We start from the raw sequence: 137,969 nt of genomic DNA, 5'->3' as shown, positions 1-137,969 counted from the left end.
AGGAGATAGATTTAGTGCAGGGAGGCTGAATTTGTGGTTCCAAATATAGACGATGAGTTGAAACACAAATTGAATATGAAGTTTGATTCGTTGGATTAATTGTACATTTTTTACAATAATTATGCACTAGCATCTGGTTTTCGGGTTCATGAACATAATAATAAAAATGACAGTGATGGTGATTATTTGGTAATGAAGGATTTTGTTTGTTGCAAACAAGGCAAAAACAAGGTGGATGCTAATCCCAAACCAAATCGTAAAGGTAAGCGGGGAGATAGTAGAAGTGACTGCAAGCCAAAAGTTGCGCTGTTGAAGCCAATTGGTCGTGATAAGTTTGTCGCATCAGTTTTCAGTGACGAACACAACCACCTTATGGCAAATGCCGTGCAGATCTTATCGTCAGGTTAAACAAGGTAAAGAAGGCGATGATTGAACAATGTATGCATGCAAATATTTCCATAAGTAAACAAGTGAGTTTATTGGAGGTGAAAAGTGGAGGAATAAAAAATATTGGATGCACCCCTAAGGATATGTATAATTCCGAACAACAATTGTGAGCTCATCTAAGCAGTCATGATGCAAAAATGCTCTTTAAGCATTTTGAGGATGAGAAAGAGAAAAGCAAGTTGGGATTGACGGAGCCGGAATAATTGGCAATTTCTTTTGGGTGATGCTAAGTACGTGGTTATGGCTATTTTTGGTGATATGATTGTGTTTGATACTACGTTCAAACTCAATGTGTACGGGATAATGTTTTCTCCTACATTAAGAGTGAATAACCATGGCCGAACCACGGTATTGGGTTCCTAAAAAATGAAAAGACCAAGAGCTTTGAATGGTTTAGTTTGAAGAATTCCTTAGAGCTATGTTGGTGAGCTGCTGAAAGTGATAGCTATGGAACAAGATGGTGCTACAGAAAAGGTGATTAGCAGTAAACCTTTCATCGGTGCTGCATATGGTATATTATTAATGAATTCAAGGAAAAAGGTTGGGTTGAGCGCATTTTCAAGAATTTGCATGATATCGAAACAAGAAAGATTTCGAGGTGAGGTGGAAGACGTTGGTATAAGAACATAAACTTAGGCTTGAAGACATTTATGGATTGCATGCAAATTGGGTTCCCACATTTTGTAAGCACGCTTTTTCTGCCAGAATGTCCAGCAGTCAAGGTACGGAGAGTGCTCATTCCTTTTTCAAGCGGTATGTGCATGTAATACCCCATATTTAAAAAAAAAATGGTTATATATATATATATATTTATATATATATGGGTGTATGTTGGGTAATTATTTTTACGTAATGATTTTATTAGATTTATTTTATGCAAGAACCTACTTTCGATATGTAAAATAGTTTCAATGTAAAATCATTTTTGCTATAAATTATTTCAAAAACTAGATAGTAGTATTTCATGTTCATATGTAATTAGAGATATTTTTAGTTTGAGTTGGAGAAGGGGATTATGATGAGTTTGGCTTTACTTTTCTCACAAAGGCCAAGTGGTGTTTGGCAACCATTAGAGAATAAAGAGGAGGAGTTAGTCACTACTCTAGATAGGTTGAGGTGGAAGTTGGAAATTAATAGAAGTTAATGATTAGGGTGAAGAGGTGGAAGTCTACTTAAGGGTGAGTTGGCAATATTTTGTGGTTTTAGAGGATGTTTCACAAGGTTAAGAGGAATCTTAATCATTTGGCTACAATATTCTCTATTCAATTTTGTTCCAAATCTTCCAATGAGGTGAGAACGGGTGGGATTCATATTTCTTAGAGTTTGGACATGGCCTTTGATGCAAGGAACATCTTGAATGATATTCATTTGTTCATAATTAGCTAGACACTTGTTGCTTTACCACTTGAACACTTATCATTCTTAATCATTAGGACAACACTTGTTGCCTTGGTATTGGAACACATTTTATGTCTAATGATTGGCAGCACACTTGGTTTCTTTCTATTGACACACTTGGGAGATAATTTGGAGATGAAGATGTCATGCAATCTTTATAAAGGAAGGAACAAAGAACCAACGGAGGACATGGAGAAAAAGAGAGAGGAAGAAGAAAAAAAAAAAAAAGGAAGAAAGAACCACTCCAAAAAGAAAGTCATTCTCCCTTTCATATTACCTCCTTATTTTTCTTTTACATGTTCTTAGGGCTTTAAGCCATCTTTCATTGTATTTGTAAGTCCCTCATATATATAGTGAAATACAATGAAAGAAAACCCCAGTGGATGTAGTCGATTTGGCGAACCACTTAAATCTTGTGTTGTTTATGCATTTACATTTGGAGATCGTTGCCATAAGAAGCACTTCCACCAAACTATCAAAAATCTCTATTTATTTCCCTTGAGAATGATGTACAAAAAGTGTGAGATAAATCCCAAAAAAATACATGAGACCTTACCCAACAAATCTCCACCAAACTCACTGTCATTTTCATCTATCAAAAGAAAGATATCCAAAAAAACTAGAAATTCATCCAGCCTATTTAACAGACCAGAACACCATCATCCATAGATTATATCATAGTACTTTCTTCATGAGAGTTGTTTATCTATCTCTCTACCATGATATATCCAAATTTCAGGAAAATCCAACCATGCGATCGTCCAATATGTTTAAAATACCAACTTAGTCTCTAATCCCGTAGAAAACTGGACAGCCATGTTATGAGCACCAAAACCCCATTTTTTAGAGCTCCGATCAAAACACTTCCTCACGAAAGTTGTTCCTTATCACTCATATATAACATATCCAAAAACCATAATATTCCAATCTATGTGATGACTTGTACCCCAGTTCGAATAGCTGATGTTCGGTTGAGCTAGCCTTCTCTGCCAACCTCTTTGCATGGTCAACATCTCCAGTTTCTTTCGTTCCCTTTCATGAAAGTTTTTCAACAATCCAACTCTTATTACATATGTAGAATTTCAGCTATATTAAAGAAGATGAAGGGGAAGTGGTGAAGGAAGAAAGAGAACAAGAGGGAGGAAATGAAATTGAAACAATAATAAAAAAAAAAACGAGGAAATGGTAACATATTGCTTATCATTTACATTAAAGAGTATTATTTTGTTAATATTATGATTATATTACTCTTGTTACTAATCAATATTGAAGCTTGCATGCTTGTTAGATAAAATGTGAGTATTGATATCTATGTGCACATGGCATATACATATGCATTGCAAAGCAAGAAAAAAAGTTGTGTTGTGTCTAGTACTCACTTGTGTAAAGTGTTTGAGTTGTGAGAATATTTAAGGGCTGAAGTTTGCCTTGAATATAAAAATAATGAACCTTGTATATGTCAGGCATAGGGTGCAGGGCTTGAGTATACAAACTGGTTGATTATAAAAATAATGAATCTTGTATATGTCAAGCATCTGGGGAAGGGCTTGAATATACAATTGGACGTGGGGGGAAGTGCCTATATGACAAAGTGGAAACTGATAGTTTAATTACAAAAATTGGGGTTAAGGGATGAACGTTAACTCATATTCTAAGATATTCGGAGCCAAGTGGTATAAGCATGGTATGGGATGTGCAGGCTTGGGTGCCTTAGGTGTGTGTTGACGGGATTAGAAGGGAGTGAGTACGTTCATGCATCTCATTGCATACATTTGCAAGAGCTACTCATTTCAATTTAGTTGGTACTTTTGTTATGAATTAATTTTGTATACTAATATTTTATTTCCGCTACGTACTCAATAAATTATATGTAGTAACCTCAAGCTTTTATTCTGAAAAATTTGTTATACAATGTAATCGTTGTAATTTAATTTTATTTTCCACCATATCTTGGTTATAGAATTTATTTCTATAGTTAAGATATGGCTCACACCCTAGCTCGTGAATAATCTTTATTCGCGGGTTGGGGCGTAACAGTGCATCCGAAGCACTCTTTGAATTTTTCATTCGTTTTAATCTAGCACTTGGATGACACCATCAGAAAGAGGTGGTCGGTTGCCATAATGACGAAAACTTAACCCTTCGTATTTAGCTTCGCACCCCACTGGGAGCTCAAATGACCATATTTTACACTCGGTTTATGTTTGAAAGTTTCAAATGGAGAAATTGGAGAGTGTTACATGTTTCTTAAGGGATAAGTTAACGGATGGCAATGAAGAAGTGTATGAAGTACTTGACAGGGCTGCAGGGGTGACAAGATGAAGAGGTTGGTGATCGATACAATCTCGGATTATGCTAAATGCAGTTATAGAGTGCTGGATTTTAGGGGAGTTCTTTGTCGGAACATATTGGTTTATTTGAGATTGAAACAAATAGCGTTTCTACCTTAACAGTACATACTAAAAGGGTGACTTCAAACTGCCAAGTCCGATATTGTTTTGGCCAATGAATGCAAAGAAATCCCTAAAGAAGCCAACAATTCTACTGTGTAAAAAAAAGCTATGTTTTCAAGAAAAACTTTAGGTCTGATTGACAAAGTGTGATGTCAGAGGATGTGATAGGAGCATATTTATGCGACTTAGTTGGCTTGTTTTCTTGCATTTACATAGTTAGTTTCCATTTATTATAGTGTTTTAAGCTATTTTCGTGTGTTTGTAGGTTTAAATGGCAAAGTTGGCAAGAAAGTGCAATTTGGAGCTATTTAGAGCAGTTTTGGGCTTGGAATGGATAACATATGCATGGAGCAAGGTGGATGGACAAATTTGAAGTTCAAGAAGGGCTAGGAATGTGCTTAACATCTGGAAGAATTAAATCAAAGACTTGGAAGATAAGGAATCAGCCATGAAGAAGGAAACATTATGCAAATAGCCTTATCTTATCCAAACCTTATCCAACCTTATCTTATCTTATCCTATCCTAATCTTTTGCTACCTTAATTCCTGCTGCAAGGAGGACATCCAAATGACATTAGGACACCTAAATATCAGGTTTCTAGAAGCCAAAGCCTTATCCTTAAGTTTATGCTGCAACAACCCTTCTAGAAGCTCTAGAATCTGCCACAGGTTGCATCCTTGTTGGAGTGGGTTGTGTAATCCTTTTTCTACATGAATTTGTATCATATTAATCCCTCTCCAATCATGACAATTTTGTGCCTTCCCTTCACCCTATAAATACTTGATGCCGCAACACTTATAAACACCACCCTTTACCACAATTTCACACCACACCATCCACAACATCTCAAGAGCCTAAATTTAGAAAATCCCCATTGTGCCGCAGCAAGGAAGGAAGGAGGAGCCACTTGGAGTGTTTCTAGGTGTATTCTATCTTTGTTTTCGATGTTTAAGTTTAATTATCTTTGTTTTGCGAACATGAGGAGCTAAACTTGTTTTAGGTAGAGGAGGCTTTGAAACCATGATTATATTTGCAATATGAATTGATTACTTTCAGTTGTGGTTTCATAAATCGTGAATACAATTTACTTAGCTGCTTTATTAAGAACTTATTCTTGTGTGTTGATTAAGAGGGCCTGGTTAGTTTGCATGCATGAATTTGATGCTAGAATACAAGGGAGTTTCACCTAATCGTTACGAACTTATATTCATAAGTAGTGGAGGTTACTAGTCACAATCGTGTTAAGTAAATTCTTAGCAGGAGTATCATGCTGTTCATAGTTACGAATGCCTTATCAATGCTTATGATTTTCACAAAGCTTAATGATCTTTGATTGTATCTCTATTATGTTGTTCATGTAGGGAACTATTGAAGAATAATTTGGTTGCCGATGCGTATTCCATCCAATTCAATGACTTAAGGAAAATCTGAGGGTTAATTAGTGCTGTTCATGGTTCATTTGGGGTGTTGAGGTTCATGGTTTATTGGAAAAGCAACTGGAAATCAATTTGTATGCAAGTGTGTCATGTGTGGAGAAGGACCCTCTAGCTAGCCATTCACCCATATTTCACCCAATTTCGTCCAAATTGTTTAGAGTCTTTAATTTACATGTCTTTACCTTAATTTCGTCCAAAATCCAATCCCCCTTTATTTTGTTGTGTCAAATTAGTTAGAATCTGTTTTAATTTGTTTCTTTTAGTGTTTTGAGTCTTACTAGTCTAAAATTTGTCCAAATAACTTCTTAGAGTCTGTTTCGAGTCAATTTAACTTAGTTTGTGTGTTTTGAGTCTATTTAGCTTGTTATGAGTTGTTAGAGTCTAGTTTTCAGTTTTTAAGTCTAGTTTAGTGTTTTAGAGTTTAATTTGAGTAGATTAGCATCCCTTCTAATCTCCGGCCTAGAATGATCCCTACTTACATATACTACAATCATAGGGTTTTAATTTGAGTGTTAGAATATTTCACATCAGGATGGTAGCCAACTTTTGTCCTGCACTTTGAAATCCTTGGATACGAAGCTGAATTCATTGGTTGTTGGTAACAGTGTGCGAAAAAGAAAACAAAGTGAAAAAGGGTGGTGGTGAAAGATATATTGCAAGTTAAAAGAAAAAGGGCGTAAAAAACAAGTTGAAAGAGAAGTGAAGCCAAAATTAGAAACACACCGGTGTCAAATAGAATTGTCCGTTACCAAACACAACGTAAGCTATGAAAGTTATTTTCACTTATGCTTTCCCTCAAAATAATATAGTGTTACTAATATTTAAAACAAGTTTGGATTGTTTTTAATTGTCCAGGTTGTGCCTTACTGATGGCGAAGAACCAACAGAGGTCACCCCAAGTGCCACTGCAAGTGTTGTTACCAAGACAACTGACAATGCTCAGCTTTTGCCAAATTCATAGCTAGCACAAAATAGTAACAGTGATGTGGCAGCTGGGAGTTTGGTTGTGTTGGACGCTTTTTACAAATATATGCTCGATGAACCATTAAGCACGGTTTACAAAATCATTTCTAGTTGATCATATTTTTGGCAAGCAGTGTAATATGTCCTAGGGGATGAACTATTGTTTTGTAGTGGCCAAACTTATGTGTTTTAGAATGTATATTTTTGTTACAACATTGATGGATTTTATGATAAACTAAATATGACCTATGATGAATGTATATGACTTCTTGTGACAAGTTATAAAATTTATGAAAATAAACAGAATCACTAAATGAAAGTGTAAATTAGATATTGACTTTATAGACAAACCTACCTAAATACATTTGGATTTGAAAATGAGTCAGGAGAGATACTATTTGGACTCAAAATTACACAATCGGCCCGAGTGATTGAGGCCGTTGAATAAGCGAATTCTAAACTGTTGGATTTACTAAGATAATTTTTAAATATTATTTAAAGGATAACATTATGATTTTTTTAATCATATATTTATCTGTTAAATGATATATTAAACTTATCTATACAATTATCTAGAGCACATCAGGTAGGCATGCAAAATAGGATACTGGATAATATGTTTTTCTTTTGTGCTATTGCTTTGGCCACGTGCGTCATGCATCATTAGGACTCTTGATACAAAGTGGTATTTGGTGGAAGATGGTATCTCAAGTGATTAGCTGATATTGCAATTAAATTGTAATTTCCTTTGCATGTATGGCTGCACTTGGACAGACGTCATGGAAAAAGAAGGCTTTATAGTCGCATTGGGAGTCTTAATGGGATAAAGCAAGGTTATTGATGGAGTTCTGATGATGATGTGATAAGCCTTGATAAGATTTTGTTTTGTTTGAGAAGGCACGGATAACAGTCTGAAGGATAGCCCTCTGATACGGATCACTTTTCTATCCACGAGTTTGAGTTGCAGTTGGACTTTACAAAATTATCAGGATGTGCCAATCAAAAAATATGAATGCTATAAATACAAGTGCTCTGCAACAGAGGATGCCCCTTCTAATTCAACACACAAACTGCCCTGCACAAACTCTCGCTCTATGCGAAACCTCTCAACAACCTTGAGATTTTTATTTTCTTTTTCCCTCCGACACATCTTCAATTTGGATAAAGAGCACTATGAAGGCAACCAGCGACATCTTTAGTTTGGATAAACAACATTGGAGCCGTAGAATCAGCTGATCAAGGAGCACCCTTAGTTTGGATAAACAACACTGCTTCTCAGCAGATTGATCACCTATCCAAGTCTCGGTCGACAAGGATTTCCGAATCCTTGTTGGTAGAGGTCATTTCATCAGCCTTCTCGGTGAAGTGAAGTGTTACCAGGTTACTACATTCGGCACATTGAAAGCCGAATTTGATATTGAACTTCGCAAAACTAGCAGCCCTGTCTTCAAGCTCTAGAACTCGAAGGCCTAGTCGCAAGATTAAGAAGTTAGCAGTGCGCTTAATGCAACATCAACACATTTTACTCCCCGGCTGAGCTTGGTCGACGAGTTGGCACGCCTCGCACACAATCGAAGGATGTAGTTAGCTTATTAATTACTCGGCCTACGTGCCACATAGACTTGGTAGTTTTTAGGGTCAATATTTTGGCACGCCCAGTGGGACCCAGTGCTAAAACCACGAAGTTCACATGATATATCAAGATCACAATCATGATAAGATTTGGCACCTATACAAGGAAAATGTAGAGAGGCATGAAAAACTCCTTGACCAGATTATTTAAGCATATGAAGAAAGGCAAAAATCTTTCTCTCAAACGATAAAGGTCAAGGTTCATCACAGTTTACAAGATCAATGGTTTGATGAAGATAAAGCTCGATTTTATGAGTGGCTTGATAAGAAAACGCCTTTTTGTCATAGGTTCAAATCAATTCCATTTAAAGAATGGTTGGATCATAAGACCGGGGGACAATTTTTCGCTCTAGCAATAATCAAAATTCAGCCTCAAGAAATTGCCAAGACAATTAAAGAAATACTTAGGCCACCTGTTGTCTCGGACGAGACTGAAAGTGTGGTAGGCCTAGAAGAAAGAATTCAAGTTTCTGAGCCAAAAATCGACTCATTAAATGATTCGTCAAAGGAGTGCTCCAATGACAAACAGGGCCAAGACATGGTCTTAGATGCCGAAATCATGACAGTAGATATGGTTATTGGCAATAAAGCCAGTATGGAGCAATCCCGTTCAGCTCAGTTATTTGAGTTAAAAGTCGAAATTAACCAAGTAATTATGTTTGGGGGGCATAATAATTGCCCGACACATTCGGCGGCCGATGGTAAAAAATCTTTTGTCAAGCCAAACATATTTGGAGATGAACTTTTATTCAGCTTTAGAAAAACTCAAAGTGAAAACTTTGATGTTAAAAGATCTTGGCTTGGAATAAAGCATCGTTGGCCTCCTCCTCTTTATAGTTTGGTCACTTTCGTTTTCTTTTGTTAAAAAAAATTTAAATAAGAACACTTATTTTCTTAACCATTCGGCTGCTCAGGTCGATACTTAAGAAAATAGGGGGTAGACAAGTAGAGATTTGATGGCGATTGACGAGTTACAAGACAACTAAAAACATTTTGGCAGTGCATTCGGTGAAAAAGCAGTGCATGTGAAGTGGATGTCCCAAGCTCAGTGGAGGCATACTTGTTTTTTCCAATCGTTTTCTGGTCAAAAGTAAATGACTAGGATGGGCCATTTTTTGCGGGCCATTCAATGCATGCATGCAGCGTTTTTGGGGTACTTCCTATTCAATAGTCTTGGCCGAGAGAAATTGCAGTGGTGTGTTCGTCGAGCTCAACAATGTTTTCGGTATGTACATCTTGATCGAGAAAGTTAGGAAAGCTAACCAACGACCACCATGTTTATTCGACAAATAATAAGTGGTATGCTAGGCAAATGTCCTCGGTTTTAAAAATATATTTTTGCAGAAGGCCACCCGTGCTAGGTGGTAGGCCGTCTCGTGGCTAGATATTTCCATGAGGTAATCAATCGGCGGTTAAAGTTATTTTTAATCTTGCCGAGAATGATCGAGCCATAAAAGAGCTGCTTGGTGAAATTTGATAATTGGTACAGAAGAGAAAGAAAAAAGATGGAACCATGATTTGCCTCTCAGTGATCATCATTTTTGATGCACCGTCTGAGGAAAGAAAAGGTAATGAAACATAGGCCAATATGTAGAAAGGACAGGTTCGGTTTTCAACTGCCGTAGCAAATCCGAGAGCTCTGTTGCTTGATCGAGCCATCTTTGTTGCCATTTGAAATTTTTTTGATTGTAGCTCAAGTGAGTAACTTGAATTCAGCAGCTATAAGGAGTGGCTTCCATGTGATTAAATATCAATGCTGAAAGACGGCGTCAAGAGAATAACAAACAACATGTTTACTAACATAGTGAAGGATTCATTTGACGAGTTGTTTTTGCCGAGTTACGTATGTACTCGGTGAGCAAATAGTCGGTGGGCGTCAAATTTTAGTAAAAAGGGCTTTAAAACCATTACCCCATTTTTGGTGGCTTAGTTAGTTACACCTGGTAGAATGCATATTGGGTATACATGGCTTTAGTCAATAAAAGAGTCGATATGGGTGGTCTATATTGGTGGCCAATAATAGCAGTGATTTCTCGGTTTGATTGTCCTCAGCCGTATAGCTCGATTGAATCTCACTTCCGACCTAATCTTGGTGGTTACTCGGTCCTCGATTATTGGTGGTCTGATCATTCAGAATTTTAGATAGACTGCATTCGGCCGAATCCCACAACTGCCGACACCTTGCCATTTCGACGAACTCCGGCCCTCGACTTAAATCTTATACTCGGCCGTCATAAGATGAGTGGACTTGGTTGGAGGCGTTAATTCGTTACCGGGTTTAACCACATAGTAAGCCGAGCTCGGCAATGAAGAAGGTCTCATCGCGACAGTTAGCAGTTCAAAGAGAGAATACACAGCACTGCACCGAGAGGACAACCAAATCCCCTAGTCTCCGCGAATTCAATTGGTTCGTCGAAAATCTCCTTAAGACACCCAGTCAGTTGTTTGGTGCATTAGTCTGTTTCTGAACTTGGTCGCACTATGAGACAAGTTGAGCGGTACTAACCTATTCGACATATTTTTCTAGTTTTACAAAATTGTGGCATGGCAGGCGTGCCAATTTCCAGTTAGAAGTAGCCCAGATGGTTTGGAGAGGATGTCAAATGTCCTTAATGGTGGCACACCTCGGCCTACAACTCGAGCTCGGTGGTATCGATTCTTTTCTGGGTTTGCTGGGCTATGTTGCAAGTTCGGCGGTATCATCAACCCATTTGGCGGCATCGGTGCCAATCTTAACGTTCACCATGGATGGTGGTGTTCCCATTATATCCCCTGAGTGCCATGAGAAGTGGGCTAAAGACCTCTAATCGCTGTCTGGCCGAGGGAAAAAGTGATTACAACATTTATGATTGATGGCAGGCCAAGCTACGGATTCTTAGTTTTTGCCGAGCCTTGTATAAGAGAACGGTGGTAGACGAGAAAGACCACAATGGCAGAACAGGGGTATTAATATTATTGTTGAACAAGGGTATCATTGCTGAGGAAACAAAATTTCTTTTTCGGCAATACAACGAGGTTTACTAGCTACCAAACAATTAATTTCCTTAACCATTCGGCTTGCGAGCCAAAGTTCAAGGAAACTGGGGGGCAATGTTTGGACTCAAAATTACACAATCGGCCCGAGTGATCGAGGCCGTTGAATAAGCGAATTCTAAACTGTTTGGATTTACTAAGATAATTTTTTAATTATTATTTAAAGGATAACATTATGATTTTTTTTAAACATATATTTATCTCTTAAATGATATATTAAAATTATCTATATAGTTATCTAGAGCACATCAGGTAGGCATGCAAAATAGGATACTGGAGAATATGTTTTTCTTTTGTGGTGTTGCTTTGGCCACGTGAATCATGCATCATTAGGACTCTTGATACAAAGTGGTATTTGGTGGAAGATGGTATCTCAAGTGATAAGCTGATATTGCAATCAAATTGTAATTTCCTTTGCATGTATGGCTACACCTGGACATATGTCATGGAAAAAGAAGGCTTTATAGTCGCATTGGGAGTCTTAATGGGATAAAGCAAGGTTACTGATGGAGTTCTGATGATGATGTGATAAGCCTTGATAGGCTTTTGTTTTGTTTGAGAAGGCATGGATAACAATCTGAAGCATAGCCTTCTGATAGAGATAAATTTTCTTTCCGCGAGTTTGAGTTGCAGTTGGACTTTACAAAATTATCAGGCTGTGCCAAGTAGAAAATATGATGCTATAAATACAAGTGCTCTGCAACAGAAAAGGCCCCTTCTAATTCAACACACAAACTTCCCTGCGCAAACTCTCGCTTTACGCGAAACCTCCCAGCAACCTTTAAATTTTTATTTTCTTTTTCTCGCCGACCTATCTTCAGTTTGGATAAATAGCACTGGAGCCGTAGAATCAGCCGATCAAGGAGCACCTTTAGTTTGGATAAACAGCACTACTTCTCGACCGATTGATTACCTATCTAAGTCTCGGTCGACAATGATTTTTGAGTCCTTGTTGGTAGATGTCATCTCATCAGTCTTCTCGGCGAAGTGAGGTGTTACCAAGTTACTACATTTGGCACATTGAAAGCCGAATCTAATATTGAACTTCGCAAAACTAGCAGCCTTGTCTTCAGGCTTTAGCACCTGAAGGCCGAGACATGTTCCTTCCTCGGCCGCAGTAGCAAGATTAAGAAGTTAGCAGTGCATTTTACTCCCCGACCGAGCTCAAACGACGAGTTGGCATGCCCTGCACACAACCCAAGGACGTAGTTAGGTTATTAATTACTCGGCCTGCGCGCCACGTAGGCTTGGTAGTTTTTAGAGTTAACAAATAAATTACAATATACTTAGACGGATTATAAAATGTACAAATTAAATAGACAACTTCGACCACTATAATTAGAAGGCAGGTTCTATCCTAAGGATCTTGGGGGGCCTTGTGAACAACCTTTAGGTGCTCGTTCTCATCATACTTACTACCATTTATGATGATGTCATCCACTTATGAGGGAAAAATGTTGTTCCAATCACAGCCCTTGTTGTTACCATGGAGAAACGAACGAAATTTCTCAAACCCATAATGGAAAGCCTAATCATAGTCTTCTTGGAGCTTCTTTGTCACCTATAACTTGATTAAGCTAACACGTAGAACTTCCTCTTCTTTTTAGAACCAATTGGCTGATTTGTACAATGCTTTTATCAACTTTTGGTTTAACGCAACCAATGTGGACTATTCTTCTACGCACTTTTGTTGCCAAACAGTTACGGTACTTGAGTTAGCCCAAATTTTGTTCTTTGCTTCGGCAATTTTATCGACGGATCATCAAAATCACAATCACGTTCGGAATCACATGACATTTGAGCTTGCCATGGTGGTAAGGGCATGCTGGATGATTTTTTATTTTTTTTGAACAATTGACTTTTTGGTGGGATTCGGAACAAGTTTCTTCCAATGTATCTGTCTCAGTTGCCCCAGCTTATTCTTATAGGCAATCATGTAAAGTGATTAAATGCTACACCAAAAAAAACTGGATGGAATTGACTGACAAATAACATTCTAGCGTAGGTTTATGAGTGTTTGTGAAAAGTTGTGTAAAGAAGTCATTCAGTCAGTTTACAACTAGTTGGTTCTCATTTTGCCTTCCAATTTAGTCACAATTTTCTTTAACAACATAAGAATGTGTTTGGGTCCAAAATAATATTATTGGGCCGAACGTAGGTTTGTGTTTGGCCCAAAGCTTTTTCAAATGTACTATGGGCTGTTTGGTGGTCCTAAGCCGCTCAGTTAAGGCGGTCGAGTCCTATTGCAAGAAGGAGTGATTTGGATAACAGTGGAAGGGTCGACGTCCTAGTACGATAAGTGGTCCTAATACAATGAGGATTCTTGGCCAGAAATGAATACGGCCTGAAAAGGGGGGTGGGAGGGGGGGTGAGTTCAAAGTCCTAATAGGAGTAGGATTGGTCGAGATAAGGTTGGATCAGAATAAGAAGTCCTAGTCCGAAAATGGTTTCAACTCGATCTTAAGGAGGATTTGTTGCTATAAATAGAGAGCAAAGTGCATCATTCAAACCCCCTCCAATTCAACACACAATTGCCTAAACTCTAAACCCTAAACCCTAAATCTCAAACATCTTGAGATTTTTTATTTTCTTTTTCTGCCGACACATCTTCAGTTTAGATAAACAGCAATGTGAAGGCAACCGGCGAACATCTTCAGTTTGGATAAACAACACTGTTGTTGTAGAATCAGCCGACCGAGGAGCACCTTCAGTTTGGATAAACAGCACTGCGTTGAGGCTGACTGATTACCTATCCAAGTCTCGGCCGAGAAGGGTTTTTGAATCCTTATTGGCAGAGGTCATCTTATTAGCCTTCTCGATGAGGTAAGGTGTTACAAGTTACAACATTTGGCACATTGAACGCCGAGTGATTTTATGATTGGATACTCATAAGTGAGTTTCAGAGTTTGGCATTCTGACGGCCGAACCACATTTACCATCAAGACATACATCTCCTTTGAGTACTTGTGTCCATATAGTCTGGTGTCGATTCAACATGCTTATACTCTTACAAATATAATCATTGTGACCGAATTTGGCGTCGACGATTCGTGAACTTCGTAGAACTAGCAACCTTGTCGTCAGGCTCGAGAACCCGAAGGCTGAGACTTGTTCCTTCCTTGGCCACAATCACAAGATCAAGAAGTCAGCAACGCGCTCAGTGCAACATCAACAAATTGTACTCCTCGGCCAAGCTCGGCCAACGAGTTGGCACGCCCCGCATCAACCGAAGGACATAGTTAGCTCATTAGTTACTCGGCCTGAGCGCCACGTAGGCTTAGTAGTTTTTAGGGTCAACACGTACATTTGGACTTCTTTTAACAAACCATTGACAAAAAAAAAAAAAAAAAAAAAAAAAAAAAAAAAAAAAGACTATCTCCTCCATCCAATATACTAAAAAATACAAGCAATAAATCAAACAACTTGGAATTGTATCTAAAGAGAAGGTTCATATTTTGAAATAAATTCCTATTTAATTGTATTTGTATCTCCGGCTAGATATACATGCACAAAATAAGTACAATTGCTATTCTTGTTGCTCTGTTCAGTTATGAGAAGAGGGAGAGGAAGGAGATACACCAGGATCCCAAACACCTTTTTAATGAGAAAACATGAAAACACCGAGTGGAGTTTAGCCACTGTCACTGAACCAATTTTCTCATATCAAATGGACCACAGAATTTAGAACTTGAAGCCGAAATATTGGATACTTGGATATAGATAAATCTTGTGGATACGATCTCGTTCTTGTATTGTTGGAGAAAAAATTTAACTTAACATGAACCCTAAATCACATGTTAATCTATATGAGTAGAAGACTTACCTGTTGAAGACATGGTGGTTGTAAAAGAACTCTTCTACTCATTTAGAGACCTTTATATTCTAATGGTGATAGACCCCGAACGTAGAACACTTTTTCTATGAGCAGGGAATTCATTTATACGATGCAATGATAGCCAACTTCCATCTATCGTGGGGGGTTGGTTGTTCACCCGTTGCACCAAATCCCAATCGTGTATGGAGTGTCTTTAGATGCATGTTGGATGTATTTCCTCAATTATAGGATGTTGGTTTTACACGTATTCAAACTCTAATGATTTGCATTACCAACATATTACTTCTACTTTATCACAACTAGTTGAGTCCACATAGGATTCTTACATGTATATCTATACTACTATTGATTTATATGCTTGCAAGTTTAATTCGTGATTTCTGAATTCTCTTTTTCAGGTTTTTAGAATTCCACAACGACGCCCTTGGATTATATTTTGTGCTTCAATCCGACAGAAGACGAAATGCAGAGAATGCAAATTGTTAACGATTGACGAACAAATTAAGAATTGTGCAGCTTTCTTAATGAACAAAAGAATTGTATTAAGACAGCCTTCATATTCACTTCGTCAATCTAATCGATCGCCTTATGTCAGGTAATAATTCTTGTTTCTACCCTAATTCACAGAAGAAATTTCCCAAGAAGTCTACCCTCCTCTTCCCTAGTGTACCAGTAGTGTACATGCATGCAGGTGAATCATATCGTCATATCCTTACAAAGAAAATACTGAGCTCAGGCCCATTATTCCCTTCAGGACTCAACATGTACAAAGTTTCCGAGTCTTTTGAGCCAACAACACGCTCAAAGAGGGCCCGCATATACGCCATTTCGCCATCCGGACCCTCTACCTCGGACTTCCCGGGCAACACACCTGCGCCCATAGTCACTGCCTTGAGAAGTTCCATGACGTTCAAGTCCTCCTCTGTGGCTTCCCTCTTCACTCCATACCCTGTCTTCTTCCCATTGCAGTATATGGTCCACACCGGCTCGTCAATAAGCCTCGTCTTCTCCTTGTCCGCTCTCTTCTCGCATTCCAACGCAATTCTGACCATCCCTGACCCCATCTCCTTCTGTAGCACATTTGTCTGCATGGCCAGCTCCACCACAAGGCTCGGAAGACACCTAGGGGTTTCTTGTACCGAAAGAGACACGCGTCCCTTTCGGTACCCAAACAGCGTGCCGCTGACCCGAGTGCCGGAGGAGATGGCCCGGCTAGAGTCGAGCCTGCCCATCGGGAGTGATGGCATCTTGCAGGTTGGGGTGATGATGGGGAAGGATCGGAATACAGAGCGAAAGACGCGGAAGACTTTGGTTTTGCTTTTCTTTTTATGACATGGTTCGAGAAGGGAGGATTGCTGGCGAGGAAGTGGCGGTGGTGGCGGGACTGTAGATGACGAGGATATTGTTGTGGCTGCTGCCGTCGTCTGATCGTCTTGTGATATTGGAGATTTCGGCTCCCCCATTAATGGCTTTGCTGACGAACCAGGAATGGGAGAATGCCATGAGAGAGAGACACAGGAGAGAGAGAGAAACAAAGCGTACTAGCTAGATTAGACGGGGAGGAGAGAGAGAGAGGGCGGGGGTGAGGAGAGCAGAGAGAGAGAGAGGCTGAGTCTAGTCGTTATGGTTGTTATGGGATTTGCGGTTTTGGTTGTGTTTGCTAAGCCTAAATTCCGGCCGTTGACCACATCTCTATTTAGCCTTTACTATTTGGTATTTTACCTTGTAATACTCTCGAGGAGGACCTTATAAACGTGTATATCAAGTTTCATTTAATCTATGAGTAACGCTACTTTTATTTTACTTCCTTCGATTAATTCTTATCACTTCTCCTTTTATATAATTCTGTTGTAAGTTTATTCGATTGAACTGTATAAAGGACAAAGAGGGAGAGGGGCAGGCGGCAACAGAGAGAAAAGAGAGATGTGTAATTCCGAAGTGTGTGTTGTATCACTTCCTTATCCCTTTATTTATAGTAGTAGGATAGGTAGAATCCTTACCCTAATAGGATTACATCTCTAATAGGAATTAAACTACTAAAGGGAATATACAAGAAACTCCTAGATACACTAGGATATACATAATCACATTCTTAATCCAATAGGACTGCAACACTCCCCATTGAGTGTGTAAATACTCAAACAAATCCAATAGGACTGCAACACTCCCCCTTTAGTGTGTAAATACTCAAACAAAACGTCGCATCAGATCTTCAGCAGATGAGGTAGAATAGTTGATAAAGTCGTCGGCACAACAGATGAATGTGAGTCTCAAATATAAGAAGGTAAGTATGCATGGGTAGTAAAACTCACAAAACCTTGCTATGGTAAAACCCAAGGCATAGGGAAAACCCATAGACTAAGGAGGAAAGTGAGAAGTATGCATAAAGTCTAAAACAAACGTTAAACAGGACGAAAGTAGTGAACTCAACGGAGTATGATCATCCCAGGATGGGTGCCTCATCAAAACCTCGTTAGGTAGCAAAAACCCAGTAGGAAAAATACTCCTAATCGTAGTGAGTATGCTTTAGGATACTCCCCCTGAGTTAGACATAACTTCCAAATACGAGAACTACAAGCAATTCAACTCAGATAATTTATGCATACCGATTCCTTAGACGAGCTTCTGAAAAGTAGACTTAGGCAATGACTTGGTGAAGATATTGGCCAGGTTGTCATGGGAACGGATTTGCTTGACTTCAATGTTCTGATGTTGTTGTTGCTGGTGAGAATAAAAGAACTTCGGTGCTATGTGCTTGGTGTTGTCTCTCTTGATGTATCCCTTCTTTAATTGCTCGATACATGCTGCATTGTCTTCAAAGATCGTCGTAAGAAGGTTAACGATGGAAGTAAGACCATTAGTGCTTCGAATATGTTCCATAATTGCTTTCAACCAAAGACACTATCACGAAGCTTCATGCAAGGCGAGAATCTCAGCATGGTTCGAAGAAGTCGCAATTAGCGTTTGCTTGGTAGACCTCCAAGATATAGTGGTGTCTCCAACGGTAAAGACATAGCTCGTTTGAGAACGTGCCCTATGTGGGTTAGACAGATAACCAGCATCTGCGTAACCAACAAGATGTGAATCAACCCGAGGACCGAGATGGGCAGTGGCTCCTTTTGAGGATTCATGGGTGTAGAACAAGCCCAAATCCGTCGTACCCTTGAGGTAGCGAAAAATGTCTTTAACACCATTCCAGTGTTTGTGTAAGTACGTTGTTGTATCTAGCTAAAAGATTAACAGCGAAGGAGATGTTGGGTCTAGTGCATTGAGCCAAGTACAATAAAGCACCAATTGCACTTAGGTATGGAACTTCAGGCTCCAAAATCTCTTCCTCATCCTCATTTGGACAGAAGGGATCTTATTTAGCATCTAGAGTCCGAACGACAATAAGAATACTCGAAGGCTTCACTTTATCCTCATTAAAACCTTGCAATACCTTTTGGGTGTAGTTTGATTGATGTACTAGGATTCCATCCAAACAATGCTTGATCTCAGGCTGAGACAAAATCAAGTTTTCCCAAGATCTTTCATCTCAAATTCTGATTTCAAGTGAACAACAATTTCCTCAAGCTCTGCGGGAGTTCCGATGAGGTTCATGTCGTCAACATAAACTTCACCAATCACAAATCCGGAATGTGACTTCTTAATGAACACGCATGGGCATAGTTCGTTGTTCACATAACCCTGACTTGTCAAATATTCACTCAGATGGTTCTACCACATATGTCTGGATTGCTTCAATCCGTAGAGTAATCACCTCAATCTAATTAAGAGAGTGTTCCGTGGTCTAGAACTATTTGAACTAATCAATGGAAGTCTTTTTGGAACTTTCATGTAAATTTCCATATCTAGATCCCCATAGAGATATGCGGTTACCACATCCATAAGCTGCATATTCAGTTTTTGGGAAACTACCAAACTGATAAGGTAGTGGAACGTAATGACGTTAATTACGGGAGAATACGTCTCTTCGTAACCAATCCCAGGGAGCTGAGAGAAGCCTTGTGCTACGAGGCGTGCTTTGCATGGCACTATTTCATTTTTCTCATTATGCTTCCTCATGAAAACCCACTTGCAGCCCATTACTTCACATGTGGTAGAGTAGGAGTTACAGGCCCAAATACCTTACGTTTCGCGAGCGAATCGAGTTCGACCTGGATTGCTTGTTTCCAGTTTGACCAATCCGTTCTATGTGGACATTCATTAACGAAACGTGGTTCAATGCCATCACTAAGCATGATGTATAAAGCAACGGTATACGCGAATGCATTATCAACAATTATCTCACTCTGATTCCAAACATTATCCAATACTGTGTAATGGACCGAAATCTCACGATTCTCGGGAGGTGGGTAGGTCTCATCTAAAATATCACCGTAATCTAGAATAACCTCATACGTTGGAACCGATGAGTAAGCAATGGTCAGATTCAAGTTAGGGTCACTAGTTTGTGCCGTTTTACTCTTTTGGGGTTGTGAATCATTTAAACAAGGAGCTTGCCATGCTTTAGGGTAGGAGCAGGTGATTGGCTAGCCGCTAGTGTACCTTACAGTGTGGGAGGTGCGGCCGCCCCACCCTCGGGGACGGTTCGGCCTTCTAAGGTGGTGTTACAGTGTACGTAAGTACGTTCATCCTTGCATGTGCGTTTGCAGGGGTATATGTGATCTCGTCACCTTTTCTAGATCAGTAAAAGCATCCGGTATGCTTTGAGCAATGCTCTAAAGATCTAGAATGCATCGCACTTCAGTTTTAGACTAAGGGGCGTGGGGATTTAAATGAGACATAGTGGGAGTAATCCATGACAATTCGCTGCATTCTACAGGAATTTTAGTGATCTTATCTCCCCCTAATGGCGGGAAAGCTATCTCATCGAAGTGACAATCCATAAAACGTGCGGTAAAGAGATTTTCTGTCAAGGGCTCTAAGTAGCGAATAATGGATGGTGAATCATAATCGACATAAATTTCCATTTTTCTTTGAGGATATGTAGTGGCGGCGCTATTGGCATTTAGACTGTGCACCCAAACACACGTAAAGACTCGTATCTAGTAACTAACTATAACAGTGAATGATGTTGTGTAGTGGTGGGCCTCAAGCGGACCAACATAGTTATGTGCAATATTGCATGGCTCTAGACAGATACCGGCAAGTTAGTTCTCATAACCAAAGTTGAGCTATCATTTGAAGGTGTTTTATGAAAGCTTCTGCCAGGTTGTTTTGGGTGTGAACAGTGGGTACAAGATGTTTAACATCAATCCCAACAAGTATGCAATAATCGTCAAAGGTCTGTGACATAAACTTTCCAGCATTATCCAGTCGAATCGACTTAATCGGATAATCAGGGTGGTGAGCCCTAAGATTAATAATTTGTACTAGGAGTTTTGCAAATGCAGCATTACGTGTGGACAATAAGTAGACATGTGACCATCATGTCGATGCATCAACCAAAACCATGAAGTATCTAAATGGTCAGTTGGATAGGTCCACAAATATCCCATTGAATCTTTTGAAGAAACTTAAGGGGATTGTGAATAATCTTTGTAATTGAGGGTTGAATGTTCAACTTCCCCATGGAACATGCTTTGCAAAGTAGATGACCGGGATAAGATTTCAAGTAATGCCCATGAGATACTTTGAGGATACGGCGTATCATATCTCGTCCGGGGTGTCTCATTTGATCATGCCAAAGTAGGAGAGTGTCATGGAACCCAGCCATAGGGCTGGCCACATGGTGTGTCTCGATGGCTCGAATGGTTGTTATGTACAACCCACTTGGGAGATATTCCAGCTTCTCGTGAATACACTTCCGACCATATTCATAAGAAGTGATACAAAGAAATTCAGAACCATTCGCTTATGTGGTTTCAACATGATATTGATTATCTCAAATATCTTTAAAACTCAACAATGTTCTTCCGGAACGTGGAGAATAGAGTGCCTCTTTAATGGTTAATTCAGTACCATTGGACAACATTATACGTGTCTTTCCGTATCCTTTTATCAGGTTGGATGGGCCTAAGAGGGTTGTCAGAGGTGCATTCTTAGGTATGAAGTTAGTAAAATAGTATTTCTCATGCAATATGGTGTGCATAGTTACACTATCAGCCAGACAACTAACTTCCCCACTAGTCATACCTAGAAATAAATTAATTGAATCAGTCACATGCATAAATATAATTCCATTCATTCAATTAATCAATTCGAGAAATAATATCCATAAAATAATTATCCATAATTCAAAACAAACCAAAACCAAACAAATAATTCCAAAGACTTAGAAAAATTATCCGAAAATTAAACCATAAACCTAAGAATTTAGGAGGGGGTTCGGCCACTAAGGGTATAAAAACACCCTAACATGTTTTCAGAAAAATAAAACTTTATTCTTTCATAGAAGCAGAAGCCTCCTTAAAATTTGAAACCTCCAAAGTTGTAGTAGCATATTCAGGATGTTCCATATGCACAAAGTTAGTCTAATCACGGGAATGATACTTGACAATAGCCTTAGGGTTAGCTCAGTATACACGTGACCAATGATCATTTGATCCACAACGGTGGCACATGTCCATTTCAGTGGAATCTGATTGAACGGTAGCTTTTCCCTTGTTCTGGAAGTTTGGGGCCTCTGGGGCAAGGGGTGGCGTTGGATGGGCCTCTGTTCGATGGACCTTGGACCCATGGTGGGCCTTGTTGCCCATTACCATGACCACGACAGGGTTTCCGTCGATTGTGGCTACTAGAATTGGTCGCATGCGCTTCAGGCGGAATGTTCGAGCTAGTAGGTCGAGCTTGATGATTTTTCATCAAAAACTGGTTTGCTTTTTAGTGAGAAGTAGAACAAAAATCAAATCCAAAAATTTCGTGAACTTCTGTGCCCTATATTCTTGCTGCCGAACAATATTGGTGGCATTGAAGGTCGAATAGGTCTTTTCCAGGAGATCTCGTTCAGTTAAGTCCTTTTTACAGAACTTAAGCAGTGATCGGATTCTACAAACTTCAGAGTTAAATTCATTCATAGATTTGTCAGCGGCTTCATCGTCGATGAGTTCCGCGATAGTAAGACTCTTTGCAATAAGATGGAGCTTCACGTCTTGAACCCATTTTAGATAGTTTCTTCCATAGACTTCTAGAGTGGTGAAATCGAGCTTGTTCAAGTTCGACATGTCCCTAAACAAAGGGTACAACAAAACATAGTTAGTCATATGGGAATCCATAGGCATACATTGTAGAACATTCGGGGTTTTATAGACATGTATTGGTTTAATTTAATCATGAAAGCTACGGGTTTCATGTGGTAAGTTTTGAATGAAAACTTCTGGTTTCAAAGGCACTAAATTTGAAACTGCAGGTTCAATTTAGTTATGAATGTTTAGTTCATATATAGGGGTACCTGCAAGAACACAGAATACAATATACAATAAAGTGTTGTGAATTTGTGGATTGCTTTAGGAAACCAAGAGTGAGTGCTTCGGGACTATGAAAGATAGTCAACGGTTCAAAGAAACGAAATAATTTATTGAATCGTTAATTGCCAAAAAAGTGAGCTTTAGGCAAATAATTTTGGATTAATTGTTAGATTAATAGACTGCTGGTCTTAATTCAATATATTGGGACCATTTGAGGTTGATCGTAGAAGCAAAACTAATTATAACATTTAGGTTAAAATTATTTAAAATGCCTAAAATTATCTTTAGATTAAAAAAACCATAGCCTAAGTACGGTGGGCTTAGGTGCTGTGGGTAGGGCAAAGCCCTAAAAGGGCATGTTGGGCTAGGGTGGTTGTAGGCCACGGGTCGAGAGAGGGGAGGCCCAGCAGTAAGGCTGCTGGCGATATAGGTCGAGACCATTGCACCCTCGCCCAAAGCTGGCTTACGGGTGGTGCGAAGGAACCACAGCCAAAGTTGGGTTTCGGTTCAACGAGCCGCAGAGACAAACCCGGCAAGCCAAAGGCTTGTGACATGTGGGTTAAGGCAAGGCAAAAGCCTAACAGCGGCGATAGGCTGTGCTGGCGTGGGCCGAGACTTCAGGTCCAATTAGGGACAAGCCCAACATGGCTTTAGGCATGCGGGTGTGGGCTTGGGGCTTCAAGCCTGTAGTGCGATCCAGTCCAGGTCGAGGCCTGGCTGCAGTTCATAGGCAGCAAGCCCAAAGGTTGCTACGATCGGTCCAAGGTGTCGGAATGACGCTGTCCCAAGGTTGTCGCCACGCGGCTGGGCTTTAGGCCAGCACAGTGGTCTTGACGGTGGTGCCATGGTGGTGAGATGGCAATGCTGTAAAACCCAGTTTTTTCTCTTTTTAGGGTTTAAAAACCCTATTTAACTGAACTGTATAAAGGCAGAGAGGGAGATGGGCCGGCGACAACAAAGAAAGAAGAGAGATGTAATTCTGAGGTGTGTGTTGTATCAACCCCTTATGCCTTTATTTATAGTAGTTGGATAGGTAGAATCCTTAGGCCATCTCCAACTGAAGGGTCTAAAGGGACAGAGGGCTAAAAATAGCCTGAAAACCGTCTCTAACCGAGGGCTGGCCAGAAAAATCATCTTTCCTGTCGATTATAACCGACAGGAATGCTTAAGAAAAAAAATTCAAATGCAACAGCTAGCTGCTAGCCGTTGCATTTGAATGTTTTTTTTTTTAAATTTTTTTACAGTTTTATTATTATTTTTTATTTACAAATTTTTTCCTATAACTTCTATTTTTCATATTTGTTTTAAATTCTATTTTTTTTCCTATAACTTTTATTTTACAAAATTTGTTTCATTTTTTTTTAAATTCCATTTTTTCCTATAACTTCTATTTCACAAATTTTGTTTTATTTTATTTTAAATTCTATTTTATTATTATTTTTTTCCTATAACTTTTATTTTACAAAATTTGTTTCATATTTTTTTTTTAAATTCCATTTTTTCCTATAATTTCTATTTCACAAAATTTTTTTTATTTTATTTTTATCCTATAACTTCTATTGCACAAAATTTGTTTCATATATTTTTTTTAAATTATATTTTTTTTTCTTATAACTTCTATTTTACAAAATTTGTTTCATTTTTTTTAAATTATATATTTTTCCTATAACTTCCAAAGCCATTAGACAACATTAAATTAAATTAAGTAACATGAAACAACATTAAATAATATTAAACAACATTAAATAACATTAACCAACATACATGTTATACAACATAAAAAAACCATTTAACAACATCAAACTTAAACAACATTTTTAAAAACATTTAACAACATAAAACTTAAACGCCTACTTCATGCTTCTTTTGGCCCAAAGATGTGCAACAAGATCCTGTTGTAGGTACTTGTTTGTGGCACGAGAACGTATCATTCTATAGCCTTATGTACTCATTTATAGAGATACTACCAGTTCTTGGATTGAAAGGCAAATTAGGCCCATCATATATTTTTGCATGAGCCCTTCTTGACCTATTTGGATCTTCTTGGTCATCATTGGACTCTCCATCAATATACCCATCTCGCTCATCCTCCACTATCATATTGTGTAATATGATGCAGAATATCATGATGGAGTCCAAATTTTCTAAACTCTACCTTCTTGCCGGTTCGCTAATAATCTTCCACAGTGCTTGTAGAATACTGAAAGCTCTCTTAACATCTTTCTGGTATGCCTCTTGGTGTAAGGTAAAGAACTTTTCTGCTTCATTCCTAGGGTTTGGAATTGCTTGGACAAGTGTCGCCCACTTTGGGTAGATGCCATCTGCCAAGTAATACCCCATATTGTATTGACGGTTGTTGATGTAGTAGTCAAGTTGAGGTGCTTTACCTTCCGTCAAGTTATTGAAGAGGGGTAAACGCCCAAGAACTGTAATGTCATTTTGGGATCCCGGGACTCCAAAGAAAGCATGTCAGATCTATGTGTCATATGAGGCAACCGCCTCTAACACAACAGTTGGCTTTCTCGACCTTCCGCTAAAGCTTCATTGCCATTTGATGGGAAAGTTCTTCCAATCCCAATGCATGCAGTCTAATGACCTTATCATGCTTGGAAACCCACGACCTTCAGCTTTGCAGCTTTGCGAATGAGCCGATTAAGATATTTTTGATTTGGCTCGCGGAGGTACTCGTCTTTGTAAACCTAAATAATTGTGTCACAGAATTGTTCAAGAGCATCAAGGCATGTAGATTCAGACATACCATAGGTTTCATCCATCAAATCAGCTGGGGAGCCATAGGCCATCATTCGGAGTGCAACAGTAACCTTCTGAGGAGGTGAGAAACCAGGGCGGCCTGCTTTATCCCATTTCTGTCAAAAGTATGGATTAACCTCTTGGGCATCACGAAGTAAACGCTCGAAGACATGACGCCTCATCCGGAAGCGACATCTGAAATCCTCTTCTGTGTACACCGAGTTAGGGTTGAAGTAGTTGTTCATCAGATTGGCATGTGACATCACTCTGTTTTGTGGTTTGTAAGAGTGACAAGCAATAGAGCCACCCCATTGAGGTTGTTCCTCAGTTGGTTGACACACCATGGCTGCTGCTCTGTTTTGTTTGTTGTGCCTTACTTGAACTTCTTCATCAGACTCCTCATCTTCTCGTATCATTTGCTCTCATTTTGCTTCCAATTTGGAATTGGATGAGGACCCCCAGTTGGAATTGGATGAGGACCCCCAGTTTGCGATTCATTTAGTTACGTAATTAAATATACATACGGTATGTACGTAAGACGTCATATTGGACCTTAAAAAGTGAGTTTTGGGTTCTTAGGTCCATGGGCCTTGACCTATTATGCTTGTACCTCAAGTTGTGTAGTACAATTTAATTGAGAAAGCCCAAAAGGCCCATTTAGCTACACTATGTCACTTTATTGGCTAGGTTTTCACACTTGTGACGCACATATATAAGCCTAGACCTAGCATTCATGTTGTGTTTCTTATGTCCATATTGTTTTCGTATCATACCCGATATCTTGACGAGTCGTGTCGTGTAACACCTGTTAAAATAAACGAGTAATATGACCTAAACTCGAGCCATTAATATTAACGGGTAATATAACTGTCCCGTTACCGGTTAAAGAAAATACATTTTAAACCAATAAATAATCAAATGAAAAACATAATACTGAGTTAGTATATACATACCACGTCACATAAATATTACTTCAAAACATAAAAACACATTCGTTTTTCAAGTATCACATAAATATTATTTAATGTAGAAGTGTGAAATATATATATATATCTATAAATGCTCATTATTTTTTTCTTTTTCAAATTTTCTTTTTTGAAAACATGATCGTTTAGAAGAAGCAGGAAGATGAATAGTTTGGATCATTGATACTACATTCATTGTTTTATTGTTAGTAAAAATATAGGTAAATTACATTTTATCCCCTTGGGTTTCGGTGCAATTGCACCTTATACATCATTTTTAAAACATTTCAATCTCATACATTTATTATTATTTCATTTCAATTTTATACATCCGTTAGAAAATTGGTTAAGTTAACCGTTAAGTGCTGATGTGGCAAATATGAAGTCATCATTTATGTTGACGTGGCTGCCAAATGTGTGCCACGTGACCAAACAATTAATAAAAAATTTAAAATTTAATTTAAATATTAACATATTAAAATAATTAATTAAAAAATAAAAAAAAATTCACAAATTCTTCATCTTCCCACTCGAGCCACCCTTTCTCCCATCACCAACCCCGTCCCCCATCACCACCCCTTCCCTATCACTTCTGCACTAAGCTTCTCCCTTCAGCACCAACACCATCCCCAATCACCCTTTCAGCACCAACACCATCCCCAATCACCACCCTCTTCCCCCATCACTTCCACACCAAGATTCTCTCTCTAACACCACCACCATCAATTTCCTTATCCACAAAGCTCGGAGCAACCTAAAGACCCCCAATTTTCCCCCACCTCACCAGATGACTCGCCGCCACCACCGACTCAGCTCTAAATGACTCGCTCAACTGGGATAAGTTCAGCGACTCCGCTGCCACACAATCCAAGGAGGAGCTCGACTCGGGCTCCCGGCACCCTATCTTCGAACCTGACCCCTTCAAGCCCGGCCTAACCATCCACCTTAACACTGCGCCCATGGACGATGCTATTTTGGAGATCGAGGAGGAGCTCGATTCAGGCTCCGGGCATCTCTAAAGATGACTAGGGCCTGGAGATTTCCCTAAGACCCATCATCTAATTAAATTACTTGTATTTGGGATCTAGGGTTTAACCGCAAAAGGGGAATTCGAATCAAATTAGATGCGAAAATGAGGAATTTGGGATTTTTGGTTAGATAAGGAGGTGCGGAAGTGATGGGGGTGGTGATGGGAGAAGGGTGGCTCAGGTGGGGAAGAGGGTGGTGGTGGGAGAAAGGGTTGCTCGGGCGGGAAAGATGAAGATTTGTGATTTTTTAAAATTAATTATTTAATATTTTAATATTCAAATTAAATTTAAAATTTTTTTTATTAATTGTTTGGCCACGTGGCACACATTTGGCAACCACGTTAGCATAAATGAGGATCTCATATTTGCCACGTCATCACTTAATGGTTAACTTAACTAATTTTTTAGCGGATGTATGAAATTGAAATGAAATAATAATAAATGTATGAGAATGAAATGTTTTAAAGATGTTGTGTAAGGTTGCAATTGCACCGAAATGTATGAGAATGAATTGTTTTAAAGATGTTGTGTAAGGTTGCAATTGCACTGAAACCTGAGGGGGTAAAATGTAATTTACCCTAAAAATATTGCTCGGAGTTCATAAAGTCTCTAATAACTATGTAACATCGACTCATATTTCAGTGAGAGAACAAATCGTAATCGACAATTGATGGTTAAATATAAATCTAAGGTTTATGGATTTTGGTGTCGGATTTTAGAGTTGACCCCTTCATGAAAGTTGTAAAGCTTGTCAATAAGTGTGTGTGTGTGTGTGTGTGTGTGTGTGTGTGTGTGTGTTTTATGATGTCTTAATCTCACTTTTAAGAGGATAAAACATTTATGAGTGTGACTATATGAGAGTGAGTAAATAACTTTGAAAGCGTTAACCATATTTGAATCGAACTAACTTGTAATGGGGCTAAGGATAATAGGCTCTTGAAAGAAAGGTTGTGGAATTCAAAATTTTTGAGAAAGTATACATTAGAGCAAGCCAAAAACAGTAGCACCCCATCTCAATTTCAACTGGAAATATGAACTTTGCATCACGAGCTATTCCTCCAAACTATGCAATTCCATACTCAAGCTTTTTACGTATGATAACCATGAACATTAAGAATTTCAGTATGCTAGAAGTTTGTTTGTACATAATACATTTCAACACCTTAGCACTCCAATATTTTCCAATCTTTTGATAAATGAATGAAACCCATACTATAACGCTTCCTACAGATTTTTTATCTTTTCCCTCTTTTTAATCATGCTTGAATATACAATGCTACAACACCCCTCATTTTGACATTTCAATGTAGCACACATTCTCCATCCATTTTTCTATATAAACAAAACCCCAACAGCACATTCTCTGTAGGACTTTCTCAAAATAATAAAGAATATGTATATGCATAAGAGCTCAACTCCAATATAGAAGCACGGTAAAGAGATGTGGCTAACAAAGAAAAGATTTAGTTTAAGGCTCAAAGGGCTACTAATGATAAAATTAGCATATAATGTAGGCATGAAAAGCTCAGACGATCCAAAAATGGTCTATATCAATTGATGAGTGAATTGAGAGATATAAAGCAAGTTCTAGAGATACATGAAAAAATGAGATCATGCACACAAGAATAAATGAGATTGATGCATAGTGGTTCAATCATAAAATAGGCTCAAAAGCTCACGAGGATTACATAAGCTCACTAGATTCACATATGAAACTTTAAATCATGCTCTAATTTCACACCAACAAGGCTATGTGCATATAAATTTTCCAAGTCATGATCATCAAACATATAATTAAAACAAAGATAATGTAAAGAACTAATGTCAAGCTTAAATTTCTTGAAAGTTATGTACCTAAAAACCGAATCTCATCACTGAATTAGGAAGTAGCCACTAAGAACAAGACTAAAAAAAAAACATTTTTGGATTTTTTGAAATATTATTATTATTATTTTATGTATTTTCTTGTTTTTCATAACTAAAACAAAAGGACTGAAAAAAAATGAAGATAAAAAAAACAAAAATAGACAACAAAGGTACAGAAAAAGAATGCCCTTGGACAGAGAAACTTTTCGGGTTTAAAGGAGGAGTGGCAAGTGAAGATGTAGATGAGAATCCACCCCCAAACTTGAATTTTAGTATCAGCAGCAAGGTAGAGTAGCTCCAATTTTATGCAAAATCAATAAAACAATGGGTAAGCTAAACAAGAGACTTAGGAAATAATCTATTATTGAAAAAAACTGACTATTAACATTAAACCTAAAGCAACTAAAAGATGTCACAATCCGATATTAGAATTTCGATTCCCAGCAACGGTGCCAAAAACTTGTTGCGAAAATTAGATGACCAAAATTAACCTCATTAAGTCTCAAATTTTTGTGCTTGCAAGCATACAAATTGGATGATAGTATAGTATTGAAGCACATATATTGTTCCATAGGGATTGAATTGATTCTAAAAATTCTTACTAACTAAATTGAAACAAATTATAGTGTAGAAGCTTTAATGGAAAAGATATGATATTTTGAATAAACTAAAATAGATTAAAGCTTGAAAATAAAATGCGTGTAAATATAAATTGAAACATACGAAAATAAGACCTAGGGCATCCGAATGCTCCGTAACCAATTCTACTTCATTGCCTTAATATGTTATGCTCAAGTAATCCCTTAATATTGATGATCGTTTTCCCACAATTATTGAATGGTCATGGCATCTGGTTGTATCAAAAGTATTCTTACATGTTAACCCTCTATGGCATCTAGATGAATTTAAACAAGAACCCATTAAGCTCTATGGAAATCATTAGAAAATCACACAAACCCTCATTGCATGGCATCTACAAATAGGTGTTTATGGTATCAATTGCAAGAAGCTAAACTCAAGTTAAGTATGGCATCTACTCTAACTTGCATCAAATTAAATCATTTAAAACATAGATGGTGATCAAACATCTAAATAAAAATCAAGAGCATTACGATTAGCAAAAGATACTCAATCAAGAAGAAAAATTTGATTATAACAATACCACAAGGCAATTAAGTATTCATGATCAGGCTACCTCGTAGCTGTGGAGCCTAAAATAATCCCAAATATTCTAGAGGTAACACGTGGATTTTTATTCAAAAAAGATAAGATTGCCCTCAATAAATGGGCACGCTTCTCATGTGCTCCCATGTGCAGCTCACACCCTTAGAGGTCTCAGCAGCTGAATACGACTGCCCACAGCTCACCTGCCTTTGGCAAGGAATTAAAGATAAGGATTAATTACCCAAATTCCATCTTTAATTCATTTCTAATTGAAGATTGACTCCAATCAAGTAAGTAATCCTAATTTAAATAAATTAGGGATAATTACACCATTATCTCAAGATATTATTTCCTATTTAATATCTTGGGAATATTTAGAGAATATCTTTCCATTAAACACTATATGGCCGGCCCTAGCCCTATAAATACCCCATATTCTACCAAATTTTGAGAGCTTTTGCAACCTTAAAAAAGCCCTAAACACTTTAATCTCTCAGAGAAACTAACTTAGGCATCGGAGATCTGTTGACCTAAACACCCCACTCCCACCTCGTGGGCGCGTGAGGCTGATGCGATATTTATACGCGCACAAATTAAACCCTCTTTTTGTCAAATTATAGTATAGGTGCAAGTAGGGATCGTTCTGGACCGGGGATTAGGAGGGATTGTTAATCTCTTGGAAACTGACTTAAAAACGTAAAAACAATATAAAACACTAAACTAGACTCAAAGAATTCAAAAATACTTTAAAACATAAACTAAACAGATTCTAACAAGTTCAAAAGACTCAAAACTCTTAAAAACACAAACTAAATTGATTTCTAACTAATTTGACATTAAAGTAAAGGGGGATTTAGGTTTTGACAAAATTAAACTAAATGAACAAATTGCAATTAAAACAGAATGTAAATATGAATGTGAATAAAATATGGATGATGGAATAGCCAAGGGGTTCTTCTCCACACATGTTACACTTGCATACAAGATTGATTCTCAGTTGGTCTTTCGATAAATTATGAAACTCAACGCCCCGGGTTAATTAGGTCCGCTTAAATTAACCGTCAAGTTTTCCTTAAGTTAATGAATTGGATGGGTTAGCGCAACGCAATTCACCACATTCTCCAAAAGTCCTTTACGTGAACAGCACAATAAAGATACAATCAAAGATCATTAAGCATTATGAAAACTATAAGTGTTGACGAGGCATTCGTTACTATGATGAGCATGAAACTCGTGCCAAGAATTCATTTAACGCGATTGTTTATAAGCAACCTCCACTACTTGTGAATATAAGTTCATAACGATTAGGTGAAATTCACTTATATTCTAGCGTCATATTTATGCATGAAAATTAAGCGCGCATTCTTAATAAACATTCATAAATAAGTTATCAATCAAACGGTTAAACAAATTGAATCCACAACTTATGAAATTCCAACGAAAGTTAATCAATTCATATTGCAAATATAAACATAGTTTCGAATCACCCCCTAGCTAAAGGGGGTTTAGTTCCTCATAACTTTGAAATCAAAGAAACACCTAAACATTCCAACAACTCAAACTTGAATTGTATGAACGTTTAGGCACTCTTCTCTTCCATTCCTCATACGTACAAAACAAAGAGAATTAAATTTAAACTTTGAAATCAAAGAAACACCTAAACATTCCAACAACTCACACTTGAATTGTATGAACGTTTAGGCCCTCTTATCTTCCTCGTTGTTGTAGCACAAGGTCTAAGGTGAGGTTTGGGGATTATGGAAATGGATGAGGAGTGGTGTTTGGATTATAAGGGAATGGATGGGAAGCTCACGGCTAGGGAAGGGAGAATGTGTTTGTAATGTGTTGTGTATGAAATGAGATGTCCATGAATGAATGAATGCAAGGGTATTTATAGGAGTAGTGGAGGGAACATATGGCTATGTCATTTGTAGGTGAAGTAGGTGGATGTTGTAGGTGATTATGAGTGATAAGTGATAAGTGTATGATATGTTAAGTGATAAGTGAATGATTATGATAAGTGATAAATGAATGTATGATATGATAAGTGGTGAATGATATGTGGTGAATGATAAGTGGCAGTGTTTAAGTATTTAAAATAGGGAACAAAGCCCTTCCTTGCATGGCAAGGAAGGGAGACACAAGGAAACACACGACAATGTCCTAAGGTTGCTAGGAATGTTGTTTTTGTGTTCTAAAATGCGTAGGAGTTTTCAATGATGCTCAAACATGAGGTCTTTTTAGGATTTAACTTTCCTACTTCAAGTCTTCAATTTCGTCCATCCTTTTGGCTCCAAGCATATGATATCCATTCCAATCTCTAATTTGCTCCAAAAGACTCCAAAAGGCATCCTTTTGCATACTTTGCCCTTAGAACCTGAAAACACACAAAAGAAGCATAAAGAACTAAAATAACTAAAGAAACATAACGTAAATGTACGAGAACAAGCCATTTAAGTCGCATAAATATGCTCCTATCAAATACCCCCACACTTAGCTTTTGCTAGTCCTCGAGCAAAACAGAAAAACAAAACAAAAAGAACAAAACACAACCTACACCTTCCAACAATCATATCAGGGACTTCCAATGCACATGACAAATTAAAAATCATTATTCTCACAGATTTGAGCCATCTTTACACTTAAGTACATTCTTACTCATAGTCACCACATACTAGTTCACAATTAAGCATTTAAAACCATGTTTTGAATGTAGTAACATGCCTTAGAGAATTCCCTCAATTTCTTACTAGATGTACTCTCGTTTTTCACACAGATTTTCTGACTACACACCCTACACTAGGTATATGTGAGAAGATTGATGTAAACATGTAGACGAACACTCACATATGTTATAATAAGGAAAGCATTTTCTGGAGTTAATAAGCATGTTTAGATATGATCTCATGAATGGAATGCTACTACTTAGACGCGAGAACCAGTGACACCATAAGCCCATACCAAGTTCAAACTCCACAAATTGAAATACACAACACTCAAGATAGAAGTCAAGGGTTGTAACGGGGCTTGGGGTATGTGGATAACAAAGAAGGGATATGGAAAACAAAGGTTTTTAAAGAAATAGTGAGCAAAGCATTTGAATCAACTTAGAATTCACTTTTGAATGAAAACTCAACTTTTGAACAAAAAGGGAGAGTTTAGACAATTTACACCCAGAATTGGTGTTTTGGAACCTTTCTTCAATCACTTATTCTTTCATTTTTTTTCTTTTCTCTTTTTTTTTTTTTTTTTTTTTTTTTTTTTTTTTTTTTTTTTTTCTTTTCTTTTGAATCTCAAAACATCAACACTTAAACATTCTCTCCCCCACACTTATTTTCTTTCATAATGTAACTCAAAAGGAATTCAATTAAGTCATGCTCACTATCTTTTAAGAACAAGGGTGGGGATTGTCCTAAACTAGGCTAGGTGAGGAAAATGTGGGTAAACAAAGAATAAAGGCTAAACAAGGCTCAACGGGGTTAAAACTTACAACATATACGAAGTATGGGAAGTAAGGCTATTTGGCTATGGTGGTGGTCACTACACAACTTCTTCTTGAATATGTGTTATGCAAATCAATAACATGCTTTGAATGAAATGGGCATGAGTTCTAGCATTTGGAACTATATGATGAAACGCCTTCTAAGTAGTAACCAAGCAAAGAATAATGAGATCATGCAACGACTTTAGAAAACAAGAAATCACAGATTAAACTCTCCAAAGAACGTTATAGGTTCAAGTCTCTCAGGGTTGTAGCGTTTGTTTGAGTTCCTTCCTTCAAGCATGTTACAAAAACGAATTTTTTTTTGCTTTTATGATTGCATGTGAAGTCATACATTATAACCATAACCAAGCATATACCAAGAGTAAATCATACTTTTCTCTATGTTTATAACTCTTTCTAACCGTCATGCAATTATAAACCAAATCCTTATCATTGTGTTGGAAGGTACCCTAAGACACAAACACACAAAAACGACTCAAAACACTCTTTTTAGGGTTTTTAAAACAAGTTTTTCAAATTTTTATGTGATTTTCGGAGTTATAAAACAAAACACACTAAAACACTCTAAAACAACTTAAAAACACCTTAAAACAGCAAGGAACAACATTTGAAGTTATGGGTGATAAAATCCCACGAATTTGCATTAAATAAACTTAGTTACCCCCCCACACTTAAATCAAACATTGTCCTCAATGTTTTAAGCATATGGTTCACACAAAACATAAGTAAACACACAAAAAACATTTAAACATACTAAACATGGCAGAATGTAATTAACAAAGAGAAGAGTTTAGGGACGCAAATCTGGTTATGGAGTGTAAATTCCCTCTTCTCCTTGGTGATTGCATTGAGGCTTTGATCTTTGTGATTCCACAGGCTTACTCTTGAACTGGTTTCCGCCCATCGTTGATTTTCCTTTGTGCTACTTCTTGAACTGGGCAGCATGATGGTTCATTTGGTCTCCCCCGAAGGTCTGAGCTTATCCCTTTTATCTGTTTCTTTGTTCAATCTTTCCAATTCGTATTGAAAAGGGTTGGAGGATAACTCAGCCTATGTTTGTCTCCACATGCTTCAATGTATCATTTTCACTTGCCTTACTCGCCCCCCTTTGCAGAAGTGGTCCCTTCTCCGGAAGTGTATCAACCGTTGAAGATGACCACTCGAGAGCAACGCTAGGTAAGCAATCAGGAATAGGTTCCAGGCAGTTGGCTCCAGATCGGAAGATTGACTCTAAGTGCCGGCTGATTGCTTCTTTTACTTTGCCATGCGAGTAAGAACAAGGACAAAGAAAAAGACAGGGAAAGAGCATGATATGAGATACTTTTGCTTTTGACCTTGATGATATGAGATACCTTTGCTTTTGAAGAAGCGGTGCATGAATCAGCACATGTATTTCCTCCTGGGTCATCTTTACTCCAGGCATCTGGTATCATCTTTGGGGAAGAAGAAAAAATTTAGTATTTCGAAAGGCTTTGCTGGGAGTGCGCCCTCAGAGGTGAGGGAGAGTTGGGCATTTTCTTCAGGTTTGCCTTGCCATAAAAGACGAAGGTCGACATATATAGAGATAATATCAAGTGGTGGTACTTTTTACCCTTGTCGACAAACGTTTTGATCCCGCAATTCCGGCTTTTTGAAATAGTGGCGCCTCTTCGATCTCTGAATACGCCTCTTCGATTTCTGAGCAGGCGCCCCTTCGATTTCTGAACAACGCCCCTTCGCTTTCTGAACGACACGTGGTAGTGCAGATGCGGCTCCTTTTGACAAAGCTGCACGCGTCTTCTGAAAAGCAGAGAAAGCGTCGCCGAACTTTGCGCTTGTCGGCTAAAGATATGTAGTTGCGGTGATGGCCTCCACGTGTTGTCTAAAAAGAAGAAATCTTTTGACAAAGTTGAACGCGTCTTCTGAAAAGCCGAGAAAGCGTCGCCAAAATTACGCCGGAAATTCTGGCTTTTTGAATCGGTGGACGCGTCGCCTTGGCTTTTTTATTGAGCTATCGATCACCACAACAAACACTCTCTGAAGATTTCCCATTCTTGAAGATCGACTCCGGCCCTTTGAAATTTAACTCCATCCCTTTTCTTTGAACACTTTTGAAAAATGGCAAACTCATCGAACCTTAGCTTGGAATTGAGCCTTAGCAGTGATACGGGCGCGCCGCGTCAAGGTAACGTATGGCGCCCTTCTTTCTTATCTTCTAACGGTCTTCTTACAGGTGAAGACTCCGTGATGCAGGACGCCACAACAGCTACAATAGTAGCTAGGAACCTCCTCACTCCAAAAGATAGTAGGCTGCTGTCAGGACGGTCCGATGAGTTGGCCGTTCAAGAGTCCCTCGCACTTAGTGTTCAGTGTGCGAGTTCTGTGTCCAACATGGGCCAACGCCTGCTTGCCCGCTCCCGTCAGGTGGAATCATTGATGGCAGAGGTGGAGAGTCTTAAGCAAGAGATCCAGCAGCTTAAGTACGAGAATAGAATTTTGCATGTGCTTGCAAATAACTATTCGTCGGGCATGAAGAGAAAGCTTGATGAGCTGCAAGAATCTGAGGGTCGAATTCACAGTGACCGTCAAAGGCTTGCGGCTTGTCTCCAGAGGCACCTTTTTCCTGGGTCATCCAGCGCTTGGCCAAGTATTGAGGCCTGGAATGCTCTAGCTCCGATGGCTTCCGCTCCGATGCCTCCCGCTTCTGCGCCTTCCGCTCCTATGCCTTCCGCTTCTATTCCTTCTGCTTCGACGCCTCGTAGCGGGGCTTCACGTAAACATCCTCTGTGAAGGCTCCATCTTTCTCCATGTTTAGTATCTTTTTTTTTTTTTTTTTTTTTTTTTTTTTAACATAAATAAAATCAAACGGCATGGAATTTATCTTTGAATGGGCGGTGATACTTGAAATGATCCGGTAATAGTTTAAATTCCAAATTGGGTGCCTGAATCATTAACCACATGTTAGTATAAAAGAAAATTGAAAGTCGGGGAGGCGGCCTACCTGTGTGCTCCAAAATGAACTCCAGAATAAACACCCCTTCGAAAGTTATGACTTGTCCCGTGTCATAAAATCCAACTTCCTTGGGAATTGTGGTTTCAAATATGTCCTCTTTGATGCCTTCTACATCTTCTCCAGCCACTACCTTCTCTTGAATCATTCTTCTTGGTGTACAAAGTCCTTTGAAGAATTCAACACCATCTAAAACTTGCTGTGTTGCACCAAGAATTTGAATAGCATTTTGCACCTTTGGGAAGGCTTCCACGATGTCCTTTTTACTCTCTTCTTGGTTGGGAATCAAAAACCTGCTAGGAAAAGGGACATTGGGTGGAATAACATCAGAATAACATGGAATTGGGACGTCCTTACTGGTGGTGGGTGGTTTAGAGGGCTTAGGGGGCTGCGGCAAGGGTTGTTCTACCCTTGCCGTGTGCATGTCTTCTTCCTCCTCCTCAATTAGCAGCTCTTCATCCACTTCTAGGCTATGTTTGGACATTTTTAGGTCAGCTCCAACCTCCATAGCACTTCCCAAAGTGATAGCATTATGGATTTCAAAATCTTCCTTCGAGTTTTCAATAGTTGAGTTGGAGAGTTCACTTTGCTCTTGAATTTGTTTCATGAACTCCATAATCTGCCCAAATTGCTCGTCCAATTTACCCAACTTCTTGTCTTGATTTTTTTCGTCCTGCGTCAAAGAGGTTAGTAATTGAAAATTTTTATCATTATCCATGGACATACTTGAACTTGATTGGAATTGTTGTGGGGGAGGTTGTGGTGGCTGCATAGGTGTTGTATTGAACTCCTCATATGGTTGCCAATATGCTTCTTGTTGAGCCTCCTTGGCTTGATTTTGTGACCCCTGCGCCAAAGAATTTATTTCATTAAGAATTTGATTATAATCTATTGGCGAACTTGAATTTAATTGAGCATATTGCATATGAAGTTGTGGTGGCTGCATAGGTCTTGAATAGAACTCCTCATATGGTTGCCAATATGCTTCACGTTCAACTTGTTGATCTTCCCACCATATAGAGTTTGAATGATCCCTCCAATCTCTTTGTGGACATTGATTGGCTTGAAATCCTTGCCTATATGAAGCACCAAATGTAGGGACACTCTGCATTGTGGTCCTTTCGGCATACGGCGACAATTTAGAAGTAAGATTTGCCAATTGAGCTTGAATGCTAGCAAAATCCATATCTTACTTCTCTAGTACCTAAAATCAAAGAAAGAGAACTAAATCAAATATCAAAAGTAACAACAAACAAAGAAAACAACACTAAGTTAGAAACTAAAACGAAAACAACTAAACCAAAAAAAAAAAAAAAAAGAAAAGAACCAAGGGATTAGCAAAGTTGCTAATCCCCGGCAACGGCGCCAAAATTTGATGCGATATTTATACGCGCACAAATTAAACCCTCTTTTTGTCAAATTATAGTATAGGTGCAAGTAGGGATCGTTCTGGACCGGGGATTAGGAGGGATTGTTAATCTCTTGGAAACTGACTTAAAAACGTAAAAACAATATAAAACACTAAACTAGACTCAAAGAATTCAAAAATACTTTAAAACATAAACTAAACAGATTCTAACAAGTTCAAAAGACTCAAAACTCTTAAAAACACAAACTAAATTGATTTCTAACTAATTTGACATTAAAGTAAAGGGGGATTTAGGTTTTGACAAAATTAAACTAAATGAACAAATTGCAATTAAAACAGAATGTAAATATGAATGTGAATAAAATATGGATGATGGAATAGCCAAGGGGTTCTTCTCCACACATGTTACACTTGCATACAAGATTGATTCTCAGTTGGTCTTTCGATAAATTATGAAACTCAACGCCCCGGGTTAATTAGGTCCGCTTAAATTAACCGTCAAGTTTTCCTTAAGTTAATGAATTGGATGGGTTAGCGCAACGCAATTCACCACATTCTCCAAAAGTCCTTTACGTGAACAGCACAATAAAGATACAATCAAAGATCATTAAGCATTATGAAAACTATAAGTGTTGACGAGGCATTCGTTACTATGATGAGCATGAAACTCGTGCCAAGAATTCATTTAACGCGATTGTTTATAAGCAACCTCCACTACTTGTGAATATAAGTTCATAACGATTAGGTGAAATTCACTTATATTCTAGCGTCATATTTATGCATGAAAATTAAGCGCGCATTCTTAATAAACATTCATAAATAAGTTATCAATCAAACGGTTAAACAAATTGAATCCACAACTTATGAAATTCCAACGAAAGTTAATCAATTCATATTGCAAATATAAACATAGTTTCGAATCACCCCCTAGCTAAAGGGGGTTTAGTTCCTCATAACTTTGAAATCAAAGAAACACCTAAACATTCCAACAACTCAAACTTGAATTGTATGAACGTTTAGGCACTCTTCTCTTCCATTCCTCATACGTACAAAACAAAGAGAATTAAATTTAAACTTTGAAATCAAAGAAACACCTAAACATTCCAACAACTCACACTTGAATTGTATGAACGTTTAGGCCCTCTTATCTTCCTCGTTGTTGTAGCACAAGGTCTAAGGTGAGGTTTGGGGATTATGGAAATGGATGAGGAGTGGTGTTTGGATTATAAGGGAATGGATGGGAAGCTCACGGCTAGGGAAGGGAGAATGTGTTTGTAATGTGTTGTGTATGAAATGAGATGTCCATGAATGAATGAATGCAAGGGTATTTATAGGAGTAGTGGAGGGAACATATGGCTATGTCATTTGTAGGTGAAGTAGGTGGATGTTGTAGGTGATTATGAGTGATAAGTGATAAGTGTATGATATGTTAAGTGATAAGTGAATGATTATGATAAGTGATAAATGAATGTATGATATGATAAGTGGTGAATGATATGTGGTGAATGATAAGTGGCAGTGTTTAAGTATTTAAAATAGGGAACAAAGCCCTTCCTTGCATGGCAAGGAAGGGAGACACAAGGAAACACACGACAATGTCCTAAGGTTGCTAGGAATGTTGTTTTTGTGTTCTAAAATGCGTAGGAGTTTTCAATGATGCTCAAACATGAGGTCTTTTTAGGATTTAACTTTCCTACTTCAAGTCTTCAATTTCGTCCATCCTTTTGGCTCCAAGCATATGATATCCATTCCAATCTCTAATTTGCTCCAAAAGACTCCAAAAGGCATCCTTTTGCATACTTTGCCCTTAGAACCTGAAAACACACAAAAGAAGCATAAAGAACTAAAATAACTAAAGAAACATAACGTAAATGTACGAGAACAAGCCATTTAAGTCGCATAAATATGCTCCTATCAGAGGCTTAGGTCTATGATCAAAGGTGTTGATTGTTTTGCAGGTGCATTTTTGTCAAGACTGAAAACAGCAAAAATTTGCATCGACATTTGCCCTAGCAAAGGAAAAAAAACAAAAAAAAAAAAAAAAAAAACAAAAAAGCTCTTCCTTTTGCCCTTCTTTGCCGCAGCCCTTACGTGAATATTTGTTGATGTTTTGTGGCTGGTGGACTAATAACTAAGTAATTCTAGTAAGGAGAAATAGCCTCCTTACATTACCCATGGCAAAGCTTAGAAAAGCTAACAAAAAGCCTACAAAATTCCAATTAAAGACCCACTAAAGTCCTAACTAATGGACTTTAAGTTCTTATTAAATAAAAAGAAAATAAACGGAAATAATAAAACAAATAATTATGTTTTTACTTAAATCCATTGAATAGCATTCTCATGTTCCTTTGATCTCTAAAACCGATCTGTTTCCAATTCTTATTGTAATGCATATGCCTTGACGTAGTTAAATACACTCTTGCTCCACTGAAATTACAGAATATATGCCCGAAAAGCTCATTTTTCACTTCTTTTTGCATAACTCTGGTATTGAATGCCCAAAGATAAAAACAATATAAATTAGTGCATTTACCTCATTCGAATATACAAAGTCCAAAGGAAATAGATGATAAAATATATATGAATATAACCATATCAAATACTATACTAGTTGGTTTGAATTTTGGACAATAGGTCAAGTATCCCAATAATGATAATAAAAGCCACTTAGTACTATGGTCTGATGGTATTCCTCTTCACTTGTAAGTGAGAGGTCATAGGTTCAAATCTCGTGGATGACGAATACGATACCAAATTAGGTTGCCCATTGTATGATTTAGTTGAACTCCCCCTCTCCTTAGTGTAAAATATACCGTTGTACTAAAAAAAATAATGATAATAAAAAACTAGCATAATGATAATAAAAAACTTGCATAATGATGATAAAATGTTCTAGTCAATTAAGAGTAATATTAGACTTTTAATATTTTGTATATATTACCACATTTGTACCCTCTTTCTCATAAAGGTAGGACGCTAGTTCACATCTCTGTCTGAGAGATAGTACAAATGTTATATACAAATTGCAATAAGAGTCTCTGGTGGTCCACATTGAAAAGTTGTGCACTTTTCTTTTCAACTTGCATTAATGAGAGCTTCGCAATGGTAATTTTAAGGAGCCATATACGGTCTACCATATAGAGTAGTAAATTGAACTTTGGGAGGACCTTATCTCAGTCGGTCATATTTCCTTCAATGTATAGACATAGACCTACGCTAGCTAGCTAGACCTCTGTTCCAAACCCGGCGCAGCATATCAGATGGACTGATCCTTACAATGGCAGAAACATCTTAAACTTGTTCAAGAAATGTGTAACAAATTAAAGATAAAGATCTAAGATAAGATCTTGAATTTGGACCACTAACATTCTAAGTTGTTATTTGTGTTCTTATACTACCTAGCTAGAGCAGCCTTTAATTAAGAATACGCATACGTTCAGCCACCTTCCTAGGGTTAACTTAAAGTTACATGTCTGCAAGCCCTATTGCTGTATCGAGGACCACTAGCAGTTCAAATGGCAATTTAACTTAGAGTTTTCCTACTAAAGTAGTAAACCTAACCTTGGGGTTTTATATTTTGGTGTTGGGCTTTGAAAAATGTTTAGTCTTCAGCTGGTTACTTACTTTGTGCCATATGTCACAGTTGCTCTGAACAATCAACTGTTACCAAGTTTTAACTTGGTTCATAAAAATGATAAACCCTGATCTTTAATTTCGAAGTTTGATTTCATATTCATAAGCTTCACCAGATTGGTTGTCGGCGAAAAATGAAGAGCACATTTGATGATCAATTCTACGTTGTCCTTTAATTACGTGGTTGATTTTTAGTTGTCTTGGGTTATTAAAAGAACAAAACGCAACCAGAAGCAGGTCTTCTCGAGTTTCTACATGGATCCAGTGCCGACACATTTGACTGTTGGTCTTGGATCAAATCCAACGGTTTTTGGTCACTTAGTTTAAGCTAATAAATTAAGTTCAACGGTTATGTGTAAGACAACTTGTAAGTGCTCAAGAAAATTGAACAAGTAAGTCTAATGGAAGTGATGACTTGTGAAAACTATATATTTTCAATAATTGATTGGACACTTAGGGGACTTTTATAGGAGTACGATTCTCTCCCCTCACATTCTCCTCTTATTTTCTCTCCTCCTCTCACACTTTTCGTTTTGTTTTTCTTTCTATAGAAAAATTAAAATGAGATGTTGATGTAACTTAATTGTGACCATTCAAATATGAGAGGAAGGAAGAGAAGAGAAAAAAAAGAGAGGAGAGAATCCTACTCGGTTTCCATGTCATGAATCAGAAAAGTAAATAAATATTAATATATAGGAAACGACTAGCTATATATATAGATTCTTTAAGATATATTAAACCAGTGATTGATTTATATCTCCTATTAAACAGATTACGTATATTATAACATGCATGGTTGCAGACAGATTGCTATGAAGTTTCTTTTGAATTAGCTTATAGAGATGTAAGGCATACCAGTATCAGTGAGAAATAATTAATTATTAAACTTCAAAAACTCATTTGAAAAGACCATATTAGATTAATTAGACAACTGATTCATACGAGTGTTTTTTTTTTCTTTTTTTTTTAAGTACATCGATATTTTTTATACTAAGGGGAGGGAAAGTTCGGCTAAGTCACATAATCGAATTCGCCGTTCATGAGATTGGAATCTAAGACCTCTCATTTCCAAGTTCCAAGTAAAGAGAAATACCATCAGATCATAATACTGAGTGGCTATAATTAAAATGAGTTAACAAATGCAAATCAAATGAAATTATTAACGTAACCTGTTGACTCAATACTAAATGGGAGATAATTTAATTAAATAAGTACGATTTTTTTTCCCTCTTGGGTGAGCAAAACTACAGTGTCCGAGTTAGAGATATTGGAAAAAAAAACCTAAAGGAAGGCTGATAAGTTGGTCTGCTGCGATCTGCAATGGGACCATAGTTCTTAAAAGCTTCCAAGATATAATCAATTAGATTTGCAGAAAGAAAATAAAAATCATTTCATTTTTTAATTAAAAAAAAACTCCGAATGTTGTTAGATCATCTTTAACCCTTAGGTTAAAACTTAATATTTTTAGCCTAGAAAATTTAGGTTTTGACCCGAAAACATCTTTTCTGCTCCAACATTTCTGGCCGAAAATTTTAGCCCCAGATTATTAAAGAATGAATTTAGGCTATTTTTTTTAAATTAACTTAAAAAAATTTATGTAGACTATCCTAAATTAATTTTATGAACATTTTAACCTAAAAATATTTAAATATTAAAAAATCACTAAATGGATACATAAAACTCATGAAACACTATGGAAGAATATGAAACACATGATAGAGACGTATAGATTTTTAGGTGAATTCTGATTTAAATATTTTGTTTAATTATTTAAGTGTTGGATTTAACTTTGGGTCGTTAGATATTTTTTTTTACCGTTAGCTTTGATTATATTTGATCTCAGCCGTTGGATTCAATAAATGTATAAATATATTAATATAAAACTAAAAAAAAAGTTTGAATGTGGACCGTTGGATCAACCAACGACCCGTTTAAAATTGGCTGCTTGATCAGAAATAAAATTGTTAGGCTCATTATTGCGTTGGACAAGTGGGTGACAAGCCCACGTGGGTGATATCGATAGACTTGCTAAGCTTGGTCCATGCGCGCGTCCTTGCCTAGCAGGTGTGTTTCAGTTGCCGTTTCTCACTCTCACACGTGGGCTCCACCACTGAGTTTGGCCTAAATCTTGGGCGGAATTTGGCTTGTTTTTTTTTTGTTCTAACACTTAACCCCATTTTAGCTAAATGATTAGAATGAAATTGTGGGGCACTAGGGGGGGGGGGGGGTGGGGGAGGGGTGGCGGGGAACAGAAGGGAAAACTTGAGACTTACTCTAAAGGTTGAAGTTGGTCTTAGAACAGACATTGGATGGATGTAAATTACAATGGGGTTTGTTGCAACCCATATTATATGGCGTGGTATTTTTCAGTGAATATGTTTACTTGTTAAGTGATGAATCCAAATATACCTTGTTATATATAAGCCAAGGGAATAGACAAGTTTAGTAACCTGCTCGTGAACAGGTTTCTTACATGCCCCTGGCATGTTTGTTAATTTGAATCGTCGATGGCCAAAATTGATTTCCATACCAGTGCCACACAAAAGGATGACACATTCAGTGGCAGAGTGAAAATGTCAATCCCAAAAATAAGAATTTAATGCACTGTAAAGTTTCCTAGTAAGATTAGTCTTCGGTAATTACCAAAAAGTAACCAAATTTTAATTCAAAATTTCACATTCTATTCACCTCAAATACTGTAAGTTGAAAATAAAGAAATGCCACGTGGACAAGAATCCTATTAGAAATTTACATAAACAATTACTTCTCAGCACGTGTTACTCGAAAATCCTATCTAAAAAATTATTGAGATTACATAAAGATAAAAAAATAAATTTGGAAACTTACACATTTAGTGGCACATGTCAACCAAAAATCCTATCCAAAAAATTATTAAGATTGCATGAAGATAAGAAATCTAGAGACTTACTCATTTGGCGATACTTGGCACTCAAAAATCATGTCCAGATAACCTTTTTTTAAAATATGGTGCGAGTAGTAATTCAAATAAATTGACCAATACAGAAAAGTTTTTTTTTCAAACAACATTTTATGGCCTAGCTGTGATCTGTAGGAGCTGAGGCAGAGGTTTTCGTTCATTTATAAATATTTTTTTTCAAGGCTATAATTTTAGACTGAACTACGTTTTGCCCTTTCAATTGGAGATGACCTAAAAGGGGGGAGGAAGAGAGGAGAGAGGGGGGGGGGGGGGGTGGTGGTGGTGAGGGGAATTGGGCTAAGGCACACAATAGGCCAGCAACTAACTAGATATTGAACTCAATATAAATATAATGTGTCATTCACGTAAGTCGAACATGAGAGCTCTCATTAACAAGTAAAGTAGAATACGACTAGACCATAAGACTAGTTGATTATTAGTTTTCAGCTTGCTTAGCTGCAATAAGACATTTCATGAAATTTGATTTTCCTTAGGGTCGGAGATGACATAAATAACATTATATTTGAACAACTTCGAGCCAGTTAAGAAAGGCAATTAAAGGTCAAACCATGCACATCCCACAGGATAAATGTGTTGCAAATTCTTTGCAGTTCTCCGAGTAAGTATTGACCTACTTTTTGTATGTCAGCTCTGGATAGTAAAATAAAGAGTTTGCAACTCAGATTTCATGGTTATATATGATTCTTTTGGGTCTTGGCTATTGAATATGAATTGTTATTGTCGCCAAAGCAGAGAAATCACCTTTAATTAATGCACCAAGAAGAAGAAGGAAGAACAATTGATTTCAAGGAATACCACCTCAGTTCTCATACATCTTTTTCACTATTTTGGCTTCATTGCTGCCAATGCCGTTGTGTTACCGTTATTACTCATTGACGTTACATTTTGGAGAAGAAAAAAAAGCCGTGCACTTATTTCTTAGTACGTACTCTTAGACCTGAACCACCCGTCCCCCCCACCCCCTTCTCTCAATTTTGAACTAAATTTCAACCTTCTACGAATGAATATGAGAGAGAGAGGGAGAGGAGGAGAAGAAGGAGGGTTCTGTGGTGCAGCTTTCTTTGTCTGCAATGCTGCAGCTAAATTAAGATGGGTGGGCTGAGGGGGGGGGGGGTGGGGGGTTGTGTTGGAAGTAATAGGGTGAGCCCAAAACTTCTTTTTCTTCATCCACCTTTATTTGTCCTTTTATCGATAGCACAAGAGGCAGCTGCAGGGTACTGGGTACGTACGCACTCATTTTGTGCCACCTCATAAGGTGTACCCACGTCTCTTTCTGTGATGCATGTTAGGCCATCTTCAACCGAAATGATTAAATATAACACTGTTAAGAATTATAGTTTTGTAAAAAATTATTTTTAAATGAACAGTGTTAGTCATACTCATATACGATCTCACAGCCCGTCAATAATTTATTAGTTTTAGGTTTATACTTTAAATTTATTAGGTAATTTAATTAAACTGCTGTTGAATATTTTCAAATCTAACCGTTGAATGTGAATCAATTATTGCAACTGAAAAGTGGGATCCCAAAAAAAAGGCTAAAAGGAGGGTTACATTTGGCTAGCCTGATGCTCAATCCAAAAATTCATCTCCAATCGATGTATAGGCTATAATTCTATGGAGTCCACCACGCCATTATTTGGCTAAAAGGACATCATGCTAGCCAAATGTAGCCCCCTTCCTAGCCCTTTTTAGGGCTTAGTTTTTCAATTGCAATAATTGATTTAAATTCAACGCCAAGATTTGAAAACATTCAATGGTAATTAATTAAATTAACCAATAAACTTAAATTATAAACTTAAAATTAATAAATTATTAAGGGGATTATGTTTAGCCCCTTCGGTTGGAGATGGTATATCAGTATAGCCTGACACTGTTCATTTAAAAATAATTTTTTTGTAGGGCTATAATTCTTAACAATGCTATGTTTAGCCCTTTCGGTTGGAGATGGTCTAATCCACAGAATTATAATCTAGCCATCGGTTGGAGATGAGTATTTTAACAAACCCATTTTCTAGTTTTTGAACATTTAGCCCTCTCTATTGGAGATGGCCTTACCCTCCCCTAATTTGCCTTTGATCATATTGTGTCTTAGGGTAATGCATATATAGTTTGAAATCTACTTTGTCATATATAAATATACGTATGCAACCTTCTTCTGTTGCATATATAGTTTGAAATGATAATATTCACTCATGTTTGAAACATTAACCCTAACCATTTAGCTCAACTTGGGTTCATATTTCATTTATGTTTGAAACACTACTCTAATCATTTAGCACAATTGGTTAGGAAAATTTATCTTACACACAAAGTCCTCGGTATGCTTTGAACGCATCTATTGTCATTAATGCATAAATAAAAATTGTAGTTGAAAAATTCATCTTATTATTATGGAAAAGTAGATTTCAACTCAATTTCATTAGAATATTTTAGGAAACACTCAAACGTCCTTTAATTATCTTCTTATATAAAAACCTTTCCATAGTGAAACGTTAAGGTCAATTAATAGGTAGGGTTATCATTTTTCATTTTACCCTCTACAGTTTTTTTTTTTTTTTTTTTTTTTGTTATTTGGGTCAACCATCAGTTTCTAAGTTAAATGTTATTTGTGTGAAAAAAAATTTTGATTTTTAACTTAAAATTACTATATTTGAGTTTTATACATCGGTAATGTGGATGAGTTTGATTTCAAATGTGTAGGAAATGTGGATGAGTTGGATACTAAATGTGTAAATAATGTAGACTGTTTTATATCAAATGCGTAGTTAATGTGGATGAGTTGGATACCAAATGTGTAGGTAATCCAGTTAACTAGATTGTTGTCGCTCAGCTCTACATTTATAAAATCTATGGCAACACTCCATTGTTTCTTGTCAAAATATATATATATATATATATATATATATATATATATATATATATATATGGGCCATGACTCTATTTTATAAGTGGTATTCAGGTCCGGTTTGGTATTTTTCTTTCACCAAAATCAGCTTCATTTAAAGTTAAGCAATAAAAAAGTAGTGGTAAAACAAGATATCCAGCTCATTTTAAAAGCAGCAAGTAGGTTGTTTTTAAAAATTGCTTTTATAAAAAAGTTGAGTTGTGCCTTTAATAAATATTTTTAATTCTTGTAATACCCTCTTTAGTTATTAAAATGAAATTATTTATCCACTATAGAGGTTTTATCTCTTGCAGAACAAAGTGACCACCACCATGTACCACTACAAACACTAACATTTGGAAACCACCACCGCCATTACCACCACCATTGTTTCCACTGCCGCCACCATCACCACCATTGCCACCACCGCCACCTCACCGCCACCACAATTGTTACCACTGCCACCATTGTTACCTCTGCACCCCAACCACACCCTACTATTGGCATCACCAGCATACCCTACCATTGTTGTTATCATCACTGCCATTACCCCTGCCACTGTTGTACCACTGCCACCACAGCAAGCACCACCACTTCCCATGACATTGCCCCTGCCACCATTGTTACCTTTTCACCTTAACCACACTCCATTATTGGCACCACCAACGTACATCCACCATTGCCCTGCCACTATTGTTGTTGCCACCACCCCCACTACAATGTCCATTTTTGTCATCATATACAACTATATCTCTTTTACGTTAAAATTTATCAAACACTTTTACATTGCTCTTTGTGCTGACATCATTTTATAATACAGCTTATCAAGCGCTCAACTGCTCTATTATACAGCTTATTATTCGTAAAACACATTAGAAGTATTTTTTTTTAAAAGGCACAACAGTCTCAAATTGGCCTTTAGCCTTTATTTTGGTGGAGGATGAGTTAAGTTCAAATCTCATATAGACACATATCATGTCGAAAATCCCGCATTGAAGATTTGAAAAGGCTAATTATGATTTATATAAAATGTTTCATTCTTAATTACAACGAGGCCTTTTCGGATAACATCCTATACCTCTGGGGATATATGTGGTTAAGTTGGGGATAATATCAGGGTTGAACCATTTGGCCCATCTCTTGAAACTTTAATAGGTATTAAAGCGGTTTTTTTGGGCCCGAAAACTAGATTTGTATTCTTTCCAAATCCTATTACTGGGTGCGTTTCAAGTGTGTAGTATTCACGTGCTTGTCTGTTTTTTTTTCTATGTGGAAGATTCTTCAAGTGTGGCTCACTAAAGATTTGATCCCATGTAAGGGGGCGTGTTGGAAATCCCACATTGGAGATTTGAAAAAATAAATCAAGATTTATATATATATAAATGATTCCAATCCTAGCAACACTGGGACCTTTTAGGATAAAATCTCATACCTCTCGGACTATAAGTGGTTAAGTTAAGGACAATATTGGTGTTGGAACATTCGGCCAATCTCATTATAACTTTAACACACCATGTTTAATCAAGATATAGACAGATTATTAGATTGTGAGCATTCATCCTAAAATCAATTTGGCTATAGCAAACAGAAGTCCAAGATTATTTAAACTATTAGGCAAGGCTTTAGTTATTGATGTGAACTCATACTCTCATATTGGGAGGTGGCCCTTATTTTAGCCACACGCATGGACAATATATTGGGTGACATGGAAGCATTACACTAAATACATGAATATCCTACTCTAATGCTATGAATATGAACATCTATCCTAAAACTAATTAATTGGAATCATAGTGTCTAACATAGACATGTATGTATGCAATGTATGACAAGATGTGGAGAGAGAGAGAGAGGGAGAAGCCTGTCGGTTGGAAGATGATGTAAATGGGAGAGACGGGATGAGTGGACTCAAAGGTCTCAATCTGATATGGTCCCCCTTGATACTGCTCCTATGGAACTGACATATGCCTCCCTTTCTCACGCCTCCTGACTTCTACCCCTCCCCTAGTACTATTTCTTGGCCTCTTTCTCTCAGAGGGAAATTAAACATAAAGCTTTTGTTGCACCCTAAAGGTGAATCATCACAGTCACACTTCTCTCTCAAGTACTTCATCAGTCTTTTGCACTTTAAAAGAGAGAATAGAACAGAACCCTTTCAAGGTTCAACTGATCGTCTCTCTCGAGCCACGCCAAGCCTCCTCTCTCTCTCTCTCTCTCTCTAAGCTTAGTTACGATCATTATCATCATCATCTCTCCCTAGCCCTAGCTTACTCTATCTATCTTTGTGGTCCACAATATACTCATCACCTTTAAACCGTGCAGGCCCATATAATAACGTGTCGATCGTTTTAAACAAGAAGACAGCAGGGAAAGCTTAACCAATTACAACCTAATATGGATTGGAATACCAATTTGAGACACCTTGTTTCTCGACCAGAACCTTCCTTTGGCTTCCTCTACAACTATAACAGCTATGACCACTATCCTCCTGGTAATCTATTATTTATTATTCTGACTTTAGTTACAAGTTTTCACCGTTTCGACCACTACTTTCTATGGTTAGCACTTCAAGCAAAGCAATTATTCAACCCTGATTTCTTGGAGAAGTCACACTTCAATTAGTCATTTTTTTGAGGTCAAACACAACCTCAAAACACAGAAATATGCAGTCTTACGTATACATATATCTATATGTTATACATGTTATATACCCAATGCTTTTTTAGCACTCATTTTAGTTGTCAAACTTCATATATAAGACAATACTAATAATTCATTTGTTGGGCAATTGTAATTTATTTTTCAGGACTGGAGATGAAGCATCAAGCAATGATATCTGAGACATCATCGCACGGCGGCTTGGTTCCTGGAATGATGGACAGAAATAATCATCAGAGCAGTTATGGGTGCTCTAGTCAAGACAAAAAGAAGAGACTGACGAGCGATCAGTTAGAGTCACTGGAGAGGAGCTTTCTGGAGGAGATTAAGTTGGACCCTGACAGGAAGATGAAGCTTTCAAGCGAGCTCGGCCTGCAGCCTAGGCAGATTGCAGTTTGGTTCCAAAACCGAAGAGCCAGGTGGAAGGCTAAGCAGCTTGAGCGCTTGTATGATGCTCTTAAACAAGAGTACGATGTTGTCTCCAAAGAGAAGGAAAAGCTCCAAGAAGAGGTAATTCATCTAATTTAATGGCTTTATAATTAATTATTGACCCTTGATTAATCACATGCAACCTATGCACTAGTTCTCCCTTTAGAAAACTTAGCTAAAAACCCATTTCTATATAATGATTAAAATTTTCAAATAATTTGTACAACATTTACTGACCACACCGTTGACCATTGCATTAATTTAGTGAGTTGTATAAACATGGCATTGTAGGTCATGAAGCTGAAGACAATCCTAAGAGATGAAGTTGCTAGGAAGCAAGTTTCCATCGGCTACACTGAAATCTCTGGTGAAGAGACAGTAGAAAGCACGTCGGTTTCTATTCGAAGCGCTAACAAGGCAAGAGGGACAAACCAACATCAGATTGCAGAGTGCAATTATCTCTACAATGTTGAGGAATATAACCCAGTGTCACCACCTTTCTGGGGAAATCTGCCTTCTTATCCCTAAGAGGCTGTTCTTGTTCTTGTTGTCGTTCAACTTTAATTTATCAGGCAGGTTTTGCTTTTATTAATTATTAGCTTAGTAAGAGGAACTAGTAGTTTTAATTTCTCCTAGGTTTCTAGCTCACTACTAAATTAGAGATAATTGACATTTCATCAACCAAAAGGACGTAATGATCAGCATGGCATTTATTAATGTACACTTCCATATTGTTATGGCATATTCCTCTTTGGATAATGCTTGTGTTCCCCATGGAGGAACTTGCTCATCCTCTCACATACGATTAATGAATCTTTATCATTAGAACATCATAATCGGAACCATTCATTATCTTTGTCATCATCTAAAGATCATATATATACGCAAGAGGTCTTAGATTTGATTCTCGCCAAAGGCGAACTTGAACTACATTATTGTTAGCCCATTATGAGACTAAACCAATCCCTCTCCCCCTCAGGATAGATACTATTGTTTGTTCCAAAAAAAAATAATAATAATACATGCAAAAAATTATTCAGTATGAAGATTTTTTAGCCATTTATATGCATAAAGCACATGGACAATTCATCATGTGTATGCTACTGGTTATCAAAGGAAGGCTTGAGAGAAAGTAAAATTATAGGCATGCCACTACCGGAGGCTGCCAGTTAGGCTTGGCAATTTCTAACATAGCCTGTTAACCTGACACAAAACGATACGAAATTAACAGGTTATCGAGTCGACACGATAAAGAATCGGGTCGTTATCGAATAACTTGATAAGCACCTGTTAAGATAACGGGTTGGTCTTAGTATACACGTGGGTCACCCGATACACGATAAGCAAAATATTAATTTAATAATTGTATACCCCTAAAAATGCTATAATAATTATATATATATATATATATTATATTATAAATATATATATTAAATTAAATTTAGAAAATTTGGAAAATGAGGTAATATATTTTTATATGATATAGTACTATTGTTTTATTTCTTTTCATAATTATTTTGATAAACTTCTCATAATTTGAATGGTTTATAATTTTTGGTTTTTCTATACTTAGTTTATGCGGAAGAGAGTTCTGATATGGAAAACCTTACTGAAAATATCATCAACATAACTCTTGAAGGCAATAGATCAAGCCAAAGTTCCAATACAATTTGTCCATGATGATTGATGAAAATTGAAGGATTTTGTAAAATGAATAAAATACAAGCTTTGAATTTCATTAGCAAGGTTTTAACTTCTGAGAAAGACTTCATAACCTTGAAAAAAAACAAAACTCCTTCATTTTGCATATCCTTGCACATTTGGTATTTTGTTATAGACTAGTAGTGTATTGGTGCTTTTTTATTAGGCTATTATTTAGGAGTGTAGATGTAGTACTTAACGACAAATGTGTTTTTATGTTTTCAAGTAATATTTATGTGGCAATATGGTATGTGCAAATTTAAGAACAAAAAATTCTTAACGAGTCATAATGGGTTGAGTCATTTTACATATTGGGTAAAGTGACAAAATGAACCTACCTACTGAGGACCCGTTAAGATAACGGGTGTGACATGATACAACCCGTTAAGATAACAGATGTTACACGAAAACGACACAAAACACGACAAACACTACCTGTTTGCCAATTCTACTGCCAGCAGACAATGTTTGTGTAGCAATTTTGTAGGTTTGTGCGAGATTTTACACTTGAACTAAACGATTGAGCTCAATGAAACACTGGTTTGGTTAAGTTCTTTTTATGTCTCAATGACCCATCGCTTTAGGTGTTTTGTGTGTTGTACTTACCTATAACTTAAATAAAAAAGAGAAAAGAAGATAAACTGGTTTTAATCATTTCAAAATTGAAAGAAAATCACACTAATAAAATTGCAAGGGATACGAGGCAGTTACATAATTGACAAGACTAAAATGAAACAAATTTGAAAGGTAAAGAGACTGTAGAATAGCAAGATTCAAGCCATGAGATAATAATGCTAAATTAGACCATCGATATTTGATATCGGACTAGGTTAAATGAGAAACACGGGACCTCGGAGAGGGAAAAACTTAGTTGGAATGCCCATCAACTAAAATCAAACTATAGGATAACAGAGGCATAAACATTTTAGATCATTAGGATCCTTTAAGGGTTGGCTTTGGTGAAATTTTTGGATTGAGCTCAAAAGCTTTTGGTTGTCTTTAATAGGTTTGAGAATTGGATTGATTGAAGAATTAGCTGAAGATTTGATAATGGTAGAGATTAAATTTTATGAAGCTCTGAGCATGGAGGCCTATAATGCTACTATTGATAGTTCTTGAGGAAAGTGACTTCGATGTTATCGTTGAGCTAAGTTGAGTGAGGGCAGATCGGCCATTCAGTTCTGGCATTAACCGCATTTTGTGATGGGCCGATCGCCCCCACAACTTTGGTGTTCATACAAGGTCACGTCGTCCATTGTCTTGTTAGATGATTTTTTTCTCGTGGTATTAAAAGGGTACAGCCGATTAGTACTACAATCTAATGGTATTCCTCTTCACATGTAAATGAGAAGCCTTAGGTTCGATTTTCCCCAAAAGCAAATTTAAATCACATTATTGCTAGTTTATTGTGAGGCTAAGTTCACCTCCCATCACCTTTAGTGTAAATAATATTGTTTCTTTCAAAAAAAAATAATAATAATAATAATAAATAAATAAAAACAAGGGCACAAGATTCTCCGAACAGGTTGCTCACGTTGAATACTCAGTTGAGAGATCAGCTTCGGGCTCAGTAAAGAATTACAATCATGTGAACACTCAAACGGATAAATAAAAAATTATTTAAAATTACAATATGTGAAAATGGTCATCAACTTCAATTTGTATTGAAACTTTGGATAGAATATGCATTACTATAGATATCAAAGTTTGATTGAGTTGACCCGCTGTTTCATAAAGAAGAGAGAAATGGTTAATGTTACTTATTAATCGCTTCAGAAATGATTTTAAATATTTCTAGTAATCAAGCAGCTTTTGTTCCTAATCGTTTTATCCAATATAATATTCTCATTGGACATCAAATTCTTTCCGATTTTCCAAAGAAAATTTTCAGAACAAATAGAATGGGAATCAAGTTTGATATGAAAAAAAACTTATGACAGGATCAGTTGGGATAATCTATATTTGTGGTTCAAATGATTATTTTTTATGCTAAATGGATCAATTGAATAATGCATTGTATTTCTTTTGTATCTTATTTAAGGTTCTAAAAGACGCTAGACATTAGTAGGACAATGGACTGGGGCCTAGTGCCTAAGCAGCTAGATGGGGCCTAGGCGGATTTAAATAAATTTATTATATATAGTATAAATAAATGTCTATTTATACTAAAAAAGCACACATAATTATATTGGAATACATGAATCGTAAAATAAATGACATATACATTATAAAGTATTAGACCATATTAAAAACATGGGGAACAAGCTTATAATGAGTGTTCATCTAAGTATTTGACAAGTCTCTCACATTTTATTGAAAAATTAAAATGCAAAATAAAAGTTATCAATTTTTGGTCTAAGTGGGAGTTGAAACCTAGGTGGGTTTACGCGGGCTAGGTGGGCGCCTAACCAGGCTAGGCAGGGGCATAACCAAGCTAGGCGTACACCTAAGCAGGTTTAGACGCACTTTCTTTATTTTCAAACGCCTAGGAACTACCCGGGGGTGGTCAGCCGCTTAGCGCTTAGACGGAAATTTTTAGAATAGTGCTCTTATTCTATATGGTGAAATAGACAACCTTATGGATTCATTAAGCCTTTAAGAAGACTATGCCAAGGTGACCCTTACCTCGTTATTTACTTTATATATTGAGCCTTTTATTCGGCAATTAAATACTCTCTTACTCAATCCTCTTCTAGTAATAGATTTACTAACTTCTAATCAGGGACTAAGAATTTTTAATATGTTGTAAGCCTACTTTTTTTAGGGAAAAGATAGGAAGATAGCTGGTGGTAGCCAGATAGAAAAGAGAGAATTTAGCAATTTTATGGTATAATTCCCACCCCATTGTGCCTTTACTATGGTAGTAAGGAATGGAGAATCATTGCTTTTCAAGTAATACATTACAACTAGGAAACTATTTAAAATGTATTATAGAATCCTAGTACATAATGAACTAGGATTTACACAATCACACTCCTAATGAAATTAAGACTACAATACTCCCTGTGGAATGTGTAAATACTCAAGTAAACGGTGCATTAGGTCTTCATGTAATGATGTAGAAATAGTTTATGAAGTCATTTCGTCTGGTCCGTCAATGAGAAAAGTACTAAGTTGCATTAAGTCAAAATTAAACACCTTCAGGACGCAAGTAGAATGCATACAAGGGTATAACCAGCCCAAGATGGGTGCCTCGTTAAACGCCTTCAAAATATTGCAGCATCCCTAACGGTAAAGACAACTACCTAGGAGTGTGCCTTGTGCAAGTTTGATAAGTAACCAGCGTCAGCATAACAAACAAGGCAATCATCATTCCAAGGACTAGGGGGGTTAGATCCACTCAGGATGTGTAGTGATGAGCCTAAATCCGTAGTACCTTCAAGGTAGCCAAAAAACATCCTATCTAATGCAATATTAAACTTAGATATGAAACTTCAAGTTCCATAACCTCCTCAAGGGTCTTATTTGCATCTAGCTTATGGATGATCATAGGTATACTAAAAAGGTAATACTTTTAGTGTGTAGTTTGACTGGTGGATTAGTACACCGTCAAAAAAATGCTTGAACTTCAAGTCAAGATTGTTTCAATCTGTAAAGGGAACGCCTCATTTGAATTGAGAGATGCCGCATTTGAATTGAGAGATTGGTATATGGTCTAGAACTATTTGAATCATTCCATGTAAGTTTTTGGGAGCTTAATGTAGATCTCTTTATCAATATCCCCATGGAGAATAACTACATTCATAATGCTACAATCAAACACAGGACATTTAAGAGACAGATTGCGGCATAAGGCATGCATTACATTGCACAATTTCATCTTTTTTGCTTCCTTTTCCACTTGTAACACGACAGAGTTACCATTTGCAATGTAGGAACAATAGGTTTGAACACACTTTGATAAGGAATCTAATTCAACCTGGATGATAAATTTAGTTGGCCAATCAATTATACATTTGTCACTAATTGACGGAATACGGTTCGATACCATTGCTTTTCATTTGTGTCAGTAGCTATCATATAATTGAAACATCATCGATGATAATATAATTCCAATTCCATATATCACCCAAACTAGTATACTGGACCAAGAACTATAAGTCTCGGGAGAAATCCAGACTAATCTCATGAGATGGAAATGGTTGAGACAGAGATCGAGTAAGGATTTGTTTGTGCCATCATTTTTCCTCTTCTAAGGTGGTGAGTCCTACGAACCAAGTGATATGTTGTGCTTCATACCAAAGACAGATTAATTAACTATCCGCTAGTGTACCAGGTCATCCAGCAGGAGTGGCCAATTGTCTTTAAAAGGTGGCACATCTTTCGGGGATGTTAACTTGACGTCTGTTAGGTACATCTATCCTTACAGGCATGTTTGTAGCTAGTATATGATCTTGTCACTTTAGCTAGATCAGAGAATATGTCCAGAACAACACTCTAAAAGCTAGAATACATCTCATTGCTTATCATACTTGTGCAGTACGGTGAGTAATCCAGACTAATCTCATGAGATGGAAATGGTTGAGACAGAGATCAAGTAGGGATTCGTTTGTGCCATGTTTTTCCTCTTCAAGGTGGTGAATCCTACGAACTAAGTGATATGTTGTGCTTCATACCAAAGATAGATTGATTAACTATTCGTCAACGTACCCGGTCGTCCAGCAAGTGTGGCCAATCTTCTTTAAAGGGCGGCATATCCTTCAGGGATGTTAACTTGACGTCTGTTAGGTACATCTATCCTTATAGGCATGTTTATAGCTAGTATATGATCTCTTCACTCTAGCTAAATCAGATAATACGTCTAGAGCAACATTCTGAAAGCTAGAATACATCGCATCTCACTTGCTTATCATATACTTGTGCATTACGAGGATCGAGAGAAGACATAGTGGGCAACGTCCATGCTAATTTTTATCATTCTTCAAGAACATTGATGCTTTTATCTCATTCCTAATGACAAAAAGGCTGTCATTGAAGTGACAACTATAAATAAGTGGTAAAGAGATTGCTTGCAATAAGAGTTAGAGCAAAGGAGAATCGTTATCGACAAAGAGTCACAACCTTCTTTGAGGACCCATATTGGTATGTTGCAATAGAGCAACTTGGCATGTAAATTGCACATCTAAATGTGAAAGTATGAAGCGTTATGTCGTACCCAATAACCTACTGTAATGCCAAAATAGGTTAGGTGGCAATGGGCCTCAAGCGGACCAACATAGCTGCATACAAGATTACATAGCCCTAGGCAGAAACCAAAAGCGTGGTGCGTTCACCAAGGTCCGAGTGATCAATTTAATTGCGCTTTGTGATCTCTTCTGTGAGGCTAGTGAACATGGGGACTTCGATATCAAACTTCAAACCCAAAAACATGCAATACTTATAAAAAAAATCTTTGATATAAACTCTCCGACATTATCCAGTCTTGTAGACTTTATGAGATAGTTAGGGTGGTGAACCCTTAAGGTAAAATTGGCCAAGAGTTTAGAAGCAATGTGTGTGGACAAACACGTGACCAGTTTGTTGATACATCAACCAAAACCATAAGTATATACATGGTTCATATTTTCGTTGAATAGTCCAGTGTGAAAAAATGGTCATTTAGTATATCTACAAGGGATGATATAAAAATCTAGTTCCCAATGAGCAAGCTTGGCAAAGTGTGCTTATAGGCATAAAATCTTTATGACAGGTAAGATGATCTATCTTCTAGTGCAAGGCATCATATCTTGACCTAAGTGTCCAAAATAGTCTTGCCAAACCAAGTAAACTGCTCAAGTCAGACGGCTTCAGGTGGCTACACGTGGCGCAGTCACAATTGGGATGCAGCATATTGATCCCAAAATATAGCTTTAGGCTTCATATTTTGGAGGTGGTGCAAAGATATCCCACTTTATTTTCTTCAATGATCTCGTTCGTGATTATTATTATCTCGTTCATGATTATTATTCTCTCGGTGCGGTTCCACCCTTAAACCGGAATTGTAACCGGAAAATATCAACGGTTCGGCTCGGTGCAGTTCTGCTTAAATTTATTACTAGAACCATACGGTTTGGTCTACTTGGTTCTGGTTCGATTCTTGCTGATTTACGATTCTGAATACTAAGTATAAATGGAGACAATATAACATTTGATAGTAGCCTTGCTCAATTATTGAAATTGAGTTGGAAGACAGATACCAAGGAACAAATGTAATAGTAAAACTAATTAAGTGGGAACAGAGAAGCAGTAAAACCAAAATATGTAAAAAATCTCAAGTATAAAAGTAAGGAGCATGCCAATAAAACATAAAAACCTAGGGCATATACATGGAAGAAGCATTGCACCTCATTTCAGCAATTATATATATCAATAAACCCAAATGTTATAAGCTAAGGAGCATGCCAACTACAGATTAAAAAAAAAGCCACATAAGCTATTAAATACCTACAAATTTGTTTAAATGGCAGAGAACTCCTAAACTCCTCCTTTAACAAGTTATTCCCTGAAGTTTGTTGTCCAAGGGGAACTACAGCAGAACTAACTTGGTGACACTAATTTTTCAACCTATTATACCATGTCATGTGTGTGTATATATATATATAATTTATTTATTTATTATTAATAAAACGGTTTGGTTCGATTCCGACAGTTTTTTGTTCATTCGAAACTGAAATTGGAATCGGTTTGAACGGTCTGGTTCGATTTTTGACTTAAAGTTGACTTTTCAGGTCAACACGGTTCTTTTTTATTTTTTTTTCATACGGTTCAATGCGGTTTTGCGGTTTGACGATTTTTATGCCCACCCCTACTAGGCGGGGCCCAGGCGGACCAAGCAAATTTAATTAAATTTATTATATAACATATAATAACTACCTACTTACACTCTTAAAAGTCAAAACTATATTTGTATTGAGAATTTGGGAAGTTAAAACTTAAAACTTAAGCTATTATAGCATTGCCGTCATCACAAACTAATGCAGGAAAAATAAGAAAAACCATAAAACAAAAACCAAATTTGAAAATTCAGTAATTCTTATATGAGTTCATTTTTAGTAGGTTTCCCAAAATACCCTTTACCTTAATTAAAAAAATTAAAAACAATGGAACCGCCTAGCCCATCAAGCCACCCTGTAGCCTGCCTAGCCCCCTAACCTGCCTAGCCGCTAGCCCGCCTAACCTACTTAGGCGGCCCCCTAGCCCCTACCTGATTTTTCTCCACGTTTTGGCCTAAATCACATTGGTCCTCCACCTCCTAGTGACTAGGTGACGCCTAGGCCTATTTTTAGAACAGTGGTATTATCACATTCATCTAGACAACTAACTTCCCCAAATTTATACCTAATCACGTGTTAAATGAATTCGGTCACATGTATTAGAAACATAATTCAATCAACTCATATTGGACAACAATATCCATAAAATTATCGAGAACTAAACAAACACCAAAGGTGATCTAGGAACATCGAAAATTGTTCACAAAGTTAACCAAGTTTAACTAAGGGGAATCGGCCAACATGGAAATTTCATGTCGAAATTATGTTCTTCCAAATGTGTTTGGTGGAGCAAAATTAGTCTCACAGATTTACAACGAGAATGGTACTCCTCAACAGCATTGGTAGGGGCACAGACAAGTCCATACCTAATTATCTCTTCCATCAAAACAAAAGTAGATTATGCAGGGTTAAGGTTCAGGAATATTGTCCTTTATTCTTGAAGTTTTGGATCTACGTTGCTAAGGATCATGCATCTGCCTGTAATGCCACCCTTGGCATGCCTTGATTATATCATATGTTGTAAAACAAATGCTAAAGTGGGTGTGTGTGTGTGAGAGAGAGAGAGAGAGAGAAAGAGAAACAACTCACGGGTATGTTTGGTACTCTCCAGCCGAAAGAAGATAAGCAAATTCGGTAAATGCTTGTCGAAACAGAGCTTTTTGTTTGGTACACCTCTGTTAAAGTAGAGCATGTCCTTTAATACATCCCTGATGAAATAGGGAATGTCTTTCGATGGGCTCCAACCAAAACTAGGTTAGATTATTCAGTATACTTCAACCGAAGTTGTGTTTACATCGTTCGATAGACTTCAGTCGAAGTTGGGTCCATATCATTCGGTACTTTCCAGCTAAATTATTAAGGCACCTTTCTCTAACAGTTGTGTTAGTAATCAGATATGAGAATTTGGTAAACTTCTACTCTTTACACTACTGTTTTAGGAGAAAATTAGAGACATGAAGGATAAGAAAAGTCTTCTCCTGTCAAAATTCGAATTCTATAAACTTCAGAATTGTACATATCATGGATGTAAAGGTTTTAATGATGTTTTGCTACAGGCAAGACCATATGATTAAAAGGTCTACAGAGCAAGTCAAAGAGTCATGGTGCCCTCTTTAGCAAGGTACTTCCATTGTAATGCTTAAGGCATATTGTTCAAATGAAGATCATGACGGAGGCTTATTCAACTTTATTCCTGCCATTGTTGGCTTCAATGGATTCTCAGCTTCTTGATAGTTAAGTAGAGCTTCATGTCTTGTACCTAGATAAAGTAGTTTTTGTCAAAAACTTCCACGTTAGTGAAATCGAACTTGTGACGGTTTGGCAATCTAGTTAATAAAGGGAACAAGACTGTGGTTGGTGCTATTGAAAATATAAAAATTAAAAAAATTAAAAAATCGATAAGCATCAAAGTTAGAACATTCGGGGTTCTAATACATGGTTTAAGTTGAACACAATTAGTTTTCGATCGAGGCAAGCAGTAACCTAACAAGTTGTAGAGTGTAGGCTGATTAAACCAGCATGAGTTGGGAGAGAAAAAAATGCACAACAATAAGATGGTTGTCCAAAAAAGAAACAGAAGCCCAGTTTTACAATTCGTACCTTAAAATATTGTATTTTATTCCCGAGATGCGTGAAATGACTATTTTGCCCGAGTAGGTGTCTTAACTAATTTATCGAGCCTCAACTCAAGAATTATATCTTCGTACTTTCTTAAGTTTCATAATCTTTATTTTCGTACGTATGTGTTACGTTAAAATCGAATTACAAATCGAGACCTTGAGGACCTAATTGTAATTTTTACAATTAGTGAGGAGCAATTTTATAATTTCACTTAATACGTTTAAGTGGGATTACATAACTCTCGGTCTCTCATTTCGCTCAACTGAAAACACAACCAATCTCTCTCTCTCTCTAACTCTCAAAACCCCATCTTTCCCTCTAAAGGCTTTGAGAGCTTTCATCCTCTTTTCTCTTCGAAACCATAACAAATCGAACCCAAAATCCTTGAAATCTTGATCTCTGAGATGAGAAAAAATTGGGGATGCTCTTACATGCACAATCGGACCATCCCAGTGTAAACCACCATTGAAACCGAGAGTGTCAAGCTTTGAAATTCAAACCCAAGTGAGGTTCTTTTTCCAAATTTCATTGCATTGAGCATTTATCTTGCTTGGGATGAAACCTTTGTCATTTTCTAGTTTGAACCAAGGATTTTAACCCATGTTTTCCCTTTGTTCAATTTGTGTAGATTTTGATGTCCTTCTTCAGGCAAACTCCAATGAGTTTGCAACTGGTAGTTCACGAACCCACTCGAAAACAACCCTAGGTACCTGAATATCTACTTGCATGTGAGTTTTAGGCTCAAAGTTTGCCAAGATTTGACATGCATGTACCCTTCATTTTTCCAGATTCCGGTAAGTTGCATCGAGTTCCAACGGTCGAATCCGAGAGGGATTCAACCTCTCCTTATCCTAAAAAGATCCTAGGTATGTTTCTAGTGATTTTTAGGACTTAGTTACTTAGATTTTAGCCTTGAAACCATTGAAATTGAGCTCATGAGGCCCTAAATCATTTTATCGGTTCTCGTTGCAATTTCTAACTAGGCTCCGACGATAGGCGACGGTGACCAGTAATGGTCACCGTTAAGTTTAACGGCAAAGGCTAAGATTCCATTAGTTTTAATGAAACCTTTTAACGGCACATGTATATTCCGTTAACTTACTTAAAGACTTTACCGCACTGGCGCATGGCTCCAACAACGACAAGTGTGACGTCTACTTATTGAACTACGGTGGCAGACCACGGCAGCGCATGTTTCCTAGCGCATGACACCACCATGGCGGTGCGTGGTGGCGTGTAGCCAAAGCACGGTGGTGCATGGCAACACATGAGGCACCATGTGATAGACCCAAGACCTAACACTAGGTTTTTTGGTGTTCTAAATCACATGGTTCCCTCCATTTGTGCAATTTGAAGCCTAAATGGTTGAATTGGACTATGTTCCATTAAAATTTTGATTTAAGCTTATCTTAGCTCATTTTGATATTCACAAGGTTAATTGAGGATCGGAATGATGCAGGCAAGAAACCTATTTACGAGGGACGCTCTGCTTACCTATGAGTGGACCCCTTGAAAAACTAAAATGTTTTTACGATATAATATATATATATATATATATATATATAGACACACACATACCCACACATGCTTATATATGCTTAATATATGGATGCATATTAATATGTTAATCTCTGATAAGACTAGTGATGATATTGATAATATCTTTAGATTATTCCTTATCTATTTTCACCATAGGGTCATCATGTGATGAGTTGTATAGCTATCTTCAGCCGTAGATTTGTTTGCATGTTATATTTTTCCTAGTGGACTCTAGAGTTGATGATTATTATCGGTATTGAGTTTGACTAGTTGATGCTAGTATATTTCTTTCTTGCTATACTTATGTTAGTGGATGCTAGCATGATTGATTGATGGAAGGTATACTGGACTTAACTTGATGGTTTTTCGTTGATATTGATGAATGAGACTTTACTATTATGGTAGTATTATATTACATAGTTTTTCGTTATATATGTTTTCAAAACAAGGGTTATTATGTTTAACGATGATTTTATGACTGTGATAAAACTAGTCCACTCACATTTTGTTTTATCGATCCCTTAAGGACGTCACGAGACTAAGGAAAACATCGGTGGGGACAAGTGGGCTTGGCAGTGAGGCTTTCATCCTCTGGAATTTGGGTGGTGGCTCCTTTACTGCAGTTTTATCTTAGTTGTAATAATATTTGCATGATTGTACTTTTGATTATGCATAGCACTATAGTTTGTTGTATTTACTGTTATGTGAAACTACTATTTGCTCTGATGTGATGTGATTAATAATGAGGTTAAACCCGAGATAATTTTTGTCCCCAAGTGAGGAGGATGATAAGTACTTATGTAGCAGCTTTGGATTTATTATTTCAATGAACATATTTTGGTTCAAATTCTTACATATCATAAATATCATACTATGGCTTTGTCATTAAGTGGGCTTGTGACGTCATCTTCGGATAGGGTCATATGTCAATTTAGTGTGGGCTAGCACATTATGACCTCGTAACTTGTGTTATTGGAGTTAAGGTCTGTCAATTTGTTATCAGAACACAGTTGGGGGAAACATACATTTACATCATATGATGCCATTAATTGTGCTAATTATTTGATGTCTACTTGACAGAACTATGCTGCTTAGGCGTGAGCATACTCTTATTCCAGGGTTACAACCATTGACTAGGGCATTGGCCCAGCTCATTCCTAATGTAAATCTTGGTTGCACTCAAGCAGAAATTGCCGTGAGCCATGGTGCCTCTCTCTTGATGGTTTGGGTGCCAGAGAAGAAGTTGAGTCTTGGTTGGAGCATATGGATGATGTTCTTAAAGTTATGAGATGTCCGATGGACTAGAGAGTGAGACTTTCTTCATGGTCAATAGTGCTAAGAACTGGGATCTCTTTAGGCTAATGAGGTTTGGACATGGGATCTCTTTAAGAAGAGGTTCAAGAATAGTTTTCTTAGCCCTAAATTTCAAGCAATCTGAAGGTGGGAATTTTTTGCTCTTGAGCAGGGTGATATGGCTGTTGTCGACTACAAGCGGGAATTCTAGCATATGGTTGAGTATTGTCCTAGTGTTCGTGATAACGCCGATGAGAAGAATCAGTAGTTTATTTTTGGCATGAACCCTGAGTTGTGCACCTATGTCGTGGTCAATGATGGTGTTACCTATAAGACAGCTTTCCGTACAGCTTAGCAAGTTGAACAAGTGATCAACAGGAAGAAGGATAAGTGGATAGCTAAGGGTAAACAAGCAAGCACTAGTGGTGGTGGAAAACAGTCTGGAGGATTCAAAAGTAAGTTCAAGGCCAAGAATATCAAGGAAACATTGTCTGTAGGTGGAACGAAGAGTAAGATAGCTTTTAAGAAGAAGGGTCAGGCTTCTGGGTCTATTAGTGGTGGATCTAATAATACTATACCTCATGCCAGTAAAGATTCAAGTAGTAGAAGTTAATTATTTGGCAGCGATCTCAGGGTGGCTCTTTCCGTAAGGATCTCATACCTTTTTGCATTACTTGTTTCACATATCATGAAGGTGAATACAAAGCAGGTACGCGAGTTTAATTTAGTTATGGTCAGCTTGGACATTATCGGAGGAATCGCCCTAATTTGAAAACTTTCGGGATGTCTTATGAGATAACTCAGAAGCTTGAGCCTAAAGTTCCAGATAATTCTTATCAGCAGTTTGCACCTTATCCTGCTTTTAGGCAGTAGTTCTTTCAGCCCAATCCATATGGTATCCTCATATTCACCAATTTCCTTAACCTGATATGCCTCTAGTTCCACAATCTACTTTGCAGTTCATTCAACATAATACTTCTTAGGGGCAAACCAGTTGGGGGAGCCTCTGGTAGCCAAGTTCAGAGTAACCAGTAGAGTCGTGAGAATTAGACTCAAAGATCACATGGTCTGTTGGTTCAGGAGGTGCAGCGCATAATCAGATGTTTACGGTGAATCAATAGCAGGTGGATAAGGACCCTAATGTGATTACTAGTACGTTGAATGCTTTTGGTTATCTTGCTCAGGTTTTAATTGATCCGGGTGCTACCCATTCTTGTTTATCTCCTCAATTTTCTCTTATGGAAAATGTTCAACCTACCCCTCTAAATTATGAATTTGGGTTATCTATCCTTACGAGAGAAACTATTCGAATTAATTGGGAGCTCAGAAATTGTCCAATCTTCGTGGATGCTATACTCATGGAAGCATATCTTGTACCTCTACATATGGTTAATTTTGGCCTTATCTTGGGTATGAATTGGTTATTAAGGCATCATGCCCATATTGATTGTTTTCAGAAGTTGGTAGCCTTTCATCCTCCTAGATGACCACTTGTAAAATTTCAAGGTGAACGAAGGATTTTGCCAAATAGTCTTTTTCTTGTCTTCGAGCTAAGAAGCTCATGTCTAAGGGATATGCAGGATACATCACTCATGTCACGGTGAAGGAGAAAAAAAAAGTCCCTAATGTCGTGAACGAGTATCTCGATGTATGTCTAGAGGATTACCTGGATTACCCCTTAACCTGGAGATTGAATTCACCATTGATCTTTTGCCAGGTACTAATCCTATCTCTCTTACTCTGTATCGTATGGCACCTACCGAGTTAATATAATTAAAGATCTAACTACAAGAACTTGTTGATAAAGGTTTTATCCAACCGAGTATTTCTCCTTGGGGTGCTCCGATTCTGTTTGTTAAGAAGAAATATGGTAGTATGAGATTGTGTGTTGACTATTGTGAATTGAACAAGGTGACGATCAAGAATTGCTACCTTCTACTGAGGATAGATGATTTATTTGATCAACGCAAAGGGGCAAAAGTTTTTTCCAAGATTGATTTAAGATCGGGGTATCATCAATTGAAGATCCAAGCTAAGGATGTTCTTAAAATTTCATTTCAAACCTAGTATAGCCATTATGAATTTCTTGTCATGCCTTTCGGTTTGACGAATGCTCTTGCAGCTTTCATGGACTTGATGAATAAGGTTCTAACCCTAGACCTAACCCTAGGTTTTTTGGTGTTCTAAATCACGTGATCCCCTCCGTTTGTGCAAATCTGAAGCCTAAATGGTTGAATTAGACTATGTTCCATTAAAATGGTGATTTAAGCTTATCTTAGCTCATATTGATATTCATGAGGTTGATTGAAGATTGGATGGATACAGGCAAGGAGCCTATTTGTGAAGAACACTCAACTTACCTGTGAGTTGAATACTTCGAAAAACTAAAACATTTTTACAATATATATATATATATATATATATATATATGCTTAATATGTGGATGCATATTAATATGTTAGTCTCTAACAAGACTAGTGGTGATATTGATAATATCTTTAGATCATTCTTGATCTATTTTCACCACAGGATCATCATGTGATGAGTCGTATAGCTATCTTCGGCCGTAGATTTGTTTACAGGTTGTATTTGTCCTAATGGATGCTAGGATTGATGATTATTACCGGTATTGAGTTTAACTAGTTGATGCTAGTATATTTCTTGCTTGTTATACTTATGTTAGTGGATGCTAGCATGACTGATTGACGGAAAGTATGATTCCTAGACTTGACTTGATGGTTTTTCATTGATATTGATGAATGAGACTTTACTATTATGATAGTATTATATTATATAGTTTTTTGCTATATATGTTTTCAAAATAGGGGTTATTATGTTTAACGATGATTTTATAACTGTGACAAAACTGGTCCACTCACGTTTTGTTTCATCGATCCCTTAAGGACGTAACGAGGCTAAGGAGAACATACTTGAATTTGGTTGGAATTGTTGTTTTTTTTGGGGGGGGGGGGGGGGGGGGGGTGGGGTAAGGGGGGAGATTGTGGTGGCTGGATAGGTCTTGAATAGAACTCCTCAAATGGCTGCCAATATCCTTCTTGTTGAACTTTTTGAGGTTCCCTCCACTTAAAATTTGAATGATCTCTCCCACCTGGATTGTAAGTGTTGGAAAACAAATTGTTCCTTGATTGGTTATGGCCTTGATAACCCCAAGCATTGACACTATCCCAACCTCCATTCTCAATTAATTGAGGATGTTGATTAGTTTGATATCCTTGCCTGTAGGACATATCAAATGTAGCCACACTTTGCATTGTGGACCTTTTGATATACTGCAACATAAGAGAAGTAAGATTCACCATTTCGGCTTGTAGATTAGCAAATGCCATATCTTGCTTCTCTAGTACCTGAAATCAAAGAAATAAAACTAAATCATCAAAAGAAAAATAAACAAAAAAGAGAGTGATTAGCAATTTTACTAATCCCTGGCAACGGCGCCAAATTTTGATTTGGTAAAAACTACCACACAAATTAAACCCTATAAATTATGCAATCGTAGTATGAGTAAGTAGGGATCGTTCTATTCCGGGGATTAGAAGGGATGCTAATCAACACAAATTAAACTTATAAAACTGAAAACTAAGTTAAACTAAGAACAAAACAATGAGTGGGGGGATTTTGGACGAATTTCATTAAAACAAAAGTAAAGGGCAGCAAGTAAATTAACTTGTGAATGAAATATGGATGAAAGGATAACTAAAGGATTCTTCTCCACACATGAAATATATGCATACAAATCGATTTCCAGTTATTCTTCCTATAAACCATGAATGACAATGCCCCAAATTAATTATGAACAACACTAATTAACTCTCAAATTTTCCTAAATTCATTGAATTGGACTCAGCGACACAACCAAATTATTCTTCTCAAGTTCCCTAACTATGAAAAGCATGATAAAGATACATCTCAAAGATCATTAAGTTCTGTGAAAATCATAAGCATTGACAAAGCATTCGTAACTATGAAAAGCATGATACTCCTGCCAAGAATTTACTTAACTCAATCATGACTAGTGACTTTTACTACTTGCAAATATAAGTTCATAATGATTAGGTGAAATTCCCTTATATTCTAGCATCAAATCCCTGTATGCAAACTAAATATGCATCCTTAATAAACATACAAGAATAAGTTCTCTATAAAGCAGATAAATAAATCGCATTCATGTTTTATGAAACAATAACTGGATGTAATCAATTTATATAAAACATATGATCATGGCTTTGAATTCACCTCTAGCTAAAAAGAAACTTAGTTACACATGTTCAACCTAACTGAAAAACAATCTAAAATAAATATTCAAACTTTAAAAAAAAAAAAAAAAAGATAGAAAGAACTCTGAAAATTCTGGCAACTTCAATGGATGAATGGTAGGCATGGTACACTCTAAATCTCTGCAGGAATTTCATATATATATAAGGGGAATGGCTAAATCCAATGAGGAAAAGGTTTTGACATTTTGAATTATTTTAGGACTCTAAAAATCAGGTAGAGAGTCTTGGAATGTGATTAGGATTCCTCCTTTCAGCTGGAGATAAGATAATGTTGGATAAGATAGGATAAGATAAGATAAGATAAGATAAGATAGGATAGGATAAGATAATGTTCTTCTTCTATTAGGATTCTTTTTCTTGTGTAATTCCTTGCCTTCCAATCCTCGACTTTAATTTCTCCAGATTTTAGCACATATCTATCACCATTTAAACACCAAAAATGTCCAGCACGTATGCTATCCACTCCTGCTATACAATCCAAGTCCAAAATTGCTTCAAATCACTCCGTTTTGCCATTTATTGTCATCTTTACCAATTGGACCTACAATAATACGAAAATAACTTAAAAAACTACGATAAATAGAAATTAACTAAATAAATGCAAAGAAATAAGATAATAAAGTCGCATAAATATGCTCCTATCAGATGGCTCCATTACTGCAATTTTATCTTAGTTGTAATAATATTTGAATGATCATACTTTTGATTATGCATATCACTGCACTTTGTTGTATTTACTATTGTGTGAAACTTCTAAATACTCTAATGTGATGTGATTAATAACGGGGTTAAACCCGGGATAATTTGTGTCCCCAAGTGGGGAGGATGATAAGTACTTATTTAGCAGCTTTGGTTTATTATTTCAATGAACATCTTTTGGTTCAAATTCTTACACATCATAAATATCTTACTATGGTTTCATCATTAAGTTGGCTTGTGACATCATATTCAAATAGGGATCATGTAGTCAATTTAGTATCTACCAGCACATCACGACCTCGTAACTTGTGTTATTGGGGTTGAGGTGTATCACCCAGCAAGTGAGTTTAGACCAAGGCAAGGACTGACAGCAGAAGCCTAGCAAGTACGCTTAGAGCAACAACTTGGTGCAGTAGGAGCGGCATGAATCCAAGCGTCGCTCGACTAGGCTTATAGGCAGCTTCAGGCTCAACGCGGGTCGATGATGCAGCTTTAGGCATAGTGCAGTTCGAGTTTGGCGTAGTTCACAATTAGGGTAAAACCCTAGTTTTTGCTTATATTTAGTTTTCTTTCTTTGTACTCACACAATTCAATGATATAGAATAACATAATAAATAATTTTTTTGCATAGCAAAAATAACATAATAAAAAATTGCATATGCATGAACAATATGTATATTTGAGCAATTTGTGCAGTATAGGAAATATATAAAACATAGATAAATTGTTTTGGGGGGGAGGGGGTTCATGCATCATGGTGAATATTTTCATGCTACAAGAACTTATAAAATATCAATTCCGTGTTTTAAAAGAACCTGGATTGGATGGAAATGATGAAAGCCATTGAATGCTAGTTGTAAAAGGTTCGTCTCCAAAATCCAAAATTTCATCTCCAATGCATTGTATTACAACCGACAAAAACATTGAAAGAAAGAGTAATTAAATTAATAGCAAGTGGATCAATTCAATAAAATAATAAGTGAATCATAATAAGAATGACTAAAATGTAATACTCCCCTAAATTAATGATGATCAAACTCTCTTTAGCGTAGCGTCAAGACCGTGTTGTTAATGTGTTGTAAGCCTTTTTCACTGAAGGAAAGGAGAGGGAGAGGGCCATCAACAGATAGAGAGAAATGAGAGAACGTGTGAATTTTATGGTGTGATTTCTCACCCTCATTGTGCCTTTATTTGTAGTAGTAAGGAGGGATAATCCTTTTCATTCAAGTAATACATTACAACTAGAAAACTATCTAAAAGATATTATAGAATCCTACACGTAACGTATTAGGATTTACACAGTTGCACTCCTAATGAAATTTGGACAGCAGCTAATCTTTATTTTGCAAATGATTGTTGTTTTTTCCAACTCTTAATCTAATAAAGTGATAGGAGCATATTTATGCAACTTTGTTAGCTTGTTTAACTTGCATTTAGTAAGTTATTTTCTATTTATTAGAATGTTTTAACCATTTTCTTGTGTTTGTAGGTCCAAATGGCAAAGTTGGCAAGAAAGGGCATTTTGGAGCATTTTGGGGCAGTTTTGGGCAGGAATGGATAGCTTGCGTATGGAGCACAAGGAATGACGTTTTTGGTGCTTAAAAGGTTCTAGGAATGTGCAAGGAATCAAGAAGAATTAATTAAGGCTTGGAATTAGCTGAATACAAGGAGACCTTATCCAATCCTATCTTATCCAAACCTTATCCAAACTAACCTTATCTTATCTTATCCTAATCCTATCTTACCTTATCTCCAGCTGCAAGGGGGATTCCTTATCACATTAAACCACTTCCCCTCTGATTTAAGGAGTCCTAAAATCAAGCAAACAACTAATCCTTTTCCTCCTATAAGTCTACCAAGTCTATCCCTTTCCTTCCAGGATTTGGAGCCGTGACTGCCCTATATATATGCATACATTGTGCCGCAGCATGGGGAGAGAGATGAGAGACATTTTCAAAGAGTGTTTAGAGAGTTTTAAAGCTTGTGTCTTACAAGGAAAGAAGAAGAGCTTTGTGTCGCAATCTGCCATCCAAAGGGAGTGCCACAGCCTGCCATTGGAGTGGTGGAGCATTTCTGGGTTTATTCTATCCTTAGTTCTAGTTCAATATTTATTTTAATTTGGTTTTCAGTTATGATAAACATGAGGAACTAATTTCGTTTTAGCTAGAGGTGAATTCAAAGCCATGAACATATATGTGATATGAATTGATTACATCCAGTTATTGTTTCATAAATCGTGAATGCAATTTACTTAACTGTTTGATTGATAACTTATTCTTGTGTGTTGATTAAGGGGGCCCACTTAGTTTGTATGCATGAATTTGATGCTAAAATATAAGGGAGTGTCACCTAATAGTTATGAACTTATATTTACAAGTAGTGGAGGTTGCTAGTCACAATCGCGTTAAGTAAATTCTTGGCAGGAGTATCATACAGTTCATAGTTACGAATGTCATGTCAATGCTTATGATTTTCACAGAACTTAATGATCTTTGATATGTATCTCTATTATGCAGTTCATGTAGGGAACTTGATAAGAATAATTTGGTTGCATCGCTAAGTCCAATTCAATGAATTTAGGAAAATATGATGGTTAATTTGTGCAGTTCATGGTAAACTTGGGGCATTGTGATTTATGGTTTATAGGAATAATAACTGGAAATCAATTTGTATGCATATGTGTCATGTGTGGAGAATGACCCTCTAGCTAGCCTTTCACCCCCTTAATTCACCCAATTTCATACCCTTTAGTTTGTTTCTACAAGTTTGTTTGTTTGTTTAAATCTTAAATTCGCCAAAACAACGCCCCATTTAGTATTCAGAGTCTTTTTAGTTTAATATTCGTCCAAATTCCCCTTTAGTTCCTGTTTCGAGTCAATTTAACTTAGTTTGTTGTTTTGAATCAGTTTAGCTTATTTTGAGTAGTTTAAGTTTAGTTTTCTGTTTTCGAGTCTAATTTAGTGATTTAGAGTTCAATTTGTGTAGATTAGCAGCCCTCCTGATCCCTAACCCAGAACGATCCCTACTTTCATATACTACAACTATCAAAAAGAGGGTTTAAGTTTGTGTGCTATTTTATATCACATCATAAAGCTGCTAAACGCCTAAATTGATTGTGTTAATGATGCTTGCTATATTCCTTGGAAAATTGGTTTGCTACTTGGGGACATACATAAACTTTTCCATAATTTTGTGTGTATTAGCGTTGTTCATGTTTATCGGGAGGCCAACTTTGTGGTTAATATAGTGTGTTTAGCTTGATTTTGTCCCTAGTAGTGTAAGGAATGTTGTATACTTTGTTGTACTGGTTGCCCAATGGCCTTTAGTGTTTATAGAGATAAAACTCGCATAAGGCATTGTGTAATTTGACCGGAACGTCACGCTATCGGTGAGCCTGCTCTATCTCCTATTAAACATGCACCGATTAGACCCCAAAATATATTTAAGATGAAGAAAAAAATTTAAAGCGTTAGTTGAAAATTAGGTTGGATTGACAAAATTTTAGGGTAACATAAAAGTGCCACAATGTTAGCAAAGGACACTTAAGATATTTTTTGCTGACTCCCTTGGAGTTCATAGGAGATGCTCTAAAACTTGCAAAATTTGACAAGATTTGAACTCCTCAAAGTATGTTCAACGCTAAATTCTTCAATAGAACATAGTTTAGGCTTATTTTTAGTTACGTCCCTGAAACTTCATTTTGATCTCACTTAGCCCCCTGTAATTCAAAAGTCACAACTTTACTCACTGAAATTCAAAATTCATTTCACTTTGACTTGTGGACTCTCTCTTCTCCCTGAAACTTATAGGTCACCTCATGCAAAATGTGAGAACCAACAACCAATGAGACTATGTCATATGTACAATAAATTTGATTATAAATCTCTATTATGCATTAATATTCAGCAATTAGAGAACATTAAGTTTAAAAGAAATGGAAGAGATGAAAAAAAATAAAAATAAAAATTGATAAGCCTGGCACACCCAAATCAAATCCACATAAGAAATTAACAGATCAAAGGCAACGTAGAGCCAATTTAGAGTTTTATAGAGACGACTTCCAAATTTCAAGAGGCAAAATAGGATCAAAATCGAGTTCTAAGGACAACATGAAGCGAACGAGTTTCAGAGAGTAAAGTTGTGACTTTTAAATTACAGAGAGCTAATTGAAACTAAAGTCGAGTTCCAAGGAACGTAATTAAAAATAAACCTATAGTTTAAAAAGTGGAAAATATAGTTTCCGTTTGTTTGTCAATTTCTTTGAGCTCTTACAAGTTTCGTCTTCTTGATAATCTCTGTTCATTTTCGTGTGCTCCTGGAACGGCCACAAAAGAATTTGGACAGCAAGTCAAGAACAAAAATATAGTACCTGTTGAAAAGTCTGATGGCAATGAATGCCCACAGTTCATTAGCAGAATTCTTCAGCATGGGCAGAAGTTTTCAATGCCCATGCAAAGTGAAAGTTGAATACATAGAAATTGTATAGTCAGACGAAGTGTCGTAAATTTCAAAATGCATTAACTGCATCAGTTTGGAGTTGCTCTATAAATAGAGCACTCCACATGTTTTCATGTAACAGAAAATATAAGAAGAAGCAAACGAGAGAGAAATATCAGTAACATCATCTATTCCTCTGCCTTTTATTTGTTATCCTCTTGTGCTATAGTTTTAGTGTGGCATTTTACATCTACCTTGCACCTACAATTAAAAAGGTTATTCCTCTAACTTTGACCTATTTATAACACGTTATCAGCACGAGTCTCTAAATATAACTATTCTCTCATCTCTCTTCGCCGAACAAACGAAAGAAAGAAAAAATGTTTCCTCTAAGGTTTTTACTGTTCATCTTCTTCCTCTGCCTCAACTGCACCGTATACCCTCGCGATGAACTGTTTGCTTCATGCCTGCTCTTAGTTCTCAATCTAACGGTTACATACATATTTGATTACTTGTTTGGTGTAGAGATTGATTACTAACCCAGTATTTATTTATGTTAATTTTACTGCAATCCAAGATGGTGCGGTACAATCGCCCATCTTGAACTGCAAATTTATTTTTACTGCGATCCAAGACGGTGCGGTATCATCGCCTATCTTGGACTGCAGATTTAATTTTACTACAAATTTTAGGTGGAGCGGTATAATCGCCCACCCTACCCTGCATATATAAATTTACCTGCTGTTTAATTTCATTGCAATTTTAGGTGGTGCGGTATAATCGCCCACACTGCTCTGCATATTTAATTTTCCTGTTACTCGAGTGGTGCGAAATAATCGCCCATTCTATATTACATTATTTCAATGAGAATGGTGCGGTACAATCGCCCTCCTCATTCGCCTTGAAAATCTCAAGCCAGAAGTTTCAAGTCCTTATCATTTTGGCCTGAAGATCAAAATGAAAAATTTGTAAGAACCAGAAGTTCTAACATCATATTCCTCTAGGAATACAAATTATTGCAAGTTCTTACACATCTCATTTTCTTTCAGAAAAGAAAATGGCGAACTTGGCGAAGCTTGAATTTGTTGCCCTGGATATTACCGGGAAGAATTACCTAACCTGGGTACTGGATACCAAGATCCATCTGGAAGCAGAGAATCTTGGAGATACCATCAGGGAAGAGAGCAACTCATTCTCTCAAGATCGGGCAAAGGCCATGATTTTCATTCGCCGCCATCTTGATGAGGCGCTAAAGAGCGAGTACTTAATGGTTGAAGATCCCTTAGCTCTCTGGAATGCCTTGAGAAACAGATACAATCACCAGACAACGGTGATTCTTCCAAGGGCCCACTATGAGTGGACTCATCTGAGGATCCAAGACTTCAAGTCAGTGGCAGAATACAATTCTGCATTGTTCAAAATTACCTCTCAGATGAAGCTCTGTGGGGATATTATTACTGAGGAGCATATGCTGGAAAAGACTCTCAGCACATTTCATGCCTCCAACGTGCTCCTGCAGCAGCAGTATAGAGCGCGAGGCTACACTGAGTACAACCAGCTGAAAAACCATCATTCCCAACCTACTGGATCTGCACCATTCCCAGAAGTGAATGCTGCTTCCCTCGAAGTGAACGCCACATCCTCTGGTGGTGATAATCATAAACGAGGACGTGGCCACAAGCAAGGTCGATCGAATAGGAAAGGCAAGAACCATGGAGTTCAGTTTCACAACCAGGTTCCGAGGCATAATTCAGGCCCGAGCTTCAAAAATGCGAATCGCCACAAAGGCAAAGCTCATATGAACAATGCTCCTAGAAACTCTGAAGGAGCCTGCCATAGGTGTGGTGGCAATGGGCATTGGGGGCGTACTTGTCGTACCCCAAAACATCTAGTGGATCTGTATCAAGCCTCCCTCAAGGAGAAGGGTGTCGAGACCAATTTTCTCGACCAAGCTAGACCAATGGATATACCTGATCCGGTGTTTGACTTATCAGGGCAGTTGAACACAACTCATCTAGATGTTCCAAATTTTATTGTGGAAAGGGGAAATGAAGTATACCAGTCCGATTAAAACATTGATGTACTTTTATTATGCTGAACTTGTAGTATTTTCAGATTCAATAAAAGTGGCATGTAAATTTCTTGTTATAACTTGCTTTTAACTCTGATTCTCTTACTCAGAAAGCATGGATAAAAATTGTGATTATTCTCAGAACATGAGAAATGGCGGAGATTTGTCTTGCAGACAGTGCAACCACACATACAATACTTCGTGATCAAAAGTATTTCTCAAGCTTAATACCTACAAGAGTAGGAGTAACAACAATATCAGGACCTTCAGATGTAATTCAAGGGTCAGGGCAAGCCCAGATTATGTTACCAAATGGAACAATATTGTCCATACAGAATGCATTGTATGCTACTCGATCTACTCGAAATTTATTGAGTTTCAAAGACATACGTTTAAATGGATACCACATTGAAACAAAAAGTGCAGAAAATGTGGAGTATCTATGCATTACCTCCAATGATACCCAGAAGTGTATATTGGAGAAGTTGCATGGTATGTCGAGTGAATTGTATTATACATACATAAGGACAATTGAATCACATACTGTCATGAACCAGAAGTTCATTGATTCAAAAGTTTACATGCTTTGGCATGACCATCTGGGTCATCCAGGATCTACCATGATTCGTAGGATCATTACCAACTCTAATGGACATCCATTAGTGAGCAAACACATTGCTGCCTCAAATGATAACCCTTGCAAAGCTTGCTCTCAAGGGAAGTTGGTAATTAGACCATCTCAACTAAAGGTTGATACTGAATCCCCATCATTTCTGCAAAGAATTCAAGGGGATATTTGTGGGTCTATTCAACCATCATGTGGACCATTTCGATATTTTATGGTTTTGGTTGATGCATCTACCCGATGGTCACATGTTTGTCTCTTGTCTACTCGGAATGTAGCCTTTGCGAGACTTCTTGCTCAGATAATTAAGTTACGAGCACAGTTCCCAGATTATCCCATTAAGTCAATCCGACTTAATAATGCTGGTAAATTTACGTCTCAAACCTTTGATGATTATTGCATGACTTTGGGCATTGATGTTGAACGCCCTGTTCCTCATGTCCATACTCAAAATGGTTTAGCAGAAGCATTGATCAAGCGACTTCAGTTAATAGCTCGCACTTTGCTTATAAAAACCAAATTACCAGTCTCTGCATAGGAACATGCCATCTTACATGCTGCATCATTGGTTCGATTGAGACCTATAGCCAACCATCAATACTCTTCAGTACAACTCGTGTTTGGACATCAGCCAAACATTTCCCATTTACGAGTTTTTGGTTGTGCTGTTTATGTGCCTATTGCACCGCTGCAACGCACTAAAATGGGACCTCAGCGTAGACTGGGAATTTACGTGGGTTTTGATTCACCATCTATCATTAGATATTTGGAACCCTTGACAAGTGATATGTTTACAGCTCGTTTTTCTAATTGTCACTTTAATGAGACAATTTTCCCGTCGTTAGGGGGAGAAAAGACCGTTCCAGAAGAACGGAAAGAGCTGACATGGGTTGTTCCCACCTTGTCTCATTTTGATCCTCGCAGCATTCAATGTGAAAATGAAGTGAGAATGATCGTTCATCTTCAAAGCATTGCCAATCAAATGTCGAATGCATTTAATGATGCTATGAAAGTGACAAAATTACATATACCAGCTGCAAATGCACCTGCAAGAATTGATGTCCCTGTTGGACAAAATAAAGTGGCAGCGAATGATTCATCTGGTGCATGCCTGAAGCGTGGTAGACCCCAAGGTTCAAAAGATTCAGCCCCTCGAAAGAGAAAGTCGAAGGCACAATTGAATCCAAATGAAATCATTCAAGAAGAGAAAATGAATGATACATCCACAATTCATGATTCTGGACTTCCAGAGAAAGAAAATGTCCTTGATGAGACATATGTCCCTGAAGAGACAGAAGTACATGAAAGCAAAGAAATCTCTATAAATTATGCATGTACAAATGAATTGTGAGATCGGAATGAAATAATCATCGATGATATGTTTGCATTCGCAGTAGCCACTGAAATCATCTTAAGTGATGATATTGAGCCCCGCTATGTTGATGAATGCAAACAGAGACAGGATTGGCCTAAGTGGAAAGATGCAATCCAGGCAGAATTAAATTCCTTGGAAAGGCGGAATGTTTTTGGACCAGTAGTCCAAACCCCGCCTAGTGTAAACCCCGTGGGTTACAAATGGGTATTCACAAGGAAACGCAATGAGAAAAACGAGATCGCAAGATACAAAGCATGACTAGTTGCACAAGGTTTTTCTCAAAGACCTGGAATTGATTATGAGGAGACATACTCTCCTGTAATGGACGCAATTACGTTCCGTTACTTAATAAGTTTAGTGGTTTCAGAAAGACTTGACATGCGACTTATGGATGTCATCACTGTGTATCTATATGGAGAATTAGATACTGACATCTATATGAAAGTCCCAGAAGGACTTAAGTTGCCTGAAACAAGTAACAAACCACGAGGTATGCTATCGATCAAATTAAGGCTATCATTGTATGGTCTGAAACAATCTGGACGAATGTGGTATAATCGTCTCAGTGAGTATTTGATCAAAGAAGGGTATATCAACAATGTTATTTGCCCTTGTGTGTTCATTAAGAAATCCAATTCTGGATTCGCTATAGTGGCAGTATATGTTGATGATATGAATCTAGTTGGAACTCTTGAAGAGCTCAATAAAACTGCTGAATATCTGAAAAGCGAATTTGAAATGAAAGACCTTGGAAAAACAAAATATTGTCTCGGCCTGTAGATCGAGCATTGTGCTAGTGGAATTTTGGTCCACCAATCAGCTTACATTGAAAAAATTCTGAAGCGATTTGGTATGGACAAGGCTTATCCACTAAGCACGCCAATGGTCGTTCGTTCTTTGGACATTAAGAAAGATCCATTTCGTCCAAAAGAAGATGATGAACTGGTCCTTGGTCCAGAAGTACCATATCTGAGTGCAGTAGGTGCTTTGTTGTATTTAGCACAATGTACTAGACCAGATATAGCTTTTTCAGTTAACTTGTTAGCAAGGTATAGCTCTGCTCCAACAATTCGCCATTGGAAGGGTATCAAAGATGTATTGCGATACCTTCGTGGGACAACAGACATGGGTCTCTTCTACTCAAAGAACTCTACAAATGATCAGGTCCTTGATGGATATGCAGATGTTGGTTTCCTCTCTAATCCGCATAAAGCCCGCTCACAAACTGGATATGTGTTTAAGAATGGAGATACAGCAATCTCATGGCGCTCAACCAAGCAAACATTAGTTGCTACATCTTCAAATCATTCAGAAATACTTGCTTTACATGAAGCAAGTCGTGAATGTTCTTTGTTAAGATCAATGATCCATCATATTCGGAATTTATGCGGTCTAGCTTCGAAGACAGACAAACCAACTATCATCCATGAAGATAATGCAGCCTGTGTTGCCCAAATGAAGGAAGGATTCATTAAGGGCGATAAGACTAAACACATATCTCCAAAGTTTTTCAATGCTCATGAGCTTCAGAAGGCTAAAGTTATTGAAGTCAGACAAATCCGTTCAAATGAAAATCTGGCAGACTTGTTCACCAAATCTCTACCAAAGTGCACATTTCAGAAGTTAGTGCAAGGCATCGGATTACGTCGACTTACCAAACAGCTAAATTTGGAGAATGCGGAATCAAGGGGAGAAACATATCAGGGGGAGTATCCATGATACATGCTTGTTGTACTCTTTTTCCTTCGATTAGGATTTTTCCCACTGGGTTTTTCCTATCAAGGTTTTAACGAGGCAACATAAGTATACTTGACACTATATCAACGATCCAGGAAAAGTTGTACTCTTTTTCCTTCGCTATGGTTTTTTTTTTCCCACTGGGTTTTTCCAAGCAAGGTTTTAACGAGACAACTCATGTTATCCAAGGGGGAGTGTTGAAAAGTCTGATGGCAATGAATGCCCACAGTTCATTAGCAGAATTCTTCAGCATAGGCAGAAGTTTTCAATGCCCATGCAAAGTGAAAGTTGAATACATAGAGATTGTATAGTCAGACGAAGTGTCGTAAATTTCAAAATGCATTAACTGCATAAGTTTGGAGTTGCTCTATAAATAGAGCACTCCGCATGTTTTCATGTAACAGAAAATATAAGAAGAAGCAAACGAGAGAGAAATATCAGTAACATCATATATTCCTCTACCTTTTACTTGTTATCCTCTTGTGCTATAGTTTTAATGTGGCATTTTACATCTACCTTGCACCTACAATTAAAAAGGTTATTCCTCTAACTTTGACCTATCTATAACAGTACCCGAGTTTTCAGCCTTTTTGGGTATGTGCTAAATCCATATGATGGTGACACAGGATTTCTGATGCTTTACAGAGGCTTATATAGGGTCTGTGACGTTTTATGAACAAGAACAAAGACCACAATTGAAAAACTCACCCATCATGTCTCATAGACATGGTCCGAGTGAAAGCTCGGTCCAAATCTTTTAATTCCAAAACAAACTGAATAACCATGAAGTACTTGGCAATATCGAAGTGACAGATATAGGATAGACGAAAGAAAATTACGAGCGGACCATCAAGCATGGCCCATCAATCCTTACAAAACCTTCAAATTAAACAAACACGTCCTATCTCTTACTCTACTCCGCAATAAGTAGACAACAGAACAGTGGCTTAACGCTTGCCGCCACCACCACCAAGCTTTGGTCCCTTGGGTGCACCTCCCTTGGGAATGCTGCCCTTGCCTTGAGTCTTCTGAGATTTCGTTACTTCTGCCTTCTTGGCCTTCTTCTCATCTTTGGTCTTCTTGATTCGTTCCTTAATTTCACTACAGAAGACATCCAGACATTAAATCAAACGATGAATCACAAAAGGTTGACATAAAAACATTGAAACTGAACAAGATGATTGATAAAGTGAATCAAGGCTACAAGAATAGACAAGAACACTAACCGAAGTGCAGCTTCACGTGCAGCATCACGAACTTCTGGCTTCTCAGTTCTTCTCTTCTGGATAACCTCCAGGGTAGCACCGACAATAGACCTTGAGTAAGGCTTCTTGGTGGCCCGTCTCCTCTTCTTCACAGCTTCTTGAGCAATATCCTAATTATGTCAAGAACATCTGCAATTAATACGAGATACAAAACAGACGCTTGGCTGCCAGCTACTTCATACAACTACGAGATACAAACAACAGACTGCTAGGCTGCCAGCTACTTCATACTAAAAGAATGGCCACTATAGGGCAGATTAAGAGGCTAAATTTATCATGAAAGATTGATCACAAGGAGATTAGCAGAAGACAGATTTATACAGATTCTATGGGAATATAACTAATGTATGATGAAAACAGATGATCAAAACCAAATCAATTTCCCAGAGTTTTAATCCCTTCTTATATCTAATGTAACTAATCAGGACATTTCTAAGATAACTATATCGGTTGGGAGGGAGTATTGGCATCTAAGATTTAATATATCAAGTGAAAAATGCAAGTATACCTTTTTGTGCTGCTTCCTGTACATGGCTGTCCAGGTAAGCTTTGACGGCTTCAGCTTGTTGTGAAAGTACCTTTTGCATTTGGAGTTGGCAAAAAGGAACACCTGAAAGACCACCACAGGTTATAAAAAAAAGGAAGAAATAACAACATTTTTCAAATGACAATTTCAATATATAATCTGATACAAAGTAAATTAACCTCAGATTTAATATGACTGCTTACCTGAGAATCAGATCGAATAAATCTGATGCCTCTTCCTGGGTATATCTTGTCACCGCTGAAACGACAGAGTTCCGTCCTGACAAGCGACACCAAAATATCTTAAAGCGGGATCAAATGTTCGTGGCTCAAACAGAACCACACAAGGGCAAGAAATAGAGAAGAAAACTACTAAGCCTAAAACCCCAAACCATTCATATACGTCTACCTCCCATTAAATCTCTACACAACTACCAGAAAAGATTATCACCGAATAGGCAAACATAGAAATATCATCGATAGAAACTAGAAGACGTACACATCTCTGCCTACAAACGCGGATCAACAGCCTTTAACTATACGAGCACCTCGCAACACTTTCCAATAATAAAAGAACCCGAACATTCCACGAGACTGGAAAATATAATTACCGAATTCCGTGATACAGAGTTCAAAAACTTAATACCAAAACACCAACAAGTTGAAAACTCACCGAATTTAGTTCTATCTGTAACCTATGTGAACCATGAAATGGCATCCACCTAAACACGATTTCCACAATTTCATACAAACAATTAGCTAAAATCCCTAACCTTTCACACAGATTCAAACAGTAAAAATCCAACACTTATTTATTGGGTTTCGTCCATTGTTTCTCGCAATATTTCACAGATGTTCACGTTCAACAAAAACAAAAAGCACTTTTCACCCAGAAAAGCACAAGCACGCACCACACAGAGCATGTAAACAGCTTACTGCAAAAGCATAATCCAAAATCTAAATAGGAAATATAGGATCCTCATCGGTTATTGTATGTGGAAAAATTTAAGAACCGCAAATGAAACCATTTCGATATCAGATCTCGACGAGAGAGAGAGAGAGAGAGAAGCGTACTTGAGAACCATGGCTGCTACCTCCTGCTGTTGTGTGTTGATGGAGCGGAAACCCTAGAAGCAGATTTGCTTATTAAGCGGCTGAGTGCATCAGCATTCTTCATATATAACCCTAATATCTCACCAAAAACCTCGCAAGTAACACTGGACGTTGTATTTTGTTGTCTTTTTCGGCCCAAGACTACTTTCTGTTGGTGGGCCGGATATATGGCTTATTTCTGGTCAAACTGGATCTTATTACACAGCCCATGTTTATGAGAAAAATTGTAACACAAAATGGATTGGTTACAAATCCGAAATACGGTCACAGGTCCCGTTTCAGCGATCCTCTCCTTCGTCTGTGCGCAATTTCTTCTTCTTCATCATGCGATCTTTTTTCTTCAATTTGGCCTTTGATCTTCTATTCGATTCGTCGTTGCTCTTCTTCTTCGATTCAACAACCATTTTTGGTGAGTTCATCTTTGATTTGGGTCATACAACGGGGATAGGTGTGGGCTATCTCAATCAGCGTCGAGTAGTGGTCAGAGGAACATCATGGGTCATTACAAATATTGTTGTGGAGGGTTCATTGTAATCGTGTCGGAGCATCTTCAGTTTGGGTTGCTGGTCATAAATGTTGCTTCACTCTTCCTTAGTCCCTCATGCATACTTTTCCTATTACGATCTAGTGATATTACTCTTCACTTGTAAGTCGAAGGCATAAGTTCGATTCACATAAAGGTGAAAAACGTATTATAGTTATGTTACGTTCAATACCTAGTTAGTGGTTGGGCCCTTTGTGTGGCCTAACCTAATAAATCATCTCTTAAGAGCAGAATATCCCTCCCCTGAGGATATAATATCATTGTATAAAAATAAGGTTATTTTTGTAATGTACACTGTACTCAACTTCAATCTTGTTTTTCCTCTAAAACTCAAATTTCACCAATTAACCACTTGGAATTCGCTTTTCTTTTAACTTTATCTGTATTCTGTCAATTTTGTCAAAAATGTGTCAAATTGCTTATGTAGCAATACAAGTAGGACCCCATCACTCCAATAATAAAGGATTCCATGCTCCATTTATCCTAGAATGTCATGTATTACAGATTAAACTACTTTGATGCCATTAGACATGGTTTAAGGGATTTGAAGAAAGTTGAGGTTCCTTATAAAACCAATTGGCAATATGGAGAGTAGCCTAATCTCTTATAAGCACATGCAAAGTCTCTATTTCCTTGATGTGGGATTCACCTTCAACATACCCCTTCACATGTGGCGAAAAACACGTGGACAACACAAATCGAGGGACGTGGAGCAGGTGTGGCCCATTAGACTTCACACATGAGACAACATGCTCTAGTACCATGAATAAAGTTAAGGTTTCACCATAAAACCAATTGGCAGTATGGGAGTTGCACAATTTCAAGCACATGAAAGGTTCCTCATTTTCCTAATGTGGGATTCATTCTTAACAAGATTTAAGTTAATTTATACAAAATGAGTTTTACCTATAGGGACAAAAACACAAAAAATCATTTCATAGAACTCTACTAGTTTTGAACCATTTCAAGGGGAGACAAAAACTCAAACCTCAACAAACCTAACCCAAAAACAAGCAAACAAAAAATTTTAATTCCAGTATGCCTACAATATGCTCGTTATTGACACCACGTGTAAAAAATTTAAACTAATTATAGATTCGTAAAAACTAATTTTCAAAATTTTTTGGACATCTGCAAGATCGATTTCAAAATTCATGCACTTCTACCGAATCAGTTTCAAAATTCTAGCAATTCTATAGTACCATGATTTCTAGGCCTTGGCACGTGGCACCTTAAGTGGCAAGAAGGACCAGAATACCTATAGATCATGACTCTCAGACGATCGAACTTAACTTTAGTCAGATGATCAGACTTAGCTTTAGTCAAACGGTCAGACATAGCCTTAAGTCTGATATCTATTTTACTTATCTCCCATGTGAGAAACATTTAATTCAAGTCAAGTTAGGATACCTTAGGGATTAGGCAAGTAATCACAATTTTAGGAAGATTTGATATCTTACCCAGATTCCCACCTAGGTAGTCTCTCAATTTACGAATGCTATTATGCCACCCCCATAGTCTTGCTCCCCACACACATTATAATTTACCCACCATAAAAAGTTTAAAAAATCGAATACTTTTCCCACCTACTTATATTCCTAAAATATCCCTAATTGTTTTAAGTTCTAAATACAATAAATATAAAGCATTATTTGAATCCTGGAGATTTTAGGAAAATAAAACAACCACAAACATCTCCGTGCAACCCAGCCGAAAGCAACCACAACCAGACACCACATATGACAGCGGCAACTCCTTTTCTCTTTGCCGCTGAGATAGTTATTACCTTCATTTCATTTTCTTCTCCCTTCTCCATTCCTCTCTCTATATTTATTCCCGAATTCCAATTCAAAATTAGGGGTTGAAAAGTAGCAAGAAAAGAAGAGAGAGAATTTGGTGTGTGTGGGGTGGATGGAAGAAATAGAAGATGGAGGTAGACAAGGAGTTTAAAAGGGGCAAAAGATGAAGAGAAAAAAATGGGGAGGATGCTGGACAACTTAATTCGTTCCTCAATTGAAGTTTTTAATTTTTTTTTCTATTCCTTTTTTTCTTTTACTACAAAGAATATATAAGAGGATTAATTTTTAACAAGACTTTTGAAAACTTTTTACATAATGTTAAATTCAGTATTAAAGTTTTCATTAAAAATTGGGTGGGAAAATAAGATTATGAGGTGGGGCATATCAGCACTCCGATTTATTTGGGACTTACTCTCCAAACAAGGATTCTCAAGATCTATAAAATATCCTAGCCTGGTACTATCTCTCTATGTTTCTTATGATCGAAGACTCTTTACCAAGAATCATCACATATTCTCTCTTACACGCTGTTCGTCTACAAGTAGACATGGGGAAGCATCATGATGTTGTAACAACCACACCACTTGTTTTCTAAAACTACATCAATGATTCAATCCTTCTTCCTGAAGATATGAAGGTAGTCTAATATGGATTCAATCACACTCCCAATCAATCTTATTATCCCATTGCCAGAGTTCATAGGAAATTCCAACTGAATTATGCCTTCGTCGGTAGATGTGCACAAGTTGGGTTCCAACAAATTTTTTCAAGATTAGTTTCAAAATTCCAGCAATTTTGCAATATCAGTTCAAAATTCAAGCAATTTTGCAAAAATCAGTTTCAAAATTCTTCTTGAAAATCAACTATACTATTGATAAATTGCAATAGGCCTATATTGCCAGGACACATGAGATTCAGCCACGACACCGGACTTTCGAAGAGCCGAAGACTTCAGAAGAGCCTGAGAGGCACCGGCTTGCAAATTGTGAAAGAGCCCATTGCCAAATCTCATCATCTAATTACCTTGAATACACCTCCAGCTAAATAATTTAAGTCTGCCCACAAGCGGGTACACTCTGACATAAGTGATGCAAGACGTCATTCAAAGCATCTGTTTCATGTATACAATGTTATACCCAGTCTATTTTGTTTTGGAAGAATAGACACGTGTAGTTGTTTAAGAAATCGAACGTATTCATTGTCATTTTACAACGGTTGCATATGCCAACCGAGATCTAAAAACAGAGGCAACTAGAAATCTTTCCAAGGTGCAACACGTGAAATACTTGAATAAAATTGAACCAACTGATGTGAAATATTCTAACACTCAAATTAAAACCCTATGATTGTAGTTTATGAAAGTAAGGATCGTTTTAGGCCGAGGATTGGAAGGGATGCTAATCTACTCTAAACTGATTTTTATGACATTGTCGTCCAAGGGATCGATTAAAACATATGATGAGTTCAATCAAAGAGTGCTTCCGATGCAAATACTACTTGAAAATGCAATGACTGCTCTCCGTACGTTGACTGCTTGACATTCTGACAAAAAAAACGTGCTTACAAAATATGGGAACCTAATTTACACGCAATAAAAGTCCTCAAACCAAGTTTCATCAACCAATTCTTCCACTTTGCACCTCCAATAAGCCCACTTGTTTACTTATGGAAATATTTGTTTGTGCACATTTTGTTCAATCATCACGTTTATTGCCTTGGAAATCCGATGATGAGATCTAAATAAGTGTACGGCACTTATCATAGTGTGGTTGTGTTCATCATTAAAAATTGTTATATCAAATTTATCACGACCGATTGGCTTCAATAACACAACTTTCGCCTTGCAATCACTTCTACTATCTGCCCTCTTACCTTTTCGATCGGGTTTGGGATTAGCATCAACATTATGTTTGCCATGTTTGCAACAAACAAATTCCTTCATTTCCAACCCATCACCACCACTGTCATTTTTACAACTATGTTCCCAAATTCCAAACCCAATTGCGAGTGCATAATTATTATAAAAGATGTATTGATACAATATCCACGTAATATTGATACATTATTGACATGATACTGATACATCTTCGACATAACATTGATAAATCATTGACATGATATTGATACATTACCGAGTTGATAGTAAATGAAAACAATATCATTTGTGTAATGATACGATATCAACAACATATTGATCCAAAATCAACAGTATAATGATACCCAAATAACAAGAATGAAATGTAGTGTCATATGGGCAAAATTCCCACTTGCAAAGCATACTTTTTAAAATTAGCTCAAGAAAATTGCATACAATAACTAGGAAAGCTATAGCGATACTAGGCCAGTTTAACACCACCATTTGGACACCGGGTTCAGTTGTAATGGAAGTAATTTGCTTGGGATAAACCTCATAAATTACATAATAGTATTAATAAATTAATAAATAAATCAGCGGCTGTTCATTTTTAGAAGGTCGGTAAAAGCAGAAACGCAGCAGTAGATGAATGCTGGCCTTTTTAATTCTTTCGCTACTTCAATCGCTGCTTGAACACAAACCTTACACGTTAACAATTTTAAACATCCCATAAATTAAGGATGGATAGGTGGAAAAATGAATTCAAATCAGCCAGTCAGATGGATATAATCCAGGAAACACAACATTATCCTTGAAAGTAACTCGCTCCAGATTATTTTGGCGTTGCATGATACAACTACAAATGTCTCCCAAATGGGACCTATCATAGACTTGCTCGTTTTGCTCTCATTATACTTGGTTAGATGAAGCTCCTACTATTGTTTGTGATCTTATTGAGGAAGAAGCTTCCTAGCCTATTCAAGGCTTCTAATGAATATATGTCGTCCTTTTACTTAAAGAAAACTCATGATAGTATTGCCGACTATTTACTAACGTGAATCAGTCAACATATTTCTATTACCAATTTATAACATGAGTCAATAACCAAAATTAATAGTCACTTAGTATTACGGTCTAGTTATATTCCTCTTCACTTGTAACTGAGAAGTCTTAGGTTCAATTCTCACAAAAAGATGAATTTAAACCACATTATTACTAACCCTATGTGAGGCTAAGCTCACCCCTCCTCCTTCGTGCAAATGGTGTCGTTTGTTCCAAAAACAAAAAAAAAAACCAAAATTAATAATTAAGCAAAATCATTAACCAAACATTGAAGTAATGAAATTTTGGTTGTTTACTGAGACGAAAAAGGTGTATATGTTAACACATTGTATAGGATTGCAATAGCTTATACACATCTTAAGGTTAAGCACAATCCACAATCTCAAGAAACAAATTAATCACCCATTTGGGAAAACAAAAGCTGACCTCCATGGTCCTCTTCGGACCTACGCATGCCAAAAAGTATTGGTGCTGCTCCTGCGCACACTAAATCCAGGACCAGGAGATGAAAAGGAAGGAGCCTGGAATTGAACGAAAGTTTTATGAAACGGGGCCGTTATCTCAAACCAGGTCTTAAGGGCTAGATTGGGTTTGGCGTCGATAGACACCGTTTTAGAGAAAATGAATTTGAATTCAAAAAGCACTTAAGTGCTTTATGGAAGAAGTATTAATTATGTGTTTATTGTAAAAAGTACTTTATATGCTTTTACAAAATCCACTTATATTTTGCCTATAGATTTATTTCAAAAATATTTTTACAAAAAATATTTTCAATTATTTTGAAAAATAATTCCAAACGAGCTCGAAGTTGTGGAGAATTTTGATGAGGTCCATAAAAGGGTACTTAAGTTGGGTTTATTTTGGGTAAAAAAAACCTAGTAAACCCAATTTTCCTTGTAAGAAAACGAAAAATAAAAAGGTGGCTGAGCAGAGGTGAGATGGATGATGATCATCGCTGAAAAATGACGACGACGAAGATGAAATCTCACTGAACCTCAAGAAACACCATCAAAAACCCAATTTTCACCTCTTTTTTCTTTTATTTTCTCATATTTTTTGCTTGAAAAGTTGTAAACCCTCCGCCACTTGAAGACAAAACTGTGAAGACTCTCATACTCTCTTGACCCAGTAATCCAGGCAAACCCTTACATATATATATATATATATATGTATATATGTATACACACATGTAAATAAATATATTTCGAATTTCACCAATACCCAAATCGCAATTTCCAATTGGAACCCAAAAACCCTAGAAAGATCGGATTTTGGAGTGGATCGGGTGAGGAGGAAGAGGAAGAAGATGGGGGATAAACAGGACGACGATCGGAGTCAGAGCAGCGACTACACGTCGGAGGACGAAGGCACCGAGGACTACCGGCGCGGCGGCTACCACGCCGTCCGAATCGGCGACACTTTCAAGAGCGGACGGTATGTCGTTCAGACCAAGCTCGGCTGGGGCCATTTCTCCACCGTCTGGCTCGCCTGGGACACCCAACACTCCGTACTCTCCTCTCCCTCTCTCTTCTCTTTTTACGACACTGCGTTTTATTGCTTTTTGATCTGAGGTTGTAGGTATTAGGCGTTTGAGAATGTGGGGGAAAGTAATTGAAATTTTAATCTTGTTCTTGGTTTTTTTTGATCTTTGACATGCTTAGTTTTAAGTAAATTAGTGGAGGATTAATGACAAATGTGTTTTGTTTTTGTTGGGTGGGTGTTGAATTGCACAAAAATGCCAGAGATTTGTTGCTCTGAAAGTGCAAAAGAGTGCTGACCACTACACCGAGGCGGCCATGGATGAGATAACCATCTTGAAACAGATTGCAGAGGGAGACCCAGATGATAAAAAATGCGTGGTGAAGCTTCTAGACCATTTTAAGCATTCGGGTCCGAATGGGCAACATGTTTGTATGGTTTTTGAGTACTTGGGTGATAATCTGTTGACGCTTATTAAGTATAGTGATTACCGGGGAGTGCCACTACATAAGGTTAAGGAGATTTGTTATCATGTTTTGGTTGGATTGGATTATTTGCACAGACAGCTGTCGATTATACACACTGATTTGAAGCCAGAGAATATCTTGTTGATGTCAATGATAGACCCGCTCAAGGATCCGACAAAGTCAAGAGCACCTCTTATTCTTCCGGGTGGTAACGACAAGGATGCATCGGAGTCAGGGTATGCAAAAGTGTTAAATGGGGATATGAGTCGGAACCAGAAGAAAAAGATTAGAAGAAAGGCGAAGCGTGCAGCTCAAGAGTGCGTGGATAGAGATGAAGCTGATGCTGATGGAGAAACATCCACTGAGGTAGAGGCATCTCCTAACACAAGATTGAATGTGCGTTCTGTCGAAGACCAGTCTACTAGTTCTGTCAGTGCAAATAGATCATCAGATGCTGGTGGGCCAAATGGCTCTCGTCCAGGAAGTCAGGGTAGTAAGAGAGGCAATCGCACCACAAGGCAGAAGTTGTTGGCATCAATTGACCTGACTTGCAAATTGGTTGATTTCGGGAATGCATGTTGGACGTACAAACAGTTCACAAACGATATCCAAACAAGACAGTATAGGTGTCCAGAGGTGATCCTCGGCTCAAAATATTCAACCTCGGCAGATCTTTGGTCTTTTGCATGCATTTGTTTTGAGCTTGCAACGGGTGATGTACTCTTTGATCCCCACAGCGGTGACAACTTTGACAGGGATGAGGTATGGATGTATCTGTAAACTACAATTTTCAGTTCATGCCTTATCTATTAGATATAAGATTCTCCAATTCACTTTTGCTCTGATTGCAAGCACTCTCGCTATCACACTCACACAAGGAAGAGTTCATATGATGATTCCATCAAAACATACACTCTTCATATTTAGAAATGACGAATCAATTTTACTGTTCTTCCCCTGCCCACCTCCTCTCGTATGTTTGAATAAATACATCTAATGTACTGTAAACGGCTGGTAATAAGAGATTAATGGTACAGTTGGCAAGAATAAGATACACGAATGGACACGTTTTGTGACCTTGAAAAAATCTTTCGGAAACAGTTTTTTTTAGAACACAAATAGGAAAACAATTCCTCCGAAAAGCTTGTATGACTGAGTGCTCTGCTCACCATGATATAGTTTTAATGAACAGAGGGTTGTACCATGAAATGACTTTTTAATACTCCTTCCCTATACCTTCTTCAACCTACTCTTTGTATTCAGACATTTTCAGTAGGGCTAAGATTAATATAGACTCTTCATCTTTATATATGTTTTCTGTTCACAGTGCACCTATAGTTTGATTGCTACATTAATAACTTCATATTGGCATCAGTAGAAATAACCATGGGGAATGCATTGTTAGCGGTTGTTGAGAATCTCTACGTATGAATATATTAGAGTATGAACTCCAATAAAAGATGGCTGACCATAGTAACTCATTGGTATCTGCTGACTGCTGTCGATTGATTACAATAGCCTTATGCTGTTATTTTATTATTTCTCTCTACATGCCTTGGTTGACAGTTAATCCTTAAGCGTTGAGGGAATATTTTCAGTGTTTTTGGGTTAAATAGAGTACTCTTTTGTAGTTTCTTATCGACTTTTCTGCGAGTCCTTCCTTGTACAGACTTCTTCAATGATATCAAGAATTTGAACTTCGGCGGATGCTTTTTACTTTGTCTATATTTTATTAACCTAGTAACCTCCTCGATATTTTCAGGATCACTTAGCATTGATGATGGAGCTTCTTGGAATGATGCCACGAAAGGTGAGAAATTTGTAAACCCCACTATTGAAGTTAAACTGAACTTCATCTAACTTAAATTTGTAAAGTGCAGATTGCCTTAGGTGGCCGATATTCTAGAGATTACTTTAATAGATACGGTGATTTGAGGCACATTCGTCGCTTGCGTTTTTGGCCCCTGAATAAGGTTCTGGTAGAAAAGTACGAATTCAGCGAGAAAGATGCAAGTGAATTAACCGACTTCCTCGTTCCCATCCTCGACTTTGTCCCTGAGAAACGGCCTACTGCTGCACAGTGCCTTCTTCATCCATGGATCAATGCAGGTCCTCGGCTACTGGAACCATCTATAGCTGCTGATAAAAAACAAGGAGTGGGCAGTGACACGGCTGAAGAAAACCAGAGGGAAAAAGACGAGAGGGAGGCAATGGAGGTTGGAGTGGGAAATATCGCCATTAATTCCGATTCTAAACGGGTCAAAGATGTCCCATCCAGTAGTAAACCTTCCAGGGCAGCCGAAGGTAATCCATCCAGGTAGAGTTGTAGCATAAGTTTTGTCTACGGAATATGCCTCTTCATCGGATTTTTTGTTCAACTGCGGAATTTCTGGCAAAGTGCGACTGCTTCCGGCTCGAGTTACAAACTTATTTTTTGTGGTTGGGAGGAGGATGATAGAACTTGAGCATGGGGAAATTTGGTGCTCCAATTATAAAGGGAACATCCTTTCAGCCGCAATTGCCGAACACTCTGCACTCGTCTCTGAAAATATTCATTTCAATGTGATTCATTTCATGTACTACTGAATACCAAATTTGAAATATAAAAATTCCCATAATGTTTTATTTTTCAAGCCTCCTTTATGTTATTGGTAAAACTTGAAATTTAATTTGAGATTTAGTCTTCGAAATAATACAAAAGATAATTTTTAGGAATCGTAGGGGAATGCACGACGGAACAGTTGAATATCTTAATCTTCATATGAAGAATACTCTATAAAAACCATTTGACTCGGTGTTCGTTTATGCATCTGTATGTATGGGACAAACTGACTGTAACATTTGCATCGATTCATTTGGATGACCATCTCCGATTCGAATGATTTTTTTTAGGGGTGACCTTGACATAAAGGCTAAGAAATTAAATGGTTTTAATTATGAGAGTTATACAATGAAGATATGATATTTGTAAAAACGTAGATGCAAGTATCATTCTTAAATAATTATGATATTAATGTTAGGCTAAATTAGACAAATTAATAATGTGGTATGCGTCAAACGTCAATGTTGTCATATAACTAATTTGAATGCAAATTCTACTTTTTATCCAAATTTTGTCTAATTTTGTTCAGATGCGAGTAAGGGGTAAAATAGTTCTTGATGATTCGTTTTAAGAATACAAATTAGATTTGAGAAGTTGTAAGTTAAATAAAAAGAGACAGGAAGTGCTTTTGTCTCCCATGTGGCCAGGAAGTGCTTTTGTCTTGAATACAAACATTCTACTCTCGATAAAAAATAAAAAATAAAAAATAAAAAACAAACTTAAAAAATAAAAAAATAAATAAAAAGAAAACATTCTACTTTTTCCTTCCTCACCACGCTAATCACAAACATTTCAATACAGACGTGATGTACCATCTTGCGTTTAAGATACATTGAGAAATAAGTATCTTGCCGTGCAAAACATTCAAACAAGCTCAAAATCATCCACAATCAAACAAAACCTCAAATCTTGGCCACATGTCTATTATGATTTTTCTCCCGACATCTCTTCCACAAATAATAGAGGGGAAATGTCCAATTCCACTGACAAAGGGAGAAGCACTTTTGTGGTCCAAGTTTTTTTTTTCTTGGCACTTTTGTGGTCCAAGTTCTCACAATTGGAATTCCCACCATGGCTTCAAGTGAGTTAAGAACCAAGCAATCGTATTTGGGTTTATGTCAATGAACTCCAAGGCCACTATTTGCTTAAAAAGCATTGCAACAGATAACAAAGACATACAATTAGAGCGTTGATCCAACAATTAACGGTTGACATTCATTCACGAGCTATCAAGACGAAACCTCCCATCAAGATTTAAGACTGACTAGTAAAACTAGAGAAGGAATACAAGAGGTTTACGGAGATGATGCTGTTAGCCAGTGGCTAACATGCAACTTAACCTATCCCCTACAAATAGAACACTTATTTTTCATGTGTTGTTAGCCAGGAGCTAACAAGCAATCTTAATCTATAAAACTAGAGACAAATCGAACACTACTTGCTTTGGTTCATGTGTTAGCCAGTAGCTAACAAGCAACCAAACCTAGACCAGAGAAAAAACCACACTTCCTTATTATTTCTTCATAACAATGTCCATCAGGGTTGGTCAACTGGGTGTTGGCCAACAATTCCTATGATGAATATCTTAGGGTACAAACATTCTGTGTCTTAGCCAACGATCACTGACTGTTGCAGAAGTCCAAGAATCCCATAAACTCGTGATTTGATATCATTTGGATGCTCATCTTGATGCCGATTACACCTGAAAAAAAAAACACACACACAAACAAGGAAACAGGACACCGATGGTTATAAAGTAACAGGAACACGAGATTTTAGGTTCAAAAGGAAAAAAAAAAATGTTTTTACCCATTGTGATAGCGCTAGCAAAGATGACACTAGAGAGGATGAATACGATGATTGATGCTCTCTTTAGAATTGTGACAACTCTTCGTACAAGGAACTGTCCCCAGAAGCCAGCCAAGATCGAAACACTTGTGAGGTATATAGCTGCGAAATGAATTTACATCAGGAAAAAAGAAATTACCATTGCTTGCTAACCAAGTAATAAATGAGACCAGAAATAAAGCTATACCATATGGAATTGGAAACCTCTTGAGCAAGTAGAACTCCACGACCGATAACGATGCCGAGAATGTCATCACGAATGTGGCGGTTGCACTAGCAACCTGTTCATGCAAACAGTAACAATCATGGAAATTTACTTGTACCGTGTAGTTACATGGGCAAGCTACACTCAATTGGGACTGACTAGGTAAACATAATTGTTGATACCTGTGGGATGACACCTATCTCAAGCAGGAGAGGGCCAAGAACGAAACCTCCACCTGATCCAAGTAAGCCCCCAACAGTGCCTCCCAAGATTCCACATAGAGCACAGAATGCAATGTGAATTGGAGTCCATGCGATCGAAGCCTCGCATATTGACTCTGTGTTCCCTGTGCTCATTCTCTTCTTGTACTCTTTACACAGCTTCACCGATTCATATCCAAACACTCCAAATGCTATGGGAAACTGAAAAGAAATAAAAATAATAGAAGGGGTAAAAAGAACAGAACAAAAGAGGTAAGATAACTGTAAAAATTAAGGGGTTAAAAGGGTGTCCCTATCAGAATAGAGTTGAGAAACAAGTTGTGGCAATTATCTAGTAGGACATGCTCTCCTACCTGTAAGCAGAAGAGGACCCAATACCATGTACTGCAAGCAGTTACATCATTCTGCACTCAAATCAAAAGTATTAACTTATTAGCATTTAGAAATCATGCAATCACGTGAGAGCTTTACATGTCACGAGTACAAAGCCACCAAGGCAGCCCATGTTAATTGTATGCTATCATGTATAAAGTTCTCTGCACATGGGATTGTATGATTGGCATAGGTACACCACGGTGGCCTGTGCCCATGCCGCGTCTAAGTCCTCAGATTAGGGAAAGGGTAATTACTTGCCTTGAGGATTTGAAGAAGTAGGAAAAGAACCCATAAAGCTACCAGCACCAACACTCTTTCCCATCTAAGGTTGAATATTAGTATTTGCTGAAGAAGACAGAAAAAAAAAAAAAAAAAATTGGCTTTTTTCAGTACTTGAGATGAGAAGATGGAACACTTAAAATTATGGGCCATCAGTATTTTGCTCACCATCATTGATTTCTCCTCTCTTGGAAGTAATGACTCATACTGTGCATCAATTAGAACTGTACCTTACACACAAAAAACACAGTAGATTTCCATATCAGGAACAGAAAAAATATATAAATACGCACTCGCACGCACTCATAGTCACACAGATCTAACTGTGACTTACGTTCGCCCCGAGAGTTCACCGTAGCTTCTTGCTGCCTTGCATATTCTTTCTGCAAAAAATTTCAGAAATCAATGCACAATGAAATCAGTCTCTTTAAATAATGATCTTCAAATACTTCAGATTTAGCACCCATCTTAGCCTATGGAGGGTACATGTTAAACATTCAATTTGGAGCGCAGATGGCTACAAATGAACGAAGTGTAAACATCGTTAAATTACTAGCAGTCTAAATTGTAAAAGAAGTCTGACCTTTAAAATAGTCTCTTCCTTCCACATCTCAGCCCCTTTAAAACAAGACCTTGATGAAGTCCCTGATACAATTAGAAAGAACAAAAGATAAGAAATTTAATAAATTAAAATAAGATATGAAATTGGGTTGGGTAAGAAGTAGTGAATAATTTTTTACAGACCGAGGAAGAGAATGATGATGAGGACCGTGATGAGCCAGTAGGGGAAGACGACACTGAGAGCAACACCCAAGGTGATGCCAAGCATGAGCATGGGCTGAAAGAGAAGGGCCAAATCATAGTCTATAATTGGCACTTCTTTTGTTGGATGAGGCACTCTCAGATTGTACCACACTGATGATGCTGATGCCCCCATTATCATACCTGCATCGTCCAATCCAATCCAATCCAATCCAATCCAAACCAAACCAAATTGTTTGATTAAATTAAATATACATTATTCACAATTAAGTAATATATAGTAGAAGATAAAGTTAAGGGAAAAAATTCAGAATTTGGGAGAGACACAAACGGGAGGCAGGAAGGCACCAATCAAGTACCCACTCTTTTGGACATCAATGTTGTTTTAAATTAAAATCATACCAAAAGTCTAACTGAGTAATGGCTTTCACACTTTCACGTTATTTTAAGTCATGACACACTTTTTCGTTTATTTTAATCCAAGGGCTAAAACATCTGTAAAGGATATACACCACGAGAGTGCGAAAATCCTTTCGGGTTGGAATTCATTTTACATGTTTTAAAGGAAAACTTTGACATCATGAACTCAATGGAAAGCAAAGGCAAAGGGTGGTTTTTGAAACTCAAAATATGCAGAACAAAGATAGGAAAAAGGAATTGGTAGAGAGAGAAGTGAAATTACATTTAGAGAGGGCAGCAGCTGACTTGGTATCAAATCCAACAATCAAAGTAAGCATAGGAACAAATATTCCACCCCCTCCTACTCCTCCCACCGTCCCACATGCCGAACCCAGAAATCCAATCACTGTTGCCAACACAAGCCTCCAACCGAACTTCAATTCCTGCACTCAAAGAACAAAACAAACCCCTTATCCGTTGAGCAACACTTCATATTTTCCACACATACAAAGGCGTCTGGATGTGCGCGCGCCGCATGTGCACACATACAGAAACACAGAAAACTGAGAGAGAGAGAGAGAGTGATAGAGAGAGATAGAGAGAGAGAGAGAGAGACTTACAGGCCACGTTTTATCGGCGGTGGAGAAGTGGGAGAGATTGGAACCGAGAGAATTGGAAAGGCGGATTTGGGGAGAGTAGTAATCATATTGGTGAGAGATGAAGAGCACAGAGAAAACAGCCACAGAGAAACCTGAGAGAAGATAGAGCACTAAGCCTTTTGTGGCCATTGAACTCGTTGGTTGTTTATCTTGTCAGTGCAAACCACAAGATAATCACTACAATATAACTGCAAAGCCCTGGTTTTTGCAATTGCTTGGCACCCAGATACGTTATTTGCTTTGTCTCCTACTGAACAATGTGAGAAACAACGTGTATAATATACGAGAGAGAAGTCCAGTCACATGGGTCAGCCAGGACACCAAAATGGAAAAAGGAATCAAATTAATTTTCATGAATTAGAATTTTTACCAATTTGAGACAAACTAGGAGATATTCTCTGAATCTCTTCATTGGGTTTCCATGTAAAGTTAATAGTTAGTATTTTATTAAATGCGAAAAAATTGAATTTGTTTTTACCCCATTATGTATGCCAATTCAAGTTGGCTTCGTATACATCGGAACGACTACTTTACAATTTTTTATTTTTTTTATTAGCACAGCTGCTAAGTTACTAACCTGACATTTGTGTCTTGTTTTCTGTACATGTTCATGTTGTTTTCATGACATAACCGATATCGCAACGGGTTGTGACGTGTAACATCTGTTAAATGAACAGGCAATATGACCCAACCAGGACTTGGCTTATTAATTTTAACGGGTAATATAAATCGATCCGTTAAGGAAAATATATTTTAAATTAAAAAATAATCAAATGAAAAACGTAATACTAAAAACGCAAGTGAGGCCAAAGAATGCAACGGTAAGGATTTAATCTCACATAAATCCTATGGCCATTGTCGTAGTAAGGTTTTTTAATTAATGTAGAAGTGTGACAAATATATATATAAAATATATACAAACGGTCGTAAGCTCTATGACTTTTCTGAAGAGGCCAACTCCTAAATTCGCCACCACAATCCCATAAACCATAGATTTAAAACTAATCGTTGAGTGTCGTTTACATATAAGCTTCATTCTTCTCAACAATTTTTTTTTTTTCAAATTATTTATTTATTCTTTTGAAAACATGATCTTTTAGCGGATGCAAAAAAAATGAATAGTGTGGATAGTTGATATCATGTTCAAATTTTTACAGTTAGTGAAAATATTCTCGAAGTTTATAAGGTCTCTAGAAGCTATATAATATCGACTCATATTTCAGTTAACTATAAACATCGGAACATGATATCAACAACCGAACTGTTCATTTTTCTGCATTCGCTAAAAGATCATGTTTTCGAAAATGAAAATCTAAAAAACGAAATCCGGTGAGAAGAATAGAGCGAAAACGACAATTGACTATTAAATATAAATCTAAGGCTTATGGATTATGGTGTTGACCAACGAAAATTGTAAAGTTTGACATTACAAGTGATTGTATATTTTCTTTATTACATTTTTCATTCAAACATTAAACACTATTCATGAGTGTTTAGAGGGTTTTAAAAATCTAAACAACGTTGTAACCATCATCTAAGCGTAGATGATGCAATCATGAGCGTTTGTATATTATTTTCACACTTTTACATTAATTATTATGAATTTTAGTAGTTTAAAGTTATCAAACTAACTTTTTTCTTATCGGGTTGAAACGGGTTACCCACGGATAAACTTGTTAACATACGACTACATAATGACCCCATTAGGTAATGTGTTGATCCGAAACTCGTTATTTGTTTTTTGTTGTTTTGGGTCGGGTTAGCAGGTTATGTAAGAAATTTTCAGATCAGCCACATTAAAATTTAATTTAAATGACTAATATACCCTAATATGCAATGACAATTTCAACCTCATAAGGTTTTTAAAAACTTTAAAAACTTCTAAATACAGTTTAAATCACTTTTAACGTGTATATCTCAAAATTATTTTTGTTGAACTCTCAAAACTACTCTCACCCTCTATTGTAGAATGAAACCATAATCAACATTTTGGTTTTATTATACTCAATTATTGGACCACAGTTCATATTTTGATATGCCGAGATGTTCAAAAGTAGAACCATTATCAAAGAGTAGCCTCTGGGAAAGTATGAAGCAATCCCAAAATAGTATTCATGAAGTTAATGCAAAACCTGTTTTATGCATTTTTAGATCCTTTTCCTACAACATTGATGGATTGCCAAATCTAAATCTTCATTCTTTGAAAGGGAGGAAAAACAACATAGAAATCACCTCATAATTTGAAGGTGTAAAGAGTCTAGGTGTAAAAAATAAAAATAAAAACTAAAGTATGCATTTGCACCTAAAATATGTGAAAAAACGTGGGGTATATGTAGGAAATGTGGGGTTTAAGTTGAGAGCATGAGGCGTGAGGGTATTATAGGAAAGTACGTGAGACATATTAAGATAAATTTTTAATTGAAAAAGCAAATGTAAGCTGTATTAAGTATGTGATGTGTATTCAGCAATATGTGAATTGGTAATAAAACAAACCATTTTTATTTTTTTTATTTTTATAGTTAGATCGACTAGTTACATATAAGGATGGAAATCTCTTTCATAAATTTCGAAACAAAAACGTATACTTATTTAGTTGTAATTCCAACCAAAAAAAAAAAATCTCTCTCTCTCTCTCTCTCTATTTTGAATAATAAATTCTAATCAAAGATGACAATCATGACATTAAATATACGAGTAATGTTATGGAATCACATATTTTTAATATATTGGTGGGCACACAATCATCATCTAATGTCATAATGTCAGATGATGAACAAATATAGTACAAAAAATAAAATTCCCCTAACATTTTCCTAAGTATAATGTCTCAACGTTTGATTAAAGAAATTTACTTTCATAAAGTGTTCGTGCAATAAAACACTGTCAAAGCAAGAGCTCAAAATAACTCTTTCGAATAATGTCTCAACGTAAATAAAATTCCCCTAACATTTTCCTAAGTATAATGTCTCAACGTTTTATTGTCCTAGATTTTTTTATTCTTTTATTTTTTCTGGGTCAACTTTGTGATTGCTCAATGATTCTGATATAGTGCGAATTTTAAATTTATTTACCTCGGTGTTGGACAGTGAAAAGGTTGTACCATGCTTGCAGTCAGATTCCAGTTCTTTATCTATTCCACTTTTTCGAAAGAAGTGGATAACCGTAACTTGCCATCAATTATTTATTTTTTAAAAAAACAATTTGCCTAAGGTGGCTGGCTGGTCCACATTAGCAAGCCTTGCAAGTAGCAGATTCCATTTTAGAAGTGGTGGGGAGACGATATTTTGCAGACGAACTATATTTTTAATAAATGTGATACCTATGTAAATTAGTGGATTTTACTTCTATTACAGAGAATTTATATATTGTGTACAAAATGAGAAACTCATCCAACCTATCGGTCACTATGATTTCATCCTTCATGTATATATGTTGAAATCCCAAATGCTCAAAGCACTAAAACAAGGAGAAACAACCAAGAATCAAGCATTTTCTTTTCATAGTAATTTTCTTTCACGCTTATTAAAGAAAAAATTATATATGTTGGAAGAACTTCTCATAAATAATCATTTTTGGGTCACAAAATTCTGGAGAAACAATGGTAGAAAATAGAAAACAACTTTTTAAAAATTCGATTATGATTCTTCATCAATTCAATTATTCATCAATTCAATCTCTCCATTCTAATAATTACAGATTAGTAAACGTGCTCTAGATTTTCAAATCTCAGTTCATAAATGTACTGCTAGAAAATCAGTAAAATATTAATTGAAAAAGCCTTGCCCGTAATTTTCTTATGGAGATAGAGAGAGCACACAATGGTGAATTCAAAGGGTAAAACCATGATTTTCTTTTACCATGTACCAAACTCAGGGTGTCATGATCATGAGAGTCAGGCTCATTGTGGTACCATCCTCCCACTCTTAAATATGCTGTTCAATTTCTTCTCGGAAGACACAGACACCGTACGTGTTGTATCTTTCTTCTCCAACTTAAATATATATAACTCTATTTGCAATTATTTTTAAAAGGGAAAACTAATGAAAAAGATTTGAAAACTTTGAGTTTTAACGATAAAGACAAAATAAAGGGTAAAGTGAATAGTATCAAGATTGACTTTTTAATGTAAAAATATGATTTTTCGTTAAAGTGAATAATACCAGAAACTTTTCGTTAAAGTTTCCTTTTTAAAAAGGCTCAAAATGTTTTTTTTTTTTTTTTTTAAAATGCTTAGAGCATTATTTCTTCTTAACTTATCCAACCGCTGTGTACAGTCAGTAAGTGGCCTTCATTTTTGCTCAGAAAGTCCAGTAGCTTTCCCAAAAAAAAAAAAAAAAAAAGTAGTCCAGTAATTTCAACCCTCGAAATTATGGTGCATATATAGTAATCAGGACCAACTGAGCTCCATGATTGGCGAGAAACCAAAATGTGTATGGTGACTCCGGATGAAGATACTTTTCGAATTCTCTTTGTGAGTATTTTAAGGATAAATTTATCTTAGTCGTTCATCATATATTATGCAGTTAGATTTTGTTAAGTACTTATTGTATTCAATTTTAAATAAAAAAAATCAAAATGATTATGACCATAGAATGACTGATGAACATATAAGATGAACTGAGGATCCTCACAAAGAGGATCCGGATCAGATCGTGTTCCAGTGACTTCACCCTACTTTAACAAGTTAAGTTCACAGACATGCACTTTAGACGATAAATATTTTTGCTGCTGTCGTTACCTCATTTTAGTGGTAGCAGATAGCTGAAGACGGTGTCCTGCTAGCAAGAATTCTTGGTGCTGCTTCCTGTTTATAGGAGTTCCCCCTTTTTTCCTTTTTTTTTTTTTTTTTTTTTTTTTTTTTTTTTTTTTCCAGAAAAGGACCGATTGGTGGTAATCCATCCTTCCGAGCCACGAGAAGACTCACAGAGACATTTCATCCCTTTCCTGACCACCATCGTACGATTCACAATGTCATATAAGTCATTAACTTTCTCAAAACATTGTGACTGACATGTAGAGTGGTGTTATATACACACTCATTTTACTTTCCACACACCTCTTTTAATTTATGTCATTTAGTCTTCTTCAATACTCGATTCAATGACCGAAAATTAATAAGAATGAGTTGAGGCAAAAAAGAGTATGTGGATAACATAACCCTAACGTGTACGCATAATATTTTTTGTTTCCTATTAATAAATTTTACCACGTCAAATGATTAGGATATGGAAGCTCTGGTTCACGGATTTTGGACTTCCACCCCAAAACCCAATATCTCCACCCTATTACCTAAACTCCTCTTCAGGACATTCTAAAACCTTAAACCTTAAATTATCAACCCCAAAGGTTGACGGAACTTCTAAAATCTTAAATCTTCAAAGTTAACCCCGAACTCTAATGGCTTTATACAATTTAAAAAGATAAACTTGAAGACGCAAGTGGCCCTTTATCACAATGGTGGAAAGGTGTTGAGTTCTTACATAACGGCCTGGGTTCAAATCTCGTCGGTGACTAATCTAACATCTAATATAAAAAAAATCTATCGTTTGACACAAAAAAAAAAAAAAAAAAAAAAAAAAAGGAAAAAAAAAAGAAAAAAAGAAACACTTGAAGACAAATATGGCAATCTCGTCTGTCTATTACTTAGTAATGTGATTTGTAATAAAGTTTGGAGCTTGTTTTAGAAATTAAAGTAATATGAATTCTCAAAGTTGTAAAAAAGAGAAGAAACAAAACTTGAAAAGATAAATGATAATGCAGATATGCAAGAGGATATATATTCGAACAAGAACGTTGCGCCATTTGTCTATACCTTGTTTTTGAATTGATTGATAGCCAACTCTGTCTTTTCCCCCTCTGATGTTTTCCTAATCTGTAAGTGAGAGAAGCAGTGGCTGTAATCATGTAGAAGTAGAATGTGAACATTTGGATTATTTGTTCATATATACTTAATTAGTGTTTGATTAAGGGCATAGTTATGGTTGTTGCTAATACTATTCATAAGTTATGAAGTAGAGAAAGGCTTGCATGGCACAGATTCGTCACTATATGGTGTTTTGTGTCATACAAGTTCTACATAAAATGAATGCCATCGTAGATTCTAGAGGATATCTCCAACATATATAAAACGTGTCTACAGGTCATATATATAATACATCTTTTATCCTTGGACAGCAAGCCAACATGGATGCACCTTCAAACTGGCCCGCAATGGTCAATGTATGTTTAGATCAAAGATAAGATAGATAAGCATTCTCATCTCTATGAGTGTGTGCTGATAACATGAGAGAATGTTAAATTTTAGTTTAAGTGTTTGTGTATTTCATAACTTGTGTAAATGTACAAAGGGAGATATAAAGGGAAAACAAAGGACCGGCTACAACCAACCTTATGCTAAACCCTAGAGATTGGGTAAACACAAAGCACTTAACAACTATTCCTTAATTTAAGTAATTACACCAAACACAATGCTAAGAAGTCAATCACACATTAATCCCAAAAATCAAGGGATTAAAGATTAGTAGCCAAAACAAGCATTGACAAAAGGAGAGTCATGATTCAACACAACCCTAGGGGTTTTAGCTTGATTTCAGGTTGTAACTTTCAATACTAGCTCCCCCTCAAGCTAGATAGAGGAGTATAGTTGAGCCAAGCTTGCCAAAAAGTCGTTGAAACTGAGTAGATGGTAATGCGAACACGTATGCCAACTGATCACGGCTTTGAGTAAAAATGGTTTGAATGACTTATGACTATACTTGAGCCCTAATTAAGTAACAATCTACTTCAATATGCTTGGTTATTTCATGAAACACTAGGTTTGCAGCAATGTGCATGACTACCTGATTATTGCACACGAGTGACATACGACCTTTGCTAGAACCCCATAAATTTAACAATAGACGTTTCAACCAAATTAATTCACAAGCAGTGCTAGCCATTGCTCGATCCTCAACTTCAACACTGAATCAAGCAACAACTGGTTGTTTCTTTCTTTTCCAAGTAACGATATTTCCTCCTATGAATGTACAATAGCTAGTGGTGGATTTTCTGTCAATGAAACTGCCTGCCCAATCAGCATCAGTGTTGGCATAAATGTCAGTGGACTGATTGTTGCGCATGAGAATTCCTCTATCGATTGAGCCTTTGAGATGGCGTAGAATCCTTTTAGCAAGGTTAATATGCTTCACTATGGGTGCATACATGAATTAGCTTATCAAACTCACATCATAAGTGATGTCTGGGTGAGTGATGGTGAGCTAGATCAGTTTACCTACAAATCTTTGATAATAAGTGACATTGTTGAGAGCTTCTCCTTCCATGTCAAGCTTGAGCTAGCTATCAATAGGAGTGATTGCAGGCTTGCAATCAGTGAACTCAGTCTCCTTTAAGAGATCCATGACATACTTTATTTGGTTTAAGAATAGTCCCTTTTTTAAAGTTGCCATCTTAATACCAAGGAAATACTTTAGTTTCCCAAGGTCCTTCATTTCAAATTTCGATGTAAAGAGGCTCTTAAGCTTCAATTTCACGAGCATTTTCACTTGTAATAATAAGATCATCTATGTCGATTAAAACAACCAACTTCCAACTTAATCCACTTTTTATGAACAAGGAAGAGCCAGCATTGCTTCTTGCAAAACCCTCTCTTTCCAGCACAGAAATAAGTTTGGCATACCAAGCTTTTGGTTACTGCTTCAGGCCATATATTGCTTTGTGTAGTTTGCACGCCATGCCCTTCTTAGCTTGAGAATAACCCGGAGGAATTTGCATGTAGACTTCTTCTTGAAGCTCTCTAAGAAGGAAAACATTCTTAATATCCATTTGATACATAGACCAATTATAATTCATAGCTACGGAGAGGAACACACGAACTGTGTTCATCTTTGACACAGGTGCAAATGTTTCTTTGTAATCCACCTTAAATGTTTTAGTGAAACCACGAGCCATAAGCCACAAGCCTTGTGTTGTGTCTCCCTATTGTACCATCAGCCTTTAGTTTGGTTTTGTAATTCCAACGGCTCCCAACAATCTTCTTCCCTGGAAGTAATTGAACAATACTCCAGGTGTGATTTTCATCCAAGGCTCGAAGTTCTCTAGATATAGCTTTCTTCCAGTGAGGTACAAGCTTAGCCTCTTGAAATGTACTAGGTTCCACAATATTTGAGACTTTAGTTATAAAAGCAACATGAGAGTTCAAATATTTGTGATCCCTTAGCATTTTAAAGATGAGATATCTTGAAGCATATGTGACATAATCTACAAACTTGGCTGGAGCCTTTCTAGTTCGTGGATGATTCCTCCTTATTTCTTGTTGAGGAGCTGATTGAGAGTCTTTGTCAGAGTTAACTTCTCAATGGGAATGTTGTTGAGGTACAAGTGAACTTATGGTCTCCAATTCAGTGTCTTGAGCTTGTGATTTGCTGGGTGGAGACTGATCAACATCAGGTGTTACCTTATTGTACAAAGGTAGGGGAAAATAAATCATTTAACAAATGTAGGGGAAAATAAATCATCTAACAAATCCCCCTTACACAAAGTGGTCTTCCTTTTTTAAAAGAAGGAAGTCTATTCCTCAAAATGAACATCTCTGGATACAACAAACTTGTTAGTGAGAGGATTAAAGCATTTGTATCCCTTTTGAGTGGATGAATATCCCATGAAGACACATTTTATAGCTCTAGCATCCAATTTTTCACGGTGTTGTGGTTGTATATGAACAAAACAAGTACAACCAAACACTTTCAAGTGTGACAAATTTATTGGTCTATCTTTGAGAGTTTCATATGGAGATTTGAAACTTAACACACGACTTGGAAGTCTATTGATCAAGTAGGTGGTAGTGAGGATTGCATAGGACCAAAACATTTTGGGAACATTCATGTACAACATGAGTGCCCTAGTCTTCTCAAAAAGGTCCCTATTTTTCCTTTATGCGATCCCATTTTGTTGTGGGGTTCCCACACAACTAGTTTGATGAATAACTCCATGAGAAATCAAGTATTGAGTCATGCTATTAGATAAGAACTCCGTGTCCTTGTATGATCTTAAAGTTTTAATGGTTGAATGAAATTGAGTCACAATTAAGTTATGAAAATCTTTGAAAATGGTGAAAACTTCACTCTTAGATTTCATGAGGTAAAGGAAAGTAACTTGAGTGTAGTCATATACAAATATGACAAAATACTTGTTACCATCCATTGATTCAATAGTAAGACCCCATACATCAGTGTGCACCATTTCAAATGGCATGCTAAACTTAGACATTGAAGAGCCAAAAGGTAGTCTAGTTCATTTTGAGAACTGACAAGTTTCATAATTGACAGATGGGTGACAAAACAACGTCGGATGGATGAGCTAGTCTTTGATGCCAAAGTTATAGATCCTTAGGTCTACTTGAATCAACTTGGAGAGCTTTAGATAAATGAGGCTTCTTATAAAAATAGTAAACTCCATTTAGGAAAATGCCTTCACCAATCATCTTCTTGGTGGAGTAATCCTGAAATATCACATTTGTGGTTGAGAAGATAGCAAGGCATTTTAAGGTAGTAATAAGCTGTCTTATTGATAGTAATTGGAAAGGGAATGATGGTACATATATGGTAGTTGACTCTACGCTACTTGACATCAAATTTATCTTTGCTTTACCCATGAAAGAAACATTTTTTCCATTTGCAATTGACACATGAGAAGGTTTTGACAAAGATTGAAAAGTATGCAAGTTTGAAACCTTATTTGTCATGTGGTTAGTGGTACCTGAGTCAATTATCCAACAATCATGGTCAATACTAGTTTTTAGTGTAATTGAGAAAGCTTGGAAGATACCTGGAGCTTTATCACTTGGGTCATGATCATGGTCAGCAAGGAACCCAGCAAATTGTCTGAGAAGGGTAATGTGTTTCTCATCTTCAACCCTTGGATTCAGTGCATCTTTTCCATGTTTTTTGCCTTGTAGGTAAGCTGCAAATTCATTGATGAGTGATGAAGGATTTGCAGTGAAGTCAACTGCACCATGGTTGAGCAATCTTGAGGCATGATTAGCGGTGTGGCAAGCCTTGTGGGAAGTCATCGAAGATGGGTTAAAGGTGGTCATCCTAGGGTTTTTGTTGAACTTAGGCTTTAGTTCTGGATGTAAAATCCAGCACATCTCTTTTACATGCCCTGTAGCATTGCAGTATGTGCACTTTAAATGTGGATTCTTCCCCTTGTACACTTGTTGTCGGCTTGTCTATGGCTAGCAGTATACCCTCGAGCTTCAAGTACCTTGTGGTTTGACTCTTGGTTCATCACTCTTCTTCTTGCCTCTTCGCGTTGCACAGTGGCACATACATTTTTGAAAGATGGCAGCTCAATGCTCATTATGATATGGCTTCTGAGATCATCATACTTAGAGTTTTAGCTTCCTAGCAACTAATAAATTTTGTCTTTTTTAGCACGATTATGAAGGATTGTAAGGTCACTGGTATGAGGATGACATACATCTAGCTCATTCCACATGGCTTTGAGGTTGCCAAGATGTTGGACAAAAGATTTTCCCTCTTGATGGACACATGCAATGTCTATTTTTAACTGGAAAACCCTTGCATAATTATTTTGGTTTCCGTACATCTCCATCACAGATTGCCATAAATCTTATAAGGATTCAGAGTAGCTAAATATTTCAGCTACATATTTCTCCATGGTGTTGAGTAATAGATACATAAGCAGTTGATCCTTACACGGCCAAGATTCGTGTGCAGAAGTGGCAATCTTAGGAACTTCAACAGCTCCATTGATAAATCCTAGCTTTCCTCTTCCTCCGAGGGCTAGGGACACAACTCTTGACCATGGAAGATAGTTGAATTCGCTCAACAAGCCTGAACATAGACGCTGATTCATATTGATCTCAGTGTCGGGCAATATAGAAGGAGAAGTTTGTGATTTTTCTCCCTTAAGATTCACCGAGCTTTCTTCAGCCATGACTGGAATTTGACGATGAACAACAACGGAAAAATGGGCAGAGACAAGTTAGGAATGACACTGCTCTGATACCATGTTGAATTTTAGTTTAAGTGTTTGTGTATTTCATAACTTGTGTAAATTTACAAAAGGAGATATAAAGGAAAAGCAAAGGACTGGTTACAATCAACCATCCTTAAGCTAAACCCTAGAGACCAGGTAAACACAAAACACTTAACAACTATTCCTAATTTAAGGAATTACACCAAACACAATGCTAAGAAGTCAATCACACGTTAATCCCACAAATAAAGGGATTAAAGATCAGCAGCCAAAGCAGACATTGACATAAGGAGAGTCATGATTCAACACAATCTGGGGTTTAGGGTTTTCAGCTTGATTTCAAGTTTTAACTTTCAATAGAGAATCTCCAACAGTCTAATTAAACGAGGTTTTTTCCACTATTTTAACAAACAAAAAAAAAATGTAGAAAAAGCAAGCTATAACAGGCTAGCTATCTTAATATTTCGAATAGTAACAAACTAGATTTAACTAGGAGGAGAGGAAATGTCAAATTTTTGCTAATCATTAAAAATTATAAAGTTGCATTGTTTGTGGCTTCAAGAGAATAAAAACGGCTTGGGAGTTGGGGTGTTAAGCTTACGAAAAAATAATATTAAAATATGTAACTAAAGCTAAAATAACTAGTATTGTTTGAAATGGTGGCTAGCCAAATTAACATTTGAGTTATTTGGTTAGTTATGACAACAAAATTTTAGTTAGTATTGTTAGAAATGCTTCGAGTCGTATAAAGAAGCCGCACTTGCGTACTTGTACTATTCATTTGTTTACTCATGATGACATCTCAATTTGGACTTCAGTTTTTGTCACACGCGCTCAATTATTCATTTGTTTACTCATGATGGCATCTTAATTTGGACTTCAGTTTTATAACACGTGCTCAATTATTCAACTCAAGTCTCCTACTCAATTAATCAAGAGATGATAAAGTTAGTCACCAACACTAAATATTAATAATCCCTAATTTGTCTTAAGTGGAGAGACCCCATTTGACTCGCAATTTTTCTGGACCGGACGCAACCCTAAACCCTAACCTTAAGCAAAAATCCCTCGGCCATGCCTTTGCCACTTTGGCCTTTTCAATCACAAATAGTGATATATGACTAGGAGCAACGATTCTAAAATAAGAAAAAAGTTCCCAACCATGATGATGTGTTGATGCGATGTGATTAAGTTTCTCATCCTGACTTATCGAATTTACATAATCTTGATCACTGTCTTAATAATTATTTATTTTTTATCACAATTTTGCTACTCTAATGTACAATCTAACAAACCACTAAACGACTAGCAAGTAATAATCAACTAGGCGTGCAAGACAGCAAATGTATAATTACTCACGAAACGTATTTTAAGTGTTCAACACACTTAATTGACTCAGACAAATTTTGACTAAACAACGGACTGACGGATCCAACTATATTTTGTTTTCTTATTCAAGTGATATTTCACTTATACCAGAAAAGAAATTTCAACTTGGTTGCGTTGCGAGAGCACGTAATTTGACACTCTTTCTTCTCTATCCAAATTGAACGACTGCCATTGGTTGATGAACGGTTGGTACTGCCGATTAGTCCATTTATACCCTCGGGCGAACTTAATCTCCATCCATGAACTTTCCTGTGGCCTTTATGTATGGAAGATTGATGGATTATTACAAAGAAAATAATAATAATAATGAATAAACTTAATAAAGTTGACCGGAGCAATGTGCCTTATTTTTTGAGTATAAGTCTAAATTGTCCTAGTAGTTTATATGGAGTGGGATGAGTATTATGTGGATGAGCAAATTTGGGCCCAAAATTGTGTTAGGTTTGCAAAGTCATAGGTGTGCAACACATCAACCCAACCAGCTTGATAAATTATTGGTTAAGGTCTGACTGAATTTGATTTTAATAAGCTCGATCAGTTTATAATCAAGTTAGGCATTGGCAGCTTTGAGTTTACCTGACCCAAATTGTACCCCTAACTAAAACATGAATTAGGTTCATTTGCCAAACTCTAAGCTTGCATATGACCTCCCTGAAGTATCTCCTGCATGTTGTTTTGGCCAAAGACTTCTGGAGATAGATCGTCAAGGGGTTCCTGGAATATCAACGTTCATGGTTACCTAGAAGGTGACATATCACTTGTTGTACATTCACGTATCTTCATATTAATGCACATGATCCTGAACCTCACACTATAGGACTCTGCTATTGTTTGAGAATTTTTGAGGCGAGACCAAAGATCACATTCATCAAAACATGAGATAACCAATGATAATTCAGGTCTAAGAACTAGTTGCATCTGTAACTCAAATGCGTGGTACGATTGACAAGTGGGTAATCTTTCATTTGTACACTTCTATAGATATATAGTTGGTAACTAGTAAAAAATGCCCACGCGATGCAATGAGTTTCAAATGCAACCAGTTCTTACAATCAATAAATATGGTTGAGAGGTTGTCAATAGTCAAAAAACATGTTGACCAGGATATTTAAATTTTATTAGTTTACTCCAAATGACTTCAACTTCTCCAAAAGGTTTCCTTCTAGACTCTTACAAATCACTCAATAGATTTGTTAATTGGCCCTAAACTCTTAGTAACAAAATTAGCCAACTCTAATTAACAATTCATAATCCAACTGCAAAAATAACATAGTGAGTTTCAACTATGTTCAAACATCTGAATCAACAAATTCAAAGGTCTTGATATGCATTATTACCCAAAAGGCATCCATTACATTTTAATAAAAATTTCTCTAATGAACTGCAATTCACATACAATTTGAAATATCTAATTCAAACATTGAAGCACTCAAGCACCAGAGCATGACTATGATGCAGTTAATCCGTTCCTAGGATCACGTGGAAGTCTACGACTTCGATGGAAGGAGATTAACTTGCACCCTTTGGTTTTCAATAAGAAAAGTGTGTTCTCTTTATTCCGCTGGATGTGTAACAGACTCTGCCTCACGACATTGCGATTCTAATGTTGTATCCGTTAGAGGTACCTTAAGTCAATTGAGCAACCAGGGTGATATGACCGTGTGGGTGGCACCCGCGTCAATCAAAACCCTAACGAAGGAATCGGAGTATCTAATGTCCCCGTGATCAGGTCAAGATTGTCTTGATCATCTGTGGGTGATATTGCTAACATGGCCATGAGTTTGTTGTCCTCCGACATGGCACGTTCCTCTGATTCCACGATTTTTATTTCCTCGGCCTTGATTGTCTCTATTAGCCTGCCCGCTGGCTAAGCCGCTACATAACACTTTTTTGGTACTCTCTACTCTGGTAATGTTTGCCTCTATGGGACTATGAACCAACGTCCTAGTATTGATGTATAACTCCCCAATACTGCATGGGTTTCAAGTATAAGAAGTCATACTGTCTGAACACTAATTGATAGCTCTAGATACTGGACAGCGTCATGAAAAAGCTCACTCTCAGGTAAAAAAGTCAGTCAGCCGATGTGGGCTGTCTTAAATTGTGTTTTTAGCTCGAGTGAAAGCAGCGAGCAATTCTAGTGAGACAACTGCACTAGTCAAAAAGTATAAGAAGTAAGATATAAAGAGCATGTGTGCTACATAAATTACAAGATTGAGACATATAATACAAGATTGACAAGCAAAGCAGATGGTGACCCGGTTCAGCCTCGCTACACAAAAAGGTAAAGGGTTCAGATGAGAGTAATTGAGTGCATGTCGTCCCGGTTACTGTCAATCTAGCATAGGCAACCTTTTCCTCCCGAAAAAACAACTAAGTCCAGACCTCAAGACTCTCCCTCCTATCTTAACTTATCTCCTTCCCCATCGCTCTCCTGTGGGATTGTGATTAACATAACTTAGTAATTCAGTATTCAATAAAATCAAGTTTAGACAAAAAGTAAATTAAAATCTACTTGTTTATTGATGTAGGAAAAACATGGGAGTCAACTATTGTTGATACAATTTAGAGTAAAGAAACAATTCAAAATCAGGCCTGCTTCAGGATGGGAAATCAATATGGCATTGGTATGCAAGCATATCTTCGGAACTTTTGGGGTTGTGCTCCTTGAGCAACTTTCTTTCAAGGAGTCGTGCTATTATTCTCTTATGACCATTCTTGGTGTAATAATGGGAGGCTTCTAACCACTTGGACTCGTAGGTGACGTCAGGATATTGTTTGTCCAGAGTTAGGAGACTACTACCGGGAAAGCGTACATATGAGGAAGAATACAATTAAACCGTATAGAATGGAGGATCAAACTCAAAACGGCTTATTGATCATCATGTACTCTTACATTCAATCTTCTAAGCCATATAGAATGGAGGATCATGTGAAAAACGTCGAATCGCTTCGGCGGAGAATTGACCTCAAAATGTTTCCTTACTTGTAACACTCTCCTCTGCATTCTCACGTACTGCCTTGATGATATTCTCGTTAGTATTTTCTTCAAATTGGGAATGTCACTTACCGAAACCTCGACGGAGAATGACTTCCAATTCAAAATATCGCTGAATGGGGGCACGTAATGGTCTGAGATGAGCACCGGGACGCATCCGGTGTAAATTGCCTCCACCACCCTTGGGCTTGCAACTTCATACCCGCTTGGGCAAAGGCAGAACCTGCTTTGTCGCATCATGTCGTAGTACGAAGCACCCTTTGGAAGGTACTGATGGACTCTCATGTCTGGATCCTTGTTCTCCCAATGCTCTAGCAGAATAGGCCTAATAGGACCGTGAACTCCTCCAGCAAAGAAAGCGAGGTTCGAGCGTAGCCTTGGAGAAGGCCCACCAAGGAAGCCATGAGTGTCGCCTGTTTGAAGATTGATTTCTGGAAAGGACACATCCCTCGACGGGTTGAACCCTTCTGAGGTATTGGCATTGCATAAGGCACGAATGGAGTTTTTGCGAAGATGGGGATTGGAATTTGAAGTTTCAGGCCCCTAGAATCCAAGTAATCAAAATTAGAACACATTCATGAAATATGGGATTTTATTGCAATGCGATAGGAAAGGATATAAGGTGGTAAGAGAACCATACCCAATCATGGCAAGCAAGCATAAAATGGTCAGCTCCAAGGCTTCGGTTCCAGTAGGGATATTTTTCAGAGACAATATTGACATAATCTCTCACTGTTTGTCTAATTGGACCGAAGTCATGTGAGTCGCGCACATAGACAAAACGGACCAACATTGTCACGCTGAAGGGTAGAAAATAAACATGTGCTTTCTCCGGATCTCGAGTCCGAAATTGTTTATTCACCTCTATTTCATGTATAAAGTTCCCCTCCATGGAGTATATACTCTTGCAAGGGCCATTATGAAACAATGGGGGTTCACCTTCTGCATAAACAAAGACCTTGAACTTTTCTTCCATTTCCAAATAGCTCCTGCAATTTGAAATGGGAAGTGCCTCTGAGATAACATGTCCAAAATAATAGCAATGATCATACCATTATATAATTTGTGCTACATCTTTAGGTAGCAAATTTATTCCATAACATGATGAAATTTTGAACCAACGAAATACCAAATTGACCTTCTGAATTGTAACTTGCAAATTGAAACTAATTCATTATAAACATTATTGAAGTAGGTACGTACCTGTGAAAGGCATTAGCATTCCAATACATTGGACCATTAGGAATGTAATCGACATCATCTGTTTGATTTCCAAATTTAGCTTCTCTTATGGCAGCTCGAGCTCTTCTAAGGCGGGCCTCCAGCCGCCCTAAATTTGTATTCTTTCTTTGTCGTTTTTCCATGATAGAAGCATGAGTTTCGTTCCTCGAGTCGTCTCCCTTTGTCACATTCTGTAAAAATAAAAATAAAAAATAAAAAATAAAAAATAAAAATCAATTGTCAGATTGACTAACACGCAACTCTTACTCAAATCAATAAATAATCAACACTCTTTCAATTAAAATCTGGAGAAGAATCAAATTGTTGCTTAGATAGAGCATGTGACACATTAATAAGTTTGGAACATATACCAGTTACACACATATCGTGCATATTACCTGGGACAATATTTAATTAGTTACACACAGAGTGCAGCATAGGGATTAAGCACCTAATTAATTCTTTTTTTTTTTTTTTTTTTTTTACTATTTTAATCTCAATTACTTCATTCCCAAAAATACCAGAGGTGATGAGGAATAGGGACATTAACTGTGACAGCAAGATTTTTATTACATAATACCGACCGCAACTATATTATTTTTCCTCTATGAAAAAAACGTGTAGTAAATTTAATTAAATTTTGATGTCAAAGATTATTTTCTTAGACTTGTGGGTCAACAGATCAGCCACCCAAAAATTACAGAACAGAAAGTATGGAACAATTCTTTTACTTCAAAAGAAATAAATAAAATCTAGGTTCTTATTTTTTTTTTTTTTTTTTTTTTTTTTTGTGATTTAATTTGTTAAGAGCTTAATTAATTTAACTTTCCCACCCGATAAGCATAAAAAAGGTGGCAAGAACAAGCAAGCAATTAAAAATAATCCAAAAAAATTTAAAGCATGAAATATAGGAAAAGAAATTTAACATGCATGAAAAGGATGAAGGACTTACGGGTTGTTGAAGAGTTGGCAAGGCTTCTGCTTCATCTTCAATGGCGATCGGAGGCGACGAGGATTGATTTTGTACGGAGTCATCGGAGTGAGCTTCTTCTATGCTGTGCATATCGAGAACAGCCACCGTCGATCTCAACCCCAAAACGTCGTCATTTGAATCACTACTACCACCACTACTAGGACTAGTAGCAGTTAAATTTAAACTAGGAGAAGCAGAGGGGGAGATAATAACCCAATTGGAGGTGTTCGGACCCAGCACAGAAATCAACCCGAAAACCACAACCAGCGGAACCACAAACAACAGAACCGCAATCGACGAGGAGGACGACCACCATGCATGCTGATGAGAGCTGCTGGAATTACTAATCGCAGCCAGTTTTTTACTACTTGTCCCCATCATCCAGAGAGCTAGACAGACAGCTAGAGAGCTCTAGCTTTCTGTTTCGTTGCTGAGAAAAGGGAGAGAGATTTTGGATGGTTTTAGAGAGAGAGAGAGAGAGGGACAGTTTAGCATTTGGTAATAGATGGTTCCGCCATCACGCCAAGCGCCCTCAGATTCTTCCCTCTACTTCCGAGTTTCTCATGCAACTTTTCTCTTTTCCGATTCTGCCCCAACTTTTTTTTTTTTCCTTTTTTTTTTCTTTTTTGGCTGGCTAATAATATTCTTTTTTTTTTTTTTATTACCAACCACCGATAACACCCTAACTTTATTTAATTTCCAGCAATTAATTCTGCCACCTTTCGCAGCACAATTACAACACTTGCAGTTTGCTTGCCGCACCCGCGAGGCACAAAATTTACTATATCGGTGCTGATGAAGAATTCTCCGACGCTCAAGTCGTGCAGCTCTCAAAGCAGTGTGTTTATAGTGGTGTGAAATTGTTGAATGCCTTGGTTGTGGTACGTAGGAAAGGTATACATATATATATATATATAGTGGTATGAAGGGTCCTTGTTTAATTAGGAATTGTAAACATGCTTGTTTGAAATTAACTGTAGTAAAATCAAGAGGAAACCTTAGCTTAGTAGGTTAATCGTTTCATACTTAACCTTTTTGGCTCTCGATCTTTCCCAAATGCAATTGGATTTGATCCGAAATTGTTAAGTTTCAAGTGATTTACATCATATAACTTTCATGTATACCCTTAACAGTTTTGAATTAGGAAGATTTATCTAATACAAGTCATTTATAAACTAACCAAACGCAAATTTAAGGATATAGAAATATTGGAAACTAGTAAACACATGGACACGGTATTATACACATACTACTCTTTATCACATGCGCATACAGGCCTATTGTATTATGTACATACTACTCTTTATCACATGCGCATACAGGCTTATGGCAATGGACTTCTGTATTGCCTTACTTTTTTTTTTTTTTAAGTTGTACTTAGAAATATTGGGACACTAGTAAACACAAGAACACGGTATTATATACATACTAGCCTCTTATCAAATGCGTATACATGCTTGTGGTAATGGGCTTTTTTATTGTCTTACCTTATTTTATTTTATTTTATTTTATTTATTTTTTTTTATAAGTTTTACTTACTTTAGATATTATTATTATTTTTAAATATGTTTTAAAAAATAATGAACTTAACCACTCATCAGTCCTATTACCTGAATTTTTTTTTTTTTTTTGTAATTTTCTTTTTAAATCCTAATGGGGAAAAAGATAATTTGGATATTATTAAAACTTTACTTATTTTTGGCCATATTTTTTATGTTTACCTACTCCAAAAAGGAATATTAGGACATAAACACATAATAACACACGTAATACTATTTTATGTTATGAAATGCATGTGTGTATTCATGTTTTTGGATTGTCACAAGGGAGAATAACTTATATGAAACGAGTTCACTATTATTGTGAGATCTCAATTTAATAATTTTGTTTAACAAATGATATTATTTATACTAAGGGGGTGGGGGAGTGGGCTAAGTCTAACAATAAGCTAACAATTATCTACACTTTGTTTTGTGCAAATTGTCTCTACATAATCTTGGTCATAGTATTATTGAATCGAAACGACACATTTGTTTAATGTAAGTTAATTTGGTGACAAAAGCATTAATACATATGGGTTTATTTTTGGAACAATTATTGGCACTACAAAAGTCTCATTTGTACACTTCTCACAAGTGTATTTATCTTTAAATACGAAAAATTTAACATGCAAAATAAGTATTTTGCAATGCCAATAACTTTTTTTTTTTTTTTTTCAATTTCCTTTTTTATTAACTATAAAACAAAATAAAAGAAAAGACCAGGGACCAACCAAGTAATTTGGCCTATAATATTGATCTTGCAAATGTGTAACAATGACCTTTGACGTACTTTTGTATAGATCTGTTTCGTCGGGTTGGCAATGAGATCAGCACGCCAAGTCAATCTGTGGTGCTGATCCTGATTCCCAAAGCCAAATTTGGCCAAAGCGCAACCGCATGGAATCGACGTAAGCTTTAACTTGTACATTAGTGAAGAACACGACACCGTTCCCTGGTTGTCGTCCCCCGTGTCTGGTTGCTAATTAATTTAGTCGGCCAAAAACCCGCATTTTCTGTTGCTTTGTTGCTACTCGTCATGTATAATGGATAGACGACGAAAGTGCATTCCAATGAATAAAAGCTTTTTTTAGTAAAAGTGTTTTTTAGTCCTAAAACACTAGTAGGAAAAACTATTTGCGCGACAAAGAAAAATCCATTGCTCAAGGGCGTTTTGCGCAACAAAAAAAATATATTCGTCGCGCAAGATTGATGTACTTTGCGCGAGGGAGAACTTTGTCGCGTAATAAAGTTTGCACAATGAAAAAAAGATGCTCGTCAGGCAAAGCTAGTAAGAAAACTGCGGGTAATTTTTCTTTTTTGGTGAGAAGATAAATGCAGGACGAAGCTTTTCCCGTGGCTACCTTGGGCGACAAAGGCATCATCGCGCAAAGTGCATTTAGTTTTTGGGTCAAAGCATTCAGCACTTGGTAAGTAACAGAACAATTGCGCGACAAAGGCTTCATCGCGCAAAGTCCAGTCAGTTTTTGAGTCAAAGCATTCAATGCATATGGATCAGAAGGATCAATATTGTATTTAGTGTAGAGGTTTGTGTGACAAAGGCTTCGTCTCGCAAAGTGCCTAACCTTCCTATAAATATGCGCTTATGCTCTCCTTATTCTTCACAATTCTCTTTGTGCTTGAATGGAGAATAAAAATCGAGAGCAGGGCATGCCCTCCGTGCCCTATGATATGAGCCAATATGTGGAGTATGTATATACGATTGATGCAGCGATGTGGACTCATTGTCCTACTGCTGAGTGGCGTTCTTGGAAATATGTGCTCGAGAATGCAAAGAAAGTGGTGATGGATCAATTATCAATAAGTGTGACAAAAGTTGAAAATATATAGTTTTGTTAAACTTTTTGTTATATGTTGGAATTAATTATTTGCATATATGTGTAACAATGTATCTATACTCTTGACAAAACGAACGAAGAGTTGATGAAGTTGATGGATGAGGCGTTGAAGGGGGTTTACAAGCGATGGCGTTATACCATGGAGCAGAATGGAGGACTATCGAAACAATAGTTTTAAATTTATGTTTTTTAGGACAATATTTAATTTTAAGGTTTTTAATCGGTTATGTATTTGGACTTAATTGGGGCTTAATTCATGTTTTGTTGTTTAAATAATTGCATGGAATATTAATTCAATTTACTTAAGTTTTTAATTATTTTTAGAATAAATATTATAATTGAATATTTATTTGTAATTATGAAGTTTACGTAAATATAGATACTAAAGATCACGTAAACTTCATAATTACGATCCATTCATTCGTCGCACAAAATTTTTGGTGATGATAGTTTGGTCAAGGGGCGCAAAAACACGGATAACCTTACCACCATATTTTGAACCTATATGTTTTGCGCGACGAAACTAGGTGATAAAACCTTGCGTGACAAAGGCTTCGTCGCTCAAAGGTGGCTTAGTTTTTAAGTCAGAGCATTCAGTGCATGTGAATCAGAGGAATCAAAACCGTATTTACTACAGATGTTTGCGCAACAAAGGCTTCGTCACGCAAAGTGCCTAACCTTCCTATATATATGCATTTCTGCTCTCCTTCTTCTTCAGAATGCGTTTTGGAAACAATTTACGAGCTTTGCAGATTATAATCAATTTGTTTTTTGATTGTTGGTGAGATGGGCGATAATGCTGAGCGTTCTTCAAAGACAATGGATGACGAAGGTTCTGGAAAAGCTTTAAGTTGTAAATTTTGCATTTTGTATATGGTTTTTATTTAGCTTCAGTATTATGAATATATATTTTGTTGATAGACAAGAAGAAAAGAGTTGTTGTACAGGTCCGACACACTTATGGTGGGAGCCGTTACCGAATCACTGCTAACAAATTAATAGGGGTTGTGAAGTCAGATATGCGTGCCAGCTTTTGGTCGAACGTTGGAGCATTGGTGCATGACAAATGTGCCGCAAATTGGGATTCTTGGAAAGCCGTCCTTGAGGAGCTAAAGATGCACATGATTGATGAGTTAGCTATATGTGTTAAGTTATTAGTTAAATAATAATTCTATTTGTTAAATTTAATATAATAGTGAGAGTTTAATTTATTAATTTTTGCATGAAAGCCTAATTGGGACATTGACAAAAGTAACCCAAATCTAATGAAGGCAATCGATAACATGTTCAAGTCTCGTTTTTGGGAGTGGAAGTTTGATAACTAACGTGCGACAGAACTTTAGCGAGAATCAGAATTACCAGCAGAGGAGTAGAATAGTGTTTTTATTTTAATTTTAGTACTTATTTAATAATGAGATATGAATTATAAGTTTATTTTATTTTATTATGAACGGTTTACTTAAACATGTACTTAATGTTCATTTTGAATAAAATTGATGCATTTTAATAAATATTTATATTACTTAATTATGCACAAATTGTTTAATGAAATAAGTTCTTGATTTATTAAGTATTTATGTGGTTTGAAAAAATAAATGAAGACTGAATGGAATTTTTTTTTTTAAACGGAATTATTATTTAAAAAAAAAAAAAAAGGTAATGCGCAACGAACTATTAGTCATCGTGCAAAGTGTTATAAAAAAACGCGGCAAATCGTGGTTGGATGGCGCCAAAAGTGGAAGTAGCATGTTTTGCTCAACAGTGCTTTCATCGCGCAAAAGTCTTCTAACTTTACTAAATTTAACTAGAATGCAGGAAGGCAAAAGTTGCAAAACAATTGCAGCAATTGCCTTCTTTCTGGAATTTCCAGCAACCTTGAATACTAAGTTGCCGTTAATCTCAGAGGTATATTTTCTTAACTAACTTATTTAATTTCCAATCATTTAAATTATGTTGTATGTAATTTATAATTGTTGTGAGTTTATGTATTTGTATGCAAACATTTTTGTATGGATGTACAAAAAAATGGTTTGCAATATTCATATGAGTTTAGTTTCTCGTTTGAGAATTACTTGGATTTCCCGAATGGATGCGAAAGCATGATTGCGGTCCAATTAATTCTTGAATTGTCCCAAAATTTTGGACAATTTGAGAATGCACAATTACATGTTGTATTTTGCAGTTCACGCATTAGAGTTTGAATGTGGGAAATTTGGTAGCATCTCTTTGCGTTCTTCGGGTGCATCGTAGTTTTTTATATCTACGTTGTGCACTTGAAGAACTGCAGGGAGATGCTGCTGAAGTTTTCCCATGATCGAACTCTATTATGTTGGAACCGTAAATTACAACAAGTAACTAACTGTGCATTCTCGAATGAGATAGGACCCATACCGGAGGCATAAGGTGGCATGTCATAATTCAAGTTGTTGTAACCCATGTAAATTTTTTATGTTTGCAAGTGATATGGACAAACAGTGGATACATAATCTAAAATAGATGTGCTGATGATTACTTGGATGGAATAAATCAATTCATTGATTTTTCAATTGCAAACAATCGGGGTTTAACTCAAATTCGGTGTCAGTGTAGAAAGTGTAACAACTCAATGATTGAATATTTTGAAACTGTTCGATACCATTTAGTCAGAAATGGGATGATGGAGACCAATACTACGTGGAATCATCATGGAGAATAAATGGAATATGCTTCATCCTCACACAGCACCCGAGCAGTGGAGACAGTTGAATCTGTTGTGGACCAAAATGAACAAATTATGGACATTATCAATGATGCTTTTCCAAACGCTAGATCGAATACAAATTATGGACAGTTAAGCATTTGAAAAATATGATAAACCATTAAAAAATGCCAAGCAAGAATTATACCCCAATTGCAAAGGATTTTCGATGCTCATGGTCATTGTTGAGTTAATGCATGGCAAAATAAAGTTTCGTATGTTAAACCAGTGTTTTGATTACTTTTTGGGGGTTTTCAAGAGGATGTTTCCAAAGGACAATTGTCTACCTAAAGATCATAAAGTGCAAAGAAAGTCCTGAGTGGCCTTGGATTGGGATATGAAAAAATTCATGCATGTAAAAATAATTGCATTTTAGTCTACAAAGAGAATGAAGCGTTGGATAAATGTCCTGTATGTACTGAGTCACGGTTTAAAATGACCTCTCATAATATAACAATGAAGATTCCGCAAAAAGTAATATGTTATCTCCCATTAAAGCCCAGGTTGCAACGATTATATATGTCGACGCACACTGCAAGCGACATGAGGTGGCATAAGGACAGGCAAGTGGATGACAATGTTATGAGACATCCTACAAGCATTGTTTTAAAAATCGGCCTAGGCGACCACCTAGGTGCTGGGCGGCGAAGCTCTAACTCGATTTAGACCAAAACGTTCAGTTAGGCGAGGAGGACATAGGCGGTTGCCTAGGCGCTCGCTAGGTGCCTGAGGCGGGCTAGGCAACGTTAGGCAGTAGTCTAAGCGGTTTGAAACTTGCTGCAAATCCCAAATTTGCTGTAATTTTTGCAAAGGATCTACAACTTCCAATCTCGTACGTAGTAGTAGGGCCTTGAAAAATTTCTGTAGCTCGTCTCTGTGAAGATGAGGGAAGAGAGAGTACAAAGAGAGAAAGAATGTGTGTGTGTGTGAAGAGAGAGAGATTGCTGGTGAATTTTTGCAGTTCGTCTTTGTGAAGATGAGGGAATAAAGAGTGCTGTCGATGAATTTCTGCAGCTCGTCTGTGGAGATGAGGGAAAAGAAAGTGCGAAGACAGAGAAAAAGACTTGAACATTTCATTATGTGGTTGTGCAAGTTGAAGACTCAGATCTCAAATCTAAGGTCAAAAGCTGATGGTTTTAATTATGAAAACCACTCAAGGTGGATGAGTGATGTGAAAGAGCAGAGGTAAGGTGGATGTCATGGTTTTAATAATGAAAACCACCCATTATGTGGATTTTTTATATTTTTAAAAGTTTGGGATATATTTTATATATATATATATATATATATAATATATGTTATATAAATTATAAATTATTTAGATAATATTTTGTTTTTTTTTTCCTAGGCAAGCATATTATATATGTACATAAAACATTCGCATATGTATGTTCTTCTATAAGAAATAACAAATTAGTCAAATAATTATGTACATTTGATATAGTAAATTTAATTAATTCATAAAATATATAAGAAATTTATAGAAATCTGCCTAGGCCACCTAGGCGCCTACCTAAACCCTGCCTAGGAGCCTAGGAGCTAGGCACCAGCTCACCTCTCGACTAGCGCCTAGCATTTTTTAGAACCTTGCGTGCAGATGGAGAGTTCTGGAAAGAGTTTGATCGGCTATACCTCGATTTTGCACGTGAATCCCGGAACGGTAGATTAGGACTTGCAGTAGACGAGTTTAATCCATTCGGGGTTCTAAACCAAAATACAGCACTTGGCCAATCTTTGCAATTGCATATAATTTGTCGCTTTGGAAGTGCATGAAAAAAGAATATATGATCATGACATTGTTGATAATGGAAGATCCTGGCACATCTATTGATGTTTATTTACAATCATTGGTCAATGAACTAAAAGAATTATGAGAAAACGGTGTTCCCATGTACGATAAATCTACCTGGAAGATGTTCACTTTGAGAGCAATCATGATGTGGATTATAAACGATTTTCCTGCATACACTATGATGTCTGGGTGAAGCACTAAGGAATAATACTCATGCCCAGTTTGCAAAGAGTACACAACGTCTAGTTGGCATGCAGGAAAAGTTTGTTACCTAGGGCATCGTAGATGGTTGCCGTGGGACCATGAGTGGCGTCAGAATGAGACAACCTTCTTCAATGGCACGGAGCTTAGGCCAAGACCCAGAGAATGGTTTGGAGATAAAATTTTGGCTTAGGTGAATCATTTGGATTTTGATCCGTTCGGCAAACGTGGATGAAGGTAAATTTTCAGGCCTCAAGAGTCATGATTGTCATGTGATACTTCAACACCTTCTCCCAATGGGAATTCAACACCTCTTGCCTGAAGATGTGGTGAAGCCTATAATGTTGTTAGCGAGATATTTTTCTCAATTAACTGCAAGATCTTTGCATAAGTCTGATGTTAAACAGTTGTACGATGATATTATTAAAGTGCTATGCAAGTTTGAACAAATATTTCCTCCAGCTTTCTTCACAAGCATGATCCACTTCATAATTCACTTGCCGGATGAAGCACTTCTAGCCGGACCCGTCAACTATTGATGGATGTATCTGATAGAAAGGTAGACAATCACCATAATTCCTTTAGTTCATGATGTATGTACGTACGATTTGACTAATTTGACACATTATTATTTTTTTTATTGATGCAGACTACTAGGTGAATTAAAAAAGAGTGTACAGAACAGGGCAAAGCCCGAAGGATCAATCGTGGAGGCATGGGTCGTATTTGAGTCACTTACATTTTGTGCAATGTACCTACAAGATGTTGAGACTACGTTCAATCGAGAGCAACGCAATAATAACGATGGTGTGAGAAGTGAAAAAACTTTAAGTTTTTGCCCAAATTGCATGACCCTTTGGCGAACCAATTAGAGGGGAGTCATTTAACAAAATGGACATGGAGGTAGCATATTGGTTTGTACTTAACAATTGTGATGAGACAATTACCTACCTAAATGAGCATAAAGAGTTGATGAAGCAGGAACATCCTGCACATTTATATGCCAAGAAACACTGTGAATTGTTTCCTCGTTGGTTTCATGAAAATGTAAGTTGTTCGTGTTTTGGGTTATTTGCATAATTTTAAATGGTAAACTAACATGTCAACTTTTTGTCATTAATTTAGGTGAAGAAATTGAAGGACATGAATTTGCCCGCTTACACTGAAGAATTGTACAACTTGGCGATTGGGCCCCTAAGCACAGAATTGTACTCCAGTTGTCATGTAAATGGCATCAAGTTTTTGGCAGTTGATCGCAATGACAAGTTATGTGCAATTGCTTCACAAAGACCGTTGTCAAGTTATCCTGTTTAAGTGTCACTGATTTGATACAAACCCACGCAGGGTTGGAGGTGTTAAGCAAGATGATGGTTTGTTATCGGTCAACACTAACAGATGTTGGTATAATGACGACCCTTACATTTTGGCAACGATGGCCGAACAAAATTTCTATATAGATGATCCTAAGGGCAGGAAAGGATAGAAAGTAGTTTAGAAGATTGAGCATAGAAGGCTGTATGATATTCCGGACCAAGATCCTGCTGACGATGATGATTATGGTGACGTTGCTGACCAACAATTGGAAACTTAAATGGAACTCGGTGTAGATACACTGCGGGATATGATTATTGTACAAGAACCGTATCAGGTAGCCGGTGGTCCTGAAATCGAAATACTGATCGACTCCATTATGATTGATCTCGAGGATCTACCACGATACAATTCACCCGAGCACGCAAACAATGATGTTGACGTGCCTAAAGACGAGGAGGAATGAAAGTCTAAATCTGACGATAGTGATGATATTTATTCTAGTTCAGATGAGGATTACTGAAAACTTGTGATGTAAATGTAATGATATTTATTGAATGATATTTATTTTTTATACAAACAAAAGTTTCCTTTAAAATTTGTAAAAAATTAATTAAACAAAAAAAAAATTTATTTATTTAAACCAAAACATAAATTAAATTTACAAATATGCGCGACGACGGTATAGAAATGTTTGTCGTGCAAAAATTTAAAAATTCGTTTTTTTATTATTTAAAAATTGGTCGCGTGATGAAAATTTTAACACCCTCATTGGGCAAACATGTAAAAATTTGATTTTTTTGCGAAAATTGGGCGTGTTTTTATTTTAGCGCCTTCACTCTGTCTCTCTCTATCTCAAACTCACTCTATCTTTCTCATTCTATACATGTGAAAACCCCAATCTCAGACTCACTCTATCTCTTTCTCGATTCTGCATGAACTCACTCTCCTCTCTCTCTCTCTCTCTCTCTCTCTCTCTCTCTCTCTCTCTCTTTCTCTCGATTCTCTCCAACTCTCGCTCTCATCACTCACTATCTCAGTCTCTCCCTCTCTCATTCTTTCACACTTTCTCTATTTCTCTGTTTCTCTGTCACTCTCCCTCCCGCATCCACCGCACTCTGACGCCACACCGTCTCCCCGCCGCCACAACATTACTAAGTAAGCACCCAGTAACCCTTAATTCACTCTCCCTTAATTCAATTATTTATTAGTGCAATTTTCTCATATTTTCAGTTGAATTATTTTAATTACAACATTTAGGGATTTAGGGTTTGAATTGGGAATCCTGGGTTAAGGATTAGGGTTCGAATTGCGAATCTTGGGTTAGCGTTTTCGAATTGAGATGAGATTTGGGCCTTCCTTTTTTTTGGAAACGGAATGGAACTCTTGCTCTCGATAGGGCAAGCATTCACATTATGAGAACCTTGTAACTTACCCGAGAAAGGGGATCAAAACTTGACTTATTTCTTCACTTATAGACATTACTGGTTTTAGTACAACGGTGACAACCTGAAACTAATACGTTTCTGATTGCTTAGGAGAACACAACAATATTTCCCTATCCCTTTCGAATCAAGGATCGAAGATATATATCATTCAAATTTTTGTTAATTTGGTGAGATATATCATTCAAACTTTTAAATGGCATTCATGTCATTCTTAGAATAAATAGAGAGAAATCGAAGTATCATTATGAATTAAAACTTATCAATTTCTGCTCTTAATATAGGCATTAGTGTGGTCAGCTCTCTGCTATTTTAGATGATAGTGTCCTCTCAAACAAATGACTTGGTATAATTTACATCATAAAACGGCAGGACATAAATGCTAGTATATAATTTTGGATAGAGATTTGTTTGGCTTCCAAATTGTTTAGTCTTTCCTTTGTTTCCAAATTTGCGTTTGTGAGGTTTCAAACGTGTAACAAGTGTCCAAACACTGTAATCTAGTAAACTTAACAAACCGAATTATAAGGATACAAAATTGGCCCAATATGTTCCTGTTAAAAGCTATTTCATGATGAAACAGTTGAGAATACGTTAGTGCACGCAGCAAAGAGAAACGCATAATAGTCACCGTGGAAAGTTAGAAGTTCATCTTAAGACTTGCCTTCTCTGACAGGTTTCAACTGGTTTTATCAACTCTGAATCATCTTGGTTTCCTTTGTGATAATTTGATGACCTCATAAGTTCAAGGAAAAAGATAATTGTCGTGTTCTTGAAATGGTACTAGGCCGAGCTTTCAAGTCCCATCTGCTAGATTCTATACAGTGTCTTGTTAATTTGGTTGAACTTAAACTTACCTTTGCCATTGGTGATGCTAATTTTAGCAAACGTGTGAATCATTTATGTTTCATTTTTCCCACTATCTCGGAGATCATACACAGTAAGGGGAGATATATCTCAGCAATATTTCCCTACCCCTTTTCCAGTGTCTTGTTAATTTGTTGAGATATCATTCAAGTTTTTGTTGTATTGGAAATGTAAGATCATTGGATGCACCTATGTCACACATTCTAGCCTCATTCACATTTGCATTACACATGTTAGGGATGCAACTGCTTTACCTATCATGGTACTAGTTGCTGTTAGTTTGTTCAAGTTTTGTAAATGTCTTCCATTCATAATTTGTACAAGTTTTGTAACTTAGGAATGTATTTGGAACTTTGTTTACGATTTTATTTATTTATTTTCTATTTGATTTTTAAGAACTTCTAGGGTTTTATTTTGTATTATGCACGTATAAATTCAATTATGTGGTGTTGGAATTGTTACCTTTTGAATTTTTTTCATTACAAACGTGAGTTTTCTCTCAATTATTCTTAGTGGATTCTAGGGTTTGCTAATGGATTCTACCTTGAGGTTATCGTTTGATTTCCCTTCAATACATTTGTTGCATCATGTATGTCATTGTAGATGGGTCAATTTGTTTGTTTGTTTTTATGAATAAACGTGTTCCTTGCAATACTATTTTTTATTCCTATGTCATGTTTTCATTCTCCTTATATATGTGAAATGAAATGCATATAAGAAGTTTATCTCTAAACAAATTCATGATTACTTTTTTCTTTTTCGAACTTTGTCTACAACTGCTGAACAAAACTTTATTCATATGTGGAGATGTGGGCTGTCCGCCTCTCCCTTTGTCTAAGTCATGAATATGATACATAAGTACACACACACACACACACACACACATTCATCTTACCTTCAACCAAAATAAGTATATATTTGCCTTCTTCCATCATTCATCGATTCCTTGCAAGTTGCATTGTCTTGCAAACTATTTTGTCCTTTTAACTTTTCTTTTTCATGTTTATCATATAGGTTTGCATAAGGCATGTAAATAGGTTATACATACATCTTACCTTCAACTAGAATAAGTATATACTTGCCTTCTTCCATCATTCATCGATTCCTTGCAAGTTGCAGTGTCTTGCAAACTATTTTGTCCTTTTAACTTTTCTTTTTCATGTTTATCATATAGGTTTGCATAAGGCATGTAAATAGGTTATACATATAGGCATGTGGGATACTATAGATGTTCTTATTGTGTATGAATATATATTTGACGCTTGTGTGGGTAATTTGATAATTCAATTCCTTCTTTCATGGTATTAATGAAATTAAAGATATATCTTATTTTGCTTAGGATATTTTTTAGTATTTCCAAACTAGAATAAAGTAATGGAATGTAATTAATTATTTTTGTAGATGTCGAACTTAATTTCAAATTGCTAGGCAGCTAGTAAGGTCAGATAGCTTCTCCAGCAGCTAGTGCTATTGCCACCTCCCCACCTGATATAGGCACGACGAGTGTCCCTCCGGTCATGCCTTTGGGACCACCGGTGTTTACTGCTCTTGTGTCATCGACTTCTTTGGTGACGCATCCTGCACTAAGTGCCCGATAAACACATCGATAGACCCATAATTTTGAGGAGGCTGACCAGTCTGGTAAGGCTTCCTCTGTCCATGGAGAGGGGTCCCAAACAGGTAATGCATCTTTCTCATATTATAATTGAAATTTTGAACTTTTTTGAGTTGTTGTGAAAATCGAACTTCTAGATTATTTGGTTTTTCGGGTAGGTTCATAAAAAATCATTAGTTACAACATACTGTCAAGGAGGATACTGAAATATGTTGGTGGATGACAAAAGAAGATCCTAAATCTTCTTTAGGAAAAGTTGGTTGATAAATTCTTTGGTTACACTCTTAAAAAGTTTCTTATACTTTTATTTTCTCATTAGCGAAAATCTTTAGTACATTTTTCAAGTTATGAATATGGTGGGTTAAAATTACAAAGAGACGAGACTACTCACATCGATATTGTTCTCAACTTACATAATTACATGTACAATCCAATGTGTGTAGTTTCTTCACAGATTCATGGCCAATTATGCAATTAGAAGTGAAAACACTTGATACAAGTTGTAAATTTTGTTTCAAAGTCCCCAATTGGTATAAACTATTTGAATTATTGGGTGGATATGTTGTTGTTGTTGTTGTTGTTGTTATATTGTCTACATGTTTTAGGAAATGTTATAGTTTTAGGGGAGGTTCTGCCAAAATTTTGATAGAAAATAGAATTCGTCTAATGTTTACTTTGTTTATTTGGTAGTTTAAAAAATAGGGCCCCATGCAGACTTCTAAAGACTTCACAGACCATTCGCACTACGACCGAGGAGATCACCATTACGTGGGGTCCTTGACAGCATGCGGCTGCAACAAAGGAGCAACATAGCGCGTTGGCTAGCAACATTGGCTCAGTTATTAGGAATCATTGCCCTCTTCTATGAGACTCCTGGAAAGTTGTCCCATCTGAAGTTAAGGAAGTCATTCTTCATGAATTATCGGTAAGTATTTTCAACCTTAAGTGCTAAAGTTTTATTAAAGTATACAAATTATTATAAATTTTAACTACTATTTATTTGTTGAGTTTTGCAGCATCATTATGAGGTCACGAACCTCAATGCCAATCAAAACCAATACATCAACAACCTTTGCGCTGGTAGGTTTACTCAATGGAAGAACAACCTCCACAAGCATTATGAGAAATTTGATGGTCCGGAGGTCGCTCTAGTAGTTGGGTGCCCTATAAAGTTGGTGGACCAGGATGACTATCAGTGGCTCTACGACCATTTTCAAGACGAAAAATACCTCGTAAGTATAATATATATATTTCAATAATATTTAATCAAAATTTTTATATTTGTAAATAATATGTTAATTTTCTCATTACTTTGTTATAAATATCTAAGCTAATACGTTTTTTTTTTAATTCAACAGAAAAAGGTGAAGGCAAACTCGATCAATCGGTTGAAGAAGAAACCTCTTCATTGCTTCGGCTTACGACGCTTCTCTTATAGGTTGGAGGAGCGATGTAAGGTAACCGTATATTTATTTTAAGTTTTCATTCTTTTTACTCTCTATTACACAGTTGCTTATCTATGTGACAATAATTTTTTTTTTTTTCAGGGGGGTTCAAAGTTTCCTGAGATTGACATGTTCAATGAGGTGTACGTTCGGCCTAGGGATGAGCTGACAGAGCAGCTTCATGTAAGTTATTCCAATTTTTTAATATTCAATTAGTATTAATATTAATTACATGTAGATTAAAACTAATTTGTTTATTTGATTTTTCTAGTCCACCATGGTGGAGAAGGCCACACCATTTCGAATGAGGTGGCTTCCCAGCTTCCCCTAGAGACCTCGATCAAGGAGGTGTTTCTCCCTGAGGATGTTAGTTTTCAATTCATGATGAACGTAGGCATAGGAATGTTCACCAAGGGCTTGGGAAAGCCCGCCTTTGGGACCCGTCTGCCTTATCCTTTAGGTAGAGAACAGAAGAGGTCAAATCGCTGACGTTTGAAGTGGCAGACCTAAAGGGGCATATTGCAGCCCAGCAATCTTAGCTTGCGGCCCAAAGCAGTTTGATGAACTAAATTCGTCATACCCTTCAAATCTCTGGCATTCGGTTCCTTGACATTGAACCACCTCCAACAACTGCCTCCCAACCCCCGTCACAAGCAGCTATGACCTCCCAGCCCCTTGCTGCAGCAGCTACAACCTCCCAGCCCCCCAACGCAGTAGCAACATCACCAGCAAGCGATTGTGACGTGGAAGACTACTTGTTCTAGTTTTTTTTTTTTTTTTTTTTTTTTTTTTTTTTTAAATTGTTTCATATTTTAAAATATTTATTTCCATTGTATGTACATTTTCAATAATTTTTAATTCAATATTCTTCTTTACATTTCCAGCTTTTAATTTCATTAAATTAATTTATACATAAAACAATATTATCAAAATTTAAAAGGAAAAAAATAAATAAAAATTCTTTAAAAAAATTAATTTTAAAATCTGTATGCAACGGCCTTATGTTTGTCACACAAGGTTATGGGGGTCGAACCAAAGTTTTGTCACTCGGAGTATCACGTGCAACGAACAACCATTCATCGCTCTTAGTTTTGCGCAACAACCGCTTGATCTATCACACAACATTCAATTCGCGCCACGAAGCTCCTTCCTTTATCGCGTAATGTCTGACGTCATGAGCTTTGCGCGACATAATTCGCACAACATCTGCTTCGCTGCCCAATGTTTCCGGTGGCCGTATTTGCCTTTGTGTGATGGATGTTCCTGCATCGCCTAAGTAGTTATGCTTAGTAGTGACAGGACTTAAAGTGTTTTTGAAAGAAACACCTAATTTTCTTGCGGGAAGCACTTCAAACTGTAGTATATAAGTAACTTAACACACAAATTAACCCTCTTTTGACAATTGTAATATATAAGTAAGTAGGGATCGTTCTTAAACCAAGGATTAGGAGGGATTGCTAAACACTTTAAACTGACTCAAATACATAAAACTAAACTTTAAAACACTTAACTCGACTTAAAAGACTCAAAACAAGTTCACAAGACTCAAAATAAGCTAAAAACATTCAAAACTGCCTAAAAAACACAAACTGGGCAGATTTGACTCTACACCACAAGTTAATTAGGTACTCACAAAGAAAAGATTCTTGAAATTAAACATTGGAAAACACAAGAAAGATTACACCTAAAATGTTCCAGCAACTCCAAGTCGAATGGCATGCACGTCTAGGGCTCTCCTCCTCCTTCCTTGCTGCGGCACAAGATGTGGGTGGTGGTTTTGGGGGTTATGAACGATGTATTCTTGCTTGGGATGATTAATGATGGCTGATTAGGGTGGTAGAGTGCGGCAGGTTGTATATGGAAGTGTATGGAGTGAATGAATGAAGGAGAATGGAGGCTAGGGCTTGCGGCAAGGATTTTCTGAATGGTATAAGGGGTTCATACGAATTTGTGGCTGAAAATATGTTTATATAGTCCTAGGGTTAATTAGATTAGGGTTACACTTAGCAGATTTATTGGATTAGGGCCCTAGGGTTCGGCACAAGAGAATTAAATCCACTTAAGAGAGGGTTTGGCCCAATTAGTTTCATAAAAGGATTTGTGTAACCCAAATCCACAAGGAATGAGGCCCTGCAAATTAGAATCCATAAGGGATAAGGCCTAGGGGGGTGCGGCACATATTGGAGGGAAAGAAGGAATGGCTTGCAAGGCAAGGCAAGACCTTCTAGAAGGGAATAGGCACCACCTTTGTAGGGTTTCTAGAAATAATGTGCTTTGTGGCTGATTTGGGACTTCTGGAAGGGAATGCTTCTAGAAATAGGTTCTAGAAATATCTATTTAGGTCCCCTTGCAACTAGGATTAAGGCATGATAAGATTAGGATAGGATAAGATAAGATAAGGTTTTGGATAATGTTGGATAAGGTTTTGGATAATTCCTTATCCACTTTGTCTTGAGTTTAGTTCCTTCATATTCTCATTAGATTTCTAGCCTTTTGAACTCCAAATTCGTCCATATACAAGCTATCCACTTAGTACCCAAAACTGCTCCAAAATGCACCAAAATGCACTTTCTTGGTACTTTAACCCTTTGGACCTACAAACACATGCAAATGAGTTGAAATACTACCTCAACTAAGAAATAATAACACAAATGCACATGAATAAGCTATCTAAGTCGCCTAAATATGCTCCTATCAAATTCCCCCACACTTAGCTTTTGCTAGTCCTCGAGCAAAACAAACAAACAAAAGAAACAAAACATATAATCTAAACCTTCTAACGTTTGCCTCAGGGATTTCCAATGAAACATAACATGTCAAAGATCACCACTCACATAAATTTGAGCAATCCTTACCCTTGAGCATACTTAATCATAGTCAACATTCACTAGCTCACATTTAATCAATTGAAACAACATTTTGAATGTAATAACATGCCTTAGAGAATTCCCTCAATTCCTCACCGGATGTATTCTCAATTTTCACATAGATTTTCTGACTACACTCCCTACACTAGGTATATGTGAGAAGATTGATGTAAACATGTAGACGAACACTCACATATGTTATACAAGGAAGCATTTTCTGGAATTATGACAATGACATGTATATGATCTCATGAATGGAATGCTACTACTTAGACGCGAGAACCAAGGATACCATATGCTCAAACCAATTTTAAACTCCACATATTGAAACACATAACAATCAAGATAGCAGTCTAAGGGTTGTAACGGGGCTAAGGTATTGGCTAACAAGGAAAAGTAGAGGAAACAAACGTTCTTAAAGCAATAGTGAGCAAAGTAATGAATTAGGCACTTAGAATTCCCTTTAGAATGCAAAAATCAACTTTGAACACCCAAGGGGAAGTCACACAAAACTTAAGGTCATATTCAACTTTTTGGACCCTTTCTTCAACAACCAACACTTGTGAGTTTGTTCTCACTTATTTTCAACTCCTTTTCTTTCCCCACACTTGTTTTCTACAATAATGTTGCTCAAAAAGAATTCCTTCTAAGTCATGCTCCACTATACTTCAAGAACAAGGGTATGGAAAGTCCTATTCTAGGCTAGGTAAGGGGGATGTGGTTAACAAAGAAAATAGGCTAAATAAGGCTCAAAGGGGCTAATCCTACAATACAAATGACAAGGGTGGATTCGGCTATTTGGCTGTGGTGGTGACTACTACACAACTTCATCTTGTTACTTGTTATGCTAATCAATTTCATGCTTTGAATGAAACGGGTATGAGTTCTAGTATTTGGAACTATAGTGATGAAATGCATTCTAAGTAGCAACCAAGCAAAGAATAATGAGATCATGCAATGACTTTAGAAAACAAGAATGCACAGATTGATAACTCTCCAAATAAATGTTTAGGCTCAAGTCTCTCAGGGATGTAGCATTTGTTTGAGTTCCTTCCTTCAAGCATGTTACAAAACTGATTTTATCCTTTGTGATTACATGTGAATTTGTAAACTATAACTATAACCAAGCATAAACCAAAGAGTAAATCAAACTTCCATCCATGTTCGTAACTCTCTTTAACAATCATGCATTAAAAACCAAATCCTCATCATTGTGTTGGAAGGCACCCTAAGACATAAACACACAAAAGCAACTCTTTTTGGCTTTTTCAAAACACTTTTTTCAATTTTTTTTTTCAAATTTTCGGATTTTTACTTCAAAACACACTAAAACAGCTCGAAATGCACTAAAAACACTTAAAAACAGTGAGAAATAACATTAGAAGTGATAGGTGATAGAATCCCACGAATTTGCATAAAAACACTTGTTTACCCCCCCCCCCCCCCCCACACACACACACACACACATTTAAATCAAACATTTTCCTCAATGTTTCACACAAAGACTCACACAAAAGCAAACAAATAACAAACAACTAAGCATGATAAAATAAAGCAGCAAAGAGAAGGGTTTAGAAACGCAAATCTGGTTTTGGAGTGGAAGTTCCATCTTCTCCTTGTTGAATGCATGGGTTGCATCCCAAGAAGCACTTGCTTTAACGTCTTCCAGCCGGATGAATATGCCATGTTAAGCTTCATTAGTACCCACGACATGGAAGGGTACATCATCCACAACATGCTCCTCGAAATTCTCATAGTAGGGCTTTAACCGATGGCCATTCACTTTGAACTCTTGTCCTGTTTTCAAGCTTTGAACTTGGACTGCACCATAAGGAAAGACACTAGTAATAACAAACGGGCCAACCCACTTAGAACGCAACTTACCAGGAAACAAGCGAAGGCGGGAATTAAAGAGTAGCACTTTCTGCCCAATGGAGAATGATTTGCCTCGAATCATCTTATCATGGAAAGTCTTTGTCTCCTCCTTGTAAATTCGAGCGTTTTCATAAGCCTCATTCCTAATCTCTTCAAGTTCATTCAACTGAAGCTTTCTATGAATTCCAGCGGCATCAAGGTCCATGTTGAATGTTTTGACGGCCTAATGTGCCTTGTTGGTCCATGTTAAATGTTTTGACGGCCCAATGCGCCTTGTGCTCCAATTCTACGAGAAGATGGCATGGTTTGCTATAAATGAGCCGAAATGAGGACATGCCCAGGGGTGTCTTATATGTCGTGCGATATGCCCACAATGCATCCTCCAAACGTATGCTTCAATCCTTCCTTGTTAGGCCAATGGTCTTCTCTAGAATTTGCTTGATCTCTCTATTTGAAACCTCGGCTTGCCCATTGGTTTGAGGATGATAAGGTGTTGAAACCTTATGCGTGACGTTGTACTTCTTAAGCAAAGCCTCAATGGTTCGATTGCAAAAGTGAGACCCTCCATCACTTATGATTACTCGTGGCATTCCAAACCTTGCAAATAGGTTAGTTCTAATGAAATCTGCAATCACTCGAGAATCATTAGTTCGGGTGGCTTTTGCTTCCACCTATTTCGACACATAATCCACAAGAAGTAAGATATAAAGGAAACCATGTGAGGAAGGAAAAGGACCCATAAAATCAATGCCCCAAACATCAAAAATTTCAACAGGAAGTATAACAATTTGAGGCATTTGATCCCTTGCACTTATGTTACCCATTCTAACTGAAGTAGGAGAATGTAAGTGGCGCACAAGATCTATCTAACTGAAGTAGGAGAATGTAAGTGGCGCACAAGATCCATCGAATTAGCCTTGGTTTAGCTTCTTTCTTGGTGAACAAATACTTTAAAGCTGCATGATCAGTGAAAATAATAACCTTAGTACCAAGTAAATATGATCGAAATTTATCTAAAGCAAAGACAATGGCAAGAAGTTCTTTTTCAGTGGTCAAATAGTTTAATTGAGCATCATTCAATGTCTGGGATGCGTAGTAGATAACATGCGGCTTCTTGTCCTTTCTTTGGCCTAAAACAGCCCCTAACGCATAGTCGGATGCATCACACATAAGCTCAAACGGAAGGCTCCAATCTGGTGGAATAATGATGGATGCCGTGGTTAGCAAGTCCTTAAGGTGTTAGAAAGCTGCCGTGCACTCCTTGTTGAAATCAAAAGTTGCATCTTTTTGTAAGAGACAGCATAAAGGTTGGGAGAATGTAAGTGGCGCACAAGATCTATCTTTGATTTATCAACCTTAATACCTTTTTCAGAAATAATATGACCTAAAACTATGCCTTGTTTAACGATGAAATGACATTTTTCCCAATTTAGAACAAGGTTAGTTTCAATGCATCGTTTTAAAATCAAACTAAGATTATTCAAACAACCATCAAATGAATCACCAAAAACGCTGAAATCATCCATAAAAACCTCAATAATGTTCTCAACATAATCCGAAAATATGCTCATCATGCATCTTTGAAATGTGGCAGGTGCATTGCATAAACCAAATGGCATGCGACGATAAGCAAATGTACCAAAGGGGCATGTGAAAGTGGTTTTCTCTTGATCTTCCGGAGCTATCACAATTTGATTATAACCTGAATATCCATCAAGAAAACAATAAAAAGCATAACCCGCTAACCTTTCAAGCATTTGATCAATGAATGGCAAAGGAAAATGATCCTTCCTTGTAGTGGCATTGAGCTTCCTATAATCAATACAAACCCTTTAACCTGTTTGGATTCGAGTAGGAACAAGCTCATTTTCGGCATTTGTCACCACAGTTACTCCGGATTTCTTTGGAACACATTGAACCGGAGACACCCAACGACTATCCGAAATTGGATAGATCACTCCACAATCCAAGAGCTTGATTATCTCCTTCTTCACAACTTCCATCATTGGAGGGTTGAGTCGGTGTTGAGCCTCTCGAGATGCTTTAGACCCCTCCTCCAAAAGTCTATGATGCATGCACGTGGTAGGGCTTATTCCCTTGATGTCGACCAAGGTCCAACCAATTGCTGTTTTGTACTCTTTTAACACCCTCACTAACTTACCTTCTTCTTGTGCCGTGAGTGAGGAGGAGATAATGACGGGAAATGTCTTTTGGTCTCCCAAGAAAACATACTTCAAATGGCTTGGCAATGGTTTAAGTTCAAGGGAAATTGGCTGCACAACTGAAGGAATGGGCTTATTAGTCGAAATTGGAATTAGAATTGAAATTAGGTCTAAAGACTTACCAGACTGTAGTGGCAATGACTCAAGGACAGCCACTATCTCACTCATATGTACATTAGGGGGCACGACATGGTGTTCTCCATGCATGTCGTGGGTTGCCAATGGGGCTGGTTCTTTGTTTTTGAATTCCATTCCTCTTGTAATGACCAATTCAGGTGCATCTTCGTTCAATTGTTCAAAATGGTCCTGCGCCAACAAATCAATTACATCAATAGAAAAACATGAATGATCCTCACTAGGGTACTTGATAGATTCAGAAAGATTGAAATTAATAACTTCCCCATCAAATTCCATTATAAACGTCTCATTAAACACATCAATCTTAGTGCGGGCAGTTTTCATGAATGGGCGTCCAAGAAAGATTGGCAATAAAGGGGAATGGTTTGATTCTTCCATTTCAAGCACGTAGAAATCCGCCGGAAAGATTAAATGATTGACCTGTACTAAAACATCTTCCAAAACACCTTTTGGATAGGCATTAGATCTATCGGCCAATTGAATAATCACACCATCATTTTTTAACTCACCTAGGTTCATAGATGCATAAATTGAGTAAGGCATGACATTAATAGATGCACCTAAGTCTAGCATGGCATGTTCAAAATGATTATTGCCAATAACACAAGGAATTGTAAAACTACCCGGATCTTTGCATTTAGGGGGCATTTTATGTTGTAAGATGGCTGAGACATTTTCACTTACCTTGACAACCTCTTTGTTCGAAATTCTTTTCCTAGTAGTGCAAAGTTCTTTTAAAAACTTAGCATACCTTGGAACTTGCTTAATTGCATCCAAGAGTGGTATATTGACTTGTACTTTTCTAAATGTCTCCAAAATGTCATTTTCAGCCTCCTCCTTCTTCGTTTGCATGAATCTACGAGGAAAGGGTACATTTAGAGGAATAACATTAGAAATAATCGAATTTGGAACCTCCTTACCTTTGGAAGCTGAATGGGGTTGTTTGGGTGGTTGCGGCATGGGTGGTGTTACCCTTTTCGTGGCTTGCTCTTGTTCCTCCTCCTCGAATTGCAACTTTTCGTCCTTAGTTGGGGCTGTTTTAAATGGTTGTGAGGCCGTTCCAACTTGCTTTCCACTTCGCAACATGATTGCTTTGGTAAATTCGAATCCTCCTTTTGGGTAGACAACGGTTGAACTAGGCAACTTGCCTTGTTCTCTGAATTGGCCCATGAACTCCGCAATCTACCCTACTTGCTTCTCTAATTCATCAACCTTTTTTTCCCTATTTTGCATTCCCTGCATCATAGAAATTAGTAATTGAAAATTTTGATCATTATCTATAGACGAACCTGATTTGGATTGGGTAGGTTGTGCCTGGGGTTGTGTGGGTGCATACGGCCGTTGGTAGAATCCCAGAGGTTGCTACCTAAATGCGCTTTGTTGTTGGGGTTGTTAGGGCTCCCTCCACTTGAAATTTGGATGATCTTTCCAACCGGGATTGTATGTATTAGAGAAAGAATCACTCCTTGGTTGGTTTTGGCTCCCATAACCCACGACATTGGCAGATTCCCACCCTCCGTTCTCGATCAATTGTGGGCACTTATCTGTGAGATGTCCATTCATG

The 137,969-nt window shown here is 37.0% G+C and overlaps 7 protein-coding genes and 1 pseudogene across 10 annotated transcripts; 3 read left to right on the top strand and 5 right to left on the bottom strand.

The window, feature by feature from the left end:
- Positions 1-15,715: 15,715 nt before the first annotated feature.
- On the bottom strand, positions 15,716-16,765 carry LOC137744042 (protein MIZU-KUSSEI 1 pseudogene; annotated as a pseudogene). Its single transcript, XR_015954359.1, has one exon. The product of XR_015954359.1 is annotated as a protein MIZU-KUSSEI 1 pseudogene (transcript).
- A 5,239-nt stretch (positions 16,766-22,004) lies between these two features.
- On the bottom strand, positions 22,005-22,364 carry LOC148692355 (uncharacterized). The gene has a single exon (XM_088680917.1). It carries the CDS (start codon positions 22,362-22,364, stop codon positions 22,005-22,007), a length of 360 nt encoding a protein of 119 aa, XP_088537043.1.
- A 27,516-nt stretch (positions 22,365-49,880) lies between these two features.
- LOC137744637 (putative homeobox-leucine zipper protein ATHB-51) lies at positions 49,881-51,646 on the top strand. 2 transcript variants are annotated; one of them, XM_088681828.1, is made up of 3 exons: positions 49,881-50,214; positions 50,530-50,891; positions 51,102-51,646. In XM_088681828.1, exons 1-3 carry the CDS (start codon positions 50,118-50,120, stop codon positions 51,336-51,338), a joined length of 696 nt encoding a protein of 231 aa, XP_088537954.1. In that variant the 5' UTR covers positions 49,881-50,117; the 3' UTR covers positions 51,339-51,646. The 2 variants fall into 2 exon arrangements, with proteins under 2 accessions (XP_088537954.1, XP_068340511.1); XM_068484410.2 differs by lacking the exon at positions 49,881-50,214 and adding an exon at positions 50,248-50,358.
- A 23,058-nt stretch (positions 51,647-74,704) lies between these two features.
- Positions 74,705-75,718, top strand: LOC148692354 (uncharacterized). Its single transcript, XM_088680916.1, has 2 exons — positions 74,705-75,089; positions 75,642-75,718. Exons 1-2 carry the CDS (start codon positions 74,705-74,707, stop codon positions 75,716-75,718), a joined length of 462 nt encoding a protein of 153 aa, XP_088537042.1.
- A 4,432-nt stretch (positions 75,719-80,150) lies between these two features.
- LOC137746201 (large ribosomal subunit protein eL24y) lies at positions 80,151-82,460 on the bottom strand. The gene is made up of 5 exons (XM_068486275.2): positions 82,320-82,460; positions 81,450-81,525; positions 81,229-81,330; positions 80,682-80,830; positions 80,151-80,556 (listed from the first exon to the last, which is right to left on the bottom strand). The coding sequence occupies exons 1-5, from the start codon at positions 82,328-82,330 to the stop codon at positions 80,403-80,405; spliced, it is 492 nt and encodes a 163-aa protein (XP_068342376.1). The 5' UTR covers positions 82,331-82,460; the 3' UTR covers positions 80,151-80,402.
- Positions 82,461-88,480: 6,020 nt separating this feature from the next.
- Positions 88,481-92,189, top strand: LOC137744204 (uncharacterized). The gene is made up of 4 exons (XM_068484067.2): positions 88,481-89,125; positions 89,361-90,326; positions 91,327-91,374; positions 91,445-92,189. Exons 1-4 carry the CDS (start codon positions 88,925-88,927, stop codon positions 91,883-91,885), a joined length of 1,656 nt encoding a protein of 551 aa, XP_068340168.2. The 5' UTR covers positions 88,481-88,924; the 3' UTR covers positions 91,886-92,189.
- A 1,166-nt stretch (positions 92,190-93,355) lies between these two features.
- On the bottom strand, positions 93,356-97,295 carry LOC137744205 (sulfite exporter TauE/SafE family protein 4). 2 transcript variants are annotated; one of them, XM_068484068.2, is made up of 12 exons: positions 96,876-97,295; positions 96,539-96,698; positions 95,839-96,039; positions 95,678-95,739; positions 95,429-95,477; positions 95,263-95,318; positions 95,074-95,160; positions 94,794-94,844; positions 94,402-94,641; positions 94,202-94,295; positions 93,976-94,116; positions 93,356-93,868 (listed from the first exon to the last, which is right to left on the bottom strand). In XM_068484068.2, exons 1-12 carry the CDS (start codon positions 97,041-97,043, stop codon positions 93,786-93,788), a joined length of 1,392 nt encoding a protein of 463 aa, XP_068340169.2. In that variant the 5' UTR covers positions 97,044-97,295; the 3' UTR covers positions 93,356-93,785. The 2 variants fall into 2 exon arrangements, with proteins under 2 accessions (XP_068340169.2, XP_088537159.1); XM_088681033.1 differs by lacking the exon at positions 95,074-95,160 and having other exon boundaries at positions 96,876-97,230.
- Positions 97,296-111,801: 14,506 nt separating this feature from the next.
- On the bottom strand, positions 111,802-115,373 carry LOC137746162 (putative glycosyltransferase At5g03795). The gene is made up of 4 exons (XM_068486246.2): positions 114,473-115,373; positions 113,503-113,711; positions 112,940-113,288; positions 111,802-112,842 (listed from the first exon to the last, which is right to left on the bottom strand). The coding sequence occupies exons 1-4, from the start codon at positions 114,872-114,874 to the stop codon at positions 112,174-112,176; spliced, it is 1,629 nt and encodes a 542-aa protein (XP_068342347.2). The 5' UTR covers positions 114,875-115,373; the 3' UTR covers positions 111,802-112,173.
- Between the last annotated feature and the right edge of the window lie 22,596 nt (positions 115,374-137,969).

This window comes from Pyrus communis, chromosome 12 (assembly GCF_041283825.1).
Source record: "Pyrus communis isolate YQ-2024b chromosome 12, ASM4128382v1, whole genome shotgun sequence".
NCBI lineage: Eukaryota > Viridiplantae > Streptophyta > Magnoliopsida > Rosales > Rosaceae > Pyrus > Pyrus communis.
This window is presented reverse-complemented; position numbering and strand designations above follow the sequence as displayed.

Coding starts and splice junctions, on each gene's coding strand:
- LOC137746201 (XM_068486275.2), bottom strand. Junction 81,331..81,449: donor TTATTCGATCTGATTCTCAG/GTAAGCAGTCAT, acceptor GTGGTCTTTCAG/GTGTTCCTTTTTGCCAACTC. Junction 80,557..80,681: donor GCACGTGAAGCTGCACTTCG/GTTAGTGTTCTT, acceptor TGTCTTCTGTAG/TGAAATTAAGGAACGAATCA.
- LOC137744204 (XM_068484067.2), top strand. CDS start 88,925: ATGGGGGATAAACAGGACGACGATCGGAGTCAGAGCAGCGACTACACG. Junction 90,327..91,326: donor ACAACTTTGACAGGGATGAG/GTATGGATGTAT, acceptor CGATATTTTCAG/GATCACTTAGCATTGATGAT. Junction 91,375..91,444: donor TTGGAATGATGCCACGAAAG/GTGAGAAATTTG, acceptor TGTAAAGTGCAG/ATTGCCTTAGGTGGCCGATA.
- LOC148692354 (XM_088680916.1), top strand. CDS start 74,705: ATGGCGAACTTGGCGAAGCTTGAATTTGTTGCCCTGGATATTACCGGG. Junction 75,090..75,641: donor TACCTCTCAGATGAAGCTCT/GTGGGGATATTA, acceptor TTGACTTATCAG/GGCAGTTGAACACAACTCAT.
- LOC137744205 (XM_068484068.2), bottom strand. CDS start 97,043: ATGGCCACAAAAGGCTTAGTGCTCTATCTTCTCTCAGGTTTCTCTGTG. Junction 96,699..96,875: donor CCGCCGATAAAACGTGGCCT/GTAAGTCTCTCT, acceptor CTTTGAGTGCAG/GAATTGAAGTTCGGTTGGAG. Junction 95,478..95,677: donor AGGAAGAGACTATTTTAAAG/GTCAGACTTCTT, acceptor AATTTTTTGCAG/AAAGAATATGCAAGGCAGCA.
- LOC137744637 (XM_088681828.1), top strand. CDS start 50,118: ATGGATTGGAATACCAATTTGAGACACCTTGTTTCTCGACCAGAACCT. Junction 50,215..50,529: donor CTATGACCACTATCCTCCTG/GTAATCTATTAT, acceptor TTTATTTTTCAG/GACTGGAGATGAAGCATCAA. Junction 50,892..51,101: donor AGGAAAAGCTCCAAGAAGAG/GTAATTCATCTA, acceptor ATGGCATTGTAG/GTCATGAAGCTGAAGACAAT.
- LOC148692355 (XM_088680917.1), bottom strand. CDS start 22,364: ATGTCGAACTTGAACAAGCTCGATTTCACCACTCTAGAAGTCTATGGA.
- LOC137746162 (XM_068486246.2), bottom strand. CDS start 114,874: ATGATGGGGACAAGTAGTAAAAAACTGGCTGCGATTAGTAATTCCAGC. Junction 113,712..114,472: donor TGCCAACTCTTCAACAACCC/GTAAGTCCTTCA, acceptor TTATTTTTACAG/AATGTGACAAAGGGAGACGA. Junction 112,843..112,939: donor TGCTTGCTTGCCATGATTGG/GTATGGTTCTCT, acceptor CTTGGATTCTAG/GGGCCTGAAACTTCAAATTC.